Consider the following 101,002-nt stretch of genomic DNA (forward strand, 5'->3'; position numbering starts at 1 on the left):
TCAATCTCTCTGTGAATCACTCTGTGAAGCACCAGAACTTTCCATTGTGAGCGTACATCCAAAGGGCAGGGAAACACCAGGCACGCCCTCCTGTGGGCCCTCCTGAAGCCACGCTGCTCTCCCCTCCCTGGTTGCTCGGCTGTGGGATGGGGACGAGAGGGAGCCCCTAGGCCTTTGTGTCATCCCAAAGGAAGAGCTGGAAGTCAACTGGGAATTGGTTTGGACAGAAGGTCAGGAGCTGGGCTTCAGCACCCACCTCCAGGGCTCCATTGACACGAAGCTTTCCCCCCATCGTGAGGATGGGGGCCTAGAGGAGAAGGAAAAAGTCTGCTGGGTCCCCTGACAACCCGGAGAAGACTGACCCTCTGCTGGGAGCTGTCTGCTGGAAGGCAACATGCCAAGCGGCCACGTGTGTGCGTTCATCTCGTATTAAAACCTGTTGGTGAAGGGCATTGCCAGGGGCCCTGCTCGTGCGTGTGTCTCAGGGTCCTAATCACAGTTGGGCCCAAAGGGTCCGGAGAACGTTCCCTGTCCTCAGTCATCCCATCCTTGGTCACCCAGCTCTGACATGACCGTCCCCATTCCCCTAAAGGGGAGAGTCCCACAGTTGACTACCGAGACATGCTGCCTTCCAATAGGCTGGCGTCTTCAAGTCCTAGGGTGGCCACAAACACTGTCCTGTCCCTGACCTTCAAGGCCATCGAGGTAGCGCTCTCCACCCGGGACGTCGGAGAGGACGCCCTTGACACCCGCACGTCCTTGATCCAGGAGCGGCTATGACACTCATGATGTCTTTGCAGCTGAGCTTTCCGGGGGGACTCAGAGCCTTTGCTGGTCTTTCGTGGCCCTCGGGCTGGTCAAAATTTTGTCGGATGCCAATGTCCGCTCACATGAACTTCAAAGAACCCAGTGGAGCTGGAGGCAGGGGAGAAGGGAGTCAACTGGAGGTAGGGTTGTTTCCAGGGGCTGGGGTCAGTTGAGGGACCTGCCCCTCTTCTTCCTTGCTTTTTAAACATGTTGGACAAGCAGCAATGCAATGTCTTGTACATGTTTGATTCAGGGGCCCTGATGAGGTCCTGAGAGTTGTGCAACGTTCTCTTTCCTCTTTGCCCAATTGTTCCTCCACATGTTCCCTGATAATCTTTCCAGTTGTCCTGGTCACTTGGATCCCACAGATGGAGTTCTTTAAAACAGCACAAGTGTCAGGGGAAGCCAGCCCCTAACACATCATTATGGGTCTGGTAGGCGCAATTGTACAGTGATAATAAGTAAAGATCATAGTAAAGTTATAGAGAGCATGAGAGATAGAAGTGAAGTATTGAAATAAATGGAGTCAGACACAATTCATGGTAGCATGCTCACCTCAGCCCCGCCTGATGGTCCACGTGGAGGGAGAGAGAGTTTAATGCTAGCCCAGGCTTTTTATCTTCTCTGGGGACATGCAAGCCCCCTAATTACAGGTGAGGACATACATCACAGGAAGGGGCTGTGCTATAGGTAATACAGTAATGAGAGGGGGTGGTCTAGGGAAATACATGCAATAGGAAGAGGAGGGATTGGGGGTATACATGTGACAAGATGGGTGGACCCTAGATTCAAGATGGCGGCCTAACCTTGGTCATCCTTGGGCGGGGTTGACCTCTCTGGGGTCTCCTACAAGGAAGCAGACAACTACTATCTTTATCAGAAGGAAGTGGGCCCTATTTGTTGTGGGATAAACAGTGGTGCCTGCTTGTTCTAGATGGTTGATAGCTCTCAGGGAGAATAACCCCCGACCTTCTTCTGATGACCTCCAAGTGTATGGTCATTCGCAAGCAGCTGTTGGGCATATATTTGGGGGAGACAGCTTGGGAGAAACCCTTCTGTATCTCACACACGTCTACTGGAGACATTCTTTCCTAAGTAGGTTAAACTGCAGTTCGCTTTAATGACAACTTCCAGGGGCATTCGGGGTTTACGATTTAAAGATGATCTCGAGGCAATGGCTTCCGGCTGTCACCCAGCCTTCATGGATCCCATAAGTCTGGATTCCATGAGGAGTTGAAAGTCTTGTTCACATTCCCACCTTTTGAGCAAGATTCCGCTACGGAACCTTTGATTAAATCGGAGCAACCATGGTTTTAGGATCATACTCTTCCTGAGAAAACGAAAGTTAAATAACCTATCCTGAAAAAAAACCATGTTACTGAATGATACAAGAGTTTCCGAAGCCTCTGAAAGGGTGGGCATTGTGCGGTAGCTGAAGTCAAGAGCCTGGGTGTTGTGGTGGGTTGTGCATTGGGCTGCTAACCGCAAGGTCAGGAGTTCGAAGTTACCTGTGCCCCATAGGAGAAAGACAAGGCTTTCTACTCCCATAGACAGTTACAGTCCCAGGAGCTGTTCTACCCTGCCCCTTAGGGTCGCTATGGGTCGGAACCAACGTGATGGCAGTGGGCTGGGTTTGGTAACAGAAGTCGATCTGCAGCTTGTTTTGAACTATCCAAAGGCTGCTCTTTTCATTAGCGGGAATGTCATGGGATTCTCTCAGTGTTCGGAAAGATTTTAGAAAACGGTAAACGGTGTTCGATGTAAGCAGGTTTATTTGGCCTCTTTCTTTCCCTCACTTGGAGTCTTCTCGCAGGAGCACGCACACGCCCTGGGTGGTGTTAGCGATGAGAGAGAATCTTGGGCATTGGCTTGGAAGCAAGTGGAGATACTCGTTCTTTTTAAAAATAATGTTACGCAATGGAAAGTCTTGACCATGAACAAATATCGAAGGGTTAAGAGAACTTTCTCTGCAAATAGCAATAAATCCAGCCAACAGCAGCTCACACCACTAGATTAACCATTCTTACAGCTAGTCCAGAATCATGAGGTTGCAGGGAAGGGGCAACGGCTCACAGATGCCATCAAGAACCCAGCCCCTTTTCTGCCTTTCTCCTTCTCCATACTCTGCCCGTTGGTCTTTTGACCCTGTGCTTGGAACGTCATAGGTGCTGACCTACCGGACGTTGTATTTATTTACAAACGAGTCAAAGAGAGAGGCAGCTCTGTGGTGTTGCTGGTGGAAAGTGGGATCCTCCAGTAAATTCACCATTGCTGCTGATTGGTCAAGCCTGGGTCACCGACCCACCTCCGGACCAATCGCTGGCAGAAGATAAGGCATTACCAAGACTGGTGTAGACCAATCATGACATAGCCCATAGAGCAGGGGAAGGGCTACCTCTCCATAGCACCAAGGGATACCCACCAGCCTCTGGAACAGAAATTGGGATCCTGTTGGGACAGAAGAAAGAAGAATGGCGGTTGGATGGATGGACAGTGGTTGCAATCTCTGAGACCTACAGATGCATTAGATTCGAATTCAGAGTCTAGAAACAACGCTCTCCTGTGGATGTGGAAACCACCAAGTTGTAGTAGTGCTTGGTTAGGTTGCAGGAAACAGACATTTTGTTCAGGTCGACTCTCTAATTTCAGAAGCGTTTATTGTATGATTGGGATCAGCGGTTACTTTCCTATAGGCGACAGCTGGGAGATGTTCAAGAATGAAGCAGGGAAGGTGTAGGAAGCTACCGGAAGAGAGGACGTCTGTGTTGAGGAGAAACAGAGGCCCCCATCCAAAGGAGGTAGCCCTTACACAGCTCTGACTGGTTTCCTTGTCCTGTGGGTCCAGTGTGGCCAGACCCAAGTCTCCAGTTTTTAGCGTGTTGGATCAACCAGGTGTTTAAGTGGTGTGTGAGCCAAATAAAATGCACTTGCTGCCAGGATTGGTGGCTGGGCGGTAAGCAATGAGCAGTCTCTGAAAGATCTAGAGACCACATAAAAACAGAGCCCAGCCTGGCTTTCCAGAGTAGAACAGGAAACCGAGGAGCCAGCAGGGCCGGAGATAGCACCCTTTCTCCAACCCTCATTCCCACCCCTGTCTGCTGACTGGTTTCCATTGGCCTCCTCTTGGCTCCTCCTCTCTCACAACCACATAGATGGCTTAGGCTCCTCCTGGATCCTAGATCTTCTAACTCAGCTTTACAAACAGACCACCTGGAGCTGTTTAGTGTCCTGTCTCCATATGCTCAGCCCAGGACTCTGATTGGCCTCATTTGCTGTTGGTTCCAGTCCTGGTCCAAATAAGGTGGGGATGGGAAGGTGGAGGTCAAAAGGACAAACATGGCAGCTTAAACCCACCCTTTCAGCAGGTGGCATGGTACGTGGAACTCACAGCAACATCCCCATACACTCTGGCGGGTGCTCATCATCATTCTGTATTGCCACCCCTTGGCCAGTGTTAATGCATGCAGTGTTCATCCTGTGCCTGATATTCCAGACTGGGGATGAAGATAACATGGCACGTTCCCCCCCACCCATGCACTCGCAGGAGAGAAGGCAGGGTCATTGTGATGCAGCGCGGCCCGGGTACCAATGGAGGGATGCAGGGAGTACTGCGGGCACGCACAGGGTGGCAATCCCGACACTGAGACACCTCCTGACTCCTCAGAGATTCGGTGGTTTCTGTCAGTTTTGGGTCCTTGGTGGTACTTTACTGGATTCCGGTTCTTTGACATGTGAACACCCATGCCCATCGCAATGTGATCATCCTCAATCAAAACTACTTGAGGAATAGCAGCGGCCAAGACATCAAGTGGCATGCTGATTTGCGCAAATCTGCAAAAGAACTCTTTAAAATGTTAGAGAGCCACAGATGTCCCCTTGAGGACCAAAGCGAGCCGGATCCAAGCCGGGTTATGTTCCGTGGCCCCGCGTGCCACCTGTTAAAGTGGTCAAGGATTTCCGCTTGCTTGGGTCCACAATCAATGCTCACGGAAGCAGCAGTCAGCAACACATTGCGCGGGATGGCTCTGCACAAGACCTCCTCCGAGTATCGAAAAGCAGGGATGCTACTTTGAGGACGAAGGTGCGCCTGACCCAAATCGTGCTCTTCTCAGTTGCCTCGTCTGCAGGTGGGCCCCTGAATAAGGCATGCCACAGAATGGATGCCTTTGAATTATGATGTTGGCGACGAACGCTGACTATACCACGGACGGCCAGCAGAGCAAACAAATCTATCTCGGAAGAAGTGCAACCAGGAGGCTGCTTAGGCGTGAAGACGCTGAGGTTTCTTCTTCCATCTTTTGGACCTGACTCTGGGAAAGGTCATCACCCTGGGCAGAGTAGGGGGTCAGAACGAAAAGGGGAAGGCCCTGGACGAGAGGCGAGAGCGATCGACACAGTAGCTGCAAAGATGAACTCAAACGTGAGGATGGTGCAGGCCTGGGCAGCATTTCCTCCTTTTGTGCATAAGCGGCTTGGAGTCCGAACCAGCTCAACACATTTGAGAGGCCTCTTTAGATCCCTCTCCTCCCATCTAAGTCCATCAACAAACCAACTCCATTCACAACGGCATCAAACAGAAGGAAACACGCAGGAACGAGTTGAACAAAAGTGCCAGGCACCCTACACTGGAAACAAACATACAAAAAGCGTGCTGGAAGAAAATTTTGGAAATGGAGATTTTATGTTTACCGCATCAGAATCTTTAAAATTGTTAAGCGATTGATGCTTCCCAAATTCACTATAGATTCACCACGAATCCCCATCAAAGTCTCGTGTGACATTTTGGGCGAGGGGGCAGAAGTTGTCAAGTTGACCTCAAAAGACACACGGGAGACAGAGAAATAATGAAATAAAAATGTGTCGAATCACGTGAGGATAAAAACACACAACATCACCCAAACCTTTGGGACATAGCAGAGTTGATGATCGGGGGGGCAATGTATAGCAATAAAACACACACACACACCCCAAAAAGGACCAAAATCAACCCCAACATCTCCAACAATCAGAACAAAGCCCAGCAAAGAAAGAAGAAAGCAACGTATCCAAGGAGACTGAAACTCGCTCTTGAACAATGGAGTAGGTAACGCAAATGAGGAAGTAAGAACTGAACAGAAGTTTCCCAGAGGCAGCTCGGAAGACAAAGTAAAGCATTTTAGTGCAATATGCAAAGACCTGGAATTTAAAAACCTGCCCCCCCCCCAAAAAAAGGTAGGTGCTTGGTGAGTGTCAGTCTCTGTGAAAAGGGTCTTCCTCAAGGGCTGGGTGGTGTCCATGGGGCCATCCTTTGAACAGCTGGGACCCCCTAGAATTCTGGACACAGGACAGGCACTATGTTATTCGTGCCATGCCTCGCTCGCTGCCCCCCAACTCCAGTTCTACAAAGTGCCAGCGTCTACAACATAATCCGCATCAGCCTTTCCTAAAGGAATTCATTAGGGGCATTCATTAGGGGGCCTTGGAAAAAGGTCTCCGTAGACAGGCAGGTTGAGGAAGCCCTTTGCATCGATGTCTTTGCTGCCGAACTTTCCAGACCCTGTCATGGGTGAGCGTGGCTTGGAATCAAGCAGCTTGACCTCATCGGCCCTCAGTGTTCTGTGGCTCTGGGCAGCTTGCCTCTTTGATTTCCTGAGCTCTCTGAAGCCGTGGGGAATAATAGATGCCAGATGTTCTTCATCCTGGCAGGCCTGGGCAGGGTGTGGAACATTCTAGAGAGGGTGGAGTGCGTGCAAGGACTCTCTTTCGCGAATTGACCTCACAGTTTGCCCTCATCTCAAACGTCTTATGACAAGAAGTCAAGGTTGGCGTGGGAGTTAAGCGGCAGTGTAGAGGGGAGCGCTTGATTAGCTGGTTGAGGGGGGTGGAATCCGTGTGGAGGTGGCAGTCTCTGGGGTCTTCAGAGGTGGGATGGTGGCCGCCTGGACAACTTCCTTTCTTCCAATATTTCCCCCAAAAGCTTGGCTGCCTCCAGCGCACAGCCCCAGTGGATGGTGAGCCCGTAGCCTCCATGGCCGTAGTTGTGAATGACCTAGAAATAGCGACAGAGGAGATGGCTGGGTCACTGAGGGACAGTGAGAAGGGGCAGAGGACACTACTATGTTCTGGTAGGCTCGGGAGCTTCCTGAAGGATTCTGGACAAAGCCAGACACGCACTGGGGCTTCTCTCAGCAGCCTGGTGAGATGGTGGGAGCCCCTAAAACTGTGGTAGGGGAATTGTTCAGGAAGCTGGAGACCACTACCCTAGACCAGTCAGCCCTGGAGAAACAGAATCACATTGAGAACTGAGATCAGAGATTGTCCCCTGTAACAATGTGGGCAGTTCCATAGTCCCCTTTCCTGCTCTGGACTGCTGACTGTTCCCAGTGACTGCAGAGACTCTTCTGTCCCTTTGGGAAGGAAGAGGAACCACATGTGTGGACTGTGGTGGATACCCTAATTTATTCTGTGTATGGGCGTCTTGTCTGAAGCTAAATCCATCAGCAGGGACCTCAGCTCCATGGAACCCTACACACACACACACACACACACACACACACACACACCAGAGAGGGAGAGTGATGTAGTAAGGATTCCTTTCCTAGTAGAAACCCAGCCACCACCTACTTAGGACAGTTCCTTCAGCCCAGGATACCCCCCAGGATTTCAATAAGCCTGGTCCGTAACCCCTGAGTGGATGGAACATGAATGGGAACCCCCAGAGAGATGATGGAGTAGTTAAAAATTGAACAGCAAGAAACTGACTCGAGTTCCTAGAAGCTCTAAACCGAACTCACTGCCATTGAGTTGATTCCAACTCATGGAGACTCTTTGGGACAGAGTAGAACTGCCCATGTGGGTTTCTGAGACTGAAACTCTTTATAGGAATAGAAAGCCTCATCTCTCTCCTGGGGAGCAGTTGGTAGTTTCAAACTGCAGACCTTTTGGTTAGTAGCCCAATGCATAACCACTATGCCACCAGGGCCCCTAGCTGGAGTAAGGTTCCAAGCACAGCCCAGGCCTCCTTCTCAGGGGTGGTCTGACTTAGGCTAGTGACTTCACCTCTTGGAGCCCCCCCCTCCCCATTTCCTCATCTGAAGCCTGGGGAGAAAAATCTCGCACAGAGCTTAGGGAAGATTCAATGGGGTCATTCAGGGCATGGGCTTGCCAGGAAGTCTGGGACAAAGTAAGTTCTCCCTATGTGCCTGTTACCCTTGCACTCAACCACAGGCAAGCCAAACAATCGCTCTCTAGGGGACCTTGAGCTGTATAACTTTTTGCCATTGTTGGAGCCTCCAAGGAGGGGTATTAGTCTTTATTAGTCTTTACTCCGTGAAGCTGTTGAAGCCTGAGCTCAGGCGTGGTGGTTCCCTGGAAACATCAGACTGTCTTGTTGTGGGCTGGCAGGGGGGTGGGGTGGGGGGGCATCGTGTCCTTTACCAGGAAGACATACCTCCACCTTTGAAGGTCCAAAGTGAAGCGGTTCTCTTTCCAGACGAATCTGGGGCCGTACTGGCCGGAATCCAGTGCACTCACCAACAATTTTTGCATCCTGAGGGTGGGTGGGAAGTGTTAGTAACCCATCTCGGGATTTTTCTTCATCTACAGCTGCTGACTGTAGATGGCAGGGGTTTACACCATCCTCACCAGCACCATCACGGTCGCCTTTCTTGATCACCACTACCATGATCGCCACCTTTATCCACTACCAACGTCTCCATCTTCAGCCACCACCACCCCACCACCACCATCGTCTCCAGCCTCAGACGTTTGCATCCATCAATACCACCCACTCTTCGCAGCCCCACCCCCATCGCCATCACTGTCATCACTGGCAGGCACCTGTGCCAACTGAGTTGGGTTTTTTTGTGGCAACAAATACAACTTATGAAAACAGACTAAGGTGCTTCTGGAAGGCAACTTGGGAAAGAGCATGCTTAGCCATGGCCAGTAGGCTTCGTGGGTCCATGTTCCTTTGCTAGAATTAATTCGTCCAATTATCCTATTCTTTTTTTATATATTTACATATGCACATGCCTTTACTTAGACCTCTATAAATGCCGTTTGCCTCCTAGCTCTTTCCTCTATTTCCTTTGACTTTGCTCTTGTCCCACTATCATGTTCAGTCTTTATTTGGGTTTCAGTAATTCCTCTTAGTTACATTACCCTTGATCACGCCCTACCAGGCCTCCTACACCCTCCTCACCACCCAATGATCCCATTCTTAAGTGTCCTCGTGACCGAGCTGCTGGGGACCTTGTCTAAGACACTGATAGCACAGCCCACTGTACCTTCAGCGTGGGCGCCAGTCTGCAGCAGCCTTCCCAGATGGTCTTGTGGTCCTGTGTATTGTTTATCTCACTCCAGTTGCCCAGCTGGAAGATGCCTCCAAGAGTCACTGCCTGGATCCTGGATAAAGTGAGGACACCGGTGATAGGGGGTGGGGGGGAACAATGCCTTGGAGCTGAATTAAGGGTCATCACCATGTTCACCTTTATAACCATTTCTCCCCGAATTCCCGCGACTCTCAACATTTTCATTTCTACAGCAACAGTATCACCACCATTGCAATTGTCATTGTCACCAACATCACCATCAACCCCCATCAACGGTCACTGTTAATGTCACCATCGAGAGTGTCATCTCTATTAGCAACATCTTCTTTTATGACCTTGACTGCCTTCACTAACTTTACTGCTACTTTCTTGGCTACCGTCTCCACACCACCACTCACATGCCTACAATAGTGTCACCCCCCCCCCCCGCTCATCATTAACATTACCTTGGAGCCTATCAGGAGCCCGGGTTGCACATTGTGTTGCTAACTTCAAGGTCAGCGGTTCAAACCACCTCTTGCTTCTCAGGAGAAAGAGGAGGCTTTCTACTCATAAAGAGTTACAGACTCAAATACCAACAGGGAGGTTCTACCCTGACCTGCAGGGTCACTGTGGGTCAAAACCAACTCTATGGCAATGAGTTTTGTTTGAGTTTTGAGACTATAATCTCTCCTACACTATGAACACCTCCATCAACACCACCTACCCTCCCTGCTCCCAATCACCACCGTCATCAACACTGATCTCCTTAACAGCTACACCAACTCACTGCCACCACGAACGTCATCCCGTTGCCCTCTCCTTCATCGATATTGCCTTCTGTATCAATAGCAATCCTATGTCGTCTACCACTACCGTTCTACTACCAATAATATTGTCCTCCCACCCACACCGCCAGCATCGACTATTAAGTGATCTCCACCATCGACCCCACGCCCCATGTCCACTGCCCCTCCCGTTGCTGAGAGTCGCATCACTTCCAGCACAACTGCATTCCCATCCCGACTGCTGGCTCCAACATCATCAGTACTGGATCCGCAAGGTTGAGCTGGAACGAGGTTCCGCTCTGCCCTCCATGGAATTCCATGGCCCAAACTCAAAACCACATGGGAGGAAAAGACCAAAGGGACCAGGCAAGGGTCCTGGGTGAAGCATCAGAGACAGGAAGGTGCCCCTTCCTCTCCTCCAGGACAGTCCACTCCTTACCCGGGGATGATGTACGGGGACTTGTAAATGCCAGCATCTGGGTCGTGGGTGAGAATGAAATGCTTCATCTGAGGGCAATTGACCTGTGGATCCAGGACAGAGAATTGTTACTGAGGGAGCTTCACCAGCAGGCTCCTTCTGCCCCGACTCCTCTCAGTGACCAGCTGTTCCAAGGCAAGTAGCCAGGCTGGACCCATGAGCCCGTCTGGGGCCCTCCCATCTGCTCCTAATCAGCACCTGCCTGTCTCTTTCAGGAAGAGCCACTTTGATGAAGAAATCCCTGGGGCAGCACACATTCTCATCCACGCGCATACACACACGCAAACTTTTGTCCACATGCAGAGCAAGCCCACCCACCAGCACACACATGCACACACACACATCTAGAATGCACGCGTGTCCATGAATGTATGCACGTGCACACCACATGTACACCTTTGAGCGCACACGCGTGTGCCTCACAAATGCACATGTGCAGATGCACACATGCAGATGCGCACGCACACCTGTGAGTGCACACATGCACAGACACATACGCACATCATGCATACCTACATATGCACATACATATGCACACCTCTACACCGGCACACAGTGTACTCAAGGGAAGGCACGTACATAGCGCACGTAAGGACCTGCACCTCTATTCATGTACATGACACGTCTGTGAATACCCCCGGGCACCTATCAATACACAGATGTACCCTCGTCTAGGACATGCACACTTGCATACACCCATGGGTGCACACGGTCCCACACAGACACACACATGCTTACACCCACGCACGTGTGCACACTGCCAGGCGAGGCTGTGTGGGCTGATGGTGAGCCACACAGGCTCTTCAACCAGCTGGCCTGGAAGCCACTCCCCATTATCCTCCTTACTGCTCCTTGAGCTTGTGCAAGTTATGTAACTCCTCAGTGCCTCAGTTTCTCCATCTGCGCATTAGCAGTGGTGATTAAAAAACTAGTGCCCATCTCCAAAAGCTGGGGCAAGGCTTAGATTAATCAGCCCAACCATGTGCATAAACGTTTGCCGCTTTTTCTGCAGCACGGCCACACCCCGCTCCCCCGGAGAGACAGATGGAGACACACGGAGTTTGCCATTCAGAAGAACCCGCAAGAGGACGCTGGGGAGTGTGAGTCTGGCACTTGCTGTCTCTTTAACATGTCAGCACCCAGGAGGTGCGGGGAGGGGGGTCCTCTCATTGAGGCTTCCCACTCAGCTGCTACCTCTGGAGATGACATCAGCAGGAGGCAGCGATCGTGCAGACCCCACCCCACCTCAAACCAAAAACCAAACTCATGGCCCTTGAGTAGATTCCCACTCATAGCGACCCTGTCACTCTTTACAGGAGTCAAAAACCCCGCTGTTCTGCAGAGCGGCTGGTGGTTTTGAACTGCTGGCCTTACGATGTGCAGCCCAACAAATAACCACTGCGCCACTGCCCCCCCCGACCCCCCGCTCAGACTCACCTTGATGATCTGGCCCCGACCTGGCTGCAGGAGGGAGTCTGGCTGCAGCGCCCCAGCCCAGACCCCGGTGCAGTTGACAATCACATCTGCGCCGCCTCGTGCCACCTAGCATCAGTGAACAGGACAGACAAGAGAGGCAGGGGTGACGGCGGGTGGAGGGGTGCCCCTCGCCAACCCCCACCTCGTGGCTCTCTGTCCCCTGCAGGAGGGATCCTCTCCGGACTTGGTTCCAAAGCAGCACCTCACCAGTCACCCACTGTGAGGCCTCAGAAAACCCTCAATTCTCTGAGCCTCTGTGGCCTTGGCTGTGAGTCAGGGCAGGTGGTGCCTGATCATAAGCTTTTTACTGGCTACATTTCGGAATTTTCACCAGGCCTTTCTTCCTAGTCTCAGTCTGGAAGTTCTGCTGCAACCTGCCCTCCATGGGTACAGAAATAACATAGGCATCTGCAGGAACCAAGCCAATGTCTGGAGCATGGGGACGGAGGTGCAGCTGTCATTGGGAAGAGGTGGCTGGGTCTCCATCCCCCAAACTCACACAAGTTCAGATGTCAAATAACCCCAACTGGCCACCATGATCCCCCGTCACTTCTCTCCCACCCCAGCACTGGGGGAGAGCTTGGGGCCAGTCCTAAAGGGGACTCTCAAGGAAGTCACTATCTCCCCTCTTTTTGTTCCCCCTCCATCCCCTTTTGTCCCCAAAGCTCACCTCCTCAAAAGACTCCACCTTCCGCTGGAAGAATTTCACTCCCCTCTCAGTTAACCTGGGAAGATCAGGTGCGTCAAGAAGCCTGGCATTTAGCCCCCTGCCCCAACCTCATCCCTCTGAGAGCGTGGTAGGGGGAGCATTTCCCAAGAGCCTTCTGTGGACATTAGTCCCACAAGGGACCCTGGAGAAAATGGTCTATGGAACCAAGCCAATTCCTGAGCATCTCGCTGGAGGAGTGGCCCCAAAGTGTCTTGTGGGGGGACCCGAAATGGCCAAGACCCTCACTGGGAAGGTGGGAATGGGGAAAACCCCAAGGGAGAATGAGCCTGCGCAAGGTTATCTAGTGAGTCGATGGGATTGGGACTTGAACCCAGGCCTTTAAGCTCCTAACACGTCCTACTGCCACCATATTGCCTTGCTACATCAAAGAGGGTAAGAGGAGAGAGAGAGGGGGGGGGAGGGGAGGGGAGGGGAGGGGAGAGGAGAGGAGAGGAGAGGAGAGGAGAGGAGAGGAGAGAAGCAGGGTCGTACTCGTGCTGAATGCTCTTTGTCAAAAGCAGAACACAAAGAGGGAGAAACACAACTAAATTCTGCCATGAAGTTGATGCTGCCTCATCAGGACCCCGTGGAGCAGAGCAGAACTGACCCCGTGGGCTCCTGAGACCGGAACTCTTTACGGGAGTAGAAAGTCCTGCCTCTCTCCCTTAGAAAGGCTGGTGGTTTTGAACTGGTGACCCTGCGGCTCACAGTCCATCAAGGAACCACTCCACCACCCAGGCTCCTTATGAGGAGGGAGGTAAGTGACAAATACCCTCCCCTCCTCCTAAACACTCCAAAGGAAAAGTAGCTGTCGCTGGTGGAAATCTGGCAGAGATATGGCAATAGCGTCTCAGGACCTCCTGGCTCAGAGAGACAGTGGGGGACGACTTCCTTGGAGGAGGCAAGACGTCACCCACATCCCAAGATTAGGAGGAAACAGCAGTTTGCAAACCTGGCTGTGAATTAGAATCACCCAGGGAATTCCTTTTTTTTTTTTTCTTCTGATTTTTTAAATTGTGAATTAGGTGGGGCTTTGCATATCCAAGCATGGATGTTGCCGTCAACAGCTTAAAACAACTTATCAAATCTCCCAAGTGCCTTGCCCTGTTCCTCCTGCCTCCTGAGAGTCTCTTATCATCCAAATATGTATTTTTAAATTTTGTTAAAAACCCACCATTCCAAAATTTAAAAACACACTATATTACCCAAGAGATGAGCTCTTCCGTGACATGAATGTATATAAGTACATATATCCGTGCATTATTTCTCAAGCTAGGGTTTGATTAAAGTGTAACATTCAATGTTCTGACTCGATTCAGGAGTAAGACAGGAGGCTTTCACTGTTGCCTGTATTCATTCACACTTCTCTGGAGGTACTGGCCAAAGCAATTAGGCAAGAAAAAAAAGAGAAGTCTAAAAATGAATTTGCAGATAATATCCTTATCTCTGAAAGATCAAGAGTCCATTTTAGAGGACGCAAGTGGAAAATGTCTTGGAAATGATGGCGGCAACATGAGTACCAACATGCTTGGTACAATTGATGTATGGAATGTTATAAGAGCTGTAAGAGCCCCATAAGAAGGTGGGGTAGAAAGGGGGAATGAATTACAAGGATCTACATATAGCCTCCTCTGTGGGGGACGGACAACAGAAAAGTGGGTGAAGGGAGACATTGGACAGTATAAGATATGACAAAATAATAATAATTTATAAATTGTCAAGGGTTCATGAGGGAGGGGGAGGAAAGGGGAAAATGAGCCGATACCAAGAGCTCAAGTAGAAAGCAAATGTTTTGAGAATGATGAGGGCAGCAAATGTACAAATGTGCTTGACACAATGGATGGATGGATGGATTGTGATAAGAGTTGTATGAGCCCCCAATAAAATGATTTTAAAAATAAGAATGCACCTTAAATAGATAGATAGATAGATAGATAGATAGATAGATCGATAGATAGATAGATAAAAGCATTACTTGGACTCATAAAAATAGAGTCCCCCATAAAATGATTTTTAAAATAGAGTCCATTTTAAACTAGTATAGGAACACGTAGGGGACTTGCTGCGGGTTTGGTTGTCAATATCTCAGGTCAAGAGCGGCCCGTGTGATTCTGACGCTCAACCAGGTGTCTTTGTGCAGCGTGACCAGGCTTGGGGAGCGGTCAATACAGAGATGTGTTACCTGATCCAGTTTTCTGCTACAGCTTGGTCGCTGGGAGACGCTTTACCCAAGCTGAAGGTCAAAGGCTTACCTTTCAGTCAGCCACTCCAGGTAGCTCTTCCCCTCCAAAATCAGGCTGGTGTTGAACCAGCCGTAGCTAAAAAAAAGATGAAAATGAGGCGTCAGAAGCAGAACGGCATTGGAAAGCTATCCAACAGAGGTGGGTGGAGTCTGGCTTTGTGAGTTCCACAGGGTACCAGCCAGGACCACTGGGTGAAAGTCAAGGGGGCGGGGAAAGGTCTTGAGCTTAATTCAAGGGGGGTGGTATATCCAATGCAGCCATCCCTAACCCGGTGCCCTGCAGTGGGGCTCAGACGTGCTGTGCATCGGTTGAAGGGACTGCGGTGGGGCATGGAGTGAAGTGAGAACCAGAGAGGCTGAAGAGGAAGGAAGAGCGAGATTTGGGATCCTGCAAAGCGGGTTGGGATCCCAGCCTGGTCACTTGGTAGTGTGGCCTTTAAAAGTCCTTTAAGCTCTCAGAAGCTGTTTTCTCATTTTCAAAGTAGGATCGTGGTGTGCGCCCTGCCGAGTCAGGGATCCGAAACCAAGTGTTTGCCCACAGAAGAGAAAGACTGAAGGTCAGCCATGTCATTCACGATGGTAACAGAGCCCTGGTGGTGTAGTGGATCGTGCATGAAGCTGCTAACCACGAGGTCAGTGATTCAAACCCACCAGTCACTCCATGGTGGAAAGACGAAGCTTTCTGCTCTTGTTAAGATTTAAAGTCTCAGAACCCAGAAGGGGCAATTCTACCCTGTCCTATAGGATCGATATAAGTTGGAATCAACTCAATGGCAGTAGGCTTGCGCTTGGGGTTTATGGTTATGATTGGACGGAGTCTTGGTGGCACTGCCCGCCAAGTGATAGACCGCTGACCATACGTCAGTAGTTCCAACCCACGCGTGCCTCTGAGGGAGAAAATCGAGACTGTCTGCTCAGTGAGTCCGGGTCCTCATGAACCCAAGACACGGCTGCTGTGAGTCAGAATCCACTCAAGGAAGTCGGATTTTTGGTACCATTGTTACCGGGTGACCTCCAAGCCCCTTCTGGAGCTGAGAGTCTGATTTCCCACCCCCTCGGAGCCCTGGAGCTGCAGCTGTGGAGCACTTAGTGACTAATTGGACAGGTGACAGTTCGAATCCACCCAGTGGCTCCATGAAGACGGCATCTTGAAAAGAAAGAGAAACCAGTTGACGGATGATCGGCGTGGGTGCAGGAGGAAGAGTTTTCTGTTAATGGTGGTGGAAGAGTTGGGAGAGGGGGGGTCAATAACGGATGTACAACAGGAAGCCATCATCAATGGCACCGAACGATACATGTAGACGTTGTTAAATGGGAGGCTGTTTCGTGGCGTGCGGTTTTGCCCCAATTGAAAACACAACAAAACAATTACACGACGAACAAGGAGTCCAGGGAAGACCGTGTTCTGAAAGGAATCGTGGTGAGGATCACACAACTCCTCTTGGTAGGACTGAACTATTGACTTGTTTGACAGGTCGATGAAGTGCCAATGAAACTGTCTTAAAATACTGCAGCTGAGAAAGCCCCAGAGTAGGCCTGCTCTGTCCCATAGGGTGGCTGTGAGTCTGAACCACTGACGACACCTAACCTCCGAACCACAACCTCCCCCGCTCCACGTCAAGGTCCAGCCCGCGTGGGCATCCCCTCTGAAGGCGCTGAATGGAGAACCAGGAAAGCAGAAGGACACGGGGGCCTAAAATAAGACAGGGAAGTGGGTCTTCATTCACTGCTACCATCTGGGCAAGTCCTTCTCTGGCCTGCGGGGGGCTCACCCCTTTGGCTGTGACGATAACCTTACCTGTAATCTGGGAACATGTCCAGCTCTCTGGGGGTCAGCTTCCGGAATCCTAGAACTGTGTCTCTCCAGGAAGGGTCCTACAGCAGAAGGAAGGACACAGTGAAGGACTGCACAAGCAGAGACCTACACCTTATCCTGGATGACGGGCTAGAGTATAATCGTTTTTAATTGCCAGGGGGCGCTGAGTGTTTTGTTTTTATTTTTTCTTGAAAAGGAGGTGGTAGGCCCAATCCATTAACGGTGAAGCCCACGAACCCTTCCTTCCACCTTGGCCACTCTCAAAACCCAAAGCCAGACCTGCTGGCATCAAGGTGACTTCACGTGACCCCACTTCCCGAGCACTCACGGCTGGGCCCTTTGAGAATCCGATGGCCAGGCCTTTCTCTTGAGAGTACTTCTGGGTGGACTCAGATCACCTCCCAGATGCTGAATAGTTGAGTGCTTCACTGATCTGCCCCCCCGGGGGGGGGGGGGCTCTTCAAACCAAAAACCAAACTCACTGCCTGAATCAAGTTGATTCCGGCTCACAGCAACCCTGGGGGACAGGGTAGAATGGCCCCAGTGGGTTTCCGAGACCTGTTGACAGGAGCAGGCAACCTCAGGAGAGGGGCTGGTGCTTCTGATCTGGAGACCTCACGATCGGAAGCCCAACGTGTCCCCACCGCACCACCAGGGCCCTTTGAAACTCTTCGGGGACTTGTAACCCCTGTTTATTGTAAGGTCCCCCCTAATCCCAAGCTGTAAAGCAGCGAGGACAGGACCTAACACATCATAAGCACTTTACAAGCTTCTGTTCGAATTTGGTTCCATCTTAGGAAAAGCTCCAGGACCTCCAGGGGCAGAGAAAACCTCTCGGCTTAAGCCCTAAATGCAGAACGTGTTTTAAAACTCGCACCGCCGCCCAGTCGATCCGACTGACAGCGACCAGTAGGACAGAACAGAACTGCCCAGAGCGGGGCCGGTTCCCAGCCAGTAACTCTATAGACAGCAGCGGTCAGCCTGCTCTTGTCTTTGCATCTGGGCAGAGGGCGAGATCCTCCAATCAATCGGAAGACTCGTGATCTCTGCCAATGTCCCCCCAGAGCCGGAAGCCGAAGGAATGCGGCAAAGCAGAATTGGAATGGCAGGTGAACCCACTTCTGACCCTTCGAGCCGGGCTCCCGGCCGAGGCTCCGAGTTCCAGCCTGGGACCCTTCACTCACCGAGACGGCTTCTCGGAAGAGGTTGTAGCCGGAGATGAGGGCCAGTCCCATTTTCTCAGCCTCTGGAGAGTGGACGTGGTTCAGGAGATAGTCAAAGGTCAGCTGGTTCCACTCCCTGAAAGGGACACCGGCCTCTTGGGTCATTGAATGCCCCTGGCTGAACAAAGAGGCTCAGAGGGACAGCTCGCCTGGGGCTGTGAACAGGGTGGTAGATACAGACCCCAAGCCCAGAAATCTGCTAGGTTAAGCCTGCAAGGGGCCCGGAAGCCTACAGGTCTCCCCCGTCTTGAAACTCTCACATAGTTTTCATATATGTATTTAGATGTGCATGTATGCGTGCAGGGCTTCAAAAAGTTCGTGGAATTTTTCTATAACTTTTTATTTCAATTTGTCCATGAACTTTTTTGAAGCCCCCTGGTAACTCTAAATATGTACACAAGCGTGTGTATAATACTATACACATGTGTATGGCATATGCATACATATACTGCCCCTGAGGGTATATACAACACATATACACAGATTGTATATGTATTGTATCTTGTATATATGAGCTCATGAAAGTCAGAGGCTGTGTAAGGCAGGGAGGGACCTGTCAGAAATATGTGGAAAAGCTCAAGTATTTTGAACTAAGATAAGCAGCAGACAAGCGGTGAGACAGCACCGCGTCGAAGGTGTAAAGAGCCAGGTGTCCCCTGAAGTCCCAATCCCGGGTCTCACTGTGTTTTCTTGTTGTTGCTTTGTCACACCACGTCAGAGCCCATGCAAGGCAACCTTGAGTGGGTGCCCCTCTGCAGACACAGTCCTCAGGCCCCTGGGACCCCAACTCACGCCTCCTGCGGGTTGCTGTGCTCCTCGAGATAGGGCTGCCAGAGACCGGCCGCCACGTCGGTGGTGGTGAGCGGGGTGAAGCGGTCTGCGTAGACCTTCAAGTCCAGCGGCTGGTGGGCCGAGTGGTGGCGCATGTGGATGCAGAGGGCGGTGGACAGCCCGATGACGCCTGCTCCTATGACCACCACACGCATTGTGCCGGCCTGAGGCTGGGGAAGGGTCAGAGTGACCTCGTCACCGTTGTGGCCATCGTCACACAGCCATGGCCACCCTCACCAAAGGTTTAGGAAGCGAGAGCCGCACACACACACACACACACACACACACACACACACACACCTGCCCCACAGGGTCTCCAAATCTGTCCATCTTTACTGAAGCTTAGCAACTGGTGGATTTGAACTGCCGGCCTTTTGGTGACCTGCTTAGCCTAAACCCACTATGCCAAGATCTTGATCCTCTCGATCCTCACAATGACCCTCTGAGCTCTCAACACTCACCGCCACCGAGTCGATTCCGACTCGCACAGCGACCCTACGGCACAGAATAGAACGGCCCGGTGGGTTTCCCAGACCGGAACTCTATGGGAGTAGAAAGCCTCTTCTTTCTCCTGCGGAGCGGCTGGTGGTTTCGAAGTGCTGACCTTTGGGTTAGCAGCCCAATGGCGAACACGACGCCACCTGGAGGTAGGAATGTGCATGTGCCCATTTCACAAATGGGAAAACTGAGTCACAGAGAGACAAAGTCGTTTGTCCCTGTGGAACCTCTCCGGGCATCCCCCTCCCCAGGCTGGGAATAAGGCCTGGCAGAGCGGGTCCGCCAGCTGCAGGCTGGATGGGCCAGTGGTTAGGACAATGGGATCTGGCTTTGGCTCTCAGCTCTGCCACCTACTGGCGGTTGACCTCCGCCAAGATGCTTCATGAGCCTTGTTATGGGTAGAATTAAACACCAAACCAAACTCACTGCCACGGAATCAATTCTGACTCATAGCGACTCTGCAAGGCAGAGGAGAACTGTCCCTGTGGGTTTCCAAGACAGCCAGTCTTTACAGGACTGGAAAGCTCAGCTTTCTCCCCGGGAACGGTTGGTGAGTTTCAACTGCCAACCTTGTGGTTTTAACAGCCCGACACATCATCCACTGTGCCACCTGGGCTCCTTTGGGTGGAATTCCCCCCCACCCCCGCTGCCCTTCCCCAAATACCCCACACATTGCCATTAAGTCGATTCCTATGCATAGCAACCCTGTGTACAAGGAGGAGCCCTGGTGGCATAGTGAGTTACGCTCATGTTGGGCTGTGAACCTCAAGGTTGGCGGTTCAAAACTACCAGCTGCTCCTTGGGAGAAAAATGAGGCTGCAGACTCCTATCAAGATTTGTTGTCTCAGAAAACTCACCGGGCACCTGTATTCTGTCCTGTAGGGTCATCATGAGGCAGAATTGACTCCACAGCTGCTGTGAGCTTTTTGTTGTTTAATAGGACAGCGTAGAGCTGCTCCCTGTAGGTTTCCAAGACTACAACTCTTTATGGGACTAGAAAGCCTCATCTTTCTTCCTCAGAGCAGCTGGTGATTTTGAACAGCTGACCTTGTGGTTAACAGTCCTTTGGATGGAATTGCCTCCCCACCACCACCACCTCCCCACCCAAATATATATACCCCAATCCCTATTCATGTGAGAATAATTCCATCAGGGACTAGAGTTTTCTTTGCTAACAAGCCCATAACAGTGTGGGGTGTGTCTTAAGCCTTTGAGATTCACAAAGGGCAGATGAGGCACCAAGAGGAGGCTGGAAGGGGAGGGACCACACTCACCCCTGGGAGATCGCCAGGGAGTGAGGAACAAGCGCTGAAGAGGGCGAGAAGGGGAGAAAGAAAACTCGGCATTCATACGTGCAGCCTCCTACACTGTGAGGGAAGAAACCTCTGTTTATCAAAGACCCCCCTCTTGGTTTTGCTGCTATTGCAGCTCCAGATAACAAAGACCAATTTCATCGTCTTCTATAAAGGGAGAAGACGAAGTCACCCCTGGGCGGGTCATCAGGAGACTCGGCAAGACCACAAACGTGGAAACGCTTAACCCGGCGCCTGGGACTGTTGGCATTCCCGATGCCAGGTACTTCCCATGCACCGTTCCTGTCAAGTCTCCCTGAGCGAGGGGCTGTTATGACTGGTCCCATTTTACAGACGAGGAAACGGAGCCTTGGAGGAGCCATGAGACCACGCAGCCAGAACGTTGAGCTGCGGGGACTTACGATCCACTCAAATAAGCTCGATGGTCCTTTGTCACCCCCAGTGGTAGTGACATCATCTGGTGCCAACCTGAGACTATTGAGAGTGAAGGGGTGGAGTTTAGCCTGTGGATCAGGTCGCTGCCTGATGAGGTGCTAGGGAGATAAATAGCTCGCTGGAGGCGAGACACACAGGCTCTCTGTTGACTCCCCATGAGACATTCATTCCTGTTGAGAAGCCACATGGAGCTACGCTAGAGCCCTGGAGCTGCAGAAGCCACGTGGAGACCCCTGAGATGCTCCCACTGCCACTGGTCCACAGGACTTTCCACCCACTGGGCCATGATCTTCCTGCATTCGGCATTGTTTGATGTTTCGCATGAGCCTGAAGAGGAATTTTTAGGTTGGTATCGGACATATGGGCTAATAGCAGACTTATGGACTTATCTGGACTGGGCCGGGATGTTTTCTTAATGTATAATTGCTCTTTGATATTAAATTCTCTCTTACACACCTATGAGTGTCTCCCTGGATTTGTTTCTCTAGTCAACTCTGACTAACACACCACCTACTAAGTGCCAGGAGAGACAGCAGTGTGTCAGACTCAGAGTCTGGCTCCCGGCCCTTGGCAATTCCCTCAGACTCTCTCCTGTCCTGCCTCGGGTGCGCTGGGCTGGTTTGGCCCTCACCGGTTTACGGCCAAGCAGCTTTTGACCTTGAAGTTGCTGGTCCTGGCCCAGCCAGACAATGTTTTGCTGGCTCCTGCTGAGAAGCAAAAAGGACTTTTTGTGCCTGGAATGGCCGAATTCAACTTCCTCTCCTCACACTGCCCTTCCCACTGGCAACTCAGCCTGGTGGCCCGCTGGGCGGCGGCAGCGGGCATGCCCCATATGGCCTAGTTTTGGGGAAGGGGGAGGAAATGACGCTGGCTCCCTAAAGGGATGCCGTGGGGTTTCTCCGTTCACGCAGAGGACAGAACGGACTTCATGGAAGGGCAGAGGTCTCTGCCGGCCATCTTCCAGCGGCGGGGCCGGGCCCTCTCTCATGTCTGTCTGGGAGACTCAAGCCCCTGGTCTGTAACATCGGGGGCAGTTGTCCTAAGGACCACATGGCAGACCGTGGGAGGGTCTGGTGGGGTGCCGGGCATGAAGAAGGCTCTCAGTAAATGGTACACACACCAATAACAAAAACACAGCAAGAATAAACCCTCGTCTGAAACTTAGAAAAGAAAAGAAGCAGCTGCCCCCCTCGCCCCCAAATAAAATAAAATGAATTCATGACCAGTGAGCAGTCCATTCTGCTTGTTAGTGACACTGCAAGACAGGCTTAAAGGGCCTGTGGGTTTCTGAGACGCACTCTCCACGGGAGTAGCTAGCCTCCCCTCTCTCCCTGTGGGCTTGCAACTTTCTGCACATTCATACCCCATAGAAAGCCAGATGAGGGAAAAGTCCTGGAGGCCAAGTGGGTCTTGAGTTGGACAGCTAACTCTAAGGTCAGCAGTTCGAAACCACCAACCCATTCTAGAGAGTAAGATGAGTCTTTCTGTTCCCGTGAAGGTTTACGTTTTTGGAACCCGCAGGAGAAACCCCTGCCCTGTCGAGATGCTAAGCGTATGGGGAAGAAAGTACCTTATCTACCTGATAAAAAAGAGAGACATGGGGGGGGGGGGGGGCACGGACAGTGATTAAGTGCTCAGCTGAAAGACTGGGGCCAGGACCCCAGCAAATGCCCCGCAGGAGAAAGAGCGGCAGTCTGTGCCCGTAAAGATGTTTACAGCCTTGAAAATTCAGTGGGGTTTTCTGTCTTCTACAGGGCTGCAATGAGCTGGATGTATGTAATAGAGATCCGTGAGGAGGAAGGAGAGTGATTGAAAGACCCGTAAGAGGCGGACAGAAAGAGGACCCTGAGGGGACAGATAGCAGAGCCATCTTCTGAGATCAAGGCTGGTGTGGAAGCATCTGTACACAGCAGCGCTGAGGGCCTGCCTCAAGGAAACTTCCAGAACAAGCCACTCCGGGACACAAGTAGCACGTGGTGCTGCGTGTGCGGGCGTGGCTCCAGGGTGCAGAGCTCAAGAGAACCAGACAACCTTGTACCGAGGCCCAGAGCGGAGGAGTGGCTCCGCCCGAATCACGTGGTTAAAAAGTAGACCCAAAACAAGGGCAGCACCAACCCTGCTTTTTGAACTCCTAGCAGCCGTCCGCCTGGGGCTCAGCCTTGATGTGGTTTGATCTTCAAAACTACCCTCCATTTGATGGGGCCCATTTTACATGCGAGGCAACCAAGCCTCCGACAAAGGAAGGCTCCGGAGCCCCGGTACCAAAACCCCCGCCGGGAACATTCCTGTGTTTTACTGAGTTGCTTCTGTTCAGGATTGGGGATGTTCGCCCCGCCCCATGAATGTGATTGCTGTCCCCCGAACTGTACGTGTAAAACAAGGCTGAGTTGGTGAGTGTCTTGTCGGCGGCATGTTTTACCCTCATCTAAACAAATAAAAACTCACGGGCTCTTAAACCAGAAGGCTGGTGGCGTAGGGTTACCTGTGGGGCTGCCTTTCGAAACCACCAGCCACACCGAGGGAGTAAGACGAGGCTTTCTACCCCCATCAAGAGCGACAGCCTTAGAAACCCACAGGGGCCAGTGCCACCCTGCCCCATCGAGTTGCCCTGAGTTAGCATCTTGAAATCTTTACAGGCATAAAAAGACCACATCTTCTCCCCCCGAGGCATGACTGGCAGGTTCAAATGGCTGACCCCACGGTACGCAGCCCCTTGCGTGGCTCAATACGCCACCAGAGCGTGGGCAATGGCCATCCGGACGCTCCTGCACATGGGTGTCAATCATGCTCTTGTTGGTGACGATCCTTTCCCATCGGCCGAGCCGTCCCCTTCTGTTCTATGTCATTATTTCAATCAGCCACAATGGGCGTCTGCATTTATGGGGGTGCCAGCAGCTGAGCTTGTGTGTGTGTGTGTGTGTGTGTGTGTGATTATAGCATCTCTCCGAGCATGGAGCAGCAAGGAGGGAGCAGCATCCTCCAGCTGCCTGGCACTTCCCAATGCACATAGATGCAGCACATCCCAGGAGTCCTCTTCCTCATGCCAACCAAATGCTGGAGGACAGAGGGACACTTACTGTCCTGGTTCGACGGCTGCAGGATTGGGAAGGAAAAGTCACACACACCCCCACCAGGTCACCAATCCACTGTGGGACAACAGCCTTCCTTCCACCTGGTTCCAGCCCTCCCAAGGCTTCCTGCACTGTGCCTCTAACATAGTTTCCTGTCGTTGTTCCAAGACGCACTCACTCGCTGCCATTGAGTCGAGCCCGACTCTTAGCGACCCTATAGGACAGGGTAGAACTGCCCCTGTGGGTTTCCAAGGCTGTCACTGTTGACGGGAGTAGAAAGCCTCATCTGTCTCACACGGAGCAGCTGGTGGTTTCAAACTGCTGACCTTGTAGTTAGCAGCTCCATGTAGAAGGACTGTAAAACGCCAACAGGGATACAAAGGCTTAAGTGTTTGCCTGCTAGCTGGAGGGTTCAAACGCACCCAGAGGCGTCTCAGAAGATGGTCCTGGCGCACAGCTTTGCAGACCGTGGGGAGCCATTCTCTGCACACACAGGGGTGCCCTCGGTCACGACAGTCTCAGTAGCAAGCCACCGCCACCACATCGATGAGGAATTCCTTTGCGCTCTCTGCTTCTTGTCATTCTCTCATTAACCCGTGTTCCCGGTGAGGAAACGGAGACCAGCAGAAGCAAAAAGCAGCCCCAGCTCCGGCATTCTCTCTCTGCCGGGCGTCTGCTCCAGCGCTGGCCCTGTCCTTTCCTCCATCCCCTGCCCTTGGTTCTGATGTGGGGACTTCCCCTTCCCTAGGGACCCATTGAGTCTTGCTGTCCCCATGCCCGGCTCCAAGGTGAACCTGTCACTCACCTGGGGTGCCACTCTGCAAGAGGAAAGGGGGGCAACCAGCTGCTGTCTGTGCAGGGTCCCAGGTTCTGAGAGGGGCCTCCTGATTCTGGGGCGTCCTGTCCTCAGCCGTCTGCCTGCCGGAACTGGCACGCAGGGTCAAAGTCTGGAGCTGTGGACAGGGCACAGTTCGGAGGGGCGGGTCTGGGCGCTGTGCTGCCCACAGGGACTGGAGCCCGGCCCAGGCCTGGAGACCTACCCTCTCTCCTCTCCCTTCATTTTCATTCCCAGCCCCTGAAAAGTTGCCTGACTTTCTGGCTGATTCCATGCCCTGCTGGAGGCAGGGTTCTTGGAGGGCCGATGGGCCCCGCGAGGTCTGCGTTCTATGCCAGCTGGAGCCTCTCCTTGTTCTTCCTTATTGCTACTGCTGCCACGGAGGGGAGGGGAACGTTGTCCCCTGGGCCACCACAGGGTCTGGCAGCCCCCGAACAGAGGCCACAGGCTCAGGATAAGGGATCCTTGGGCCAGCCTGAAGCCATCCTGGGATCCTGGGAGAACAAAGGCCAGGAGGGAATTGAGGTAATGTCTCTTGGAGCTGGAAAGATGCCCGGCTCTTCGCTCCTGGGTCCCAGAGATGTGAGCGGCAGGATGCCAGTCCTTCCACGGCCAGGGCTGGATCCGAAACCACAGTGGTTACAGAGGGTGAGGTCCGCCAACCCCGGGTCAGCTACAGAAGTTGGGTGTCCACCCAGCTCATCACATTTCAGCATCATCAAATCAGAACACAAACAAACACCCTCACTGTCAATGAATCCACTTAGCCTCCAATAGGTAAGACGGAGCAGAACTGCCCCCTTGGGGTTTCTGAGGCAGCCAGTCTTGATGGCTGTCAATAGATGGCCTCTTCTTTCTCCTGAGAGTGGCCCACTGCGTAACCCACTCCACCCTCTGGCCGCCCATCGAGAAGATGGAATAAGAAAATACACGCACGAAGCTTCTTTATAAGCACCTTGACGATGTAATCCAGAGCAGCCTGCCGCCAGAGGCCACGCCATTCCGTTCATAAGAAATGGCCAGAGCAAAGCACACCCGTGACTCTGACTCACAGCCACCAGCCACCAGAGAATCATCGCTCCATGTGCCTCCCGAGACTGTAGGTCTGTACAGAACCAGACTCCCACCTTTTTCTAGAGGAGTGGTTCTCAACCTTCCTAATGCCGTGACCCTGTCATACAGTTTCTCATGTGGTGGTGACCCCCCAACCATAACATTATTTTCGTTGCTACATCACTGTCATTTTGCTACTGTGGTGAACCGGGTGACCCCTGTGAAAGGGTCGTCCCACCCCCAAAGGGGTCGCGACCCACAGGTTGAGAACCAGTGTTCTAGATGTGGTTCATTGGGGGAAGCTTTTGGTTTGTGGTTGAGCACTTTCACCCCTGTGCCCCCAGGACTTGTTTACAGATGGGGCAAATCTGGGGAGACAGAAGGTAGATGGCTGGGTTTTCTGACCGGAGGCAGAGGGACTGAGCTGGAACTGCCAGGAGAGTAGCTTTGGGGATTGATGAAAATGTTCCAAACTTAGAGCAAGGTGGTGGTTGTCGAACAAAATTCAAGCTCACGGTCGTTTCCAACTCTGTAGCCACCCTCCAAGGACAGGATGGATGTGCTCCTGTGGGTTTCTGAGCAGACAGCCTTGTTTCCCACCGAGTGCCTGGTGTCTTTGAACTGATGATCTTATGCTCAGCAGCTCCATGCATAGCCCACTATGCCACCAGGCACCTTGCCTCAGACAGAAAGAGGGAAGGGTATCAGAGTTTAAACTACGAACACCTGGTTTGCAGAAGACTATGGATGACCGTGGAAGCCTGGAATGCATTTTCAGGGCCCCCACATGGATTAAAACTCCCGTGACTCCCCTCTGATCATGGCCCAGAGATACGAATAGTCTTTTGATCAAACAAAGAGCGTGGTAAGGTGGGCTGTGGCAGAGGGGGTTAGGCTAAAATGCACCTGAACATTTGTTCTCCTTTTGGATCCCTTTTAAAGTTGTTTTAAGTTTCTATCATCTTTTCTGCTTTCTTTTCCTAATGAGGTTTTCCCCTGTTTTGTCTACTTGTGGTTGTTTGGGAATTTGTTTGTTTCCTGTTGGTATTTAGTAGGATCTCTGTATATAAGATCCAGGGGCAGGTCAGTCTAGAGCAGCGGTTCTCAACCTGTGGGTCGCAACCCCTTTGGGGTGTCGAATGACCCTTTCACAGGGGTCGCCCGATTCATAACAGTAGCAGAATGACTGTGATGAAGTAGCAATGAAAATAATTTTATGGTTCGGAGTTCACCACAGCATGAGGAACTGTATTAAAGGGTGTGGCATGAGGAAGGCTGAGAACCACTGCTCTAGATAGACAGTAACTGTCTCTTCCGAGTTTAAGATAAGTGGCTTCGTAAGGCAATGGCAGGGGAGGTTTGGGGGAAATGAGGCGTTCACAACAATGAGCACGGGAAGGAAATATTCTGCAATTGATCAGGGCGATGAGTGCAAAACTCTTCTTAATATGAACGAGCAATTAAATTGTATAATACGTGAAGTAAATGCCTATAAAACTAAATTTTAAAAATCTTAAGATAGAAAAAGAAACTGTATGCACTGATATGTCGGATACAATTGATGTATGGAATTGCAACAAGAGTTGTAAGAGCCCCCAACAAAATGATCTAAAAAAGAAAAAGAAACTGTTATTAATTTAAAAAGAAAAAAACTGCTGAGGAACCCGGGTGTGGGCAAATCTGCCCGTTTTATCATTGGGCAAACTGAAGACCAGAGAGAAAGGGATGGGTCCCAAGTCCAAGAGCCAGGTGGTGCCTCACGCAGCGTAGTGGTCACATGGCCCCTTTTCTGGCTCTGAGGTCCAGGGGTAACTCACCACACCAACAGGAGGTGGGTCTGTTTATGTAGCTGGAACCATAGGCATCCCAGACCCTTCTGACCCACTGCCTGGTTGATCAGCAACGTGGCCACCCGGTCACCCTGAATTACTCCCGGGAAGGGACAAAGGGTGGATTGCATGGAGATACCTGTGCAGGTCTGAAACTTTGCGGGGTGTGGGGCAACTAGTTTAAAGAGTAGCAGATTAACTAGGGCCCTCGTGAATTGGAGAGGAGCCCTAGTGGTTAGGAAGGTCAGCAGTTTGAAACCCACAGCCTCTCCGAGGGAGAAAGCTTTTTTTTTTTTTTTTTTAACTTCTGTAAAGAGTTACAGTCTCAGAAACTCACAGGGAAGTTTCTACCCTGCTCTAGAGAGTCACCCGGAGCCTGTTTTGCCTCTGTAACCAACGAACAGAAACGTAGTGGCATAAAAATAACTCAAGTGTATCCGCTGACAGTTCTGCAGGCCAGAAGTTGAAAGCCAAGGTGTGGGCGGGGGCTGGAGGGTCTGGGCAAACGATTTCCTCTCCTCTTCCAGCTTCCCCAGGCTGCCTGCATTCCCTGGCTCGCAGCCCCTGCCTCATCTCACAGCACCCCTATCTCTTGTTTCCTCCATCACCTCTCCTCCTCACACTCATCTCCTACCTCTCTTATACAGGATGCTGGTGATGACACTGGGTCTACGCACATCCTCCAGGTTCACCTCCCATACGAAGAGGCGTATTTTCACACCGCCGAGTCTCTTCCTTCGAGCAGAACAAACGGATGTGTCTTGGAAGAGGCATAGCCCCAGTGTTCTTTAGAAGCCAGGACGGAGCCACTTCAACGTGTTATCGGGAAACATCTGTCCCTGGAGGAGGATGCCGTGCTTGGTAAAGTGTAGGAACAGTAAAAAAAATAAAATAAAATAATAGGAAGACCCTCGATGAGATGGACACAGCGGCTCCAACAAGGAGCTAAAACGTAACAATTGTGAAGGTGTCACAGGACCAGGTGTTTCCTTTCTGTTGTCTGTAAGGTCGTAATGTTCTAGGAGTTAGAACCAACTTCACGGCACCTGGCAACAAGAAGTCAAGTCTTTTCAAGAGTCTAAGCAGTATGGGAGCCGCGGTGGTGGTGCAGTGGTCACACCATCTGCAATCTTCATGACTGGCAGTTTGAAACATCGGCAGCCCCACGGGAGAAAGACTGGGCTTTCTACTCCTGTAAACTGTGACCATCTCAGAAACCCACAGGGCGTCGCTGTGGGTCAGCATGGACTGGATGGCAGTGAGTTTGGTTTTGGGTTTCAGTGGTGCAGGGGATTGTATGTTGGTCAGCAGTCCAAGCGCACCATCTAGCTCATGAGACGAAGATGAGGCTTTCTGCTCCTGTAAAGATGTACTATCTCAGAAACCCACAGAGCTGGTCTTTCAAGGACAGGCGGTCATCGAGCTTGGAGCAAAAGGAGACATTGTGTTCTCATCATCTCTTCATTGAAAATCTTGATATTTTGGTCATTGTTTTTTTATTTGGGGCATGAATTCTGTTTTGTTTTCTCTTCTTATTGTGATGACTGCAGATTAGGTCATCGTTGTTTGTATTCAACAATTTATCAAACCTCCCAGTGGCTTGCCCTGTTTCTGTCGATTCTGACTCCCTAAGAGTCACCGTCTCAGAAACCCACGGGGGCCTTCCCGCTGTGTCGATTCATCTCGTTGAAGGCCTTCCTCTTTCGCTGACTCTATTTTTTTAATCATTGTATTGGGGGCTCGTACAACTCGTATCGCAATCCATACATCCATCCATTGTGTCAACAAGCACATTTGTGCAGTTGTTGCCATCATCATTCTCAAAACATTTGCTTTCTACTTAAGTCCTTGGTATCAGCTCCTCATTTTTCCCTTCCCTCCCCGCTCCCTCCTCCCTCATGAACCCTTGATAATTTATAAATTATTATTATTTTGTCATGTCTTACACTGTCCAACATCTCCCTTCACCCACTTTTCTGTTGTCCATCCTCCCCCAGGGAGGGGGTTATATGTAGATCCTTGTAATTGGTTCCCCCTTTCTACCCCACCCTCCCTCCACCCTCCCAGTATCACCACTCTCACTACTGATCCTGAGGAGTCCATCTGCCCTGGATTCCCTGTGTTTCCAGTTCCTGTCTGTACCAGTGTACAGATCCTCTGATCTAGTCATATTTGTAAGGTAGAATTGGGATCATGATAGTGGGGGGGGGCATTTAAGAACTAGAGGAAACTTGTATGTTTCATCGGTGCTACACTGCACCCTGACTTGCCTATCTCCTCCCCGCCCACCCTTCTGTAATAGGATGTCCAGTTGCCTACAGATGGGCTTTGGGTCCCTACTTTGCACTCCCCCTCATTGACAATGATATGATTTTTTGTTCTTTGATGCTTGATAACTTATCCTATCGACACCTCATGATCACACAGGCTGGTGTGCTTCTTCCATGTGGGTTTTGTTGCTTCTCAGCTAGATGGCCACTTGTTTATCATTAAGCTTTTAAGACCCCAGACGTTATATCTTTTGATAGCCGGGCACCATCTCACTACTTTATCAAGCATCACGTCCTTCTCCACGAACAAGTCTCTGCTCAGGACATGTCAAAAGCGCATGAGAAGTCTCGCCTTCCTTGCTTCCAAGGAGCATTCTGGCTGTACTTTTCCCAAGACAAGCTTGTTTTCTCGTATGGAAGTCTGCACAATATTCTCGGGCAACACCATAATTCAAATGCATCAACTCTTCTCCACTCTTCCTTATTATTAATTTTTCCCCAGTCTACCTTATTCGTAACTGTTCATGGAAACAGGGTTGGGCAAAACTGCTGCGAAAGACCTCTTTAGAAGGTTAAAACTCAAAGAGGTCACTTTGATGATAAAGGTGCCCTAGTAGTTTCAGTCGTCCCCAAAGCATGTCAAAGTTGGACCAAGCCAAAAAAAACAAACAAAAAACTCACTGCCATCCAGCCAATGCTGACTCACAGCGACCCCTTTCCCCCGTCGTCCCCCCCTCATTTGTGGGTTTATGAGACTATAACAGTTTAAGGGAGTAGAAAGCCCAGTCTTTCTCGCACGGAGCTGCTGGTGGTTTTGAACTGCGGAGCACGGGGTTCGAATCTCCAACGCCTAACCACTACATCATCAGGACTCAGTGTTCAAAAAATATTTCATGCACGAATGAAGGAGCACACACACACACACACACACACACACACACACACACACACACACACACACACAGACTGCATTACGAGTTCCTGGCGTGGGAACCAAGAGGTTTACATTTTCTGGATCCTGCATGGCCCTGAACGGACCCGGCTGCGTGGTCCTCCTCCCGCCTTTGCAAGTACCGCGCTCCGGGGGCGCGCGGAGGACGCGCCGGCCACGCCCCCTCTAAGGCCCCGCCCCACCTGCCCGGCCCCGCCCCTACAGGCCCCGCCCCTCTCCGGCCGGGTGCGCGCCGGCGCGGGCGCGGGGGGCGGAGGCGGGGGCGGCGCGGCGGCCGCGGAGGGGGAGGGGCGGGCCCGGCCCGGCTCGGCCCGGCCGCCCGCGCGCGCGCGGCTGCTGGAGGCGCCCCGGGCCCGGCCCGGCGGCCACGGCGGCTCCGACCCGAAGCCTCGGCGGCGCCCTCGCGCCCCAGCGCAGCCATGGCCCTGGTGACCCTGCAGCGCTCTCCCACGCCCAGCGCCGCCTCCTCGTCGGCCAGCAACAGCGAGGTGAGCCCCGGGCCCGCCGCCGGGCCTGGCCGAGCCGCCGCCGCACCCAGGCCCGGGCCGCGCGGCGGGCGGGCGAGGCCGGAGCCCCTCGCGGGGGGCTGCGAGGCGCTGGGGGGCAGCGAGGGGCTGGGGCAGGACTCGGAGGCCAGCCCTCCGGTGCAGCCGGGCCGCGGTGACCCCCCCTTCCCCCCTCCCCGCTCCGCGGGCCCGGAGGTGACCGTGCGTGACACTGGGTGGATGTTTGGGGTTCTTATTTGGGTGAGGGGGCTGTGGGTTCAGAGATCATGACCCTGTGGTCTCTCGCCTTCTCCTGGGAGCTGATGTGTGTGCAAGCAAGCCAGACACCGCGTGACTTCCGCGTGTGTGTGTGTGTGTGTGTGTGTCCTGTCACCTCTCTGCTGGGGACTTGCCGTGAGAGGCTGGCTGGGGTGACTGAGGCGGCGCGACACATGGCTGTGCGTGTGTGTATGGGAGGGTGCAGATGCGCTGGGTGACAGGGACAGTGTGCTGAGGATGGACTCCGTGCGACTGTGTGTCCCCCGTCTGTACGTGTGGGGCCGAGTCTGAGGTTTGTAATACTTAAGAAGCTGTATGCCTTATGCCCATCTGGCCTTGTGGCTGTGACCCATTCCTGGACTTCCCCGGGGTGCTGCTTGGGGACATTTGGGGACCAAGAACGCATCCCTGAACTGTGTTGTATCCCGGTCTCTGCCCCACATTGGGTTTCTCTGGGTCTGCCTATCCATGGGGAGAAAGACATGGAGGCTTCCTACCCCCCAAAGAGTTACTGTCTTTATGGGAACTGTCCCATAGATAGGGTCACTGGGGGTCAGGATGGGCTGATGGCAGTGAGTTAGCCAGGGAGCCTCTGGGTGGTACAGTTAGCATTCAACTCCTCACCTAAAGGTTAGGGGTTCAAATCCACCTAGAGGCTCCTGTGGGGTGGCCCCGAGTGGAGTCAACCCAGTGGTTGCTCCTGGTGTGTGTGGCAACACCCTGGTCGTGTTTACCTGTTGGGCTGCTGACCTCAAGGTCAGCGGTTTGAAACCACCAGGTGCTCTGTGGGAGAAAGGTGAGGCTTTCTACTCCCGGTGAGAGGTACAGTCTCAGGAATTCACAGGGACAGTTCTACCCTGTTCTCTAGAGTCGGTGTGAGTCAGAATGGACTCAGTGGCAGCCCGGTCGGGGTTGCGGAGCCCTGGGGGTGTGTGGCTTCGAGTTGGGCCACTACCTGCCAGATGGGCAGTTGGAAACCACTAGCCACTCGCGGAAGCCCATGGGAGCAGTGCTGCCCTGTCCTGTAGGGCCGCTGTGAGTCAGGCTGGACTTGATGGCAGTCAGAAGAAGAGGAGATCACTGCAAGTTGGATTCGATTTGTGAGTTTGTTTCTTTTTAAGGAGCTCTGGTGGCACTCGCTGCTCCCTGAAATGTTGGCGGTTCAAATCCACCGTGCTGCTCTGTGGGAGCATGACCTGGCTACCTGCTGTTGTCAAGATAACCGTCCAGAAAGCCCCGTGAGCAGCCCCGTCCCATCACACGTGGTCCCCGTGCTTTGGGATCAACTTGGGGGCCCCCAATAATTCTGTAATGTTTTAGCCCTAAGCCAGGACCCAGGGCCCACCTGGGTGTCTTGCGTGTGGTGGGGACAGCTGAGAGACGGGCTGGGGACCCAGCTGGAGGAGGACCCACAAAGGCCCAGGAAGTTGTCTCCACAACATGGGGGCCTGCTGAGGCCCTCCTCCTGTGTGAGGGAGGGGAGAGGCTGACAACAACTGGGAGGTTGTGTGTGTGTGAGTGAGTGAGTGAGTGAGTGAGCGAGCGAGCGAGCGAGCGAGCGAGCGAGTGAGTGAGTGAGTGAGTGAGTGAGTGAGTGAGACAAGAGAGAATGAGTGAGCAGGGGTTGTCTGCCCTGGCTGCCCCGCGCTGTGTGCTGGCCTCATTTCGCCGGAGACTGGCAGGAATGTGTTTTCAGAGTGCCTGGGACTCCGCAGCCCCCTCCTCTCCTTTGAATAAGGGATCTGGTCGAGAAACAGAAGGTCCTAACAGTTCCTGTCCCCGGGGGCCAGTTGCCTGCAACTGAGAACTTGGGTGGCAGTAGCCTCGCACTGCCCCACAGCGGCGGTGACGTCTATTGGGCTCTTCTTCCCCCGGTGCTCTGACTGTTGTCTAGCGGTCGACAGAGCCCTCTGTGGGCAGAGCCTCCTGCTCTCAGCGCAAGGCTGTGAGCTGCTGAAGGACTCCGGCACAGGCCAGGATGGTCCAGAGAGCATCCCAGCCCAGGGGTTTCCACCCACAAGTCTCCCATGCTTGCTTTCACTTCAGAGCAAAGCCAAAGCAAACCCCTGTCGCTTCTGACTCAGAGCCACCCAGCAGGACAGAGGAGAACTGCACCCCACCCCCCAAAGGGCTGCCATCTCTACAGAAGCCTGACAACCACATCTTCCTCCAGCAGAACGGCTGGGCTTCAACCACTGCGTCACTCCTCTTGCGCTGGTCCCACCTGCCCTGGCCCTGCCACAGACACTTCTTTAGGAAGTGTGTGTATTATAAGTTCTTAACTGAACTGTAATGAACTTGCCAGAAAAGTCACAGCTCCCGGGGAACGTGTACCCTGGTGTGCACAGTATCTACGAGGGTGTGCCGCCATCTCCACTATCTGAGAACCCTGTACCCCTTAGCCATCATCCCTTGCCTCCCTCCAGGCTCCCCACTTTCCCTGTTGCTTGGCCAAGCTTTCCAAACCAGCCACCTAGTCGATTCTGACTCACAGGGCCCCTGTGGGCTTCTGAGGCTGTCAGTCTTGACGGGAGCAGAAAGCCTCATCTTTCTCCCCAGGGACATCAGGTGGCTTTGAACTGCTGACCTTGCAGTTAGCAGCCTAATGCAGAAACCACTACGCTACCAGGGCTCCTCCTAACCACTAACCTGCTTTCTGTCTCGATGGAGCTACTATCAATTCTGGACCTTCCATAGAATTAGAATCCTACAATTAAAAAAAAATCCCTCCAACTCATTGTGCTTAAGTCAGTATTGCCTCACAGTGACCCTGTAAGACAGGGTAGAATTGCCCCTGAGGGTTTCCAAGACGGTGATTCTATGGGACCAGAAAGTTTCGTCTTTCTTTCTTCCGTGGAGTGGCTAGTGGTTTCGAACTGCTGACCTGGTGGTTAACAGGCCAGTGTGTAACCGCGACACCACCAGGGCTCCCTGGTGTCATGCAATTGGTTGCCTTTTGTAAAATGGGTCTGCCTTCTTTTGCTTAGCTGCATGTTTTCAAGGTTTGTGTCCCCCCCGTGGCATGGAAACGGTTTGCTCTTCGGTACTGATCCGAAGAGGCTTGGTGGTTTGAAGCTACCCAACAGCGGTGCTGCAGAAAGACCTGGCAGTCTGCTTCTGAAAAGGCATGGAGCCGGTGACTTGGAGTTGGCCTGAGGACAGCCAACACTTCCCACCATTTGGAAATAGAGTGTTTTGTGGGACATTGGAGCTGCATCGGATTCTTCTTTAGTGATTATTGCGTAAAGCATTTTTCAGATTTCCCCCAAATTTTGGTGGACCGTGTACCCTAGCAGTTGCCAATTCAAGCGCAGATACGCAGACGGTTCCACAGCAGGGATGACGTTTCCCAGGCTGTGTCGCCGTCACCGCCGTTCGCTTTCCAAACAAAAGCATGGTTTTGACTAAGTGCCCAAACCCATTTCCACTGAGCCGATCCTGATTCAGAGCGGTGCCTGCAGGACGGGGCAGAACTGCCCTGTGAGAACGGCAGGATTCCCTCAGCGGCCCTGTCACTTCACCAGGGAGGGAACGTCGCCACCAACATCAGCTCACGGCAGAGCTCTGAGAGGTGGGGGTCAGGCATCCCTCCCCGCTCTAGCCCTCTCGTGGGTACTGACACTAACCGTCCCTCCCACGGCACTCTCCTCCTCTGCTGGGGCCCCTGCACAGCCGAGTGCACAATAAGGAGGTCCGTTAGGGTGGAGTGCCTACATGTTGGGCTGCGATCTGCCTGGGCAGCAGTTCAAAACCGCCTCGGGAGACAGACTGGGCTTTCTGCTCCCATTAACAGTTGCCGTCTCGGAAATCCCTAAGGGTGAGTCAGTGTGGTCTTGATGGCAGGGAGTTGGGTGTTATTATTGGGGAAATAGCAGGTTACTATTCAGGATCAGGAACGACTCCAGAGACAAGACAGCCTTTTCTCAGCGGTGCCCCCGGCAAGTCTCTCTTTGGTCCCTCGGCCCAGCCTCTCTTCTGCTTAGGCAAGTGTTCCAAAGCCTCACAGCTCCGTCAGCCTCCTTCCTGGAGGCTCTTGGCTCTCTCCCTCTACGTACGTGTACACGCCCAGAAACTGCCTTGTTCCGTGGGCCAGAAGCCCATGGCCTCCTGCTGGTCTCTTGCCACTGCTGCCACTGGTCCTCCCGATCTTGTGCTGTCTTGGGTGTTGACAGATCTCCCTCTTCATCTCCTGGGTCTAGGAGGTTCTCAGCACAAGGACCCTGGGTTCAAAGGATACTCTTGGTTTCCATTTCTTCTTCTTGACGGTAGTGGGCTCCTCCCTTAATGTCCAGAAGGGCTTACTTTAAGCCTGATGGGATGGCAAAACCGACCAATCCCCTTGTTCGAGTCCATATACCTTGTTTGCATAGCCCCTCCCCAGAAGAACGTCATGTATCCTGTTTGCATCGCTCTACCAAGTCATTTGGTGGGTGCAACAAGACCTGAAGAAGAAAATGTGTTTAAAAGTGATTTATCACAGAGGAAACGCTGCCCTCCTGCTTCCTGTAGGGTGTCCACAGTGTTGCCGGTGTGTTCCTTCAGATTGACGATCCGACTGTCCTGTGTGTTAGGCCGGGTTGACTAGAGAAACAAATTCATTGGCCTCATATGTGTAAGAAAGAGCTTTCTATCAAGGAGTAATTGGATATCAAGAAAACATCCCAACCCACTCCCAAATCAAGTCCATAAGTCTGGTACTAGTCCATAAATCTCTCTTCAGACACACGCAGCCACAAGCAATGATGCAAAATGCAGGAAGATCACTTGCCGGTAGCTGCAAAGTCTTATAGATCCACTGGCAGTGGACGCATATCCAGGGGGGTGGGGCGCTCATGCAGTTTCCCAGCAGGTCTTTGAGTGGCTTGCCAGCAGGAAGGTGAAGCAGACAGAAGGAGGTTCCCAGGACCCTCCTTGTGAGGGGTCACGCCCACAGGGAGGCATCATCAGGCTGTGACCAATCAGGCTAGACTCCACCTGTACACTTCAAGTTGACATGAAATTATATAACTACCAACCGACTGTTGCTTCCACACCCCATTCACTCATCAACGGGTACAAGAGGGTCTTGGCTGTGTCTGTGGAGACTGAGTACACCTTCCACTGACTGAGAAGTTCGCCGTCTTCTTGGCCAGTCCATCTGTATTTGTGGCTGCTGCTACCACTGTGGTTACTTTGGCCCTGGCCAGGCAGAAAGCAAAGGAGGAGTTGGACAAAGACACGGCCTTTGACGAGTCACCAAAAAAGCAACCAGAGCAGCCAGCTTGATTTGTGAAACAAGGAAGTACAGGCTTACTTCTCTCAAAAACAAAACAAAACTGATTCACAGTCCCACAGTCCCACAGGAGCTGACTAGCACATCTTTTTCGGCTTTAAAGTGCCAACCTTTCGGTTGACAGCTGAGCACTGTAACCACCGTGCCACCAGGCCTCCTCCTAAGTGCAGGGACATGCTAACCAGAGAATAAAACTGACTGGACTTCAGGACGTGATCAGCCTCAGGAGCACAGAGTGTGGGCGGGTTGGGTTGTTCCCGGGAAAAGGGCGCTTCCTCCCAGATGGGCTGAGGCCGGAAGTGAGGCAGGATGGAAGGGCCCTGTGTGGGAAGTCAGGAGAGCCAGGTCCTGGGCCGGCTCCGCCTCTGGTCTGGCCTTGGTCAGGTGCCCATCTATCTCGGCTCATTTGAAATCCGTGGCACGGGGGAACATGGGAAACACAGGGAAGTCTCCCCAAGGGTAAAGCAACGCTTTCCTCGTCCTGTTTCCTTCCGTGTTTCATGAACTCACTGAGGTCACTTTACGGCTTGGCTCCCCGACCTTCCCCCAGCTGCCCTGGGAGGCGAGGCAGAGCACCACAGGGACATACCCATCAGGCTCAGAGTGGATCATGACGTTACTATCCTGTCAGGGGACTGATTTTCATGGGCAGTTTTCCAGTCACTTCTGGGGGTTGGACCAGCGTGTCTCTGCCTCAGCACAACTGACCCTGGCTTCCAGAAAGTTCTCTCTTGGCAGCCTCCACCCTGGCCACTTGCTACTCTGTGCCAGTAGCAGCTCCCCCTTACCCCTGAGATGTCTCCAGACATTGCCCAGACTCCCCTGGAAGGCAAGCGTGTCCGGATGGGTAGCTAGCTCTCGTGAGTTGCTAGTGATTATATGCAATGGTTTGTTTTGTTTGTGATTCACGTCCCTCCTGCAGCCCGTGACCCTGTAGTTAGCAGCACATTCCCAGTTTGCATTTCCCTATCCGTGTGGGAGGAGCCCCAGCCGCTTCCTGGATGACACACCGGAGGCCAGCAGTTTGAAACACCAGCCGCTCTGTAGAAGAAAGGGTTCCCATCCTGGAAACCCACGGGGGCAGATCCACCTTGTCCTGTAAGGTTGCTATGAGTCAGAACGGACTCAGTGGCAGGGAGTTTGGTTTTTTTCAGTTTTCTAGGGTGGGCTCCTAGCCCAGGTGCCATCAAGTTGAATCCAACCCGTCTCGACCCTTCAGGACAGAGTATAGCATGGCCCCCTGTGGGGCTCCGAGGTCATCATCTCGAAGCAGACAGCCTCATCTTTCTCCTGCTCAGTGAACGATGAGCACTTTAACCACTGTGCCACCAGGGCTCTTGCAGATAAGGAGAGCGGGCACCATTAGCCACCAGCCCTCTGCAGCTGCATGATACTACACGGACCCCAGCCGTGCAGTCGGACCCTACTCCAAAGGGTTTTCAGAATCAGATCTCCAGGCCTATCTTTTGAACTTCCTCTGAGTGGGCTTGAACTGCCCACCTCTGGGCTGGTTGTCGAGTGCTTACCCATCTGTGCCACCCTGGGACTCCCAAACAGAGAGCATCTGCATAAACCTGAGGGCTCCCTGGCTACTTCTGTCGGAATGGCCCTTTTTCTGGTCCCCAATAGCTCTGTCTCATTCCTGCCCTTGCTCGGCTTTGCAGCTCTCCCAGCCATCGCCCATTTCCAGGTGTCTCTATACCGTGGAATGGCCACGTCTGTGTAACATGCAAAAGGCGGCACGGCCTAGCGGGAAGTTACTGGGGTGGGAGGGCCATGGGTGGAACATGTGTGCATTTGCTTGCGTGTATGTGTGTGTGTGTGTGTGTGTGTGTGTGCTCATTTCAGTTTTCTCTAAAAGAAAGGGACAAACACCATCACTATAGGAGTTAAAGTTGCAGTTACTTTGGGGCTCTAATCCCCTTAGCCTCGTGGCTTTCAGAAACTATGAAGCATCCCTTCCTTTCATTGAGGACCCCTGGTGGTGTAGTGGTTACACATAGGGCTGCTAGCCACAAAGTCAGCCATTCAAAACCACCATCCGCTTCATGGGAAAAAGACGAGGCTTTCTACTCCCATAGAGAGTCACAGTCTCAGAAACCCACAAGGGAAGTTCTCCTCTGACCCATAAGGGTGGGAATCGACTTGATGGCAGTGAGTTTGGTGTTTGGTTCCTTTAGTTTGTCTATAACTCAAGCAAATCACCCAGAAAGCCTTGAAGCCTTGGGTGAAACATTGAAGTCTGCTCTCTACTCTCATCTCAGCAGTTGTGATTCACAGACAGACATTCGGGCCCTGGGCCGTCCCCCCTCCTCCCCCGCTATGGTTCGAGGCTTACCTGGAGATGCCTTTCTTAAAATCCATGTGTTGGGGGCTTGGTGATTGAAGAACCCTGAGCTCCTGACTAGCTTGCAGGAGACCTCCCTCTGCTCTGACCAAAGACATAAACAGTTGACACCAGGGCCTGGAAGAGCCTGAGTCAGAGTGTCAGGGAGGAAATGTGCAGTCACAGGAATCCCTGGCCAGCACGGCGGCCAGCACGGGGGTAAACGTCAGGGAACCTGCTACTTGCTCCCTGGGCGTTGCTCTGTGTGGGACTGGCAAGGGGAGGACGCGGTTGGTTCAAGCCACCCAGCTTCCTGGACATGATTCTCTTGCCCCGGCAGCCAGAGCAGACAGTGCGACTGGGGCTGTTGATAACGGCGTGTCTCATGTCTGACTTGCTCTTTCTTTCTTTCTTTCTCGGTAGCTGGAGGTTGGCAGCGACGACGATCGGAAGTTAAACCTCAGGTAAGCCGACTCGCGCACGTCTGCCCTCCCACCTCACTCCCTCAAAGGTGGGTAAGAACCGGCCCCTGATCGAGCCTTGTTTGGAGACTCACCCGTCCGTTCCACCGGAAGCAAGCTTTTACAACGTTACAGGCTGCTTGGAAAAGCAGGGAAATTACCACCTGGCGTAGTACCACCCTGGTAGTATACGTTTTCCCTCCGAGTATACTTCTGCTTCTGAGATTCCTTTTAATCCCTTGGTGGGGGTGCGGGTAGGTAAGAGCACGCAACAGAACGTAGCATCAGTTCTACTGTTTCCAGCAGCATTGATGCCCTTCAGTTGGCGCAGACTTCCTCATCCCTTTCCCAAATCTGCCCTCCCCAGGCTGCAGAAACTCGCCTCCCTCTCAGGTTCTCACCCAACCTCTCGATTGGCTGCCTTGAATTGTTTTTCAAAGTTATTATCACCAAGTATAGCATCACCATTTCTGTATTCCACCACGTCAACAACCTATCCAACCTCCCAGTAGCTTGCTTTGCCCTGGCCTCCCATGCGCCTCACCTGACCTCCACTCCCTCTGGTTGGAGCTTGTCTTGTCCTTCCGCTAAGTCAACACCTGTCTAACCTGTAGCCTGGTATTTACCAAAGTGGGCGACACCGCCCCCTGGTGGAAGGGGCAGATACCTAGACGTTGTCCTAGAGCAATGGTTCTCAACCTTCTCATGCCGCGGCCCTCATGTGGTGGTGGCGACCCCCCAACCATAAAATGATGTTTGTTGCTACTTCATCACTGTCATTTTGCTACTGTGATGAATCAGGTGACCCCTGGGAAAGGGTCGTTCGACCCAAAGGTTCCAGACCTACAGGTTGAAAACAGCTGTCCTAGGGGGTGGGCTATAGCACCACCCAAGGGGCACTGAGCTTTTTTTCTTTTCTTCCTGAAAAGGGGGTGCAGGTCAAGTAAGTCTGGGAACCTATGCTGTAGTCTTTGTTGCCCCCTCCCTCTTCCCGTAACCACCAAGGTTTGTTTCTCATGGTATGAAAACCTTTAGATTGATTTTTTTTCTTTCTCTTCTGTAACCGCCGTGTCTTACAACATCTGTCCTTCTGTGAGAGGCCGCCATGCCTGCTTGCCATGTAACTGCTTTACTGTTTTGCAACGGGGCGTTCAGTGGCCCCGGTTGATTTTAAAACTGAGCATAAGTAGCTCTTCTCGATGGAACTCTGGCAGCACCGTGGTGAAGTGCTCAGCTGCCAAGCAAAGGGTTGGTGGTTCCAACCCACCAGCCGCTGTGGTAGAACGCTGTGTCCGTCTGCTTTTGTAAAGAGCTCCATTTGGAAAACCCCCTGGGGGACAGTTTCCCTTTCCTGTAGGGTCACTGGAGGGCAGTGGGCCCCCCCCCTTCACTGTCTGATGCCGTCTGTGATGGGGCATTCCTTTCGTGGTTAAGTACATAGCTGATTCGAAACGGACACACAGCCCCTCAAGTTGCTCCGTTCAAGGTGTTGTGTTTCTTTGTTTTTTGCATGGATGCTCGTGAGACTTCTATAGCTATGCTTGCTTTTTAGTTCCTTAATCATTAATTATTAATTAATCATTAAAGATACCAAGCCAAAAAAACAAAACAACACTGCCATCAAGTGGATTCTGACTCATGGCGGCCCTATAGGATAGGGGAGAACTGCCCCTGTGGGTTTCCAAGACTGGAACTCTTTACGGGATTAGAATGCCGCCTATTTTGTCCCACTGAGTGGCTGCTGATTTCAAACTACTGGCCTTGTGGTTAGCAGCCAAGCACAGAACCACTACACCATCAGCCCTCCTAAATGCCAGCAGCCTCCCCTGCGCTGCTGCGTTGCCCCCCCTTCCACGAGTTGTCAAAGAGCCACTGGGGTGTGAGCATTTAAGCACTGACTGCTCATAGAAAGCTGGGTGGTCCGCACCCACCCACCCAGGGGTGCTGTAGAAGAAAGACCTGACAGTCTATGTCTGAAAAGGTTCCAGCCTGGACACCCCATGGGGCACAGCCCTGCTCTACACAGGGGCGGCCATGAGTTACGTTTGACCAGAAAGGGCGACTTGTTTGGACTGGCTTTCCCTTTTGACGGAAGGTTCAGCAGGTCCCTGTCATCCCTGCCCTAGTTTAAAACGGTCCACAGAGCCACGGGGATATTATCCTTTCCCCAAACTGACAGGCAGTCCCGTCTGGTGAGGAGGAGGCAGACCTGACTGTCGGGAGAGGAAGCAGCATTCAGAAATGGGGCCCCCAGGACCAATCACTCATTCCCAAGGGCCGGAAAGTGCAGGCGTGTGGGGGGATGGTTCTTAGCCTTTCTTTGCCGAGTCCCCATGTGTGTTTTTTACTAAGCGGATGTGAGTGGGGCCACACCAGCTTGTGACCATCAGAGTGACATCTCGAGACGGAGTTGCTGGCTCCCTGTGGGTCGAGACACCTTCGGGGGGGGGGGGGGGTTGTCAAACAACCCTTTCACAGGGTCGCCCGATTCCTCCCAGTAGCAAAATGACAGTGATGAAGTAACAGTGAAAATAATTGCATGATTGAGGGGTCACCACCACACGAGGAACTGTCTGAAAGGGTTGGGGCGTTTGGAAGGTTGAGAACCACTGCTCAAGAGGAAGGCCCAGTGGGACCAAGACTTTGCTCTTTGACCCTTGACTTTTGGAAAAGCTTCCTGTGCCCTGCAGGCTGCAGACAGCCCGGCTCCCCTGTGGGGACAGCAGTGGGCTGAGTCACTGACCAGACTCTCAGCTAAGGAGCATAGGGGGAGAAGCCCGCCAAGCCTGGATGTGAAAAAGGATGAAGTGAGAGAAAAAGGTCGAGGAGGAAGAGGAGGAACAGGAAATGAGAGTTGCTGACTACAGCCTGGCGTTGTCTGCCTTCCCAGCTTCCCCAGCCTCATCTGGGGCAGGCATCTCAGCTGCCATGTGACTCCAACATCCTTTTCTTTCAGGCTTCTTGGCCAGAAGCAGCACCTAACACTCTGGCTTACACTGTCTTTGGTTTTACTCTCTATCCTGGCTCACTGCTGTTGAGTCCATTCCAACTCGTAGTGACCCCATAGGGCAGAGTAGAACTGCCTCTGGATTTCCAAGGCTGAAACACTTTGCAGGAGTAGAAAGCCTCTCCTTTCCCCAGTGACGCTGCTGGTGGTTTCGAACTGCCAGCCTTGCAATTAGCAGCCCAACAAGTAACCCCTACACTACTGGGGTTGCTCCCTGGGAGAAAGACAAGGCTTTCTACTTCCATAAAGAGGTGCCGTCTCAGAAACCCACAGGGCCAGTTTTGCCCTGTCCTATAGAGTCTCTGGAAGTCAGAATTGACCCAGTAGGAGTGCACGTGGTTGTGTTTGTGTTTTGCTTTACGTCTCTCCTGGTGGCGAGTTGGTTGGATGGAAGAGCACATAGTTTAGGGCAGTGGTGGGCAACAGCCAGCCGTCTAAGGCCCAGGCGGTCCTCAATGCCAGCCACCAGCACAGACCCTGCCGAAGACAACCCGTTGCAGCTATCACACAAGAGGCGAGTTCATTACGTGTTTGCCCAAATACAGCGGTCTACATTTTAAGTTGATCGTTGGAGATGGCCCTCGCACGACTTTACCAATATCCATTTGACCCCCGGCAGAATCATGGCTCCCGAGTCCCGGTAGGAGAGAGGGGAGGTGTGTTCTTGGCCGTCAGTGGACCGTAAAGGTAGTTGGATGTGGTGACTTGGGAGAGCTAATCCTTTTGTGGCCGTGGTCACAGACCTGATTGCAGCTCCACAGTAGAGCTGCAGAAGGTAACAGCCAGGCCTTTCTTCCGTGGTCCCTTTGAGTGGGCTCGAACCACCAGCCTTTCAGCTAGTGGCTTTGTGCGTGGCCATTTGCACCACCCAGGACTACTGGTAAGAAGTGGAGGGGGCAGGGGGCTCCATGCTCCGCTTTGCCCCCACCCCCTTCTGCCGATAATTAAAGGTTTCCTTGTTCCTGACACTCAGGGAGCCATCTCTGACTCACCCGAAGCAGGTCGGACCTTGCTGAGTCACAAGGACTGGCTCTTCTTGGCTGCTCACTCGCCTGCCCTCTTCTTGGCTGTCCCAGAAAGATACTGTCCGTCACCCTCACACCTGCCCCCACCTTCCCGGCTGCGCCCGCCGCCTCACTTCCCAATCCCCTGTGCCCTGACCTCAGTTTACCTCCCCTAGATCGCCTCCATATTCTGCCTTCACTTTACAAGGCTGGTGTCTTCCCCTCCCACCTTCTGCTTTTCAACCTCCCTGGCCCCCAGCTTCATACTCCAGGTCCATGGCTTCTAGGAGCCACTTCCCTTTCCTGAGAGACCCTCATGGTCGGCTAAGCACTCGCTCCCACCCGAGCCAGAGAACACGTGTAGGCCGGCATGCTTCTCTCTGGGGCAGGCGTTACACCTGTCTCCTGCCCCCGGGCAGGTGTGCTTCTCTCATCCCAAGCTGAAGCCGCTCCCCTTCACGGCAGGGCCTTAGCTACAAGCCACCTGTGTCGGCTGGAACCCTGGAGGTCTAGTGGGTCAGTGCTGGGCTGCTAACAGCGGGCAAGGTTGGCAGTTTGAACCCCCGCAGCCACGTATTCTGAGAAAGAAGAGACTGCCTGCTCCTGTAAAGATTGACCCGGGGCCGGTTCTGTTCTGCCCTGGAGGGTCTCGGTGAGTCAGAATCCATGCAGTGGCAGTGAGTTTGGTTTGGAGCACTCAGCTCGCTTGTAATTCTACATACAGCATAGGTTCCTCAATGTACTTGGCTGACAGCCGTCTTCTCAGAGAACAGAATTACTCGGCGTGCCACCCACCCCACCTCACCCCGGTGATGAGAAACGTTTGTGCTGTAGCCCATCATTCACGATAAAGCCTCCTGGGTCTTTTCAGCATCCCCAGGGGGCGCTGTTGCGCACTTTGAACCAAAAAAACCATGCTCACTGCCCCAAGTCCATTCTGACTCAGACACAGGGAGAACTGCCCGAGTAGGTTTCTGAGCCTGTAACTATTTTTTTTAATTTTATATATATATATATATAGAGAGAGAGAGAGAGAGAGAGACACTATTAGGAGAGTAGAAAGCCTCATCTTTCTCCCAAGGAGCACCAGAGGGATTTGAACTGATGACTTTGTAATTAGCAGCCCACTGTGTAACAACTGCATTACCAGGGCTCATTGGGCAGCACCACTCTGGAGTAAAGAGCACACTTGTGTCAGGAATAGAGGCATCCCCGGGGTAGTGTCAACCCAGTGGTCAGATGGTCAGTGGTTCAAATCCACTCGGGCACCTTGGGTCAAAGACCTGGTGACCTGTCTCCTCCGAAAGGGCACAGCCTTTGGAAACGCTCTGGAGCAGTTGCACTCTGTGCCCCTGGGGTCGCCATGGGTCGGAGTCGACCGGAAGCAGCACGTTTTGAAAAACAGGCATCCAATTAGCAGTAGGGTAGAGGGAGGAGGGTGAGCTCGGGGTCCCGCTGTGTACACATAACTATGGCACCCCTGAGCGCCTCGGGTTTTCTTACCTGTCACACAGAGAACTCTGCTGCCACCACTGGTGGGAATTTGTGTCAGACTCCCAGCCACAGGCAGGCAGGCACGTGAGGGGCTGACTGTGTGCCGTCTCCACGGGGCACTGCTCACAGGCAGGTTGATTCACTGCCTCAAAGAGTCTGCGGGGTCATCCCCACTGTGTCACAGGGAGCCTGAGCCCAAGAGAGCACCCCACGGGGGCCCCAGGACTTGGGGCCGCCAGCAGACATGACCCAGTGATGGATGTTCCCACAGGAGCAAATGAGAAGGCATGCTGGGCTGGCTCCCTGTTGGGATCCCAGAAGTTTCTGCTGAGGCCTTCTGGGAACTGCCTGCAGGACAGGCCCCCTCAGGCCCAGAACAAGGGGGATGATGATGAACAGGGAGCGGGAGAGCCCTGCCTCCCACACCCCGCCCCCCCCCCCCCCCCCCGTTGGAAGCCTGGCTGCTCAGCCTGTGGGAACTGCTGAGCAGATGGCCCCGCTGGCAGCCGCTCCTGGCTCCCTTGCCATCCTGGGAGCCGCCCCAGCCTGGCATGCCAATGTGGTTGTGTGCCAGGCCAGGCACTGGAGAGATGATAGGGCCCTGTTCTCCCCAGGGGGTGGCCCAGGAGCCAAGAGGACTGTTTCGTTTGGTTACATTCTTGTTCACCCCTGCCCGGCATCTCCAAGTCGGGTGCATGAGCTTGTCCGTGGACGTGGCATTCGGTTTTCGTCTATCCGGATGCTCGCTCGTGCAGGTGTGGTCAGGGGTTCCTTTACCCCTCCCCCCTTCCCCTTGCCGCCTGCAGCTGCAGCCCTGTGTCACCAGCTCTCCCTGCAGCCCCCTGAGGTGGCTGATGCTTGGGTGTGGTGCCCTGTCCCCCATCAAGGTGAGGCAAGCAGGTGGCAAGTGGCCCCCCCATGATCATTCAGTGCCCCTTCTTTTGATGCCGCCCAGAGTTCGTCTCTACCCTTCTGAGTCGTTTTCTCTTTCTCTCTCGTTTAATCATTTTTCCACATGAAAATACCTACTGTGCAACTAAATGTTGAAATCTTTATTTTAAAAAATTATTTGGTTTATATCTATTATTCATTTTTTAATTCATTCTTTTATTGGGGGGCTCCTACAAATCTTATGACAATCCACCATTCTGTTGTATTAAGCACACTTGCACCTATGTTGCCATCAACATTTCCAAAACATCATTTTCTTTCCTTCCTTCCTTCCTTCCTTCCTTCCTTCCTTCCTTCCTTCCTTCCTTCCTTCCTTCCTTCCTTCCTTTCGCCCTTGGTATCAGGTATCAGCTCCTCTTTTTCCCCCTCCCTCCCCCAACTTGTGAGTCCTTGATCAGTGACTATATATTACTGTTGTTATTTCATGTCTCACACTGTCCGCTGTCTCCCTGCGCCCACCTTTCATGTTGAAATCTTTAGATGAACCGGATGCTACACCAGCTGCCCTCTTGGGTTGGGGTGTGACTCCCTCATGGAACCCAGAAGCTGTGCTGTCCAATTTTGTGGGGCCTCAGTGGCATAGTGGTTATGAGTTAGGCTACGATATAAAAGGTCAGCAGTTTGAAACCATCAGCCGCGTTGAGGGAGAAAGACGGGGCTTTCTACTCCCGTAAAGAGTTACCAATGGCAAAAACTCACAGATGCAGTGTTACCCTGCCCTATAGGGTTGCTCTGAGTCGGCATCGACTCAATGGTAGTGAGTTGAGTTTAGAACCACGCACCTCTCTGTTAGCAGCCAAGCGTCGGCCTGGCAGTGCCCCCAGGGCTCCTGTGTGGTTTGGGCATGGTGTTTTCTTGGGCTGGTGTCTTCGACTTGTGGTACCACAGGAATGTCCATCGCCGACAGGACCAGCCCCAGAGTTTGCAGAGTCCTGGGCAAGTAAACCATTGTTGGAAAAATCTTTAGCACTTCAAGATGCAGCCACAGAACACAAAACCAGGTGCTGGGTGAGCCTTCAGAGCGCAGGACCCGGGGCCCTGCGCCTGCCCGCTAGACTGTGAGCCACTCTTAGGACTGGTCCTTCCCTCTTCTCCACCCCCACGGCACCTGGCGTGCTCCCGAAGGGCCTTCCCGATAACGTAAACTTGCAGACCTCGGGGCCTGTTGTACCAGTGAGCTGCTCCTCTGTAGCCAAACCCAGGTGTCCTTCTGGCTACGCGGTTGGGCCATGTTATCTGTTTATCTTTTACGTAATCTTGCACTTCAGGTAGACGTTTACACCTGAGGGCCCCCCTTTAACAGGTTTTCAACACGTCTGCTCTCTGTGACCTTGGTTACGTGTTCCACAATGTGTCTGCCTTCCGATCACTTCCTTGCTGCCTGTCCCCCCTTCCCAGGCGTTCCCTCCCCCTGCCCCTCCTTGGGCGCTGATCTCTGTTTCAGACTCAGCATTGGCCAGGTGGGGTCATGCGATCTAAGGGACATTTACTAGTAAAATCAGAGTTTGGCTTCGTTGTGGTTGAGGAGAAACTCTTGACCTCTTTTTCTTTAACCAAAACGCCCGAAACCAAGGACAACCAAGAATAGACAAGTTCCCTTCAAGGCGATCCGGTTGGAACTTAATTAAAGCACGATGAAGGTTCGCTGAGGGTGGGCTGTGTGGGTTCATTACATGAATGGCTGGACTTTCCGCGTTTGGAGGAGCCCTGTGGCGGAGGGGTTCCAAATAGTGGGCTGATCTGAAAGGTCAGCAGTTCGAAACTACTTGTCGCTCCCTGGGAGGAAGTTTCGGCTTTCTACTCCCCTAAAGAGTTACAGTCCTGGAAACTCACAGGGCCCGTTCTTCCGTGTCCTGAAAGGCCCCTGTGAGTTGGCATTGACTCCGTGGCGGTGATTTTGGTGCGGGGATTGCAGACCAACAAACAGAACCAAACTCCCTGCCTCCAAGTCGATTCCGACTTAGCGCCCCTAGAGGACAGGGTGAAACCACCCCTGTTTCCCAGCATGCCCATGTCTTTGGGGGCAGACAGCCTCATCTTTCTCTCACAGAGCGGCTGGCGAGCTCGAACCACTGATCCGATGGATAGCAGCCCAGTGCCAGTGCGTCACCCAGTGAGCCACCAGGGAGTGACTCAGGAAACCCGGCTTTTGTGCCGGGGTGCACCATCTGCTGTGTGACTTTAGGCAAGTCCCTTCACCCCTCTGGTCTGGTTTCCTCCTAGGGTAAGAAGATAGGATTGGGCTGTGGTTCCCACACTCGAGGTTGTGGCTCTTTAGAGCCATCAGTCTTAGTCCTGTGTTTCTCTGGTGCCTCTGACCCCTTGCTGTAGATTCATGACCTACCACTAGCAGTGAGAGCAGGCCTGGCGTGTGTGGGGGGGCAGTGGAAGGGGGCGTAATCCGGCCGTCAGGCTCAGGGCCTGACACTGAGGCAGAAGACTGCTGACCTTGGAGAGGGCGTGGCCTCTGACTCAGGCCCTCCTCCTCTGAGGCTCGGTGGAGTCAGCCCGGCCGGCAGAGTCACGCTGTCCAGAAAGGGAGAGCTCCTGCCTTTAGAGCTTGTCCCTGGCATCAGCCGTACTGCTCAGATGCCCGCACTTGGACAGCCTCTTAGGAATGAATTCCTGAGACGACGAGACCATCCAAACAGGCCGTTCAGCTTCCAGGAAGGCCGAAAATGAGAAAACAGAATTAGCTCAGACACCGACGGGGAGCCGTGTTTGGGGTAGGCTGAGGTTGGGGGCTTGGTGAGGGTCAGTGATGGTTCCCCAGGCCCTGATGACCGCGTTGATACAAGCCCCCTGTTCACCTGTCTCACCCTGCACGAGCGGGTGGGTGCATGGGTGGGGTGGGATGGGAGGGTCAGGGCCAGGCCTCCTTGCTCAGTGCTGTGTTGAGGAAGAGAGGCTCCTCTCCTGAGCACCGTGTCTTGTCCCTGGCCTCTAGCTGCCCAGCACTCCGCCGGCCCCAGAGCTCAGTGGCAGACCAGACTGTGACGATCCAGTGTTTCCTGTGACTGATTCCCAGAGGTAGCCCATCAGGCCTCTTTTCCCCTTTGTCCGTCCCGAGGAGCCTGGTGGTGGTGCAGTGGTTATGCGTTCGGCTGCTGATTGCCAGGTCAGCAATTTCTCCAAGGGAGAAAGATGGGCTTTCTACTCTTGTAAAGAGTTGAGAGCTCAGAAAGCCACAAGGGCAGTTCTACTCTAGGGTCACTGAGTCGAAATGCACCCAATGGCAGTGGGTTTGGTTTTGGAACGTGCGTATGCGTTGGGATCCATGCTGCGTCATAAGAAGGGCCTTGCCCTCAGGTTCAGTTGTCTCCCGTACCTCATCCTTCAGGATGGGTAACATTTCTAGAGAACAATCAAACTTTAAACTCGGAGTCTGGGACATGGAGAAAGCGAAGGAAAGAAGCTGCTGTATGGGAGTGCAAAGGAGCCCTTGTCCCATAGCACCCTGGTTACTCATTGAGCTGCCGGCACATGGGCAGCTGTTCGCACTCACCAGCTACTCCTCAGTAGAAAGGTGAGGCTTCTCCTCTGCCCTGTTGGGCGACTGTGAATCAAAATCAATTTGATGGCAGTGGGGCACCTGGGCATCACGCTGGTCCCGTTACCAGAGCTTGGCTACATGTCTGCCTTGGAGCATCCTAGCAGTCAAAGTAAAGAGGGAAACAGGATCCACTGCTAGATTCACGAAGTCTGCAAAATGCAGCCAGGCCTGTCCTCTGAAGAACTCCTCCCCTGAGTGGTCACACAGGAAGCCCGTGTGGCGGCTGAAGAAGCCAGTCATCTCAAGCTGGGCCCTGAGGCCCACAGGGAGAGCCAGTCCTGGGGCCCTCGCTGGTGTTTGTAGGGTTCAAAGGTGAAGTCAGCACACGCACTTGGTGCCCGTGCTGCCGGCTGCAGGATGCTGAATCACATCCTGGCATTGTGACTCCTTGCTCTGCTCGCCCCTCCCACTGGAAGGGCCACCCGTGGGCAGCTCAGCCCCCATTCTCCACCCCCACCACTTTTCCCAGAGTGTGGTCCTCAAACAGAACAGGAAATGCTGCAATGAGGGCCTGTGGACACACACAGACCCCCAGGGGCCTGGGGGGTGTTGGGGGGCAGCGAGTTTCCCACCTCATCAGACAGGCTTCCTGCTTCCCTTCTGGAAAACCCAGAGAGGAAAATGCCCCGGAGGCCGGGAAAAGGTCACGGTGGGAAGGGAAACGAGGACCGGGGGCGGACTGGACGGAGAAGGCGTGAAACAGCACCAGCGACAGTGCCCTGGTGACATCTCTCAGCAAAGCTTTCTTGTGACCTCTCCATCCAGGAGAGTTTGAGTAGTGTTGTCCCAAGATTTGATGAAGTGGGATTTTTAGAAGATGGAGATGCACACACACATCCAGAAAGCCAAACCCGCTACCAGTGAGTCGATTCTGACTCATAGCAACCCTGTGTCAGGTCTCCAAGACTGTGAATCTATGGAAGTGGATAGATTCCTCTTTCGGTCTCAAAGCAGCTAGTGGGTTGGAACCACCGACCTTGTGGTTAACTGTGCAACACTTAACCAGCAGTGCCACCAAGGCTCCTTTGTATAGGTTAAAATAAAAACTCAAGTCAATTCCGACTCCTAACAACCCTATAAAAACAGGATAAAATGGCCGGTGTGGGTTTACAAGGCTGTCACTCCGTACGGGAGTAGAAAACCTCATCTTTGTTCTGCAGAGCGGCTGGTGGTTTGAAACCGCTGGCCGTGGAGCGAGCAGTCCCAAGCATAACCCACTACATTGACAGTCCGCATAGAGGAGGACAGCGGGATCTGTTTACTTAGAACCCACTCTGTCAGGCGCAGAGGGACATGGGGCAGTGAGTCGGTCCCATCAAGGGCAAAGATCATCAAGATCTTCGGGGCACAGATCGCATCCCTACCCCCCACTAATAGCAAGTGTGGCGGGGAATGCAGGCTGGAGCCTTCCCACTTTCCAGAGGACAGGTGGCCTTGGACAGGTGACTTAAACTCCAGGCTTCAGTTTGCTCCTCTGCAGCGAGAGAGGGAAAGCCATGGCTGCGGTGACCCTAGAGCCCTGGTGGCGTAGTGAGTAACACCTGGGGCTGCTATCTACAAGGTCAGCAGTTCAAATCCACCAGCCGCTCCTCCTCAGGAGAAAGACGAGGCAGTCTATTCCCGTTGGGGGTTAAGTCTCGGAAACCCACAGGGGCAGTTCTATCCGGCCCTATAGGACACTGCTCCTCCTCTGTCTCCACCTGTAGGAAAGCCCACATACGGGGTCACCACAACATGAGGAAGTGGATTAAAGGGTCGAGGCATTAGGCAGGCTGAGAACCACTGCTGTAGATCAGGGGGGTCAAGCTGGCAGCCTGCGGACCGCATGCCCCCCCCAAGGCAATTTTTTGTGGCCCGCGATGCTCTGAAGTAAAATGAAAATAGAAAAAAAATGGTATGGATAAAATAGCACTTAGCAGAGATCGAGGCAATCCTGGACACACCATTCCCTCGTTAGCCCTTTAACTACTGAAGACGAGTATACAGGTGGCCCAGTACCCTTCCTGGGGGCCTGTGGACGTGTATAAAGGCGCTGAGTCAGTTCCGGCGACGTTTGTAAGCGATGTGTCTGCCACTCTCAGTGTCACGTCATGTAAACAGATCCCAGTAGCGAAAAGGTTAATTAAAAAGAGCACTCTGGGTGGTGCTGTTATGAATCACACCTAGCGGCAGCACCAGTGAACATTTTAGAGGGAAGCCATTCCGACTATGCACCACGTTTGTCAGCTGTCCAACATTTTGTGTTTCTATTAGTTACTTTGTTATATTTCCCGGTCACAACATAAGAGGCAAGTGAAAACTAGTAGGAGGAAAGCTACTGGCATTGTGGCTCCAGGAGAGCGCGGGCAAGTTTCCAGTAAAAAAGAATAATTTTAGATTTATAAATACATTAAAAAATATTTAAATAAAAGCAGTTATATAGTGTTTTAATTGTCCTCTCCATATTCCTGAATCCTCACTTCAAAATAATAAATTTAACAAAATTTGTCAATGTGATGCGCGGCCCGCGTGAACCTTGCCTGTTGCACCACATGGCCTGCTTTGTAATTGAGTTTGACCCCCCTGCTCTGGATGATGGATTTTAAGCGAGCGAAACAAAGTGACAGGACGGTTCCAGCGGCTCTGCCCCCCACAAGCCCTGCTTCCAGTGCTCAGTAAGCACATGTGGCTAATGATCTCCACATGGGACCCAGCCTGGGAGCCGGACACACGGTGTGGGACTGGGCATGACAAAGGGACAGGGCCACCCAACCGGTGAAAGGGCGGTGAATCTGATGGCACTGGCTCTCCCCTCCGTGGACCGGGTGCCCAAGGGGACCACCAAGAAACAATCATCAAGTTCGTCCCGGCTTCCCAGAGCCCCTCGCTTGCCGACTCACGTGTGCAGACGATGGGGCCAAGCTTGTTTGTTATTTGCGTGCGGGAGAGGCTGCGTAGCCTGTTCAAGAATGCCTCTTCCCCTCTGAAATAGTTGTGGGCATTCCTTCTGTCTGAGACAAGCTCACGCCTCCTTGCCAAACAGGGCATGCCCCAGCAAATTCAGAGTTTGCAAGGAGCCCCTTTCCTCAGCAGAGGCCCTGTGGAGCCAGAATTCCCGTTCTCAGTGCTGTGCCACAATTTGAGAGGGCCTGTGGGCGGGCCCGAGTGTCCTCAGGGTGGCGTGTTTTCTTAGCCACTGAACACGGTGCCTGAAACAAGGCTCAGAATGGAGAGCAAGTTTCCGCCGCAGCCACGGTAGCTCTGACTTCGGAGCAAGAGTTCAAGTGAGAGGAGAACCATGGAAAGAATTCTCTGGCACTGTCTGAGCACTCAGGTCTTCAGTCTTCTGTGTTGTCGGTTGCTGCATGGTGCGGGGCAGGAGGCAGGGCATGTGTGGCAGGCTGGCTTCAACTTGGGTTACCCACGCACAGCGGACCCAAATACCAGCCTCCCGAGGCCGGCTTCGGATCAGACCATCACTAACCCTGGAACCGCCACTGGGCTGGTTTTCAAAAGCAAGTTGCCAGGCCTTGCTTCCTAGTCTGTTTCCATCTGGAAGCTCTGCTGAAACCTCAGGCAACAAGCAGGCCTCCACTGACAGACAGGCCATGACCATACGCCCACTGAGCTGGCTGGACATCGATCCTGCACCGCTGCCTTGTCTGCTCAGAGGCAGACTGTATTCTTCAAGAGCAGGGCTGTCAGGTAGACATGTCCCTGCAGAGCTCTCTCTGTTCAGTCTGCTGCTGCTACCTCTGTTAAGGGAGTCAATTCCAGGGCTCCAGAAAGAATGGATTCTCCGAACATTTGAAATTCTTCTGCAAATCTCCCCCCTTTTGGTCGTGCATCCATCTTTTTACAGACGAGCGTTAACGTAGCCCTGATCCGTGATCTGACAGTAGCACAGAACGCCACTCTCTGCAGGTATTTGGCTATTTGAACGATCCAACTGAACTTTGTGAGTTGGTGTCAGAACCTAGATCTCACCGCCCAGCGACAGAACCCAGGCTGCACACCTCGATGCAGAACCACAGAAGGAGCCTGGTCCAAACACGGCTGCGCCTGGAGATTCTGTTTCACAAGCTCTGGACCAGCTCCCACCCTTGGTGACGTGAAGAGCCGAATCGCAGGACCGGGGGAATCGCACAGCCAGGTATAGCCACCTGGTCAACCAAAACCAAGCCCACTGCCGGCAAGGCGGGTTCTGCTGGTAGGCGCCCCACGGGATGGAGTAGAACTAGCCCCAGGCCCTGGGGTTTCCAAGGCTGTCCATCTTTACAGAAGCAGACTGCCTTGGCGTCCTGCAGAGCGCGCCCCCCTTCTCAGCCCGTGGTCTTCCTGGGGGTGAGAAAATAACACCCAACTCACAGCCATCCAGCCAGTGCTGACTCAACGACCGCGTGTGGTTTCCGAGACTGTAACTGTTTACGAGACTAGAAAGCCCAGTCTTTCTCCCGAGGAGAGCTGCTGGCGGTTTCAAACCGCGGACCCTGCGGGCCGTAGCCCAATGTGTAACCACGACACCAGCCCCCAAACAGCTTGGTTAGCGGTGCGGCTCGCAGGATGAGCGCCTCTTTGTAGCCCCACTCTGTCGCCAAGGGCCAGCGTGTCCTGCCCCCCGGCCACAATGACGGCAGTGGCAGCTAAGGTGACGATGGAGGGTCCCCCAGCCCTTCGGATTGCCCCCGGGGGTAGTGGGTGAACACTGGCGCTGAGTCTTCCTGGTCCTGCGCATTCTCATTCTTGTGCCCAGTGCGTGGGCAGTTGGGAAGAAAGAAGGCTTGAGAACAGGGCCCCCCGCAGCTGCCTTGCTGTCAGCTTTGGCAGGATTAGGGCTCCGGACTCCACTATGGACAAATAGGGTCAGAATTCCAGCCGTTGGCAGTGTGGGCAGTGGTAGGCATGCATCTGCCTTCACTCACCACCAGTGAGTCAGTTCTGACATGTAATACCCAGATAGGGCCGGGTAGACTGCATCTGTGTGTTTCAGAAGCCAGAAATCTTCACGGAAGCACAACGTCTCATCTTGCTCCCACGGTGCGGCTGGTGGATTCAAGCCCCCGGCCTGGCGGTTGGCAGCCTAACGTGCGTGTAACACACAACATCAGCAGGGCTCCATCGGCGTGAGTCGAGCCCACTCTATTATAGATGCAAAGCTGCAAGTTTCTCCAATTGCAACGGACAATAAATAGCTGGAGCGCATTTCTCATCCAGTCGCTCCGTGGGGTTTCGTTGGTTCGTTAGGAGCGAGGGAAGCTTCCAGACATGAACCTCGCCGTGTGCCTCCTCGGGGCTGCCTGTGCTCATGGAAGGCTCCAGAACCCTGTGATGCCCTCTCTTGCCTCGTGCACGTGAGCAGGAGGTCATCCCTTGGGCGGCCAGTCTACCCTGCCGTGCAGTGAGAGCGAGTCCTTGCCTTAGTTGATGTCCCAGTTGGGCTGAGACGCAGGACACGCACAGGCAGCTTCCAACTGGCTCCATCCAAGCGGCTTTAGAAGCAAACCCTTCAGGACCTGGGCTTATTTTACTTGCACAGCCCGGGCTGCCCCAGCCCTTGGCCCCTCTCTGGTGTGGCACCCCTTGACCCGGGACGTCCGGTTTACCTCCCTGAGTAACTAGTAGCACAACCGAAGAATTTCTAGAGCAGCCAAGTGTTTTGCACATGGCGGACAGCTGATGGCATCCACTGTTCAAGCCGCCACTGCTGCTGCATACATGCATACACAAACACACACGCACACCCCACTGGGTGAATGGACAATGGTTCGGGAGACATTGCAACTGTCCCGCACATGGATGCGGCCGAGTAGGGTCGCAGTGGTTAGCGTGTTGCTCCATGTTTGTTGGCCAGCAGTCTTCCCTTGTTGCTACATGTCCCCCCCATGACCTGCGCCCGAGCCCATGGGGAAGCCTGTGGGAGGGGAGCCCGTGGGAGCCCAGTGGCTAGAGGATGCCCAGCTGCTCTGCGCCCTCTGAATGGCCCTCTTTCATCAGGATGTGCTGTGACGGGGACATTTTCAAGCCAGAACATCAGGGGACAAGAAGGGCTCCACAAGGGCCTCCGGCTTCCTGGCCAGGAGCACCAGCTTCCCGCTGCTCTCTGCAGAGCCCCTGCCATCGCCCCACCGCTCCCCGCCTCCCCTCCCCCTGCAGGGACCGGAAGGCTGGGGCCTCAGGGCCAGCGGGAAGCAGCTAGCAGTGGTGCTAAGGAGATGGACAGAGCCTTCTCGATTTCCCTGACTTCCTGCTTCCTCCTCCAGCCCGCTCAGGACTCCTGCCCGCCGGAGGTCTCCAGCCCGTTCTTAGGTATCGCCACCTCTGGGTTTCTGTCTTCCCCGCCGCCGTCTGTGGGGCTTCTGGGCGCCCCTCCGGTTTCTCTTCTGTCCTGAGTTCTGTTGTCTCGGGCACTGATTGAGGTTTCCAACTGCCTTCCATGCTTTCTGGAAACTTTCATCTTGGGTCATCGTCCCGAAACGGTCAGGGTTCAGAGCCCAAGTACGTGTGTGTCTTGTAGAGCTAAATCGTGAGTTATGCACTAAGCCGCTCTATGGGAGAAAGGTGAGGCTTTATATTGCTGTAATGAGCTGTGGTCTCAGAACCCACAGGGGCAGGCCTGCCCTGTCCTATAGGGTCATTATGAGCCGGCATCGGCTCCTGGTGGCAGTTAGTTTGGTTTGGGGGTTCAGTATCTCAGTCCCAAGGAGCCCAGGTGACTTAGTAGTTACCTGTTAGCCTGTGAACCACAAGGTCAGCAGTTTGAAACCACCAGCCACTCCTCAGGGGGAAGAGGAGGCTTTCTACTCCCATAGTTACATTCTTAGAAACCTACAGGGCAGTTCTGCCCTGTCCTATGGGGGTAGAACTACGGGGTGGAATTGCCTCGGCGACAGTCCTGGGTGTAGGTTTGGGGAGGGTGGTTTGTGTTTCCTTGCTCTGAGCCCCTAAGATCTGCTGCATGGGATAGAGGGCGGGCATGCGTGCCCACTGAGCTAGATCCTTGCAGGACTGCCTTGACCCAGGCTGATGAGTCAGGGTTCCCATGGCGGGGAGCATGTCTGAGTCAGACAGACAGAGGGCACATGGGGCGCCGTGCCTGCAGGCAGCTCAGCCTGGAAGCCGGGAAGCAGTGTCACCCAGATTCTCTGAATCCCTTGTTTGCTTAAATCCTGTGACCACCTCCCCTCCCCACCCCACCCCCCAGGAATCTCAGTGCCAAGTCATCTGTGTAGCCGCTCCTCCCCTGCATATCCGCTTGTGCACCTCCCCAGGCTGATCTTACAGCCAGGAGGATAACCGCGCTATGGGGCTTCCCTGCAGGCTCTTACTCTTGCTATGAGCTCTCTTCTTAGCAGAGCCGAGGCCAAGTGCCCCAGCCCCTCTGGCGCCTATCACTCTCAGCGCCTGAATCACCAGGGACCCACTGGCCTTGGAAGAATCCCACCTCCTCTTGGGCATGGTGCCCTTTCTCCCGAAGAAAGTGTGAGGGGAGCCTAGGGAAATGGTCTCTGAAATTCCCAAGGATGAGGTCGCCCCCAGCCGCCGCTGTGGTGGGTGGCTGCTTCCAGAGCAATCGATCGGGTGTCTGGTCAGTAAAGAGTGGCTTCGCCATTTAAAAAACCAAACAAAAACAGGACAAAAGAGTTCCGTGTTGCTTGGAACAGATTTGCTCTGCGGCTTCCACCCACCAGCTATTGTCTTATATTGCCGCTGTGGGCGGTTGGAGTTCCTGGTGTGCATGTACCTCCGATCCGGTGGCCTAGTGGTGAAGCCTTGGGCTGCTCACTGCAAGGTCAGCAGTTTGAAATCACCAGCCTCTCTAAGAGAAAGACGAGGCTTTCTACTTCCGGCAAGAGTTGCGGTCTCGGAAACCCACGGGGCGGTTCTGCCCTGCCTCTAGGCTGGCTGGGAGTCGGCATCCACAGCAGTGCATTTGGTTCTGGCCTTTGGTGTCGAAGTAGGACGCAGTGTAAAGCCAAGGGGTTTTGAAGACCATGTGGGTGTGGAAGGTGACAGGAGTGGAGGGTGACAAGCCCTCGTGATGGGAAGGGCGAGGTGCGAGGTGAAGCTGTGACCTGCGGGGCGGAGACAGCCTGCCCCACGGATGGAGGGAGGACAAGATGAAGTAGCAATGGGAATAATGTTATGGTTGGGGTTAACCACCACGTGAGGGACTGTATGAAAGGGTCGCGGCGTGAGGAAGGCTGAGAACCGCTGCTGTAAAGGTGTGCAGCCTCAGAAATGCTGGGGTACAGGATCACAGGGAGTCAGCATTGACTCCATGGCGGTGGGCTTTTCGGTTTTTCAGCTAATCCTATAGGGAGGTTTTCCTTCTGAACACTGGTATTTGACTTGGTCGGTTGCTCAAGAAGGAATTCATGGTTTTTATAATTTTCTGTAACGTAAACTCAGGAGCCCTGGTGGTGCAGCAGTTTATGCATCCCGCTGCGAACTGTCGGGTCAGCAGTTTGAAACTTACCAGCTGCTCTGCAGGAGAAAGAGGAGGCTGTCTGCTCCGTCAAGCTTGGGAAGCCCGCGGAGCAGTTCTGCTCTGCCCTGCAGGGGTCGCTGTGAGTTGGAATGGACCCGGTGGCAGTGAGTTTTTGAGATAACTTGAACGGTAAGGTTTCTTGGAAATGGGAAAAGTCGCGCATGGTGTGTTACTGTACTTCGTGCCGTTAGGCAAAAACAAAGCAAAACAAACTCACCACTGTCAAGTCCGTTCTGACTCACTGTGCCCCTGTACGGCAAGTCCCCTGGGTTTCCAAGACTAACTCTTTTGGGGGGGGGGGTTAGAAAGCCTCGTCTTTCTCCCTTGGAGCAGGCTGGTGGTTTCAAACTGCTGACCTTGTGATTAGCAGCCCAACGTGTAACCACTCCACCACCAGGGCTTGGTCAACACGAAGTACCGGGGAAATGAATGTCCAGCTGTAAAAGGGGAATAATCACAGCTGGTTCAGCAAAGCGCCCCTGTTGATATTCTGATCCAGCTTAGGGCTGGTTTTCAGAGTTGAGAATATTCTCTAAAATCGTTGGTAGTCATTAATAACTGACTATCTTTGATACTATTTCATTTTCAACTTAAGCTGAAGTGGTGTTTTTTTACCCCCTTGACAGACAGATCATGAAAGCAAGATTTTTTTTTTTAATTGTCATTTACCAAATGTGCTAGGTGAAAGACAGACGCCATTGCCAGTTAGAATAACGAAGGCCAAAAGATTGGTCCTGCCAACCGGGTGACACCCTGAACCCCCTCTCCAGGCTCTGCAGGAACCCTGGACACAGCCACACGGTTGAATCTCAGGCGGTGGCCTTCATTAACACACAGAGTAGCTGAAAATCTTGTTCATCAAGGTGCCCCGGTGGCACTGTGCTTTAAGCATTCAGCTGCTGTTCAAACCCACCGGCCACTCCAAGGGAGCAAGTTGAGGCTCTGGTCCCATAAAGCCTCCCAGCCTCGGAGACCCACAGGGGTCCCATCCTGCAGGGTGGACACGCACCAGAATCAACTCCAAGGCAGTGGCTTGTCTGGTTAGGTTTGGTTTTGCATTTCATCAAGGGAACGCAGCAACAACTCGAAAAGTCAGGGGCTTTCTGGTGGCAGGGAGGCTGGGAAATCTCCCAGACTTGGGCCCCAAGATCTTCTTTAACCCTTCAACCAAGGCTGTGTGTGACCTGAAGCCTTTAGCCGCACTGCACTTGAGCTTCACGGGAGCATTGACCTTGGCTGTGGTGCATTTTAAAAGAAATGCAAGTGGGTGTTAGGAATCAGAATCAATTCGTTGGCAGTGAGGTTTTGGGGGGACTGGGTGGAATCGACACACGCAGTGCAGAAGGTTAGAAAGGAAACCCGGGGAGCGGGGGCTTCATCCCAGTGGGAGAGGAGCGGGATGCAGTGTAGCATGGTGCGGGCCATCGCACAGCTTGAGGGATCCTTCCGGTGTCCCTGCACTGCCCGCCAAGAGTCTGCCAGACTGGTGTATGTCTGGGGTGGGGGTCTATTTTCAACAGCAGAAATAAAATAAATTACTGAAGAGGAAAAAAAACAAAAAGAACTGCGTGCCAAGCATAGGCCAAAGCACTTTGTAAAATTTAATCAACAAACCATACAAAAGCTCTTGGGGAAACACGTCGGGAACAAAGCCCCACGTGAGAGGGGGAGGTTTTTTTCCAACAGTTTTATGGGCACATAATTCACATATCATACAATGGAACAGTTCAATGGTCCCATGACATCTGGGGGGGTTGTACAATCGCCACCACATCTACCTTAGTCTCCACCCCATCCCCCCACCCCATGGCTAACTCGCCTTTAAAATGAGTTATGTGATGACAATCAGTCCCAGTGCTCCCTCCCCCTCCTGCCTGCATTTTCTACTCCAGAAATCCCTCTGCCTCCTTATCGCACACCCCCCACCCCTGCATTCCCTCCAACACCTTGTATCAGTTATTATCCTGATACATCCATTCTTCCTGTGCTTCACAGCTGGGAAACCCAACTGAAAACAGGGAAAGACAAATCTCACTAAGGTGTGCAGGATAAGATCATGTTAGTATACAGGGAAAAATGCAAGTGATGCGTAAGACAGAGAAGATTCCCCCTCCCCACAGCCCCCATCAGCGTTCAAAAATCCAGGGAAGACATTTCTGTCACGAGCCAGCTAAGAGACACTTGAACCAATAGTGATTCCGGTCCTGTCGATAGGGAAGTCAGCTGGCCTGGTACTGAGTTCGATCTCAAATCATCAAGATGACAGTCAGGCTCTTCGGGACTCTTGCCTGTGGCTCAAGCGGATCTGCCAGCAGCTGGGTCGGGCTGGACACTCTGCAGATGGGTTTTGGGCTCCCACTGTCCTCCATAGCCTTCCCCAAATTGGCTGTCCATACTTTTAGCTCCACCAACTTTCTCTTCACCACCTTCGGATTTTGCAGTTGTCACCTTTGGATCACACAAGCTGGTATGCTTCTTTTGTGTGGACTTAGTTGACTCCTCGTTTACCTGGCTGCCTGTGTGAATCCAAGCCTTTAAGACCCCATTCCAATTGATAGTCAGGCACCATCAGCTCTCCTCACCACACTGTGCTGTAGCACCCTGATCTTCAGTGATTGTTTCATGAAGGTGAGTATCAAGCAGGGCCATGATGTAAGAACTAAATGTTATTCAGCTGGAATTAGGATTTAACGCGAGCCCAGAACTCTCTCCTGGATCTATGTGTTTGGGTTGTTTGTTTGTTTTTTTATTTGCTGTAACCTAGAAATCAATATATATGTCACATCATTCCATGGTCCAGTCATGTCAAACATAATTCTTCCATAATCAGTGTCCAGACATACCTTGCCTTCCTGGGATTCCTGACATTATCTCCTTATCTCTCCCCCCCCCCCTATATCCCGAGAGGAGGCGGTTTCAAAGTTGCTCTCCTTGTGGAAGACTCACTAGGGCTCTGGGAGAATCGGGACTGAACTGTCGCGGTCTTAGTAGAAGCTTGATTTCGGCCAGGAGCCCTGGTGGCCCAACAAGCGAGCGCTCCCCAGCTCACTGATAGACTGACAGTTCGAATCGACCCAATGACCGCATAGGAGAAGCCCGGCTCCTGCAGTTGACCGCCAAGAAGACCGTTGGGAGCTGTGTTCACTGTCATCAGTGGTCCCCCATCAACACCACTGCACTGCAGCATGCACGCTCCCCTGCAAGCCGTGTAGCAAGGGTTTGGGCCCAGATAGGGCATGGAGTGATTGTTACAACCATTCCGTCCGTGTCCTTTGCCTTTTCCAAACCACCGATGTGTGCACCCTACCCGCCTCTCTCCCTTTGCAGCACGTCCTGCCGGTTAGCCAAACTCCAAACTGAGCCCTGGTTGTGTTCTTCTTTGCAGCTTAAGCGAGAGCTTTTTCATGGTGAAAGGAGCGGCCCTCTTCCTACAGCAGGGGAACAGCCCTCAAGGCCAGCCGAGCCTTCAGCACGTCCACAAGCATGCAGGTGAGGCCCGCACCATCGGTGCAAAGAGCCCTCGGGTGCAGTCGGTTCCGCTCTGGGCTGCTCACTGCAAGCAGGAGAAAGGAGGCTTTCGAGTCCCAGGACGAGTCACCGCTTCAGAAACCCACAGGGGTGGTTCTAGCATGCCCTTGAGGGTCATCCTGAGTCGGAGTCCACTTGATGGCAGAGAGTTTAGGGAGTTTGTCATCCGTGCAGCCAGGACCCCTGGTGGCCTAATGGGTTCCACATTGGGCTGCTACTCATAAGGTCAGCAGTTCGAAACCACCGGCCGCTCCTTGGGAGAAAGCAGAGGCTTTCTACTCCCATAGTTACAGTCTCAGAAATCCACGGGGGCAGTTCTGCCCTGTCCTGATGAGTCGGAATTGACTCGAGGGCAGCGGTGTTTGGGAGTTTGCTGTCAGGAAGCAGGGGGAGGTCTGCTGTTGGTGGTGAGCAGCCTCTGCCAACTCTCTCACCGGCGAGAAGAAACCGTGGCAGCTGGAAGGGGGGCGGGGAAGGGAGGGGGAATGTGGCGCAGGTGCCTTCTAGGTGGTGCCGGGAGCTAGCGAGCCTTTTGACAGTCACCTGTCTGGCTGTGAAAACGTCCTGTACTTGCTGTACCAGTGGCCTGCAGATTTCAAGTGACAGGCTGACCTTTTGAACCTAACCCAGTCCAGGGATTGTCTCAGTTCTCCCAGCGCTTAGAAACCTTCCACTTGAGGAATTTTTTTGACGGGCCTTTGGAATGACATGCCCAGTGGGTGGGGATCTTTCCTTTTTTCCTGGTGGATTTGGTTTTGGGACAAAGTAGTAAAACGTCTCCAACAGACCATCCATTCAGGTCACAAAGCAACCAAATCTGAAAGGCTGGTAAAATCGCAGGGCGGGTTTTCCAGGCAGCTTGCAGAGAGGAAGCTGAAAAGCAATTGCCCACCAGTGAATCCTGGGGAAAGATGGTCCCAGTGGGGGCAGGGGGAGCGTTTGAGTCCTTGTAGGCCTAAAGGGTAGCCACAGGCAGAACCAGCCAGCTGTGGGTTCTGTCCCCTTGCCACCTGAGACCTTGTCAAAGTTGTGGCATTTCGTGGAGACCCCCAGAGGCCTCCCTGACAACCTGGGACGCTGTCAATCAAAGTCTCTGGCCTTTCTCCACGGCCCTCAACGCCAGTCTCCCCTGGGTCCCTGCCTTGAAAAACGGTGGGTGAGCAGCTTTTAAAGCCTGGTGTGTTGCTCCAACAGGTGACCTGCCCCAGCACCTTCAAGTCATGATCAACCTCCTGCGCTGCGAAGACAGGATCAAGCTGGTGAGTAGAGGTGGAGTCTAGCTCCCCCCGGGGAATCACTCATGAACAACGGGGGAGGGAGAGGGCGGGGGCAGTTCTCCCCAGTTGTCCCCCTAACTTGTGACCCAGAGGACCGGCCCAGAAGCATGGTAAGCCTCCCTCGGGCCAGCTTCTCACGTCCACACCTGGAACAGAACAGAACGAAGCTTGCCATCCTCACAGTGGTTGGTAATGGGGCGACATTCTGTTACCGTTTTGTAGGGATCTGTAGCATTTCATTTGGCCCGGTTGAGGTGTCAAAGTCTGGAAGCTGCCCTGCTGGTGTTTGAAAAACCCGGGGCCCAGCTTCCAAGCAGGCCTGGGAAGGAGTGTGGGCGATCTCTCCGTTAGCTGGAGCTAGATTAACTCACTTAACCCCACTGCCATGAAGTCAGTGCAGACTCATAGCCCCTGTGGGTTTCTGAGGCTGTACATCTTTACAGGAGCAGAAAGCCTCATCCTTTTCCCATGGAGCGGCTGGTGGATTTGAACTGCTGGCCTGACAGTTAATGGTCACTGCCACCAGGGCTCCATGAGACTCTCCACTGACTGCCTCGCATTTGGTCACTAGCCCAGTGCGGTCCCTGGTCCCAGGGTTGAAATGAGACATGGCTATTGCCGGCAAGAATGCCCCCTGGCACCTGAGCCCACAGGGGAAAGGTCACACGCAGAAGCTGGTGACCGTGGTGTGGCGAGGGACGTGGGGCACCTCCTGGAAGCGCTGACCCCGAGGTGCCCTTTCCGGCCAGGCCGTGCGTTTAGAGAGCGCCTGGATGGACCGCATCCGGTACATGGTGGTGGTGTACAGCAGCGGGCGCCAGGACACTGAGGAGAACATCCTGCTGGGAGTGGACTTTTCCAGTAAGGAAAGGTGAGTCTGACGGGCCCACCAAAGACACCACAAGCAGGTGGCTGGGAAGCAGGGTTAGGGAACGTCCACGTGGGGCCCTCAAAATCCTCAACACCAGCTCACATCCCAGGCCTCCCCCAAGAGCAGCAGTCCTGGCCATTACATTCGGGGGGAGTTTATGAAGCGTTCGACCAGCATGCCCCGAGAATCTTCCTGTAAGTATCCATCCAAATGGCCCCAGGCAGCAAAAATGTCCCCACCCCTGCTTTAAAGACCGGACATCTATTTTCTCACAATTCAGAAGACATCCCCCCCTCATTGCCATCAAGCCGATGCCCACTCACCGTGACCCTACAGGTCGGGTCTACTTGGTCGTCTTGAGCTTGGTGACAGGGCAGGTTACATGTTGGGCTGCTAACCTTTAAGTCAGCCGTTCAAAACCACCTGCCACACCGATAGAGCAAGATGAGGCCGTCTGTTTCCATAAAGATCAGTGATCTCAGAAACCCACAGGGACAGCTCTGCTCTGTCCCGCAGGGTCCCTACGAATTGGAATTGACTCAGTGGAAGTGCTTTGTTTCATTTTGTGCTTTGTCTTCTCGCACCGCCCTCTGATGCTTGCTTAGCTCTTCGACGTCATTGCTTCCATTTGCCTCAGTGACGCCACGACTACAGAAGCTTTCGGGGTCTCTTCTGACATGCTCTTTGATCCTTTCTTTCTAATGGCCTTTTGCTTCACGCGTGGTGTCCTTGAAGCCATCCCACACCTGGTCAGGTCTTGGATCATTGCTGGCCAGTGCGTCAGATCTGTTCCCGTGACGTTCTCTAAATTCAGGCGCGACATTCCCACGGTTTTATTTGGACTCTCGTGGACTCACCTTCATTTTCATCATCTTCAACCCGAGCTTGCCTGTGAGCAATTGATGGTCTGTTCCCCTGTGGGCCCCTGGCCTCGTCTCGTCCGCTGACACGTAGGTTTGCCCTCGTCTCTTTTCCCGCAGATACAGCCAGTTAGATTCCTGGGTGCTCCCTGCGGCAGAGCCCACCGGTATCGTCGGGTCTGTGTTGTTGGGAAAAGGATATTGGCCAAGGAAACCTTGGCCTTGCAAAAATCACGTGATCCCCAGCTCTGTTTCTGATCACCAAGTCCCCCTATTTCCCAACTGCCAGTGCTGCTTGGTTCCCAAAGGCCAGCCTCTCTCTTAACGCGTCTTGATAGCATGCTCGGTCAATTTCAAGACAGAAGAAGCTGGCACACGTCTTCGGTTTCCTCGTCGCTCACTGTGGTGGCAGGCATGTCGATTTGATTAATGGTTGTATTAACTGGACTTCACTGTTGGTGTAGAGAGGGTCCTGCACGTCCGGGGGCAGATCTCCAAAGGGGCATTGTGACCAGGAAAGCTTTATACTGCAGACTCTGCTGCGTGTGTGAAATGAGGCTGCGTGGCTCAGCTCCTCTTGGGTAAATCGGCCTGTATGCCGTCACTGCCAAACCTGGATGTGTTGAAACTCCATTAAAGTGAGCCCCTTTCATCCCCCATTCGTTTGCCTGCGCGTCCAAGCGGCATACACTACATTTGTATTCCCCGTGGACGAGGCATTGGACGTGGCCCGGGTACGTCAGGCACCCGCAGTACACAATGTCTTGACTTCAGAGAGCCTGGAAGCCGATTAAGGAAGACAGCTGTGACCACTGGGCTCTTGGGAGTCTAGGGCGAGGTGCTGAGTGAAGGAGCGACGTGAGGGGCCTTGTGGGAACAGGAGAGGGTAGGTGGCCACGAGCATGGACCTAATGATGCCCCAGCCACGTCTTGAAAAGGCCAGGGGCCATCCGGCAAGTTCAGAGGTGGAAGCAGAACAGGAACATAGGTAGAAGAGTCTTTCGGGCAGATGGATAGAAGCAAACAAAGCCACAGCCACGCATGACATTGGTGGCCATGGGTCTTGTCCAGGGCCCGTCACTGAGCTGACCAGCTGCTGGTAACAGCATGCATGTTAGTAGACGGATTAAAAGAGGAGACGCTTAATGGCCGGAGCCGACATTTCCTTCACGACCCTCTCCCAACGCGATGTGTCTGTCTTTCTCACCGGCAGTAAGAGCTGTACCATCGGCATGGTGCTGCGGCTGTGGAGCGACACCAAGATCCACCTGGACGGAGATGGGTAAGCAGAGTCTTAGAAGGTTCTTTCAGACTTGGGCTGGCCCAGGCCACACACACACACACACCCCTTCCCCCCCACCCCGGGCAGCGAAAGCGACAATACCAACCTCCTGATGGGTGCCTCAGACAGGCTACAGAGCCCAGCCCGTTGCCGCTGAGGCAGTTCCGACTCACGATGGCCCTGTGCCCACCGAGCAGAACGGCCTCCAAGGGCCTTCCTGGTCGCGTCTCGGTGGGCGCAGATCACCAGGTGTTGCTTCGGCAGAGCAGCTGGTAGTTAGCAGCCCGAGCCGCACATTGGAGGGTAAACCGTGGACATCGTATCAGGGGGAGGTGTGAAGGCAGTCTGTCCAGCAGAGCTCCGGAGAAGCCGTCGGGTGCGTGGCGCTCACTCCTTGACCTGGACGGGAGGTTCCTAGTGGCAGAAAGCACATGTACTCAGCCCTCTGCGGGCAGGTACATGTGGACAGGTATCGAGAGATTTCAGGCTCCACCTGAAGCTTCCCCCCAAAACTCACTGCCGTGGAGTTGACACCAACTCATAGCTCCCAATAGGACACGGTGGAACTGTCCCTGTGGGCTTCCAAAACAGTAAAGCTGGGGTGTTGGGGCGGGGAGGAAGGAAGAAGGGATACTGTCATGTCACATGCTGCCCTTCATCCCCTCACCTGCTGCTGGGCCTTCAGCCTCTGGTGGCAGTCCCATGGGCAGGTGTGAAGCGGGTCTCCATGACTTCGTGGAGACACGTGTTCCCTGGGGGCCTGGAGGAACGTCCGTTGTCTCACCCGCTGCCTTTGCTTCTTGTGTCTCCACCCCCAGCGGCTTCAGCGTGAGCACAGCGGGGAGGTTGCACATTTTTAAGCCCGTGTCCGTCCAGGCCATGTGGTAAGTGGGGCTCCGGGGCACGGCCATCCCTTCTTAGAAACGCCTCCTGCTTGGAAACCCACCCAGGTGCAGGCTTTTTACACACACACACCTGACTGTGTGTGCTACCGAGGGGCTGTGACTGGACACCAGGCCACCGGTAATTCACATACTGGCAGGGTCACCCAGGGTGGACAGGCTTCCTTGGAGTGTCCAGGAGAAGGCAGGCTAGGAAAAAAGGCCTGGAGGTCCGCTTCTGAAATTTGGCCGACCCAATATTTCCCAGCGTTCTCTGTTCCACCTCTCTTCTTGATTCTCTGCGTGCTCACACCCACTGCGATGGCTACACAGACCGCGCCGGCAGCCTTCATGCTGAGAGGGTTTATTAAGGACGGAATGCCCATGAGAAACGCTCAGGGTTGACTGCTCATGAGGACTCAAGTTACAAAGTTCTGTCAAGTCAGCTAGCAGATGCCCAAAGGGCAAACCACACCGCCTTAGCCTCAGCCTGGAGGCACGCCGCTCCACTTCTGTGGGTCAGCAAGTCCAGTGTCCTGGATGCCCAGAGGCAGCCCACTCCTCCAGCCAGCCTCCTGCACAAAAGCACTCGGCTCCACTTGCTCCCTGGGATGGGAAGGCCACCACCGTGCTCCGTGCTCTGCCTCCTGTTTCTGCCGCTCCTCCGATGCTACAGCTGTCATCTGGATCCAGGAGGGTCACTGCGCAGGGAGCTCGGGTCCAAGCGACATGCTCCACTCCTGGTTCTTGCTGGTCGTACGATTCCCCCCTCCTGCTTCTCAGAGGGCTCATTTTATCCCCAGCAGGATGACACTGCAGGGATTCCTGTCCCAGTGACTCACAGACGAATCCTATCAGTATCTTCCCCCACCTGCTTACCAGAGCAGGGAACCAGGGTGGGGTGGGAGTTAGAGACTTTGGTCAGAAGAGCCGCCTTAATGATTAAACAATCGAGGAGGCAGCGGGCGCCGGTGGATTCAGTGGCATGACGCTGGCAGTGGGCCCTGGCAGCCTTTGCTCCATGATTTGCGGGGCCCGTCGTGAGTTGGAACAGCTTTGACAGTGTTCAACACCAGCAGCCCCGCTCCTGCGGACGAGCTGTCACCCAGATAAAAGCCACACGTGTCACTGCCACTGGCAGTGCAGAGGCCTGTCTTCTCGGCAGTGGAGGAAACTGCACAAAGCATCTAGGGAGGGAGAAGGTGGGCACAGTCCCTGCCCTTGTGGGGCGAACAGTCTGTTGTGGAAGGTGGCTGTGAACCCCAGCCCAGCTGTGTTAGTCCAGGTTGATACTCATAGAGAAACGAGTCCAGAGACACTCATGTGTAAGAGAGAACTTCATATCAAGAAGTAATTATATATCAGGAAAACATCCCAGCCCGATCCAGATCAAGTCCATAAGTTCAATATTAGCCCACAAATTCCTCTTCAGACTCACGCAGCGCATGCAATGATGCTGAATGCAGGAAGATCACAGGCCAGTGGGTGGGTGGAAAGTCCCATGGGTCCAATGGCAGTGGACACATTTCCAGGGCTCTGGCTACCATCAGCGTGGCTCCATGTGGCTTGGCCACAGGAATGGTGATGCAAGAGAGAGTGTGTCCCACGGGCCTCGAGGGAGGAAGCAAAGAAATCCCAGGATCCTCATGAGAAGGCCACGCCCACAAGGAGGGAATCACCAGGCTGTGGCCTGATTGACAGGCTAGACTCCACCCCTTCATTCTTATTTCTCAAGTGGACATGAAGTGGTGTGACTGCCACACCAGCCCTGCACTACATGCAGGGACAGCACCCAGGAGGATGCTCACACCACAGGGGGCCAGGATCCAGAGCGTTGCCATCGGGGGACCCCAGCAAGGTGAGGCCCCCACGGGAACAGGACTCCTGGTTCAGGTAGCTGTGGCGGGGGAGGGGAGGACCCAGCGCCTCCCTGTCTCCTCTCCTCCTGACAACATAGCTGTGACATACCAGCTCCTGCAGCGACACGCCAGCCCCGCGGCCTGCCCTATGGCACAACACCTGATGAGACGAGTTCCCTAAGTTTTCCAAGGCCACCCTCTGCCACCCTGGAGTCACGTCTCACCCACCCCCGGCCACGGAGGAAACATTCAGCCCAGGCTTCTTTCACATGTGGAGGCAGAGCGAGAGCATCCAGTCGACCCTTCCTACTTGCCGCCTCTGCTGGTCTCCCCAACCCGCCGCGCCTCCACAAGACGTCTCCCGAGGTGGGTGTCTGTCTCAGCGAGTTTCTGGAAACCCGTGTCCGCAGAGAACTAAGCACCAGCATGCTCATTAGAGTGTCTGAGAGCGCAGACAGTTAAGTGCCCGGCAGTAAGCCAGAAGAAGGCTGGCGTTTGAACCCGCCTTTGAGATGGCGCGGAAGACTGTCCCGAGACCCTGGCAACCCCGCAGAACCGTTGGACACGCGGTTGCCGAGAGGAGGGCCCAGCGGTTGTGCGGTGGATGTGGAGAGAGGACATTTTAGACGGCGGTAAATGACTGCTGTGTACTGAAGATTCTTCCTTTCAATGGTTTGGCTTCCTCTTGGGCCCTCTGCTGAAGGGAACCACGGGACCATGGACAGCTGCAACATAAACCATGGCCACCGAGTGGGTGCCCACACACGGCGCCCCTACAGGACACAGTAAAACTGACCCTATGGGCTTCCAAGGCTGTGAATCGCTCCAGGACCAGACAGCCTCATTGTTGCTCCTCGGAGCAGCTTGTGAGTTTGAACCGTCAACCCTGCGCTGAGCAGCCCACCGCTTGCCCTCCAGAGCCACCAGGCTTCTTCACCTTCAGGAAACACTCGCCACACCCACTGCCATCCAGTCGATTCCACCTCACTTCGGCCCAACTTCAAGAGAGTGGCTAGATCTTACTTCTTTGACATGAAATGACCAGGGGGAGTTAGGAAGTTCTCTGGTACACCCCACCCCACCCCCTCCATTGTAGAAGGTCCTGCCCATGCTCCAACTCACTGGCTGTGTCAGCTGGCAAGGGTCAGCTTAAGCGGGCAGGAACGGGGGGATCAGCACCTCATGCCCTGCCTACCCTCCTCGTGCCTCCCAGGCCTGAGCCTCTGGCCTCCTCCCCGCAGGTCCGCCCTGCAGGTCCTGCACAAGGCCTGCGAAGTGGCCCGGAGACACAACTACTTCCCCGGCGGCGTGGCCCTCATCTGGGCCACCTACTACGAGAGCTGCATCGGCTCCGAGCAGAGCTGTATCAACGAGTGGAACGCCATGCAGGACCTGGAGTCCACGCGGCCTGACTCCCCAGCCCTGTTTGTGGACAAGTAAGTGCGCCGAGCCCTTCCCCGGCGAGCACCGCTGTGCCCGAGCCTTGAGCCTGCCGGTCCAGCTGTACACCTCAGAGGCCGCTGAGAATCAACCGAGGTTTCTGACCCCAGGCCCAGGGGCTGTCTTTTAACGGCACGGAGGGTCTGTGACACCCCCTCGTCCCCCAATTAGAATCCTAGGCAAATTTGTGGGAAGCAGCTCCAGAGCTCGCATCTGATTCTCCGAGCGCTGCGGGGCCCCTACTACCCGGCTCGGGGCCGGCGTGGTTACCCGCGGACTGCTAAAAGCGAGGTCAGCAGTTCGAAACCACCAAGTGCTCCCCGGAGAAAGAGGAAGCTCTCTACTCCCTTAAAGCCGCGACGGTCTGAGAATCCGCAGGAACCGCTCTGCCCCGCCCTTACAGGGTCCTCAGCTCGGTGGCAGTGAGTTTGGTTTGGGGGTTTTGCTGAACAGAAGGTGGGCTTTCCAGACACCGTCCGTCCAGTGGCGTCTCAGAAGAAAGCCCTGACAGTGTGCTTTGGAAAGAGCTGGAAAACGCTGCCATCGAGTCAGTGCTGGCTCCTAGGGATCTGATAGGACAGGGGAGCAGAATCGCCCCCGTGGAGCTTCAAGACTGTTGCTCTTCCAGGAGCAGAAAGCCTCGTCTTCCAACTGCCGACTGTGGTTTCCAACTGCCGACCTTGCGGTTAGCCACCCAACTACACCACCAAGGCTCCTGAAATAATGACAATCTCTCCATAACTGAGAGCTTTTCAAAAAGAGCCATTGGTGGTGCGACGGAGCCCACTTCCACATGGGGCTCCTCCAGAACTGGAACCGGAATGCAATTCGGAGTGCGGGGGTGGGGGCAGCTTCAATGAGGAAAGGCTGCCCCAAAGCCACTGGGTGCAAGAGCCTAAGAGAAACGAGGCGGCCCAGGGAGAAGTAAGCAACCTCTGAATCTCAGAAGGGGTGTTGTGTAGAAAGAGGGCTGGTTACCTTGCTTTCTGCTGGCCCTTCCCGTGCCCGCTGCCGCCAGAGCTCCAGACCTGGGCCTGTCCTGCTCTGCTCCCCACTGCACTGACCTCTGAGGGTGTTCCGCCCTTGCCCTGCCCAGCCTGAGCTCACATAGAGGAATCGGCTCCACCTGCCCAGGCCACACGCTCTGCAGACTCAAGCGCCCCTGGGCTCCGCCAGCTCTGCCCGCAGGCTCTCCTCCGTCCACTGTGCTTCCCTCATGGGCATCTCTTTGCAGGCCAACAGAAGGGGCAAGGACAGAGCGCCTCATCAAAGCCAAACTCCGAAGCATCATGATGAGCCAGGACCTAGAGAATGTGACCTCCAAAGAAGTAAGGAGCTTACCTGCCCAGTCTCCACCTGCCCTGTTCCCAGGAGCCTGGCGGGAGCATGCCCAGCCTCCACCACTCCCCTTTGTACCCCCCAGCTCGCCCAGGGCCACTGCTGCTTTCCACTCGGGCAGCAGGCTCAGCAGAGAGCACAGAGGCCCAGGGTCAGGCTCTGGCTTCCCCGAGCCTCGCTCATCGACGTTCGTGGCCGTGCACTCAATGGGCTGCTGACAGCAAGGTCAGCACTTCAAAACTACCAGCCGCTCCACGGGAGAAAGATGAGGCTTTCTGTTCCCATAAAGCTGTACAGCTTCAGAAGCCCACAGAGGCAGCTCTACCCTGCCCCGTAAGGTTCCTCCTCTGCAGGGAGAAAGTAAGAACCCTGGTGGTGTAGTCGATTACTTGTTGAACTGCAAACTACGAGGTCGGCAGTTCGAAACCACTGGCCGCTGAGAGAGAGAGAGAGAGAGAAAGGCAAGGCTTTTTCACTCCTGTAAAGAATTCCAACCTCGGAAACCCGCAGGGGCAGTTCTACCCTGTCCTCTAGGGTCGCTGTGTCGGAATCGTCTGGACGGCAGTGAGGGTTTTGTTTTTTAAAAAGATGATTTTATCGGGGCTTTTATAGCATTGTATCCAGCATATTTGTACATATGTTGCCAGCATCCTTTTCTAAACATTTACTTTCTGTTTGAGCCCTTTGGGTTTGCTCTTTTGAGGGAAGGAAACTTCCAGGAATCAAAACGTATTAGGAGTTAGAGACTTTGTCTGATTTGTAATCCGCTTCCCACGGGCGGGTTTGATTTCAGCAGAGTGGCCTGGGTGCCCCCCTCCTGGGCTCCCACACACACACACCACCCCGTCCCGGTGTGTCGGAATGAGAAAGGGGCTTACTCCGGATGAGTTAGACAGGTTTTGTGGACAGACTGCTCGGGCGGTGACTTTCACTCCTTGTGGATGGACCGCGGCTCCCTGTAACCGATCGTTTCCCCCACCCCTCCCACCCCGGCAGATCCGCAACGTGCTAGAGCAGCAGATGAACTGCAACCTGAAGGAGTTCAAGGAATTCATCGACAATGAGATGCTGCTGATCCTGGGCCAGATGGACAAGCCCTCCCTGATCTTCGATCATCTCTATCTCGTAAGAGGCGCCCCGGGGCAGTGTCTGGTTTGGGGAGTGCCCGGCCCCCATGGTTTGCAGCTGGCCGTGAGTGAGAGGGAAAGCAAGCGGGCTTGAGACTCCGGCTCCTGGAGGCCTTGGTCTCCATTCTTTGGGGGCCCCACCCACCGACCCTCTCCTCCAGCCAGATGTGGGAGAGGTGGCGTCCAGCTGTTGGAAAGCTGTTTGTCACCGCCAGCTGGTCACAGGCCTCAGGCTCTTTCACCCGCCAGGGGCCCAGCCCATGGCCTCCAAACCATGAAAATCTGCCATCCCGGTGATCCCGACTTATCCTACCCCTGCAGGACAGAGGCCTGCCTCTGTGGGCTTCCGAGAAGGCTGTTAATCCTAACGAAAGCAGAAAGCTCACCGTTCTCCCGCAGAGGAGCTGGTGGTTTCGAACTGCTGACCTTGTGGTTAGCAGCCCATTGTTTAACCCACTGTGCCATCAGGGCCCCTTCCCAAACAGCAGAGGAAGGATAAAACACACCTGGTTACCAGAGTTATCAAACTCACTGCCATCGAGTTGATTCCAGCTCATAGAGACCCTCTGGGAGAGGGTAGAACTGCCCCCTCTGGGCTTCTAAGTCTGTAAACTCTTTATTGGCACAGACAACCTCATCATTTCTCCCATGGAGCACCTGGTGGTTTCAAACTGCTGACCTAGTGGTTAGCAGCCCACTGTGTTACCACGGAGCCACCAGGGCCCTTAGAAGTAGGCCCAGGCTTCCTGAAAGATGAGAAAGAATAAGGGGACATAGGAAACAGCTGAGACGCAACTTCCCCTGGGACTTGTCCAGCCAGCCAGTGCCTCCCTCCCTGCTCCAGTCCCAGAGCCAGCAGTAGGCGCAGGCCTGGTGCTGAAACGGGAAACGGCGGGGAGGGGACAGGAGGGGGGGAGGTGAGGGCATCACAGCGAGTCCCCTCACCTCCATCCCCCGTGCAGATTCCATGAATGCCGTAAATCTTCATACAAGAGAGGCCGAGGTGGAAGCCAACCCTTACCCCTTGTCCTCCCCACTCAGTGCCTCACGGCCCTTTACAGGGACTCAGCAAGGGACAGGGTCCAAATGCAGCTTCGGTCTGTGGGAGCCCTGCTCCTCAGCAGTGTCTAAGGTGCTGGGGGTGCTAACCAGAAGGAGGGCCGTTTGCGTCCCTGGCTTAAAAAAAAACCAAACGACCAAACTCAAAGCAAACCCACTGCCACCGAGTCAGTCCCGATTCACAGCCACGCTGTGTGAACTTTTAAAGGTGGTGAATCTTGACGGGAAAAGACAGCTTCATCTTAATCCCGGGAGCAGCTGGTGGGTTTGAACCACTCACCTTAAGAGAGGAAGCCCAAGGCTTACCCCACAGCACCACCAAGTCTCCATCACTAATGACCACGCTAAACTCACTGCCACCCTCTGGGTCAGGGTGGAACGGACCCTGTGGCTTCCCGAGACTCAGTCTGCAGGAGTAGGAAGCCACGTCTTTCTCTTGTGTCCGCCGTGATTATTGGAGGGAAGATTGCTTCCGGGGCGGGGGGGGGGAGTTGAGGAAGCCTGTGTGCTGCTGAAGACCTGAGAGGGTTCTCTCTACAGGAAGTAGCTGATCCCTCTCCAAACGCACGTGGGCCCGGATAGGGCCACGCAGAGGGGCAGGTATGGGATGTCCCTAGAGCCAACTGGTTAAGAGCTCAACTGGTCAGTTTGAATTCCCCCCCCCACCTCAGAAGACAGGCCACAAAGCCTGTGGAGCAAGCTCTACGCTGCATTCACGGGGTTACCAAAGTTGGAATTGACTCTGTGACAAATAGGGGGCGGGGGGGTGGAGTGCGGAGAGAATTATCCACGTAACTGCATGGTCAGTAGTTTGAAACCACCATTGGCTTCTCGGGAGGAAAAACAGACTGGTTCCCACAAAGAGAGACAGGGCCAGTTCTACCCTGTCTTAGAGGGTCCCTGTGAGTGGGAACTGACCCGACAACAGGGAGTCTATGATGGGAACACGTGGCTCTGAAGCGCACTCTGGGTACCCCACCCCCACCACCCCTACTGAGGCCTGTGCCCTGGAGACAGCTGCTCTGCCCTCCTCCCCACCACTAGGTGGTGGTCACAGCACGAAGGCCCGCAGCCCTCGAGCAGCACCCCAGTCCTGGCTCTTTCGGTCACTTTTTCCATGAGAGATACTAAAGGAATGTGTGTGTTTGGGCCACTCCCTAACCAGGGAAGCCCGGCAGCCCAGCAATCCCCAAGGTCTGTGGGTGCCCAGGATGACCCCATAGCTCTGTAGGGCCGGCTCCTGGCACGCCCTGTGAGCAGGGGGCCCTTTCTCTTGCCTGCCTGTGTGCCCCCAGCACCCCCAAACGGACATTGCTCCCTGATGATGTCATTTCCGCAGCATGCACCAAGAGAGCACACAGTGCATGGGAGTTTGGGACTCTGAGCAAATCCACTAGAAAAAAACAGCGAGCATTCTCAGTCCACTGGGTCAGAGGTCTCCCCTCCCATGGCGGCTTCCTGGAGTGTCGTTGTGGGTCAGCAGTGGGATCAGTCCTCAATTTGGGTTCGTAACCTTAACTTCTTCGAAAGAAGGAAAGAAAGAAGCAAATGTATCAGGAAAAAGAAAGAGGATGAAGTATCAGACTGGCCCAGCTGGTTTAGTATCCTGCCTTTTTTATTTTTTAATTGCTTTCATTACGGGCCATCTCTCCAATGTCATCACGGAGTCTCAGGAAGCGTGATTTGATGCTTCCAGCCGATGGGTTAGGAGTCCGAGCAGAGTAGTGAGTTATGTATGCATTGGGCTGCTAACCACAGGGTCAGCGGTTTGAAACCACCAGCCCCTGGGAGGGAGAACGATAAGGCTTGCTACCCCTGTAAACAGTCCCGGTCTCAGACACCCACCGAGGCAGCTCTGCTCCGTCCTGTGGGGTCGCGCCGAGTGCCACATCCTGTGGATGGGTCATCGCTTGGGGTACCGATTTCCTCTCGCTGGACCTTCCGGCGGCTGTCCCTGTTTGTCCCTGTGATAAGTAGCCTTCCCCACATCCTCGTTCGCACCCCGCTGTGGGGGTGGGGGCGGTTTCCTGGGGGACATTGCAGCGCGTGGGTCAGAGGTGGCGGGCTTTTTTAACATGACCCCAGACCACTTCCCAGAACCCGCCCAGCGGGTCCCCTGTTGGCTCATGGCAGGTGAAAGTGCCTCTTTCCTGAGTGGGATGGGAGAGGTCATTGCCCCCGGCCCTGGGACCACAGTGGCAACTCAGGACAGGAAGGAAGAGATAGGGAGCGGGTTTTCCGGAACCTTCTCCACCTCGGGGGCCCAAAGGCTAGCAAAGGCCTGCCTTCTTCCTGCTGTCCACCTCACAGGCTGCAGCCAATGGCCCGTCTCACCCTAGGGGCCTCCCGCAGCAGGCATCCTCTGTCCCTGAGGCCACTGCCCCTGTGATGCCACCCCCAACAGGCAGCCACCATAAGGCCAGCATGGGACACTCACAGACCCTCTGTCCTCTGTCCCCCCTCCCCCAGGGCTCCGAGTGGAACGCATCCAACCTGGAGGAGCTGCAGGGCTCAGGGTGAGTCGGTCAGTCTTCTCTGTCTCCCCACTCACTCTCCCAGGCAGCCCCCCTGGGGACCCCCTGTCTCTCAAATGGCTTCCAGGGCTGATTTGCATCTCAAAACAGCTGGGGTTCCAGATGCCACCTCCTGAATAATTCAAGCAATGAGGTCGGCAGCGTGCATGTCTGTCACAGAGGCTGCGTTTACATCACCCCAGATTGGGACAGACAGCCCGAAAGGTGATTGGCCGGGCAAGAACCCCCACCATGGCCCGTGGGGCTGAGTGCCTGACTTGGACTCCTGGACTGCTCCCTCTGCTGAGCAGACCTGGCCAGGCCTAGGAGGGAATCTTGACTCGGAAGATGTGGCGCAGCCCACGGACTGTCCTGTCCGTCTTCGCCTGAGCATTCATGAGGCCCAGCCGCCCCGATTGTTTGACTCCAGACCTTCAAAACCAGATGGATGTCTGGACATTTCTTTTTAAAAAAAAATAATAAACAACTACAACCCAGCCACAAAATCCCTGTCCTGTGGGTCTGACATGACGGCCTTCTCAAATTACTATGTTGAAAAATCAAGACTAAACAAACCTTAAAATACATCTCGTGAGCGGCCGGTTACAGGAGCTCTTGAGATGTCGGAGGATGAGACTGTGGACATTCCCTGCCTTGCTGGGGATGAATGAATAAATGCCTGGACACAGGTCTTCACGGAGCCCTGGTGGTGCAGTGCTGAAGCGCTTGGCTGCCGACTGGAGGGTTGTGGTTAGGACCCAGCACCTGGCTGCTCCGTGGGAGAAAGACAAGATGGGGCCTCTGCTTCCCCGGAAAACCCGGCCTGTAGGTCGGCTGGGAGTCGGGTTTTCAGAGGTCTCATAACACGATCGATTTGAAGTGGTCTGTGGTGGAAGCAGAAGCACTGCTCCAAGTTAGAAAAGCACCCAGCGGGCGAGCGTGGACCCTCTCGGAGATTTCCTGACAGTGTTCCCGTCTGCCCCGCGTCTGGCAGGCCTTCATGCCGTTCCCAAGGATCTAAGTCATGGATGGGCACCCTCTCCTGTGTAATGCCTTAAAAGAAGAGGCTCTGCTCTACAGCAGCTCTAGACCTCATTCACCGGGAAGTCCGAAGCGCTCAGGAGGCTGGGCACTGACAGGTTCATTTCATCTCCAGCGTCAGCATTGCTCTGCAATACCTTGAAACGATTTTTTTCATCAGTGTCTTTTAAGATAGAAAGTGGGGTTTTCTTTCGTGTATGTATACCGCATCCTCATGGTACATTTAGAATAAACTCAACAGGAAGCTGATTACTAAGCAGTAGCCCCACCCCACCCCATGATCCTGTGAATGATTTTGCTGCCTTTTTTTTCTCTGCTTTTTCTTTGGGGGGGGGGGGGGCTCTGTCATCCCTGGTTCTGATTCTCCAAAGTTGTTTGGTGTGTGTCTGTTTGTGTTTTCCCTCATTGCAGCGTTGACTACATTTTGAATGTAACCCGCGAAATCGATAATTTCTTCCCTGGCTTATTTGCGTACCACAATATCCGCGTCTACGACGAGGAGACCACAGACCTCCTCGCCCACTGGAACGAAGCGTATCACTTTATAAACAAAGCTAAGTAAGTGGAGAGAACAGCAGAAGTAAGATACTGCAGTGGTTCTCTGGAGAAGCAGGAGGCAAGACGAGTGAGAGAGTGAGTGAGTGAGTGAGTGAGTGAGTGAGTGAGTGAGTGAGTGGAGTGAGTGAGTGAGTGAGTGGGTGGGTGGGTGGAAAGTGGGTCACACAGTTGTAGGAGCAGTTAAGTCCAGGCTACTTCAAGTTTGTACATCAGGTGTCAAACCAAAGGCTCTTCTTGACTCGGATAGTTGCCAGGGCTGGGAACCAGGAAGCTGACGCAAGAGGCAAGAGGACAAAGTAGGAAGACCAAAGCCTGTGGATGCCGAGGTTGATGAGCAGAACAGGCCTTAGGCTCTGATAGCTCCCAGGGTCGGCAGGCAATAGGGCAGGCCATTGGCTTTGGTCAAAGACCCAAAGGTAGATGCAGCAGATAGAGGATCCACAGCATCTCTATCTATATTCATACATCTATATATATGTATATATATGAAGTAAGCCACACCCCCAAGAGACATCATCAAGTTGGGAGTGACCTGCCTAAGGGTGGCACTCTACCCCAGTCTTCCCACAACTGCTTGCTAGGTAGGGCAGATCCCATCCTGACATTATGTTAGAGCACATGGGGGGGCGGGGAGAGGGGCCTTACTGTCAAACTACTAAAGGCCCTGGCTTAGCCAAGCTGACATAGAACCTAACTATCACAGACACAGATGGGTTGATGTCAAGTGGACAGCAGTGAATGGTGGTCCCAGAGCCCAAAGTCTCTTGGCTTGAAGGGGCTTCCATGGCTGCCAGGCCTGTGACCTCAGAGTTGTTGGTCATCCAGATGCTGAGCCTTAGTCTGGTGACAGTCCCGTCATCAGCGCTGGCTCCGGGCAGGGATCTGATACCCAGTGGACACTCTCAGGAGCTCGCTCCCGGGGGGATCTGCCGAGCCAAAAGAGGGAGAAAGGAGATAACTGGCCTGGACAAGGGCCTAGAGTACCTGTGGGACTGCTTTTCCCAGAGAAACGTGTCCCCAGCCAATGCCAAATCCTGTGTGGCCTGCTGTCCCTGGCTGAGTCAGTACAGCCAAATTCCTGCTGGTGGACAAAGGGACACAGACACCTTCCACCATTCCCAGCTGCTTTGGGTCTTCACACACACACCCCCATCTCCCCACCCCCCTTCTGCTACATTAGATCGGGAGTAGGAAGCACTAAGTCTTGTGAGAAATGCCACCTCATCCTGAGACCTGGGGGGGGGCTGGGGGGGCCACTGTCGGCCTGGGGCCTAGGGAACCGGCTTGTTGCCCCTAGCAGGTGGGCTGCTGCTATTGTCAGTCGACAGGCTGGTGGGTCTCCCCACTGCCCAAAGCATTAATTCCATGGGGGGCCAAGTGGAGTCTCGTTGGTCAGCAATTTGAAACATCCACTGTTCCACGAGAGAGATTTGCATTGCATGCCAGTAAAGATCAACAGTCTCGCTGGGAAGCCCACGGGAGCAGCTCGACCCCATCCTAAAGGGGTTTGAGTTTCTGAGCCCAGAACAGAGTCTCGTCCCATCATACTGGAACAAGTCATGTCCAGAGATACACTGCACCCCAGGCCTCGCCCTGTCTGTTCAGTCAGCCACCCTTGGGCCAGTACCACTTCCTTACAATACCCTATCAGCCCCATCTGCTCCAGCTGGCTCCGCGCAGGCTTGGCCTGAGCTGGGTGCCGCCCTGCCCTGCCCCTGCCCTGTGGGTACCTCACTATCCCAAGAGCCCTGCAGCTCTCAGTCCCGGGGTCCTGTTTCCTGATAGTGGCTCAGTCACTGTCTCAGGCTGAGCCAGGTCTCCTGGATCTACCCCTGCTTGGCAGCATCCTCAGCAGGCTCTTTGGAAGCTTCCTGCCTCGGAAACCCACCGGGCCAGTTCTACCCAAGGCAGCAGGGTCTCTGGGAGGCGGAGCCAGCTGGGAGGCAGTGCGTCTGGTGGTTCGGTTTCCTCTGTCCCTAAAGGCAGCCCTCCTCTCAGCACGCTCCCTGAGCCCCCTGGCTGGGAAAGCCCAGGTGTGTATTGCTTTCCTTCGGTACAGGATTGATTTTTTCAGCCCCTCTCGAAGGCAGGCGGATGCCCAAGCCCCAGGGGTGTGTGGGCCATAAGAGAATATCAGGATGTAACCTACACATACTGGGTCGGGACCTTGTTGCCTTAGTGATCTAGTAAGGAGCAGGGCTGTGAACCGCAAGGTCAGCCGTTCGAACCCACCAGCCGCTCCAAGATGCGGCTGTCTGCTGCCGTAAAGGTGGACAGCCTCGGAGACCCAAAAGAGTGGTCTCCCCTGTCCCTACAGGGTCTCAGCGTCTACACAAGCAGCAAGTTTAGTTGTTGAGTTTCTTTCTTTTTTCTCTCACCCCCTCCCCATCACCACAGGAGGAACCACTCCAAGTGCCTGGTCCACTGCAAAATGGGGGTGAGCCGGTCGGCGTCCACCGTCATCGCGTACGCCATGAAGGAATTTGGCTGGTCCCTGGAGAAAGCGTACAACTACGTGAAGCAGAAGCGCAGCATCGCGCGGCCCAATGCCGGGTTCATGCGGCAGCTGTCCGAGTACGAAGGCATCTTGGACGCAAGGTGGGTGGGCGGGCGCCTGTCTGCCTTCCCTCCCCCCCCCCCCCCCGCAGCACCATGCTGGAGGGGGCGCGCTTCCCCAGGGGTCCTGTCTGGGTTCTGCTGGCCACAGGCACCCAGCCTGGTGGCTTCTGGATGAGGAGGGCGTCTGAGTTCTCGCCCCAGGCCGGACTTGGGGGGCAGAGGCTGTGCGTGTGTGTCCCCGTTCTCCTGCATCTGCCACAAGGCAGGTCTCCTGTGCTGGCTTCTTGGCTACACACCAGCCACCTTGGCCCCCCGGGGGGCCTATGCACAGCTCCCCCTCACCTCACTGCCTCTCCTGCAGGCGCCTCACTGTACAGCCCTCTGGACCCCACTCTTTCTGCAGAGAAGGCAGCACGCCGGGGGACAGAAACATGCCCCCAGCCAATGCCAAAAGCCTGTGGCCTGTGTGGCCTGCTGTCCCCAGCTGAGTCACTGCAGCTGGATTCCTGCTGGTGGACAATGGGACAGACCTACCCGGGGACACAGACAGCCTTCTGTGGGGTAGGGGAGCAAGGCTCTCTGCCTCGGGGCAGGGGACCGGATAGGACTCCACCCAGGCCCAGGGTCCCCCATGGACACTCCCGGCTTTCTGGCCCAGATCAAGTCACTCTACCCTGCCCCACCCTCACCCCGCTCCCTTCCCGTTCCATCTGTGCTGCAGAACCCCACCCCCCCCTAATTGCCCGCCAGACGTTGGTGTTACTCCTGGAAGTGGGTTACTTATTTTATGCTAAGCCTGTCTGTCTGTCTTACTCGGTCTCTCTCTCTCTCTCTAGCTTTATATCTCAGCAGTGTCAGCATCAGCTCAATGGCAGTGAGTTTGGGTTTTTCGAGTTTCACCCAGTCTAGAAGGTTAGGATTGAAAACGGACCCTTGCTTTCTGGAGCCTAAACAAGGATTTTCCGTTCCCTGGGTTCGCCCAAGCATCTCCGTGCATCACATGTGACTGAGTAGCTGTTAACCGTGAGTGCGGATGTTAGGCTTTGCTTACAGAACGGAGATCAAACTCTGTGCCATCGAGCCGATGCCGACTCAGAGCAGCCCCGTTGGACAGGCTAGAACTTCCCTGTGGCTTTCCGAGACTGTCGCTCTTAATGGGGAGCCGTGTGACAAGGGCCCCGGTGATTTCCCTGGTGCTGCGGGATTGAAACACCGCTGAATGGGACTCCTGTGTTCTCGAAGTTCTGGCGGCTGGAAGCCCAGGCCGACTCAGTCCTGTGGGTGCCCTTGTCTAGGGGCCTCACATCATGGCCACTCGTGTGTGTGTGTGTGTGTGTGTGTGTGTGTGTGTGTGTCCGCCCGTCCAAACTGTCTTGTAACTCAAAAGTGATCCCTTTGAGAGAAACCCCTACTCAGGGGTGAAGGAATTAAGAACACAGGCTTTATTTCAGAGCAGGGGTGCACCTGTGGATGTTTTTTGGGGGGTGGGGTGGGGTAAGGGCCAGCCCTGCATGCCCCACACCTGTTTCTGTAAGACAAGAGGAGAGGGCCTTTGCCTGCAGGAGCCACAGGTCCTGCCCCTGGCATCCACCCAGCCTCAGACGGCCCACACCTTGCCTGCCAGCCACCAAGCCACCCACTCACCCTCCTCCGCTTTCTCCCCACAGCAAACAGCGGCATAATAAGCTGTGGCGGCAGCAGACGGGGAGCAGCCTCCAGCAGGCTGCGGGAGACCCCATGGGCCCTGGAGACTCCTTGCCAGAGGCCCTGGACAGCTCCCTGGATGCCCGGCTGCCAGGCCCGGACACAGTGGCTGCCTGCTGCTTCCGGCGGCTCTCGGACCCCCTCCTGCAGCCCCCCGGCAGTAAGACGGGCAGCTCAGTCCACCTGGACGAGCTGGAGAGGGACATCCTGCTGGAGGAGACCGCTCAGCTCCTGGAAGGCTCCGGACTCTACCCGAAGGACACAAAGAAGAAACCGGAGTGTGGGGACCCCCTGCCCCCGGAGGAGGAGATGGAAAAGGGCGAGGAGGGCCTAGCGGCAGGGAGGTGGGGGCAGCCCTGCCGCCGGCCCAACACTAGCCCGCTGGACAGGGAAAACCTCAACAACAACAACAGCAAGCGGGGCTGCCCGGAGGACTTCGAGGTAGGCACACACACATCCCCTGCATGGCCCGCCCAGCCTGCTCCCTGCAGCCTTTCGGAGAGCGAGGGCTGCAGGCTGACGGAACATGGCATCACTAACCCTGGGGGACGGCTCTGCGCTCTTCCCCCAGCCGCCTCCCCTACTGCGGGCAGCACTGCCAACTCCTTCTTTGTTAGGACGCCTATTGCTATTAGGTGCCCTGAGGTTGGTTCTGTCCTCTAGCGACCCCTGTGCCCAACAAGACAAAGCACAACTCCCAGGCGGCCCTGCTCTTACTGTTGCAGCCACTGTGCCAACCCATCTGGTCTTGGGTCTTCCGCTTTCTCAGTGCCCCTCAAGCCTGGTGCCCCCACCCCAAGTACGTGAGACAGGGTCCCTCCATCCTCGCTTGTAAGGAGCATTCTGGCTGGAATCCTTCACAGGGAGAGACAGCTGTGAAACCCCTTCGCCCAGGACAGGAGTCAAGCTGGCTAAGAGGTGGCATGGGGGGAGAGGCTTGCTTTTCCAGGTAGAACTTGACCGAGTGAACGACTTGATTTGTCTAGGTCCTAGAGACACGGCACTCATCGTGACCTGTGCGTGCGTGTGTGTGTGTGTGTGTGTGTACGCCTATGAGTAAGAGAACTTATTTCGTGGGCCCACCCATGGCCCCCGAGTCTTTTCCTGCTCATAGTGACCCTCTGCAGGGCTGCTGAGGCTCTCCATCCTTACTGGAACAGACCAACCCGACGCTGACCTGGTAGTGCCACCAGGGCCTCCAGATGTTTGTAAGCAGCACAACAGATGCAGGCAGTGCCTGGCTCTGGGGCCAACGAGCGGGCTGCGTGGTGGACTCGTCTGGGAAAACCCACAGTTCTGCTCTGCCCTGTAGGGCCGGTGGCACCAACTCGATGGCAGTGGGTTTTGCTGTTTCTTTGGAGGGGGCTCAAGGCCCCCCTTCTTCCTGCTGATGTCCCTGGTGTCCCATAGAGCCCTGCCAACACAGTGGTCCCGCACTCGGCTGCTCCCCGAGAGCGTCGGGACCCCTGTTCCTGGCAGAAGCTTTGGTTAGAACGTCAGAGAACGTTCTGGGTTGAGATGCCTCCACCCAGGGCTGAGTTAGTGACTACACACTGGGCCGCTAACCCCAAGGTCAGCAACTCGAAACCGTCAGCCACTCCTCGGAAGAAAGATGAGGCTTTCAAGAGTTTTAAAATCAAAAGAAACTCACTCAGCAGAGTTGAGGCCGGCTCATCGGGCCCCACAGTGCAGGGTAAAACCGCCCCGTGAGTTTATGGGAACAGAAAGCCTCATATCTCTCTCCCTTGCAGCATCTGGTGGCTTCTAACTGCTGACCTTTCGGATCGTAGCCCAGCCTGTAACCGGTATACCACCAGAGGCTCCTTGTCAAGAGTGAGGGTCTCGGAAGCCCACCGGGCAGTTCTGTGCCCTCTGGGGCCACCGTGAGTCAGAATTGAATCGGTGGCAGTAGGTTTGGCGTTTCCCCAGGGCTTCAGGCACTGGCTCAGGACAGAGGTCGCATGAGTGGACTCCGAGCTGGCACTTCCAGTCCCACTGAAGAGCTCACTTTCCAAAGATGCTTTTCATGGTACACCCTGCTCTCCCTCTGCCCCCCCCCCCCCCCCCGCTCCAGAGGTCTCCGCAGCCTCCTGAACTAAGCTTGACTCCCCCAGGTCCCCCAGGGCTGGGCCAGGCTGGCCTTCTTGCCACACAGGCTAGTGTTTGTCTCTAGATAGCCCGCTGGCATCACCCATGTCCCTTGGCAGGGAGACAGTGTGGAGAGAAACCTAGGCCCCAGCCCTCTGCTGGCAAGGCTTCACTTTGGACCAGCCTAGGAATCTTACAACTAAACACCTCGGAGAAAGTTGGCTCCCTAACCCTAACCTGTGAGGGACCTGCTGGGCCTGGCGGCCTGTCCACAGGGCGAGGTGGAGAGGGGAGGATGCACATCCATCATGTCTCGTAGAACCCTGCCAGCACAGTGGTCCAGCACTCGGCTGCTAACCGAGAGGTTGGCGGTTCGAACCCACCGGCCCCTCTGAGAAAAAGACTTGAGCGGTCAGCTTCAGTGAGGGTGGCAGCTGGCCTTGGGGACCTGGGCTCGTTCCACTCTGCCGTGTAGGCACCCGACGGCACATAGCGCCACCCAGAAACTGGGGAGGTTTCCCCTCAGAAGCTCCAAGGGAGCGGATCCCCTTGGGTGGGGTAGGAGGTGCTGCTGTCTCCCCCCCCCCCCCCACACACACACCTGTCGCAACCGTGGTCGGCCACTCGCTGTGCTGGATTCTTTCAAAGCCCCATTGACGGCCTCAGTCCTCGTTCTTGTTAAGGTCCCAACTGAATGGCGGTTCTTTGGAGGACCCTGGGTTCCTGGGAACCAGGAAAGTGTCCACTGCCCAGGCGGCAGCCTCCCCAGAGAAAGCTCTTTCCAAGAGGGAATGCAAGGCAGAAGGTGCCCGCTGAGCCAGAAACTCGCTCTGTACCTGCCGAGCCACGGGGGCGGGCTTGAGATAGATGCCCATGTTCCGGGTAAGACCAAGGCTCGGAGCAGGGCACAGAGAGCTGCTGGCTCTGGCTCTCGGGCACCTAGCTTCTGGAAAAGGCTGGACTACCCTCTCCTCTCCAGCGCAAAGCTCCATTCTCCCCAGGCCGAGCAGGTTCCTGGAGGACCTCTCTTCCCAGCCCGGGCAGGCACCCCCAGAGATGTTTTGACCTCTGGCTTCTGATGGCCCCGGTTCACGACCTTCTTGTCCCCTTGTAGCAGGACGTACTCTTCGGGATCCTGAACAAAGTGAAGCCCTCCTACAAGTCCTGTGCTGACTGCATGTACCCCACCGTCAGCGGGGCCCCCGAGGCCTTGGGGGAGCCGTGCGAGGACCCCAGCACCCCGGCCATCTGCACCCAGCCTACCTTCCTCCCCCACCTCACAACCTACCCATGCAGCAGGTCCCGGGCCATGGAGAAGCTGGCCTCGGGCCCACCCGAGACTCTTCCTCCACCAGCAAGCTCCAGGCAGCCAGACCCGGGTGGCTGCTCTCTGCCACCAGGGGCCGGCCTAGCCCCACCAGCCAGCCCTCTGGAACCTTCCAGGGTGAGCCCCAAAGTGCTGCCCAAGTCCCTCCTCCCAAGGAACCCACACTGCGATCAGCCCCCGCCCAGGAAAGACCCAAAGGCCGCCAAGGACCTGCGGCTCCTATTCAGCAAAGAGCCTGAGAAACCCCCGGCCCCCAGCTACCTGATGCAGCACCAGGAATCCCTCATGCAGCTGCAGAAGGCAGGCTTGGTCCGCAAGCACACCAAAGAGCTGGAAAGGCTGAAGGGCATGCCGGCGGACGCGGCGGCCCCCGCCCGAGACGGCGCCCCCTGCAGGCTGGAGGCCAGCATTCCCGAGGAGACCCTGGAGCTAACTCCCCTCCACGCTCCCCTGCAGGCGGGGTCCGAGGCCGGACCCCCACCGTCAGAAGGAACCCCGATCAAGAGTCCCCCTTCCTGGCTCTGCCGCCTGGACCACACCAGCCACTTCTCCAGGGACTTCCTGAAGACCATCTGCTACACGCCCACGTCCTCGTCCATGAGCTCCAACCTGACCCGGAGCTCCAGCAGCGACAGCATCCACAGCGTGCGAGGCAAGCCAGGCCTGGTGAAGCAGCGGACGCAGGAGATCGAGACCCGGCTCCGGCTGGCCGGTCTCACCGTCTCCTCCCCGCTTAAGCGCTCCCACTCGCTGGCCAAGCTCGGCAGCCTCAACTTCTCCACTGAAGACCTGGCCAGCGAGGCCGGCGGGTCCACCATTACAGACTCCCAGGGGGCCGGGCCCAGCGAGGCCACCTCCTTGTCCGAGGCCCCGCCAGCCGCCAGCCATGCCGCCACCGCCTCAACGCCATTGGGGAGACCGGCCCCAGGAAACTTGACAGGCCCCATGGGAGGGAGCAGAAGCTGACCCAGCCTGGGCTGGGAGGGACTTGCCTTCCCAAAGGCTCCTTCTCCCAGTTTCCCAGTGGGCTCTGGCCAGCCTCCCTGTACACCTTGCTTTCTCCCCAAAGACACAACGGGAGTCGTCTTCACCTGTACCCCGTCTTGCAGTAGAAAGGAGAAGAGACTGAACCAACTACCATGAAGCACAAGTTAAGAGGGGAGGTGGCCTCAGAGAGCTGGGACGGTTGGCCCACTCACCTCCAGCGGGCCCCTCTGGGAAATCATGTCCTCAACAGAGCCTGCCTGCCCTTCCGTGCCCATGGCACGTTCTGGCAGCATGTGGCACCTCGGCCGGGGCGGGACACGCCGGGCCTGGTGGAGTCGGCCCTCGCCAGAAACCCCACGGGTGGCAATATACATCCTACCTCTGTCCCTGCTGTCCTGTTTCTTTGTAAAAGACAGTAATGACCACAGCTTGCTCCAGGGAATAACGCTGTGTCCGAAAAGTTGTTTCTCCTTTCGAAAAAAAGAGAGGGTGTTTTTTCTTTCTTTTTCTTGGGACCCCAAAAAGCCTTCAAGACTTTTCACTCGACTTGTACTCAGTGCTGCCCGGCGAAGTCCGATGAAGACCGCAGACACTGGGCTTGGACCGGCTGCTGCACAGTGGCGTTGTCCTGGGGAGCCCCTTGCCCTGGTGGTGACATTACAGCTGTGTGATGTCAGGGGACCAGCCCAGGGGTCATGGTTTGGGTGTGGGCACAGTTGTCCTGTTTGTTTTTCCCTTTTAGTTGCCGTTCAGTGGGTTCTGACTGCTGGCACTCAGCGAGTGTCAGAGTAGACGTGCGGTCCCGGGGATGTCACTCCCAGAAGCCCATTCTCCAGGACTTTTCTCCCAGGAGCCTCTGGGTGGCTTCCAGCAACTGGGCTTTCACTTAGCAGCCAAGCGAGTCACCCTTTGTCCCCACCCAGGGGAATGTCCACTGGCCCCAAAGGGCCCCCGGACCCTGCTGCTACTGACCGACCGGATTGTTGTCGTTGGCTGTGGAAGGTGGCCAAGTGCCCTCCTGGATGGGTGGCTCAACCATGGCCTCCGTTCTTCATACAAGCACGCACCCTTTGACCTTGGGGAAAGGCCTCCACAGCCATCTCCAGAAGCAGGTTCTCTGAGGGCCACACACCTACAGAAAACACCTCACAGATGTTTACAGCCCCCGCCGCTGGCAGTGACAAGCTGGCTCCTGGCCCTTCTCCGGTCTTCCCTAGCACCAGGGTAGGCGCAGGAGGGGGCCCCTTGAGTGGAGAGACTCCTCCAGTCCGAGTGAGTGAATGTGAAATCGGTTAAGAGGCAGGAGGCTCGGGTAGGAAAGCAGGACGGTTTCATTCAGGGATCAGCACCCAGCCCGATGAGCTCGGAGTGATCGTTATTGTTTTTTAAAAAAATAGTATTTATTCAAAGTCAGTAACACGACAGAGATCCACCCATGTGGCACACACAGCCCAAGACCATTCCTGTTATTGGGGCGCCCCCCCCTCCACCCACCCCCATGTAGAACTGCCCCATGGGGCGGCCTCTCCTGTAAGGTCAAAGTGTCAGGTCTCCATCCAAGCGGCTGCGTGGCTTCCAACCACTGGCCTTGACCCCACCGGGGCTCCGGGAGAGCTTGGTTCCCTAGCCCCATGGGCTTGTTGCTGTCGTCGTGTGTCCGTGGCACGGTTCTCCATAATCCTCCCCCAAAGAAACCGGGCAGATACACAGGCCTTCCCTGCTCGTCAGACCAAGCTCCTGTGGGCCACAGTCTTGCCAGCGCCCACCTCCCCGACACACTCCTGCCCGGCTGTCCACCCCGCCCCCCCCTGGAGGACTGACCGCAGCCTGGGGTGAGGGACTGAGTTGCCACCTAACGTTGCTCCGAACTAGTCCTCCCAGCCCCCCAGAGCAAGGTTAGTTCATATTTCAACTAGTGGGTCGTGGGTTTTATATGGTGGTTTCGTTTGGTTTTGTTTTTGCCAATAAGCAAAAAAAACCTCTCCCGGAACTTACTCTCCCTGGCCACCTCCTTTTCCGAATAGAATTTTCCTCTTGAGGAAAGGAATATATTTCTTACCACTGTTAACGGAAATCACTTGAAAACCATGTAGTCCATTGTCCACTCAAGTCTGGAAAGCCCTCTGGGTTTTTCCGCCCGCTCTCCTCAGGCAACAAAAGCACATTCTCTTAGGAAACCGCAAGCTCAGTACGTTTTGCCAATTTAAGTTTCACGTGGTAGGTAAATTTATTTTTTTTCCTCCCGGAAGGGGTGGGGCATCTTAAAACCTTTTTTAAAGTTGTTTTTTTTCTTTTTGTCAGTGACAAGCTATTGTTGATTTCCCACCATATTTCTGCTGTCGGAGAGAGTGGTGTGTTTCCACCCACTCTTTTGAAAACCCTCGTTTTCCTCGTGCAGTTAAAGGGCAAGACAGACAAGCACCCAGCTCCTCCTCTTCAGAGCAAAACGAGCTGATCACTGATCAGAGCAAAGCCAAAAGCCTTGTCTCGGCCCCAGAACCCCTCCGGGGTAAAGAGATGGCAAGCGGCTACTTCAGATGTCACGGGAACAAGACCAGAAAGACATCTGGCCCTGTCCGTCCCCTGTGGCATTGTCCTCGTCAGGTTTGCTGAGTAGAAGGGGGCACCCGGCCATGAGAGGAAAAACCACACCACCACCCCCTCCCACCCAATCACGATCCACAGGGCCAGCCTCAATTCCTTCGAGTTCCTCCGTCTTCTAGGAAAGTCACTGGTTCCATGAACAACTTACTAGCAATACCGAGCCGCCGCCGCCTCCTCGTTCCTCCATGGTCTCAGGGCAGAGGTCCAGGCCAGCTGCATGGCGCGTGCAGAGTGGGCGCCTGCATGCTCCAGGACACCCCAGTCATACTTGACCCCCTTGGAGAGCAAGAATGCTGTAGCACCACCTCACACCCGCACACTGGTCCCCTCACAAGCCTGCTCCCTGGCCGCCACCACCAGGGACCATTTCTCCCCATGGGCACCACCAACTACGGTCAAGATCCCACCTGCCACCTCACCTGCCTCCTATTGGCCGGAGATTCAGGGTACCAGAATGCATTCTGTCCACCCTGCTCTTGGGCTCATGGCCCAAACACCCCACTGGAGGCAGTCACCTCAGCCCTGGTAGGGGCGAACATCTGGAGAGCCACAGTCAAGTCACCTGTGCCTCTCTCCCATTCCAAACAGGTGGTGGTGGAGCCCTGCTGGGCTGGCTTTTGTTTTTAATCTGTTTGCAGCTTAATGAAGCGTACAAATTCACTCTGCCATATTGAAGACCCAGAACTTGAATCCAACGGTCATGGGTGTCATTTTGTTCCTCCACACGGAACTGCCGAGCAAGGGAAGCCTGTGGAAGGACGGGAGCCACCGCTGTGCAGTAGAGCCCAGCGGGGGGGGTGACCGCCGAGGCTGGGTTTTGCAGCCCGTGTGGCACCTCTGGCTTTGGTCATGCTCCCCGGCTCCCTCTGGCCGGACCTCCCGTTCCCCACCGGGCCTGGCTGTGCGAAAAGATCACTGCTGCTTCCCTGCCCTTCCCTTCCCTGCACCGTAATTTTTGTTTTACAATTGAGTGCCTTAATCATAGTTTACAAATACTATGTATTTATGTGAAACCGTTAGCCGTTCTTTGGGTGATTGGGTCCTTGGGCTCGTCGGTGACAGTTGACTGTTGGGGCCCGAGCAGGCCCTCTTTATGTGGGTTAGCCCTGCCACGCTCTGTTATCTTGGGTGTTCATCTGAGGACTCGCAGGCATCTAAGGGTCGGGCGCCACCAGAAGTCACCCTGGTTGTCCCCTCGGGCAAGGACATGGCACATGTAACCATTGGGAGAACCTGACCTTGTGATCAAGTCAGCTGAGGAGTGGTGAGGTCCGGACCCTCTCCCATTGTCCCCAGTACTCTGTTAGCAGTAATGTCACTGTCCCCTGGTGATGTCACCTTGATTTCAACTCCCTGCAGCCCCAGGGTGACCTTAAGGCTTTCAGGGCTATGACCTTGGAGAAGCAGAGCTCCAGACCTGCCCTCACCCTCACCCCAACAGATGCCTCCGGGTGGGTGTGAACCACCAACCTTTCAGCTAGTAGCCCATGCTTAACCATGTGCACCACCCAGGGACGTGGCTGCCACCCCGGCTACCCTGTTTCCAATGCTCTGTTGGTGCCCTGGGGTCTCTTGCAACAAAATGCCCCCCACCCTGGCCTTGGAGCCCCTCAAGAAACGGTCTTCAGTTTCCAGAAGCTGCCGGTAGCTTCCAGCAGGTGGCGTTAAACAGTATCAGTGAGTTTTTATTTTAATCTTAACTGTTTTTTTTATTATTCTGTATTTAAAAGGCAGTATCTTTTGTACTGTGAATTTGCAGTAGAAGATGCATAATGCACTTTTTATTTTTACTTGTGTTGGTGTGTATTGTACATCGTCCGTGTGCTTCTCGTGATGAAAATAAACTTTTTCTTTACAAATGCCTGACGCCTATGTGGGCTTTCCTGACCCTTGCCAGAGAGTGTCTGATTCTACAGCAGCAGCAGCAACATGGGTATTTATCGAGCACCTACTCTGTGTTCGGGCCCAGGCTATAAGACCTAGCCACCTAGGCCAGACGGAGCAGCAAAGGGAGGAAATGTCAGTTCCTCCTAAAAAAGGTCCTTTTCCTTCCTGATTTTTCCCCGAAAGAAGAGCAGGCCCCCTTGTCATTTGTAGACCCCATGTTACCAAGATGGGCTTGGAAGTGGACTGTGACTTAGAGAACCAATAAACCTCACCCCCATGCACACTGCATGGAGAGGGGGGACCACGGGGTCTGGTTAACGTGAACTGCCAAGGTGGGAGAGAGACCAGGCTGGCTACTCCATAAAAAGTCCCAGTCTCAAACCCACAGGGGCAGTTCTACCCTGTCCTCTAGGGTCCCTAGGAGTCATAGTGGAATTGATGCCACAAGTTTGGTGATGGTTTGGGGGGACGGGGGTGTTCGTGGCAGGACTCCTACCCAGGAAGCGAGCACAGGCTGTCCAGTACCTGTGTTGGCCCCACTTGGGTCATCAGCCCCTGGTGGCCCCTCTCCACCCATCCCCCATGGTGCTCCATCGTGGAGGACTCATGGGCTCACTAACTGCCTTTGTCTGACGGGGCCATGGCCGTGGTGGTGTCGCGGTTTGCACGTGGGGCTGCTATGGCAGAGACAGCTGTTCAAAAGCACCAGGCTCTCCGCAGGAGAAGGACGGGACTTTCTACCCCACTAATGAGTGAGCACACTGATAGTTAAATCACGGCGGCAAGGTGGGGGCAGTTGCCTTTGCCTGAGCGAGAGACGTCATCACATCTCCCGAAAATCCCAATAAAGGAGAACACGGTCCCAACCAAGCCATCCGGGAAGCCTGGAGACTAGGAGCATAGAGCCTTAGGAACACCTCCAGTGGGGCCCAGGAGGCACTTGGTCACATTCATCTCTGCCTGGGGACTGGAGTTAACCCGAACACAAGCTCATTACTTGACAATAGGGATCATAATGGCCAGACCAGATGACTCACCTGCCGACTGGCACATTTCAGCCCTAGACGAATCTGTCCGTGATGCTAATTTTATGGTTATTGGGGAACGGTCATGGTTCAGGGCACTTCCCTTGGTGATAATGACCCGATCAGTCCCCTTTGATTTGGGTATAGGGGCCCAGCCACCGTGTGTTTCTGATCCAGTCTGGGGTTCCGATGACCAAATTCAGAAACCACTGAAGGACAGTCATAAAGCAAAGGAGTCGGCAGACTTTCCTTGTAACCATCGCATTCCGCTGGCGCTTGCACACAGCCCGCACGGCACGCTCGCAGTATGGGTGTTCCCCAAACACATGGGATACTCCTGTGTTGACTCAGAAGGCTCTGGGTGGACTTTCAGCAGCATAGCAACTCCCCGTAGGGTTTGGGTGTGATCCCAGGTCCCAGCTACAGAGGGTGTGGCTGGCAGGTCTGCTCACAGACGCACGTCCTGCCTCCAATTCTGACTCAGAGTCAAGAGCTGGGTTCCAAGATTTCTCCCACAGAGGAGCTGTTGGTTTCGAACTGCTGACTTTGTGGTGAACAGCCCGACGCAGAACCCTGGACTCCACCAGCGTCACTGGTCTGCTCCATTCCCATGGTGGGGAACTCTTAGGCTAGCTACATGTGAGAGCTCCTCCTGCCCCCCACCCCGCCCCCCAGTTCCAGGATGGCAGGATTCGGGAGGGTGCATGGAATTCAATCCAGGTTCACTTCATTGCAGACAAGCTCTTCTTTTTTTTTTTTACATTTTATTAGGGGCTCATACAACTCATCACAATCCATACATATACATACATCAATTGTATAAAGCACATCCATACATTCCCCGCCCCAATCATTTTCAAAGCATTTGCTCTCCACTTAAGCCCTTTGCATCAGGTCCTCTTTTTTTTTCCCTCCCTCCCTGCTCCCCCCTCCCTCATGAGCCCTTGATAATTTATAGATTGTTATTTTGTCATATCTTGCCCTATCCGGAGTCTCCCTTCCCCCCCTTCTCTGTCGTCCGTCTCCCAGGGAGGAGGTCACATGTGGGTCCTTGTAATCAGTTCCCCCTTTCCAACCCACTCACCCTCCACTCTCCCAGCATCGCCCCTCAAACCCCTGGTCCTGAAGGTATCGTCCACCCTGGATTCCCTGTGCCTCCAGCTCCCATATGCACCAGTGTACAACCTCTGCCCTATCCAGTCCTACAAGGTAGAATTTGGATCATGGTAGTTGGGGACAAGCTCTTCTTAAAGGAGATGTTGATTGAAGACAACTGAAGCCAAGCCACCATGCACAAGGTGAGCCCTGCCCAAAGACAACCCTTACCCCCTACCTCTGCACCTTCCCAGGAGGAGACAAAACAGTGTGGACCCTCAGTGCAGCCAGCGGGCCTGTGTCTTAAGGAGCCACACCAATTCGCAACTGGATGATACTGGGCGTTCCCATTTTACAGTTGAACAAACAGGGCCCAAGACTAAGCAGGTGCCCAAGGTTACAGCTCAGTAGTGGCAAAGCCAGATCAGGCCTCCGGCCTCAGGCAAAACCAACTCCACCCAGAAGTAGAAAGAAGCCGGCTGAAGAGACTCCTGTATTCTCCACAAGAAACTCCACCCACCCACCGAGGACCAGGAGGAAGCCTTAAGCAGACTGACCCACTTCCTGCTCCAAAGACTGGATCAGCCCCCCTCACCCCCACCCCAAATCACCCCCACCCCGCATCCTAAAGTAGACTTGTGAAGACACGAGGAACTATGACAAGAAAGAAGAAAAGAAAAACAAGTTCAAAAAAGAAAAACAAGTTCTAAAATTGATTGTGGTGATAAGCACACAACTCGCTTTAACATGTTTAAACCATTGACTTGCATGCTAAGTGAAATTATGTACCAATAAAACGGTTGGTTAACACACACTAAAAAGAGCCAAATCCGGAGGACACAAAGGGGCCCTCGCGGCTGCAGAGAAGAGGAGCCAGGAGCTGAGTGCCTTTGGAACTCAGGGCTCCTGTGCTGAGAACCTCCTAGACCCAGGAGCTAGGGAGAGCAGAAACACTGTCCTGGACAGAGAGGAAAAACCAGGAGCTGGGCTTCCCTGCCTTCTGAGTCAGAGCTTTAAGACCCTTTGGGCAGGGAGCATGCTGATCACGGGGCTCATTTATCACAGAAGTGGAGCACCTTATAAGGCCAGCCTAGAGCAGGGCAGAAGCCAAAGCCAGGAGGAGTTGACGTGCAGAGAGAAGGGCAGGCTTGCTTGCCCGACCCAGAAGAGCTCAGGGAGCTCTTCTGCCCTGCAGAAAGGAGGGGTGTGGCGCCTGCAGGCTCCGCCTTCATACTTCCTGATCCTGAGCTGTATTCCAGTCACTTGGTTAATGAACCACCTCACCAAGAGCTCCACCCGCCTTTGCAGAGAGTGCACTGGGGATGAAGATTAGGTCCAGAATGGGTCCAAAGGTGGCGAAAGGAGGTGGGACCACCTCTTGGGAGTCAGCTTGGTATTGATCTTGAGCCTCTCCCCTCCCTCTGAAGGTAGGCAGGGAGTGGGGTGACATCGGTTCTTGCAGTGTCTGCCTAGCTGGGTGTCTCTGCTCTTCTTGTAAGGGCACCCGTCATATTGGAAGAGGACCCCACCCTACTCCAGGGTGACGAACCTCACTGACTGCAGAGATGCTATTTCCAAAGGTCACCTTCCCTGGCTCCCGGCATACACGAGCCTATCAGATCAGCCCCTCGCAGCTCAGACTCTGGGATGGCAAGCAGCTTCTCTCTCCTGCCCCCCACTTCCTTGGCATCTCTGAAGGAGCGGAGGGAACTTAGGACAAGTTCTCTTTTTAAAATCGTTTTATTAGGGGCTCATACAACTCTTATCACAATCCATACACACATCAATTGTGTCAAGCACATCTGTACATTCATTGCCCTCATCATTCTCAAAACATTTGCTCTCCACTTAAGCCCCTGGCATCAGCTTCTCATTTTTCCCCTCCCTCCCCACTACCACCTCCCTCATGAACCCTTGATAATTTATAAATTATTATCTTGTCATATCTTGCCCTGTCCGATGTCTCCCTTCACCCACTTTTTTGTTGTTTGTCCCCCAGGGAGGAGGTCACATGTAGATCCTTTTAATCAGTTCCTCCTTTCCAACCCACTCTCCCTCTACCCTCCCAGTATCGCCACTCACACCACTGGTCCTGAAGGTTATCATCCGCCCTGGATTCCCTGTGTTTCCAGTTCCTATCTGTACCAGTGTACACCCTCTTGTCCAGCCAGACTTGCAAGATAGAACTCTGATCATGATAGTGGGGGTTGGATTAAGCATTTAGGAACTAGAGGAAAGTTGTCTTTTTCATCGTTGCTACATTGCACCCTGTCTGCCTCATCTCCTCCCCGAGACCCTTCTGTAAGGGGATGTCCAGTGGACTACAAATGGACTTTGAGTCTCCACTCCACACTCCCTCCCTCCCCCCTCATTCGCTATGATAAGATTTTTTTGTTCTGATGATGCCTGATACCTGATCCCTTTGACACCTTGTGATCGCACTGGCTGGTGTGCTTCTTCCATGTTGGCTTTGTTGCTTCTGAGCTAGATGGCCGCTTGTTTATCTTCAAGCCTTTAAGACCCCAGACGCTATATATTTTGATAGCCGGGCACCGTCAACTTTCTTCACCACATTTGCTTATTCACCCACTTTGTCTTCAGTGGTTGTGTTAGGAAGGTGAGCATCATAGAGTGCCAATTTAATAGAAGAAAGTATTCTTGCATTGAGGGAGTACTTGAGTGGAGACCCAATGTCCATCTGCTACTTTAATACTAAACCTATAAATATATGCACATAGATCTATTTCCCCATCCTCATATACAAATATATTTGCATATGTACATATCTTTATCTAGACCTCTATAAATGTCCTTTGCCTCCCAGCTCTTTCCTCTATTTCCCTGACTTTCCTCCTGTCCCACTATCATGCTCAGTCCCCACCAGGGTTTCAGCAGTTCCTTTTTGTTACATTATCCTTGATTATGCCCAACCAGGCCTCCCACACCCACCTCACCACCAATCACTTGTTCCCTTGTCCTTGGGTTTGTTAACACCACTTTCTCTCCCTCCCCCCCCAACTGTTGGTCCCCTTGTTTTCACCTCAGGATTGTTCATCCAGCTTATCTTATTTAGACAGTCTTGCGGAGATAATAACATACACAAAAAGAAGACAGAGCAAAACCAAGCAACAAAAGAAAACAAAACAAGGAAAAAAAGCTTGTAGTTAGTTCAAGGATTGTTTGTTTGGCCTTTAGGAGTGTTTTCCGTCCAGTCTGTTGGGGCACTCAGCCCTGACCCCAAAGTCCACCTTCAGCATTCCCTGGGGACCTCGCCGCTCTGTTTCCTTGCTGTTCTGTTGTACCCCCTTAGTGTTTTGCCTCCGGTGTTGTCCCCTGCAGGGCTATGGGTCAGTGAGGGGCGTCATGTCTCATAGTGGGACCGGCCATGCGGTCCTCTCTGTGGACTGGATGCTCTAATTGGGAACATCATCCTCACTGCCTGGTGGGCCAGGATGCGCTCCACTCTCTCCTCCTCCCCCTTCATCTACTCCCGTGTCCTCTGATCAGATATGTCCCTCTCCCAGAGCTGCAGATTCAATGCCGTCTTTTGAAATAAATTATTCTGGGGGAGGGGCAGGTAGGCCGAGCTCTCTTGCGAAAGAAGAACTCCACTGGGTTTTGCATGCGGGCCTTCCGTGTCTCTGCCGCTGACCCTGCAGAGAAGGGCAATGGGGCAGCCCGCCTTCCCTAGAGACAAGCACCATTTGTCCTCCACGCCCTGGGCCCTTTAAGCCGCCTCACAACAAGCCTTCTGGGAGAAGTGCGTGGGCTTGCCCCTACCACCCACGTCCATCCAGAGGTACATCCTGTTCTGGCGTTGCCATAGCAAAACCAAACATCTGCCACAACAGACTGGCGAGGCTGCCGGCTGGACCCGCTGGGCACAGGGAGCCTGGGCTGGAGAGGGATAGTCGACTACCTAGAAGGCCTCCCTGAATCCCCCTCTCACACTTCCACACACACCGTGCACACGCTCCATCCGGGAACCAAGTTGTACTTCCCATGTATTCCCAGAAATCCCGAGGGGAGAAGATCCCCAGAGCACAGTGAGCCTGCATCCTCAGGCAGTCTCCTCCTAGCCTCCCTCCCAGCCGGGCTCACGGGGCTGCCCTGGTCCCTGAGCCCCCCCCCCCCCCCTCCCGCCTCGTCCCCAAAGGGACTCCACTCCCTGGCTGCCAGCACGCAGTGTGGTTTGTCCTGGCTGGAAGATAAAGTAGTGACCGTGTAACTAACAAACGGAGCCCTGGCAGCATCGTGGTTGAAGGTACTGGTTGACCCCATTTGCTGAATTAAGTCCACCTGGGTGATGTGCTAGGCCCAGGCCTATTGGGGCTGCCCAGGTGTTCTGCCCACCTGACTTGGGGCCCGAATTTAAGCATGCCCAGTTCGGAGGTCACCTGAATCCTTCCCAACCTCCTTTGTGGGGGCCTTGACAGGCAGGGGAGGGACAACTCCCTGTCCTTGCCTCTAGCCATCTAACACTACTATCAGGATACTGTCTTACTCATCTGCCTGCCTTATCTAGTGCCACCATAAAGAAATACCACAGTAGGGGGCTTTAGAGGACAAGAATTTATTGTTGCCATTGATTGGAGGAGGAGGAGGAGGACTCTAGGGGTGGGTCCTTCCTGATCAGCAACAGCCTCTGGTGTTGTGGGCCATTCCTTGGGGGCTGCCGGCTCTTCATTAGCCTCTGTCTGTGTGGATCGACCCTGTTCTTTTTATAGGACACCAAAAGGGAGGACTTCTGTTCAGGGACCGCCCCCTGCTTTGGTTTGGTACCATGAGTATAGCCAAAAGCCACTGTCACCCAGGCCCTTCCGACTCACAGCGTTCTCAGCGGACAGAGTGGAAGCGCCCCATGGGGATCTGAGACTAACTCTTTACAGGAGTAGAAAGCCCCGTCTAGTCTCCCTTGGAATGGCCCGGGGGTTCAAACTGCTGCCCTTGAAGTTAGCAGCCCAACGAGTAACCACTATGCCACCAGGGCTCCAAGCTTTAAATTAAGATGACGGTGATTACTATGCTGGGAACCAATTTACTCATTTATTTCCCACACCGCCCCCCCAAAAAAATGATTGACGAGATGGCTCATTGATCAATTTCTCAGGATTAACATTCTCCTGAGGAGCAGCCGCTTGGTCCGCACCAATGACCTTTGGGTTGGCAGCTTGAACACTTAACCATGGTGCCAGTAAGATAAGCCAACAAACAAACAAAAACACTGGCATTGAGTCACTTCTGAATCATCGCAAACCTGATCCATGGTTTCTGAGCTTGCTCTATGTGAGCAGACGGCTTCCTCGTTCTCCTAAGAAGTGGCTGGTGGTTTTGAGCCAATGACCTTGTAGTCAGCAGCCCAATGTCTCACCCACAGCACCACGAAGGCTCTTTCCCCAGTAAGAGAGTGATGTCTTATTTATCCCCGTTTCAGAGATGAGTAAGCCAAGGCTCAAAGTGGTGCAGCAGTTTGCCCGCTATCACACAGGGCACCGATTTCTAATTGCACAAGGGCTGTGTCCAGGCAGGCGGAACCTGGAATTGAACCCAGTCCCTCAGGCTCTGACTTCGTACTCCAAACCACCCCTCCTTTCTGGGCAACAGGAGGAAAGCACACTGGTGTGCAGGTGGGGAGAATTACCCAGAGGGCGTAGGATGCTGCTGACGTGGGTGGGGCTCTTTTCTAATTTACAATGAGTTCCTCCTGCATCTCATTTCCAGACATGGCATCTTCTGTCTTTGCAGTAATGGAAGTTCAAACCAATCTCCCTGCCATCGCGTCAATCCTGATTCATGGCAACCCTACCGGACAGGTTAGAACGGTCCCTGAGGCTTTCCGAAACGGACTCTTGAAAGGAGTGGAAAGCCTCATCTTGCTCTCTTGTAGTGGCTGGTGGTTTTGAACTGCCGACCTCAAGGTTAGTAGCCCAACTTGTAACCCACTATGCTACCAGAGTGCAGCAACTATGTATTATGCTTTTACTATGTGTCTGACCTTTCTAAGTGCTATAAAGGTGCTCATTCAATTTTGCAATGAGACAAACCAAACCATACTGACTGCCATCGAGTCAAGGCTGACTTAGCGATCCTGTAGGGCAGCAACTGCCCCTTGAGTTTCCGAGATGATCATCATTTATGGTAATAGAAAGGCCCATCTATCTCCCACAGTGTGCAGGGCGGTTTCAAACTGCTAACCTTGCACATGGAAATCCAACCTGGAACCACTGTGACGTGTAACCAGGGCTCCCCCACAGTGAAAGGCGTGCCCTATGTTCTCCCTTTTTTTAAGTTGGGGAAGTTGAGGCACAGAGCATGGAGGTGACTTACTGCAGCTCACGCGGCAAGTCTTCGGCAGCGAGGGAAGTCAAAACAGAGACCTCTGTTGGTTTCCACCTTCTGCACCAGCCACACTGCTGTCTCATCGTTAAAACTGTAGCGGGAAAGTGAAACATGAAAAAGAGAGCTGGCGAGGATGTGGAGAAACAGACAATTGATGAGGAGGACTTGTTGGTGGGATTGGAAAATGGTGAAGGACGGTTCGGTGGGGCCTCAGGACACTAGACGTAGAACGACCGCGAAAAGCGAACACATTAAAAATAACAAACTCATTGCCATCACATTGATCCCAACGCCTAGTAACGCTGTGGGTCAGAGTAGAACTGCCCATCAGATCTGTAAGGCAGATGGCCACATCTTCCCATGGAGTGGTCTGTGAGTTCATGTAACCCCAGCACCACCGGGGGTGCGGCAATTCCACTCCTAGGTCTGTACCCCAGAGAACTGCAAGCAGGAACACAAAGGACAACCATGTGCGGATGTTCACAGGCGCACGATTCATAGCCGCCCAAGGGAAACTACCCACCTGCCCACCAACAGATGGACAGAGGAACACAATAGGATCCATGCAGACCAAACCACAACCAAACTCACTGCCCTGCCACTGAATTGATGCTGACTCATAGCAGCCCTATAAGACAGGGTCCAACTGGCCCTGTGGGTTTCTGAGACCATAACTCTTTATGGAAGTAGAAAGCCCTGTCTTTCTCCCGCTGAGTGGCTGGTGGTTTCTTTTTTTAAATGATTTTATTGGGGGCGTGTACAATTCGTATCACAATCCATACATCCATCCATTGTGTCAAGAACATATGTACATTTGTTGCCATCATCATTCTCAAAACATTTGCTTTCTACTCGAGCCTTTGGTATCAGCTCCTCATTTTTCCTCTCCCTGTACCCCACCCCCGATGAACCCTTGATAATTTATAAATTATTATTTTGTCATGTCTTACACTGTCTGACATGTCCCTTCACCCACTTTTCTGTTGTTCGTCCCTCAGGGAGGAGGTTATATGTAGATTCTTGTAATCAGTTCCTCCTTTCTATCTCACCTTCCCGCCACTCTCCCTATATGGCCACTCTCACCACTGGTCCTGAAGGGATCTTCCACCCTGAATTCCCTGTATTTCCAGTTCCTATCTGTACCAGTGTGCATCCTCTGGTCTAGCCAGATTTGTAAGGTAGGATTGGGATCATGATAGTGTGGGGGGAGGGGAAGCATTTAAGCATTAAGAAAGTTATATGTTTCCTCGTTGCTACCCTGCACCCTGACTGGCTCATCTCTTCCCCACAACCCTTCAGTAAGGGTGTGATATTTTCACTTGCCTCATATGCATGCGAAAGCTGGACATTGAATGCGGGAGAGCGAAGAAGAATTGATGCATTTAATTTATGGTGCTGGCAAAGAATGTTGTCAGTAGCCCGGACTGCAGAAATACAGTCGGAATGCTCCTGAGAGGCAAGGATGGCCTGACTTCGTCTCACGCACTCTGGACAGGTGATCAGGAGAGACCAGCCCCTGGAGAAGGACATCGTGCTT

The 101,002-nt window shown here is 54.1% G+C and overlaps 2 protein-coding genes across 5 annotated transcripts; one reads left to right on the forward strand and one right to left on the reverse strand.

Annotated features, from left to right (window-relative positions):
* Positions 1-6,119: 6,119 nt before the first annotated feature.
* On the reverse strand, positions 6,120-18,816 carry DAO (D-amino acid oxidase). The gene is made up of 10 exons (XM_075534503.1): positions 18,623-18,816; positions 17,792-17,906; positions 16,590-16,666; positions 14,802-14,867; positions 12,511-12,565; positions 11,802-11,906; positions 10,326-10,408; positions 9,075-9,192; positions 8,237-8,335; positions 6,120-6,835 (listed from the first exon to the last, which is right to left on the reverse strand). Exons 1-10 carry the CDS (start codon positions 18,814-18,816, stop codon positions 6,704-6,706), a joined length of 1,044 nt encoding a protein of 347 aa, XP_075390618.1. The 3' UTR covers positions 6,120-6,703.
* Positions 18,817-31,246: 12,430 nt separating this feature from the next.
* Positions 31,247-90,973, forward strand: SSH1 (slingshot protein phosphatase 1). 4 transcript variants are annotated; one of them, XM_075534443.1, is made up of 15 exons: positions 31,247-31,405; positions 39,703-39,743; positions 61,602-61,705; positions 62,939-63,003; positions 63,771-63,892; positions 65,966-66,034; positions 66,853-66,918; positions 70,016-70,210; positions 71,449-71,542; positions 72,549-72,677; positions 76,208-76,254; positions 77,704-77,850; positions 80,248-80,448; positions 82,077-82,554; positions 85,316-90,973. In XM_075534443.1, exons 1-15 carry the CDS (start codon positions 31,337-31,339, stop codon positions 86,492-86,494), a joined length of 3,006 nt encoding a protein of 1,001 aa, XP_075390558.1. In that variant the 5' UTR covers positions 31,247-31,336; the 3' UTR covers positions 86,495-90,973. The 4 variants fall into 4 exon arrangements, with proteins under 4 accessions (XP_075390558.1, XP_075390559.1, XP_075390560.1 ...); XM_075534444.1 differs by having other exon boundaries at positions 85,319-90,973; XM_075534445.1 differs by lacking the exons at positions 31,247-31,405; positions 39,703-39,743 and adding an exon at positions 48,699-48,922.
* The last annotated feature ends 10,029 nt before the right edge of the window (positions 90,974-101,002 follow it).

Source organism: Tenrec ecaudatus, chromosome 16 (assembly GCF_050624435.1).
Source record: "Tenrec ecaudatus isolate mTenEca1 chromosome 16, mTenEca1.hap1, whole genome shotgun sequence".
Taxonomy (NCBI): domain Eukaryota; kingdom Metazoa; phylum Chordata; class Mammalia; order Afrosoricida; family Tenrecidae; genus Tenrec; species Tenrec ecaudatus.

Excerpts from the sequence above, each read along its gene's own strand:
- DAO (XM_075534503.1), bottom strand. The coding sequence starts at position 18,816 with ATGCGTGTGGTGGTCATAGGAGCAGGCGTCATCGGGCTGTCCACCGCC. Across the intron at positions 14,868-16,589 it reads GACATGTTCCCAGATTACAG|CTACGGCTGGTTCAACACCA; the intron begins GTAAGGTTATCG and ends TCTTTTTTTTAG. Across the intron at positions 6,836-8,236 it reads TTGGACCTTCAAAGGTGGAG|GTCATTCACAACTACGGCCA; the intron begins GTATGTCTTCCT and ends CGCTATTTCTAG.
- SSH1 (XM_075534443.1), top strand. The coding sequence starts at position 31,337 with ATGGCCCTGGTGACCCTGCAGCGCTCTCCCACGCCCAGCGCCGCCTCC. Across the intron at positions 61,706-62,938 it reads GCACGTCCACAAGCATGCAG|GTGACCTGCCCCAGCACCTT; the intron begins GTGAGGCCCGCA and ends TTGCTCCAACAG. Across the intron at positions 63,893-65,965 it reads GACTTTTCCAGTAAGGAAAG|TAAGAGCTGTACCATCGGCA; the intron begins GTGAGTCTGACG and ends TCTCACCGGCAG.